Source organism: Aulonocara stuartgranti, assembly GCF_965226115.1.
Source record: "Aulonocara stuartgranti genome assembly, chromosome: 14".
NCBI classification, from domain to species: Eukaryota; Metazoa; Chordata; class Actinopteri; order Cichliformes; family Cichlidae; genus Aulonocara; species Aulonocara stuartgranti.
The window spans coordinates 14,767,573-14,882,647 of record NC_138950.1 but is presented as its reverse complement, the minus strand read 5'-3'; the positions used below and the strand labels follow the sequence as shown (position 1 = coordinate 14,882,647).

At 39.9% G+C, this 115,075-nt stretch overlaps 8 protein-coding genes across 8 annotated transcripts; 1 reads left to right on the top strand and 7 right to left on the bottom strand.

The window, feature by feature from the left end:
- Window positions 1-3,016: 3,016 nt before the first annotated feature.
- LOC309686993 (extracellular calcium-sensing receptor-like) lies at window positions 3,017-4,386 on the bottom strand (the record flags this gene model as incomplete). Its single annotated transcript, XM_082501663.1, has 5 exons — window positions 3,017-3,066; window positions 3,211-3,636; window positions 3,753-3,876; window positions 4,023-4,095; window positions 4,274-4,386. The coding sequence occupies 5 exons, from the start codon at window positions 4,384-4,386 to the stop codon at window positions 3,017-3,019; spliced, it is 786 nt and encodes a 261-aa protein (XP_082357789.1).
- A 5,589-nt stretch (window positions 4,387-9,975) lies between these two features.
- On the top strand, window positions 9,976-11,643 carry LOC309686992 (extracellular calcium-sensing receptor-like; the record flags this gene model as incomplete). The annotated part of the gene is made up of 4 exons (XM_082501662.1): window positions 9,976-10,086; window positions 10,224-10,445; window positions 10,544-10,667; window positions 10,889-11,643. 4 exons carry the CDS (start codon window positions 9,976-9,978, stop codon window positions 11,641-11,643), a joined length of 1,212 nt encoding a protein of 403 aa, XP_082357788.1.
- Window positions 11,644-22,575: 10,932 nt separating this feature from the next.
- LOC309688127 (extracellular calcium-sensing receptor-like) lies at window positions 22,576-27,155 on the bottom strand (the record flags this gene model as incomplete). The annotated part of the gene is made up of 9 exons (XM_082503602.1): window positions 22,576-22,923; window positions 23,122-23,202; window positions 23,287-23,759; window positions 23,883-24,006; window positions 24,167-24,263; window positions 25,151-25,281; window positions 25,419-26,029; window positions 26,158-26,362; window positions 26,688-27,155. The coding sequence occupies 9 exons, from the start codon at window positions 27,153-27,155 to the stop codon at window positions 22,576-22,578; spliced, it is 2,538 nt and encodes an 845-aa protein (XP_082359728.1).
- Window positions 27,156-30,909: 3,754 nt separating this feature from the next.
- On the bottom strand, window positions 30,910-35,771 carry LOC309688126 (extracellular calcium-sensing receptor-like; the record flags this gene model as incomplete). The annotated part of the gene is made up of 9 exons (XM_082503601.1): window positions 30,910-31,455; window positions 31,766-31,846; window positions 31,926-32,398; window positions 32,550-32,673; window positions 33,437-33,533; window positions 33,678-33,808; window positions 33,985-34,539; window positions 34,687-34,887; window positions 35,310-35,771. The coding sequence occupies 9 exons, from the start codon at window positions 35,769-35,771 to the stop codon at window positions 31,099-31,101; spliced, it is 2,481 nt and encodes an 826-aa protein (XP_082359727.1). The 3' UTR covers window positions 30,910-31,098.
- A 7,791-nt stretch (window positions 35,772-43,562) lies between these two features.
- On the bottom strand, window positions 43,563-48,251 carry LOC309688142 (extracellular calcium-sensing receptor-like). The gene is made up of 8 exons (XM_082503616.1): window positions 47,958-48,251; window positions 47,271-47,876; window positions 47,037-47,167; window positions 46,778-46,874; window positions 46,532-46,655; window positions 45,872-46,344; window positions 45,712-45,792; window positions 43,563-43,932 (listed from the first exon to the last, which is right to left on the bottom strand). Exons 1-8 carry the CDS (start codon window positions 48,180-48,182, stop codon window positions 43,576-43,578), a joined length of 2,094 nt encoding a protein of 697 aa, XP_082359742.1. The 5' UTR covers window positions 48,183-48,251; the 3' UTR covers window positions 43,563-43,575.
- An 8,743-nt stretch (window positions 48,252-56,994) lies between these two features.
- On the bottom strand, window positions 56,995-62,720 carry LOC309688149 (extracellular calcium-sensing receptor-like). The gene is made up of 7 exons (XM_082503623.1): window positions 62,439-62,720; window positions 62,057-62,346; window positions 61,576-61,871; window positions 61,097-61,302; window positions 60,741-60,962; window positions 58,868-58,991; window positions 56,995-58,020 (listed from the first exon to the last, which is right to left on the bottom strand). Exons 1-7 carry the CDS (start codon window positions 62,697-62,699, stop codon window positions 57,116-57,118), a joined length of 2,304 nt encoding a protein of 767 aa, XP_082359749.1. The 5' UTR covers window positions 62,700-62,720; the 3' UTR covers window positions 56,995-57,115.
- A 10,896-nt stretch (window positions 62,721-73,616) lies between these two features.
- LOC309686990 (uncharacterized protein) lies at window positions 73,617-88,251 on the bottom strand (the record flags this gene model as incomplete). The annotated part of the gene is made up of 17 exons (XM_082501658.1): window positions 73,617-74,521; window positions 74,646-74,769; window positions 74,859-75,080; window positions 75,223-75,428; window positions 75,642-75,937; window positions 76,115-76,404; window positions 76,496-76,790; window positions 77,165-77,408; window positions 79,739-80,414; window positions 80,534-80,707; window positions 85,085-85,983; window positions 86,109-86,232; window positions 86,331-86,552; window positions 86,692-86,897; window positions 87,064-87,359; window positions 87,567-87,856; window positions 87,991-88,251. The coding sequence occupies 17 exons, from the start codon at window positions 88,249-88,251 to the stop codon at window positions 73,617-73,619; spliced, it is 5,730 nt and encodes a 1,909-aa protein (XP_082357784.1).
- An 11,311-nt stretch (window positions 88,252-99,562) lies between these two features.
- LOC309688137 (extracellular calcium-sensing receptor-like) lies at window positions 99,563-102,797 on the bottom strand (the record flags this gene model as incomplete). Its single annotated transcript, XM_082503611.1, has 7 exons — window positions 99,563-100,467; window positions 100,578-100,701; window positions 100,793-101,014; window positions 101,164-101,372; window positions 101,691-101,986; window positions 102,145-102,434; window positions 102,537-102,797. The coding sequence occupies 7 exons, from the start codon at window positions 102,795-102,797 to the stop codon at window positions 99,563-99,565; spliced, it is 2,307 nt and encodes a 768-aa protein (XP_082359737.1).
- Between the last annotated feature and the right edge of the window lie 12,278 nt (window positions 102,798-115,075).

Sequence of the window (115,075 nt, the reverse complement as noted above, 5' to 3'; positions counted from 1 at the left end):
TCTGCTCACACATGTGCAGTAAATGTTAATATATTGATTATGTCATATTTTTCAGAAAGCCAAAGACACAGAGCAAGTCCCAAAAAGTCTGGATTATTTTTTGCTTATTTTATTGTTGTGTGGGCGAGACATAGAGCAGAGTTCCATAAGTCAGCTTGACACTGGCTACAAGTGCTGTGTGATTTAAATGAGACCCAAATGTTGCATCGCATAGCTGACTAACTTATACGACAAGTTGTATCTGTAGCTGAATTGATCTATACTGTCAGTGAAAACTAAACTCCTGATATGAGGCACATTTGCTGCAATTATTTTTCTTTTGTGTGGCATGTGTTAAGTAGTCAGCATTAGCTTTTATTTGTTGGATGGATGGCTTGCTTCCTGTATTACTTGCTCTTAATAGTAACCATTAATGCTGTTCATTAATGCATTAAAAAGACAAACATAACAAAAATGAAGGGGGGGAAATCACAATTGACTGACATAGACAAAAATAAAAGTTAGAGCATTAAAAAAATTTACTTTAGAAAATAGGTTGCTATTTAATCAAGTTTAAAGAAATGCTTGGCTCATGTTAGAAGTGAATTTTTATCTTTAATACAGGTGTACATCATTATTTATATATTTCACAAATACCTCAAAATTTTAAACACACATTTTTACACATTCTACTATAGAAATAGGTGTTGTAGAATAAAGCTACGGAAGATAAGGCCACACCCACCCAATACCAAATGGAAATTTGGTTCACTGTGTAAAGAGCAGGGGGTTCTGCTCTTATTACTGAAAGATGACCTGAGGGATGGACCCCGGCACGTTTTGCTGTGATACTGGATTGTTGGTGGGCTCTTTTAAAACTATCTGTGCTCCCAAATGTCTCTCTCCAGAACCCAGAAAGATCACCAACCTCCTACAACCTCAAAGTTTTCAACTTCAGTTATAGAGTCAGCACCAGCTATTGCAGAGTCGGAACAGACTCCATTTCCCCAGTGTCAGTCTGAGCTTTCCCAGTTGGAGAGGAGGACACCTGCCTCTGTTATCAATTTCCAGAAAAGTTTTATTGCCAGTCTCTTGGTAAGATCACCACTTTGCTTTGCCTCCTGGTGATCCTCCGAAACACCGCTGTCAGTCTCCAGTTAGTTATTCAGTGTTGAGTGTTTCTTGACTAATTCAAATACATTATTATATAATAATATTTTAGCTTTGTATTGACTAAGCTGTAGGTAAATTATATTATAATAACTGGAGTACAGTGTACAAGTAGATAAAGTGCATAAATATGTATTATAACAAGAGGCTTATTTTATATTTTGAAGACATATAGCTGTTCCGCAGTGAATGTCTAGAAAAGAATATTAGTGGTATAGACTTAATAACTGGGTTAATTTATTTAAAAATTTGTCTATGCTGACCGAAAAGAAAAGACACATCATGAGGAAAATCCATCCATCCATTCATCCATTCACGTCCACTTATCCTTTTCAGGGTCGCTGGGGGTGCTGGAACCTATCCCAGCTGTCATAAGGAAAACGTCCAAGGTTATTTAATGTATAACATTTCTTATAATTCTTTATTTGTATATAGGAAAAAACACATTGTGAAAATCTTGAGAGGTGTTGTCAACAGACATCATATTTAGTCTTTTATTTTAGAGAAGTAAATGGTTTCTGTGTTTAAACTTCAATAAATTTTAAAATAGAGCAAAAATGTTTGTGCAGTATCAACATCAATTGGGAGTTCATAATACAATAACTAAATTAGACAATTAACCTGTTTCCAAATGTTTAAAAAAAAAAAAAATAAACAAAAAAAAAACGCTTCTCTATGGTGGCTTAACCCTCCTGTTCAGATTGTCTAACATTTAAACAATGCTCCCTAAAGGACAGAGTAAATGCTGAAATCAAGGTTACATTGGAAAGTAAAAGCTTTTAACAATAAGGTAATGATCATATGGCATTTTATTTTTTCCACATTAAAATATTATAACTGTACTCTCACAAACACTGAGAATATAAATGTTCATCTTTGATATTTCCCAGTCATGCCTTTCTTAATATTCCTTTCAGGGTGCAGTAAAATGATGTAACATTTGGGCACAAAAATACAAAGTAACAACCCAAAACTGGATGCTAAGATAGCAAATATTTCCACTGCCACAGAAAATTTCCCAGGAGAACTGACATAAGCTGGAATGAAAGAAATCCACACAGCCCAGAAAATCAGCATGCTGAAGGAGATGAACTTTGCTTCGTTGAATGTGTCCGGTAGCTTTCGTCCAAGAAATGCCAGGAGAAGACAGGCAAAGGCGAGCAGGCCAATGTAACCAAGGAGCAGGTAAAACCCAGGAGGCCATGGCTCTTTACACTCCACAACAATCTAAAGATGTCCAGAAATTTGTTAGAATGGATTTTGAGAGATGGTACATTTTAGGTGATTATAATTATTTACTCTTTTGTGTCTACTTTACCCATTAAAGTGCCACTGTATATGATTTTATTATGTTGATGGTTAATGACAATATGAAAATAAATACAAAACCAATTCCCAAAGAGTTGATTATAAAAAAATGTAAATAAGGGTAGATGAAAGAATTTAATTTATGAATCTTATAGATTAAAACATACTAACACTTTATTCACAGTAGAACATATAGAATTATTTAGAAAATATATTGAATCTTTAAACTGATCACATGTACCATTTTAGCTTATTTTAAATTTAATGACATAAATACATTTCACAAAATTTGGGACAGGCCTACTTATAGTGGCTATGACATCGTCAGTGTATTCAGATGTATATCTGAAATTGCAAGAAATGTTGTTCCTCCCATCCCAATGTTTTTCAGATACAAAATTAGCAAAATGTTTTTTTGGTTGTTTTTTCTTTGATTAAAAATATATATTTGAAAAATATTTCCCATGTCCGTTTACAATATTTTGGGCAGGCTGTGTAAGAAAATACAGAAACAGTTTTCTTACTCACTTTTCCAGTTATAACTTGGTAGTTTGAATTCCTAAATGGAAAGGGAGGTGCACCCAACACCCAGCCAGTAGAGAGACAAATCTAAAGGTTGGGGTAAAACAACAGAAGAACACAATCTAACACTATACAATGTAAACAAACTGATGTGAAAGTTGCAGACATTTTTTCTCCCTTTCACCTGAGGAGCTGTAGTGCACAAGATCAAAATCCTCTGCTGGAATGTACCAAACAGCATACGACCCCTGGAAACAGGTACATTAGTCTGGAAAGCCAGGAGGACCACAATAGTCTTAACAAGGAGGCAGGACAAACACAGGACAAAGCTGATCCCAAATGCTGCCTGGCGGAGCCTACATGTCCACCAAGACGGCTGACCAATGAACACCAGACAACACAGGAAACAGAGCTTGAGTGACAGGAGAAGCAAGAAACTTATTTCTGAATTGTTGGCCTTGACGATGGGTGTAAAGCGGAAACTGTGAAACACAATGGTGATGATGGTGGTCAGTATGAAACCCAGCAAGGTAATTGCTACCAGGATGATTCCCATCGTGTCACTGAAAGACAGGAATTCTTCTTCGCCTGCAACACATTTCACTTTTTCTTTGTCTGACCAGAAGTACTCAGGACATTTAATACATTCAGTGGAACCTTTGAAAACACAGAGCACAGAAATATGCATGTAAACAGTCAGAAACTATTCATTACATATCTGTAATTTTAAATAACTTTAATAGCATTTTGGAAAAAAAAATTATATGGGCTACCGGTCTGGTTGCTGATCTCTCCATCTGCACAGGGCAAACAATCAAAGCAGCATTTGGGCTCTCCTTGGCGTGTGGCCTGCCTGCTGCCAGGGGGACATGGAGCACTACACTGAGATACAGGAACCTGAACAAGAAACAGAAAAAAGATATAATAATGTGAATCAATAGGTTGTTTGACATGGTTACCAAAGACTTTTCACCATGTAAAGTAACATAAATAATAGGTTTGGGATAACTATGACCTGCCTGTGACTGTCTTGTTGTCCATACTATAGTGTTCTTCAGTATCTGCAGCTGTTGTCCTTGCTGAGCTGAACCATCATAATTTCCTACCTTGACAAAACTAGTAGAAAAAAGAAGAGATAATTTCAATGCAATGCAGTCAGTCAAAACAATAAATGTAAAAACATTACATTAAAAAACAATATTGGTATCCTTAAATGTATACAACAAGTGTAGTTCTTGACTTATGGTCATCTTCACAAAAAGTTAAAAAGTTAGCTTGAAGTATGGCATTTCACCTAATTTCATTCTTGCTGTCCTTCTGCCAGTTAATGATGTCATAGAGAGGGACTGGCTCTCCATTGGAGTCAAAATATACTTTCTCATCAAACTGGTTGGTGAAATTCACCATTTTCAGATATTGAAGAAACTACATAAAAAAGATTTTTAAAAAAATGTTAATAAAAACTGATACAAATTCATCATGAAATAAAAAAAAAAACCCAAACATGTGAAGCTTGATTAACATATTTAACATTATTTGACATACAAATGAACCTATTCAGCTACCTGACCGTTTGTAAATGAGTTGTGCATCTCACACAATCCCCCGGTAGGTCCTGTTGAGTTACAGTTTAAGAAAGTGTGCAGAGCATGGGCAACGGCATACACAGCTTTATACACATTATAGGATATTCGGGCCTGAGATACATCACTATAACTGCTATCTGTGTAACTCAGATCCTCTAAACCTGTGCATACAGTTTTTTTCAGAGCGCCTTCATTACTTTTATCAACAGACATATTAAATGAACTTTGCCCAACAGTAAGCCCGACCATGAAACCAAAATTGTTTTGAGAGCCTAGTTTGTAGTTTTTCAAAGCATTAGTTTCATATTCTTCACTTTTGTCTCTTTCAAACTCTAGCTTACAACCAAAATATTCTTCCCAGAACACATTGACCAACTCCATTCCTGGTTTTGGAGATGGTCGGACATTCAGAAGAAACTCTTTCAAGCCTGGGATGCTGACTCCAGGGAAGGAGAAACCCAGTGTTCCCTCTAGAAGATTATGGAAGTCAGGAGTGGTCAGCTGATTAGCGGCCATCCAGGCTTCGCTGACTACCCATTGTATCCCTGTCATATTTCTCTGAGTAAGCTGGATGAAACAGAAAGAAATTATGATTAATGTGAAAACAATTAATTTGAAATACCTATCTTTTCATAATATAGCTTAAAACACTACAAAATGTGTCACAATATAGGGAAAGCCACAGAAAACTGAGATACTTACTTCTGAAAACAAATCTATCAAATTTACTTCTTTGGCAAATACCACCACAACCCGAGCTGTTGACCTCTGGAGTTTGTCTGCCATTTTTTGTATCTCAGCGACTGTGGGTGATGTCGGGATCGTGAGATGAAATGCCACACACCCACCTTGTTGTCCAAACTGAATAGAGAATGCTTGGATACCATAAAGACTGTAATCATCCTGAAATGTATCCCCAAAAAGAACTTGTAAGTCATGTCTGTGTATATTAACGATTCTTTTTGTGCCCTGTATATGACTGATTAGCTGGAGATTTATCAAAGTCTTTATCTCACCGTAGCTCCTATTGTGCCCACCCAGAACCAGCCAAAGAAAGTAACAAGCTTTACGAGACCTCTAACTTGAAAGAGATCACTTGGCACAGTTCTCAAGAATGATGGGTACAAATGCTTGTCAGTAAGACAGCTACAAGTGGCAAAATAACTCACCTATAAGGAGACAGGTTATTTTATGATATTGAATTAAAACAAACTCTAAACATAAATTATTATTAAACGTGATTACGCAATTTATTACCAGAGGTATGTTGAAAGGGCCAAGCGTGTGAGCTACAGCTCTTGTAGGGGTAGATGATGCAAGACCAATCACAGCAGGCACCGGAGAATAATTCAGACAGGGGGAATACTCCCTTGTCTTCATTTCTACTGTTAATTTTTCTTTCATGTAATTTTCTGCGTCTTTAAGAGTCCTAGGCTTTGACATGTTAACTTCAGCATGTCTTTTTTCTACAGAGAAAAGGATCCCAGGCTTCCTTTTTATCCCTGCCATGTTTAATCCCTTCATTTGAATTCTGCTGTTTTCAGTTTCTGCTGTTTGTTTCACAGTTTTGGAGTAACTGATTAAGGAAAAAAGTGCTTGGAGACTGGTGTGGACATGGTCACAGCTGTCCATAATTCTGTAGCCTAGTTTAACACCTGGTAATAGGCTTGAATTACGATTAATTTCATCCACAGTGAAAACCATGGTCATCATCCAGCGAAACGCTATATGGTCAAAGCTGACAAAATATAAAGAATTAAAATGAATAAATTATCTAAAGTGATACAGAAATCACAGGAATATTATCAAAAACCCAAATCTTTTTTCTCTTTCTTTTTTGTTTCTAAACATTGAAACTTTGAAAGAAAAAAATAAGATAGAAATATTAACACTCACCCACTGCAAGATGTAACTTGAGGTTCACTGTTGTAACTGTACTCTGGCTTAGATGCAACATAATGCAGAGGGAAAAATCCTCCAATCACAACGTCACCATCTGAGTGCAAGGCTACGGGCTTGCTGCTGGCCAGTTTTGTACACTCAGGTAAACTGAAATCCTCACTTTTCACTTCCCCTTTCCGTAAACCACTCAGTGGTTCTCTCACAGCCTCTTCTTTCCTCATAACATCTCCCTCCATCCTTTTTGGTTTTCTTTCAACTACAGTTTGAGGAACATCAGAGAACATGATACAAACAGGATTTAAAAAGAGATAAAAAAGCAGCCAAAGACAATTACTAAAAAGGATTGAATGCATCTTCTGTTGTATAAAAACTTTGTGTGCTGAAAACAGTTTCCTGGCTTTGGTTTTCTAACATACTCCGTAAAAGACTAATGAGGAGAGTTAAAAACTCAATGCATTTGTCAGTACATTTTTTCATATGAGTCATCATGAGATTAACCAATCAGAGTGACACAGACACATGGGAGAGAGGATAGCTCAACATGTACTCAGCAAAAGTTAATGTCTTCATCTCATTATATTTTTTAGAAAACCCAAGTGAAGTCACACTCCACAAGTGCCATAATGTTTTGTTAATGTTTGCTCAGCTATGGTTCTATGGCCAGATGCACAGCAGAAATCATGCAGTGAGCTAAACACTAGGTACAGAAAGTGTTATGGTAGCTAAATGCGGTCCAAATGTTACAGGACACCTGACACCTCATACTATAATGTGGTAATATTATAACTGTAGCAACAGGTGTTTGTTTTTTTTTGTTTTTTTATTTATTTATTTATTTTTTCTTTTTGTTCCATTTGGATCTTTAGCCATCAGAATTGTTGTCTTAAGGCCAAGAAAGATGTCAAGCGGATTTATTTTACCAAGTGGATCATCATGGCCTTTCTATATTGGTCCATTTGATTGACCTTTATTATAATTATGTATTTATTTTATTTTATTTTCGGTTGCTACAAACGGGACAGACATGACTGGGGGACAGGACAGGGAGAAAGAATGAAATAAAGAGAGGGAGAGAAAGAAAACCAAAGGGGAGAAGAGACGGTGAGAAGGGGGGGGAAGAAAGAAAGAAAAACAAACAAAACACCTGGATCACCTGTATGGAGAGAGAGAAAAAACAGAAGAGAAAACAAACAAAAAAAAAGCAACATAATAAATACAGCACCATCACAATAAACTAGCTAGCAGAAAATAACAGTAGATACTAAATATTAAACGCTATTGTGCAGCACGCAAGATAGACAGCGCACAATGTGCTTTGAGGCAGCAGCCACGAAAGGTGTAGTCCGTGTCTGTGAACACCCGTGTGTACACCTGTGTGCACACCTGTGTGGATCAGCATGCTTGTATTCCAAAGGTTTCTGCATGTAACGATCTGCTAGGGAGTGTGGGGAGCCATAGCCCTGTCCCCCAGGGCATGAAGCAGGTATGGAGGAGATCCAGGCTCCAGACATCCAGAGGCCTCAGAGTACGAGGACCCGAGGAGGACCATCAAAGGGGGAGGAACCGTGCCACCCTCCTGGGAAGAGCTGAGTAGAACCCCAAAGGAGAGGTCACCCAGCAGCTACGGAGCAGAGGCCAAAGGGGGTTGCAGTGGCGTGCCTGCGGGCTCTGCCGGCAGCCAGCTGTGCCAGAGAGGACCGAGCTTCAGGCCCAGAGGCCTGAGGGCACCCCACCCCCTGGAAGGGGCCCAGCCAGGCCACAGGCACCAGGCCCTGCCAATCGGCCACCAGGAGTGAGCCGGTACATACGTGAGCACCCAGCCCCAGTCGACAAGACCCACCAACACACCAACGTCTGAGGGCATCAGCCACCGGCAGGGAGTGTGGTGAGGGGAGATAGGCATCCGTACTTTGGAAGGGATGAGATGTACCCAGAGAGGTTGAGTCTAAGACCCAACCTGACATATAGACACAGACGAACAGGCGCACGCGGACACAAACGTGCATTCCCACCACCATATACACAACCAAATACTCAGCACTCACCCAACGTGTAGACAGACACAAATAACATCTTTTAACATCTGCAGGAAGCTCCTGAGGATGTTTTACCAGTCGGTGGTTGCTGGAGTACTTTTCTATGCTGTGGTGTGCTGGGGGAGCAGCACAGCAAAGAGGGACTCATCCAGGCTGGAGAAACTGATCAGGAAGGCTAGCTCTGTGGTCGGCATGAAGCTGGACACTCTGGTGACAGTGGCAGAGAAAAGGACATTAAAGAAACTGATGGACATTATGAACAATGCTGGGCATCCTCTGCACACGGCCATAAACAATCAGAAGAGTCTGTTCAGTGACAGGTTGCTTCTCCCCAAGACAAGAACTAACAGACTTAAAAACTCCTTTGTCCCACACGCCATCAAACTGTTTAACTCCTCTCTGGAGGGGAGAGGGAGGGGAAACAGGAGGACAAAGGAGGGGGGAACAACTAAGCTGTAGTGCCTCTTCACCTCACTGTACAATACCTTGTGCAATACTTTTTGTAAATAGTCAACAGTGCAATAGACTCAATACTTGAAATGTGCAATTCACTTGTATTTTTATTTTTTATTCCTATTTATTCTATTTATCCCCTTTGTATATTTTATTTATATTTGTCTCTGTATTTATATATGTGTGTGTGTGTGTGTGTGTGTGTGTGTGTGTGTGTGTATATATATATATATATATATATATATATATATATATATATATAACAATTCTGTAACTGTAACTTCGGTCGTTGCTGTGCTTTTTGGAAGTCGAATTTCCCAGAGGAACCCACCCGAGGGATTAATAAAGTTCTATCTTATCTCTTATCTTATCTTAAATAGACACTGCACAGACAGTCACACTCCCCAAACATACTCTATATCCCAGGTCCAGGTACCCCCGCCCTCAGAGGGGCACCTAGACCCAGGAGATGTAACCCTTCTCTCTGGGGTGGAGGCAAGCGGACCACCTCCTTATCTGCAGTAGCAGGGAGGCCCCGCATCCCAGACCCCAGTCTGACGGCTAGCACCTCCTCCCAGCCCCCCAGCCCTGACAGCTAACAGAACCGGGGTGAGTGAAGACCTCAAACCTCCCTACGCCCGCTCATATGTAGTGTTGCTGTGTGCTGTTCTAAAGTGCATTTAAAACTCAGGAGAGCATGGTACTAGCTTCCTCTCAGAGAGCAGCACGGCTCTTCCCGAAAGCCCTTAGTTTCTAAATCCATTTAAAATTGAGGGTAGGGTAGATAGATCGAATTTCACCATTGGGACTGTTCTGATTTACTGTCAGTGATAAATGCTAACTTGATTGGTTAAATGCATCAAATAAGAGAGGTCTGAAATTTGTTTTGACTTTTAATAGTATAAACATCTGTTCATGTTTTAGGTGCTGTTGGAGACATGAATATGTGTAATGGAACTGAAGATATAAAGAATCTCCAAAGCCAATACACTGACACATCTCAGCTCAGAATTACTAACATGGTGTACAAGGCTGTGTATGCAATAGCACATGCCATCCATAATGCAGTGTGCCATGGAAAAAATGTCACAGCTCAGTGTAGAAAACTAACCAAGTTAGAGTCTAAACAGGTCAGTTGAAATGAACAAGTCCGTTTAATGTTTTTTGTTATCTCTAATGTACATTGAATGAACTCAAATGTGAATTAATTTTTGCTGTTGTTCTTTCTTTCTTTCCCCTCCCTTTTTGTGTTTTTACAATTTCACAGGTTTTGACTCAGATGAAGAAAGTAAATTTTTCCCGAAACAGATATGATGTGTCATTTAACGCTAATGGGGATCCTGTGGCTATTTATGAGTTGGTTAACTGGCGGAAAAGTGAGACTGGCATAACTGAGATAGTAACTGTAGGGTTGTATGATGCATCACTGCCAGCAGGCCAGGAGTTCCAGATTAACAGAAGCATAAACTGGATGGAGGGTAGCACAAAAGTAACGAGTAAAAGGACAAGAGTTTGGCAAATAAGACTTTGGTTAACATAATGATAGCAAAAATTTGCAGTTATTATGTAGCCTCTATGTCTTGACAGGTGCCAGTGTCAGTGTGCAGTGGCAGTTGTTCTCCAGGAACTCGTAAAGTGCTGCAGAAAGGAAAACCCATCTGCTGCTATGACTGTATACCGTGTCCTGAGGGAGAGATAAATAATATTACAGGTAAAATAAAATTTTTGCCCATGCATGTAAAATGTGATAGGGTGGATATCTACAATAATATGAATGATTAAAATATTACAATTCTTATAATTCTTGTTTTTAATTTATGTATTTATTTCAATCAGATTCGGCTGATTGTTTACCATGTCACAAGGAATTCTTGCCTAATAGAAAGAGAGACACTTGTATCCCTAAGCCTGTAGAATTTCTTTCATTTCAAGACCTCCTAGGAATTATCCTGGCTACACTCTCAGTTCTGGGTGCTTGTCTGGCCATTATGACTGGGGCTGTATTCTTTCATCACAGGACATCTCCAATTGTCCGAGCCAACAACTCTGAGCTGAGCTTCCTGCTGCTCATCTCACTGACTCTGTGTTTCTTATGTTCATTAACTTTCATTGGAGCACCATCAGAGTGGTCCTGCATGCTGCATCACACTGCATTTGGGATCACCTTTGTACTCTGTATCTCCTGTGTACTTGGGAAAACTATAGTGGTTTTAATGGCTTTTAAAGCGACACTTCCAGGTAGCAATGTCATGAAATGGTTTGGTCCTCCACAACAAAGAATGACCGTTGTGTCTTTCACCTTTATTCAAGTTTTAATATGTACTGTATGGTTGGTACTTAGCCCTCCATTCCCAATTAAAAATCTAACCACATACAAGGAGAAGATCATCCTGGAATGTGCATTAGGCTCCCCTGTTGGCTTCTGGGCTGTTCTCGGCTACATAGGCCTACTTGCTGCCTTTTGTTTTGTTTTAGCTGTCTTAGCCCGCAAATTACCTGACAATTTTAATGAAGCCAAGCTTATCACCTTCAGCATGTTGATATTCTGTGCAGTGTGGATCACCTTTATCCCAGCATATGTCAGTTCTCCTGTGAAATTCACTGTAGTTGTGGAGATTTTTGCCATTCTGGCCTCCAGCTTTGGACAGAATCATGCCAAGCAGCTGTCGGGGAACACAGGAAGCTGAGTTAAACATCTGCAGCCCAGGATCCTCCAGCAGCCACCAGGCCCAGGATCCTCCAGCAGCCACTAGGCCCAGGATCCTACTGCTCCACCAGGCCCAAGATCCTCCAGCAGCCACTGGGCCCAGGATCCTCCAGCAGCCACCAGGCCCAGGCTCTTCCAGCAGCCACCAGGCCCAGGCTCTTCCAGCAGCCACTAGGCCCAGGATCCTACTGCTCCACCAGGCCCAGGCTCTTCCAGCAGCCACCAGGCCCAGGATCCTCCTGCTCCACCAGGCCCAGGCTCTTCCAGCAGCCACTAGGCCCAGGATCCTACTGCTCCACCAGGCCCAGGATCCTCCAGCAGCCACTGGGCCCAGGATCCTCTAGCAAGGCACCACCAAGTAAATCAACAGTGACAAGACGGTGAACGGAGCGAGCAAGACAACAAGCAATGGGGCCTAAGAGAACACCGAACGCCGATGAAATTGAGGACATCAAAAAGTCATTGGACTTTCTAACCGAGGAAACATCGGCTATCAAGCTACAACAGAAATATATCCTAGACTTAGTCGAGGAAATAAGGTCGCTACGTAACCAGAATGCAGAGAAGGAGAAACGGATCGTCTATCTGGAGAGCAGGGTCGCGGACCTGGAGCAATATACCAGAATGAACGACGTGATCATCACAGGGCTGTACATAAAACCCCGGTCATATGCTCGGGCTGTGACTGCTGGCAGTAAAGAGGAGCAAGGAGATCTGGATGGGAGCTCTGCGGAGCAACAAGTAGCTGGTTTCTTGCAGTCGAAAGGGATCGACCTGGACTGTAATAACATCGAGGCATGCCACCCCTTGCCCAGGAGAAATGCTAGTGATAAACCAGCTATCATCATAAGATTTGTAAACAGGAAACACAAGAATGCACTGCTGAAGCAGGGGAGGAAACTAAAAGGATCGAACGTCTACATGAATGACCATCTAACCAAATCCAATGCTGACATAGCGAAGAAAGCACGATACCTAAAGAAACTGGGTAAAATTCAGAACACCTGGACTGCAAACTGTAAAATATTTATAAAGCTCAACGGTACACCGGAGGAAGCCAAGGTGCTGGTCATCAAATGCATCCAGGATCTGGAAAAATATTAACAGGTCACTTGACTACAAAGGCAAGGAGCGGGACAAACAATCTACAGTCATCAAAGCAGGTAATAGAAGACAACAACGGAAGCTAAAGCGTAACGTATTCAAGGATGAAACAATCAATTAATTCATTATCTGGGAATTATACATTGCTACCACAAAGGATTGCTAATCAGGAGATAAATTCACCAGTAAACACGGAATACAAAACACACTTCACAGAGCAGGACATTGATCCAGAACTGAACTTTTTTAACATCAAAAATACCTGCTACTATCATACTGAAGAACAATTCAACAAAACTGTCAAGGTCGACGGCAAAATATCTATAATCCACTTTAATAGTAGAAGTTTATATGCAAATTTTCACAAAATAAGGGAATATTTAAGCAAATTTACACATCCATTCAGTGTGATTGCAGTATCTGAAACATGGATTAATAAACAGAAAGGAGAGGACTTTGTAATAGATGGATATGAATTAAATCTTACAAATAGAAAGAATAAGAATGGCGGTGGTGTGGCCTTGTTTGTGGATAAAAATTTAAAATACAAGATGGTAGAAAAAATGACGGTGGCGGTAGATAATATATTAGAGTGTGTAACAATAGAAATTAGTATGGGAAAAGAGAAAAATGTCATTGTAAGCTGTATATATAGAACACCAGGTTCTAATATTGAAATTTTTACGGAGTGGGTAGATAAAACATTCATTAGGACAAATCAAAAAGTCATGTTCATTTGTGGGGATTTTAACATAGATCTACTAAATCCAAACAAGCAGAGAGCGACAGAGGAATTTATTAATACAATGTATAGCTTGGGACTTTTTCCAGTGATCACTAAGCCCAGCAGGATTACAGCACAGTCGGCAACCCTAATAGACAATATATTTACTAATGAAATAGAAAATAGAACCATAAGTGGTCTCCTAATTAATGACATCAGTGATCATCTACCTGTTTTTATAGTGTATAACAGCAATTACAGGAAGGTTAAACAGCAAAACACAATAAAATACAAACGAGTGAGAACAGAAGAGTCAATAAACGCATTCAAAAGTGATTTACTCAAGCAAGAATGGGAGATGCTGTATAAGGAAAAAAATATTGATAAAGCTTATGAGATTTTTTTAGGAAAATTTAAACTGTTATATAATAGTCATTGCCCAGTAAAGAAATATAGTAAAAAACAAAAATATGCAGAGTGCCCATGGATTACAAAAGGATTGCAAAATGCATGTAAGAAGAAAAATACCTTATACAGAGAATTTATAATGAACAGAAGCACAGAAGCTGAAAATAAATACAAGAAATATAAAAATAAATTAACGAGTATTTTAAGGTCATGTAAAAAGGAATACTATGAAAAATTACTGATTATGAATAAAAATAATATTAAAGGGATCTGGAAAACATTAAATACCATCATCAAAAAGGGCTCGGGGCAGGCAGACTATCCTTCGTATTTCGCAAATAATGATAGAAATATTACTAATATGAGAGATGTGGTAAATGAGTTCAATAAATTCTTTGTAAGTGTTGGGCCAGACTTGGCTGAAACAATTCCTGATATAACAGATTCTGTAGAGAAAGAAACTAGACTCATTGACCGCAATCCTCATTCAATGTTCTTAACGGTGGTGGAAGAAATGGAAATCATTGATATTGTTGGGAAATCACAAACAAAAAACTCTACAGACTCTGACGACATTGATATGGAAATCGTTAAGAGAGTGATAGAGGGCATTTCCAAACCCTTAACACACATTTGCAATTTGTCCTTACAAACTGGTGCATTCCCAAAACAAATGAAAACAGCTAAAGTAACACCACTGTTTAAAAATGGTGACAGACACCAATTCACAAATTATAGGCCTGTCTCTCTACTTTCTCAATTTTCAAAAATACTGGAAAAAGTCTTTAGTAATAGACTTGACAAATTTATAGATAAACACAAAATAATAACGGATAGTCAGTATGGTTTCAGATCAAATAGATCAACATCATTGGCATTAATGGAACTGATCGAAAATATCACCAACAATATAGATAAAAGACAATGTACAGTTAGTGTATTCATTGACCTAAAAAAAGCTTTTGACACAATTAATCATGACATATTAGTTGATAAACTGGAGTACTACGGCATTAGAGGAGTGGTGTTAGAATGGGTAAAGAGTTATTTGAGAGACAGGCAGCAATTTGTGAAAATTGGGGAATATCAATCAGAGTGTATGGACATTGTTTGTGGAGTTCCGCAGGGGTCAGTATTGGGACCAAAGCTGTTTATCCTCTATATCAATGATATATGCAGAACATCAGATATACTACAGTTTATTCTATTTGCAGATGATACAAATATTTTTTGTGCTGGAGAGAACTTACAGCAGCTTTTGGAAATTGTCACACAAGAAATGATTAAACTGAAAACATGGTTTGATAGAAATAAGCTATCATTAAATTTGGAAAAAACTACATTTATGTTATTCGGAAATTGTAAAAAAGATGCAGGAGCAAAATTATTAGTAAACAATGTTGAAATAGAGCAAGTTTCGGATACAAAATTTCTGGGTGTGATAATAGATAACAAAATCTGCTGGAAACCTCACATAAAGCATATACAAGCCAAACTGTCAAGAAGCATCTCCGTACTAAGTAAAGTTAAATATTTTTTGCCTTCCAAATCACTCCGGGTACTTTATTGTTCACTTATATTGCCATATTTGGAATACTGTGTGGAAATTTGGGGAAACACATATAAAACTGCACTTCAACCAATATGTAAAATTCAAAAAAAAGCAATCAGGATGATTAATAAAGCAGGATTTAGAGACCATACTAACATCATGTTTTTGAAATTAAAAATACTGAAGTTTATGGATCTTATAAAATATAAAACTGCAAAAATTATGTACAAGGCCAGATACAATATGTTACCAGGAAATATACAGAGGATGTTCTATGACAGAGAAGGAGACTATGAATTGAGGGGGAAATTGAATCTAAGGATTCTTAAAGCACGGTCAAAGGTTAAAACCTTTTGTGTCACTATTTATGGGGTAAAACTGTGGAATAGTTTTACTATAGATCTACAGCAATGCTCAGGAATTAGTAAGTTCATGAAAATACTTCGAAAACTGATTTTGGAAGAATATGATACCGATAAAGATGATCACCCATTGTATGTATAAAAATATCAAATTATATCCAAATTATATCAGTCACGGTAGCCAAGATTATATAGGTTCTCCTCGTGTATCGTGTGAAGTATGTGATGATGGGAATTAGGTGAATTAGGTGGGATCAATAAGATGTTGAGCAGGGGTAGGAATTAATAAGTATGTTCATACTTCTTCCTACTCCTTTTCAGACCAAACATTGTTACATTATGTCAGACGATTTTGTTTTATTTCATTATATATTTTTTGTTTATCTGAACACATACGTGTGTGTGTGTGTATATCTACATATATATTCGTATCTGTAAATGAAAATATATGTAGTGTGTATATATTGTTTTTTGTTTTATATGTCTGAAACAAATAAAGATACAATACAATACAATACAATACAATACTAATGCTGTGTATATTTGCTCCAAACAGAACACCAAGAAATATGTCATGACTAATGAAAGAAATCTCCGTCCCGGATCATCCGTGGATCGGGTTTCCTCCGAGGCGTGGGCACCTATAAGCAGAGTTTTGTCTTTACCCTATAAGATTCAAAATCATTCAAAGTAACACTCAGGTATGCCATTCAGCAGGTTAGGTTCAGCGCCGGGAGTAGCTTGGGAGAACAAGGAAACACAGACTGCTTCAGGTTGCTTTCCCAAAATCAACTCAAAGGTTTATTCATCAGACAACAGTTTATATAGAGGAAAAAAAAGGTTCGTGTGTCAGCAGATTCTCAGTTCAAACCGGTACAGATCAAATAAGGAAGCGTCTTCCTGCCCTCTGAGCAAAGAAGTATCCTTTGTATAGTTTATCAGTTCAGCTACAATTTATGATCATCCCAGCGAAATACACTCCTAGACATAGGATACAGAGTTCTTTCATTAGTGATTTCTGAAACAAACCACCTGGCCTTTAACAAACCCTTTTCTAAGAGATAAAGAAGGGAGGATGGGAGTAAGGAAGTGGTCTCGTCTCTGTGGTATTTTCGACCTTGGGGTACCAGCCTGTGAGTCTTACACATCAATTCTTGGGTCACAGAGAAAGAGAAAAACAACTAGTAAATGGGCCTTATTGAGTAACAGTTTTCCTGTATAATATCACTATAAAACAATATCCTGTAAATGCTACCATGGTATCAAAATATCACAACAACTAAGGATAGGATTTAGAGGTTTCACACTTAAAATGGCAACAGTAGTTTCAAAATATACACCTTCAACACAATCAGCAAATCACTTGATTTTCAGTTTTAAGTGAAATCAAATATTTACGTTAAGATTTTCAAAATGTCAATTTTTGAAACATTTACTATTTTTCAATGCAATTGATTAAGGTCAATTTTTTTTCAAGGCACAAAAATAAAAGTCACATTTCATGATAACAGTATCTTGTTCTGAGTCCTTTTTTTTTAAGTTGTTTGATATTGTTTGAACCATCCCTCTGCAGATGATCAGTTAGCTGTTTTGCAACTACTCTTTTAAGAATTTTTTCGATAAAACGGAGGTTAGCCCATAATTAGCTAAGACAGCTGGATCAAGTGAACATCATATCAAGCAAGCCCTGAGTAAATGTGATTATACCATCTGTACATTTGTCAAATCTGGGAAGGCACCTAAAGAATGCTCCAGGCAATAAAGGAGAGAAGAAGGACAACTGCTACCTAAGTGAAAACCCCTAAGTGCCAGGAGATTTGCCATGATTTATACATCGGGGAAATCAGACATCCTCTGGTTAAGCGGATGGCACAAAATAGAAGAGCTACTTTTAATGATGAGAATTTTCACATCCTGGATAGGGAAGAACGCTGTTGGAGCGAGGAGTCAAGGAGGCCATTTATGCAAAAAGGGAAAGAACATCTCTGAATTGAGGAGGAGGCCCAAGGTTACATTTTTCACCATCTTACAATGCTGCGATTGCAACCATTCCCCAACTCATTAGTGGGGAGTGGTCATTACCATTTGCATATTAACTGATGTCACAGTCCTTAGCTTCGGTAACATCTGCCTCTCTCTCAGGTGGAGGAAGATCTCAGCCTGGGTGTTTATTGTCTTATGTAGTCTGGAAGATGAGTGGATGGTGGGGTGGGTGCAGTTTTCTCTGTGGTGGGGTTGGGTGGACTGTCCCGGGCTCTGTGGGGCCGGGCGGCGCTGCTGCACTGGGCCCCGGTCTGGATGGGCCTGGGCCCCCTTTCCCTGGCGGGTCGCGGAGTGTGGGGGTGCCTACTGGGGTCAGCGGGGGAGCTGGCCCCAGGGAGGGGTCACTTGCCCCTCCCTTCCTTCCCTCCCCATCTCCAGCTGCCTCCCTCTTCCCGCTCCACCACAACCACCCACACATGCAGGGCCTTGGAGTAGGGGTATGTCACCAGGGTACCCCCCCCCCCCCCCCCCCCTCTGTCCCCTTCTGGCTGCCTCTGCCTCAATTTTATCCCACAACTTAGACATTCACATTACTCACACTCTCATTACACATACATATAGGATCTTGGGGGTGGGCACGATACACGGAGTCCAAAGTACCATCAGGGTGTACACCCCACCCCTGGCATCGTTGCCCACCTCTCAATTTTAAATACACATAGACATTGAGGGCTAGCAGGAGGGACCATGCGCTTACCTGCTGCTCTCTGGCAGGTAGCTCCAAGCCCTCCTGGGTTTTAAATGCACCTTAAAACACACATGCATCAACACTACAATGAGCGGGTGGAGGGAGGTTTGGAGTCTTCTCTCACCCCCATTCTCTGCGACCTGCTGGAGCAGGGGGGCTAGGGGGAGGAGTTGGCCGTCCGACTGCGGTCTGGAGTGTGGAGCCTTCCTGCTGCTGCGGAGTCGGGGCGGTCTGCCTTCCCCCACCGCAGGGAAAAGGGAAACACCACCTGGGTCTGGGTGCAGTTCCCCCCTCCAGGGGCGGGGGCACCTAGACCCGGTTTGTAGAGTACGCTTGGGGAGTGTGATCGTGTGTACAACGTCTCTTTATGTCTGTCTCCACGTTGGTTGAGTGTGGAGTAAGTGCATATGAGAGCATGAGGGTGGGAATGGATGTTTGTATCTGTGTGTGCCTGTATGTCTGTGTCTATATGTCAGGTTGGGTGTCAGGCGCCACCTCTCTGGGGACATCTCAGGCCCTCCAAGGTTTGGAGGCCTATCTCCCCCTACCACCACTTCCCCTGCCAGTGGCGGACCCCCTCAGACATCGGTGCGTTGGTGGTTCTTTGTGTCCGGGGATGGGCGTCCAGGTACACACCGGCTCACTCCTTGGCGGCTGCTTATCGGGGCCTGGAGCCTGGGGCTCGCTCGGGCCACTTGGGAGACTCGGTCAAACAGGCGCAGCTGGCTGCCAGCGGAGCTCACGGGCGCGTCACTGCAACTCCCCCTGGCTTCTGCTCCGCGGCTGCTGAGTGAGCCCTCATCTGGGACTCTCCTCAGCTCTTTCCGGGACAGTGGCGCAGCTGCCCCTCTGTTGGTCTTCCTTGGTCTCTTGTGTTCTGGGGGCCTCTGGATGTCTGGAGTTTTGATCTCCTCCACACCTGCTTCATGCCCTGGAGGACGGGGCTGTGGCCCCCCCACACCCTCTAGCAGATTATTACATGAAGGAACCTTTTAAAAAACAAAAAACAAGCGCGTCCATGCTCACAGGTGTACACACGGGTGATCACACCCACAAACTACACCCTTTTTGGCTCCTACCTCAAAGCACACTGTGTTCTGTTGATCTTATGTGCTGCACAATAATGTTTAACATTTAGTATTTACTGTCATATTCCCATATATCATTGTGATGTTGTTTATTCTATTACTCTTGTTCTCTTCTGCTTGCTTTCTTTTTTCTTTCTCAGCAGGTGACCCAGGTGATTGATATATGCATTTTTTTTTCTCTGCCCGTTCTGTTGGTTTTTGTCTTTTGCCCTTCTCCCCCGTCCCTCTTCTCAGCTGTTTTTCTTTCCCTCTTTCTTTCTCCCCTTCTTTCCCCCAGTCAAGTCTGTCCCGTATTCAGTAAGTGAAAATAAAATAAACAATAAAAGGTGAATCAAATGGACCATTACGGCAAGGCTGGGATGGTCAGTTTGGTAAAGTAAATCCGTTGGGCATCTTTCTTTGCCTTTAGACAACAATTCTGAGGGCAAAAGAGCCAAAAGGGACAGGCCAAAAAAAAAACAAAAAAACAAAAAAAAACAACAACATCTGCCTCTCTGACATCAAGTTAAGGGAGTCCAGCTCTATCCCCACAACAGTACTGGCCTTTTGGATCAGTTTATTGAGTCTGTTGGCATCTGCGATTCCTCAACCTGCTGCCCCAGCATGCAACAGCATGGCACTGGCCACAACAAACTCATAAAACATCCTGAGCATTGCCAACACATGTTAAAATTGAGGGTAGGGCACCAGTGCCAGAGGTGGGTTGGAGTACACCGACCATCCTCTGGATGCTGTAAAATGTGCCCACCCCCAAGGCCCTATATGTATGTGTTATGTGAGAGTGTGAGTAATGTGGATGTCTCGGTTGCAGAATAAAATTGAGGCACAGGCGGCCAGAAGGGGACAGAGGAGGAGTGCCTCCCCTGCACCCTGGTGACATACCTGCACCCCAAACCCTGCGTGTGTGGGTGGGTGTGGTAGAGCGGGAATAGGGAGGCAGCTGAGGATGGGGAGGGAAGAAAGGGACGGGCAAGTGGCCCTAAAATTGTCAGGGCTCTGTGTGCGGGCAGGCGGAGAGGAGGATCCAAGCGTAGGACTCGAACACAGAATTGTGAATCAGAACCTTAGCTTTATTGCTGACATGAAAACCAAACGTGAAGTGACCACTGAAACCGGAGACCAGGAACACACAGGCATAATCTGAGGGTACAACACGACACTGAGCACAGGAAAACACAGGGCTAATATACACAGGGTGGCAATCAGGGAATGGGCAACAGGAGGGAGACACAGCTGGGAGAGATCAGGGTAACGAGACGGGGGGGGGGGAACCAAGCTGCACACACTAACATAAGACAAAGACTTTCACAATAAAACAGGAAACATGAATTACTAAACAAGCACGCAGACTTGACACTGTGAGACAGACAGAAAATATTCTAGAGTCAAATGTGAGGCCAAATAGCTAAAGTTTGATCGAACCTCCTGATCAGGCTTTCCAGTCTGCCTTACCTCTTGGTCAATCTCTAAAATGCATTTGCTGTCATTAAAATAACTAGACAGTTATTTTAATGTTAAGGGTTTCTTCATCAGTTCTAATATATTTTGGATTTGAATGAACTGTGACAGTTGTATACAACTGATATTATAGTAAGTGTATTAAAGTGTACAACAAAATAAATATGTATAATCAGCTAAAAGGTATCCATATTTGGAGGTAATATAGAAATTCAACACTAAATATTCCTTTTAATTTCTCTGGTTACGTTTTTGAGAAAAGCCTTTCTTTAATTGCTAAATAACCTGCAACCTCGATTTGATGTCAACAACTGTAAAAACTAGACAAAACTCAAAATTTGGGGTAAATATTGACTCATTTATTCAATAAGCTGTATTTGAAAATCCCTCTGTGCTGAATGTTCTAACAGCAGGTAGAGCTGTGTACTGTGAACCAAATTAAACAGCTCATTGCTTACATTTTAAAAATGCTTTTTACAAAGCATCTTTTTTATCCAGTAATAGTTGAAGTAATATATATAGTATATATATATTGAAAAATAAATTGATTGTTACAGCCAATCAGTGCAATGAATAAATGGTCATAAACTGTGGCATTAAAAAAACAATCTTAAGAATTTTAACTTTAACAACATAGTTCCAGGTGTTTAGACATCCTTTTAGACAATTAAACCCAAAATCATTATTTGCAACTCAGAAGAACAACCTAAGAACCAGTCAGGTTGCCTAAAAATCATGTTTTTGACATATATAACAAAGAAACAGTTTTTCCCACACACAGATTTTAAGATTTAGGTATAAATGGCTAGAACTGGAACTTTTTATATCCACTTTTCACAGCTGGCTTGCCTGTATTGTTGCAGTGCTCTAAATCACTCAACTGCTTCCCATGTTACACATTTGGGCTGCAGTTAGAGCTTGTTCCACTCATGAGATCTGAAAGGAGCTGCAGGCTCCCTCTTACCAGAATCTGCAGATATCTCACACACACAAACACACACCGACACAGACACACACAGACACACACATACCAACACCAAGAACAGTCCAACATGCTAACCATGTTAGTGTTTAACACAGTGTTTGCCTCACTAGGCAGGGCTTTTGTTTTATCTAAGACGTGTGTGGACAGTACAGAGACTGTTGGTGGTTTAATCACTTTGGGGCTGACTGAATCCATGTGTAAGCAGGATCGTGTTGCACACAGTTGGGCTGTAGATGAGGTAGAAAATAATAGCTTTTAACAAATAATTTTAGTTAAAACAAGTAACAGAACTAACAAGAGAAGAAAAACATCCAGAATCACTGAAACATGTTTCAGATGATATTTTATTTACTTTCACATTCAAACATTATAAGTGATTACTACAGTATTAAACTTAAACACAACTGGGTTTTCCAACACAATAAACACAAAGTTTTTCTTTTTTTCACATTAAAATATAAGAATTTATTTTTTTTTACTCTGAAATAGAAATAAAAAATTCATCTTGAATATTTTCCAGTCATGCCTTTCTTGATATTTCTCTCAGGTCGTAGTAAAATAATGTAACATTTGGGGATGAAAATACATAGTAACAATCCAAAACTGGATGATAATATAGCAAATATTTCCACTGCCACAGAGAACTTTCCAGGAGAACTGACATAAGCTGGAATGAAAGAAATCCACACAGCCCAGAAAATTAGCATGCTGAAGGTGATGAGCTTTGCTTCGTTGCTTAGTTTTCGTCCAAGAAATGCCAGGAGAAGACAGGCAAAGGCGAGCAGGCCAATGTAACCAAGGAGCAGGTAGAATCCAGGAGGCCATGGCTCTTTACACTCCACCACAATCTAATATAATCTAACAATTAGTATGTATACAGAGAAATGGTTCATTTTATATGATTTATTTGTTTCTGCTCTGATGTCTACACTAATCACTGAAGTCCCCTTCTATAGGATTTGAAGACATCTTACTGTATAACTTAGTGATATTAACGTCCAAGAATAGAAATTGCAACAATTAGTGTTTTAGTACTTCCTACTCACTCTTCCAGTTGAAGCTTGGTAGTTTGGATTCCTGAATGGGAACGGAGGTGCGGCTAGCACCCAGCCAGCACAGAGACAAATCTGGAGCAGCATAAAATAATAGTTACAGAAAGTGGCTACAAAAACTGACATTATAATTTGCTGACAGTTTGATATCTTTCCCACCTGAGGAGCTGTGGTACAGATGATCAGAATCCTCTGCTGAGCTGTACCAAACAGCATCCGACCCCTGGAACCAGGTACATTAGTCCGGAAAGCCAGGAGAACCACAATGGTCTTAAAAAGGACGCAGGACAAACACAGGGCAAAGCTGATCCCAAATGCTGCCTGGCGGAGCCTACATGTCCACCAAGACGGCTGACCAATGAACACCAGAGAACACAGGAAACAGAGCTTGAGTGACAGGAGAAGCAAGAAACTTATTTCTGAATTGTTGGCCTTGACGATGGGTGTAAAGCGGAAACTGTGAAACACAATGGTGATGATGGATGTCAAGATGAATCCCAGCAGGGTGAGTGCAACCAGGATAATACCCATGGCATCATAGAAAGAGAGGAACTCTTCTTCCCCTGGAACACATTTCACCTTGTCTTTGTCTGACAAGTAGTATTCAGGACATTTTATGCAATCAGTGGAACCTTTGGGAGCAGAGAACACAAGACAACAAGACATATGTGGATTAAAATTCAGGAACTAATCAATATTTTTTCAATACTTTTTAACAGTGCAACATTTTCATTCTTTAATATGATATGGGCTACCAGTCTGGTTGCTGATCTCTCCATCTGCACAGGGCAAACAATCAAAGCAGCATTTGGGCTCTCCTCGGCGTGTGGCCTGCCTGCTGCCAGGGGGACATGGAGCACTACACTGAGATACAGGAACCTGAACAAGGAACAGAAAAAAGATATAATAATGTGAATCAATAGGTTGTAATATTTTCTTACTGAGTATTTGACATAGTTGATCAAATAATTTGCAACAGCTTAAAAATGTTTAATTTTAAGGTGGCATAAGAAATACATTTACAATAATTATAACCTACCTGCCTCTCTCCTTTTGTCCATACAATAGTGTTCTTCATTATCTGCAACTGTTGGCCATGGGGAGCTGAACCATCATAGCTTCCAACTTCTATAAATCTAGCTTAAAATATTTCAGAATAAAACCAAACCAAAGTTTTGGGTTATTAAGTAAATACCCATAACTTCTTGTTCATGGTTGTTGTAACAGACAGATCTTTCAAAGGGACATAAAAGACTTTGTCCACAGAAACCTATTCTAACAAAGTGTCACAGATTTAAAATTGTCCATGAATTCACAGTGCATTAGTTACACCCTTTTGAACACCCTCTACAGTGACAATAACAAATACATTTTAAAGATTAGAGTAAAAATCAATCATATATCTATATATGTATCTATATATGATTTTGATATGATATGATTGATTTTTATTGAAAAATGGCAAAATAGCTTGTGATAATGAAACACCCTGTGAAGTTGAGGCACACAACGATGTGTCCCGCTGGTAAAGTTTCCAGGCTGCCTTTCCTCATAGTAGCCATCCCTCAAGACTTTCTCCATTTGAAGAAATGCATTATCAGGGATTGTAACATCTAGTCCTTTTATTGAATTAAAAGATACAATGAGTGAAAGTGAAATGACAGTCTTTCCATGTTTGTAACATTATATTCGTTGCTGAAGCCTAAAGTGACCTCCCCAAAACTGTTTTTTGGTTTAGTTTCCTTCTTAACATTGAGCTGTTGGTTCTGTCACAAGTTAACCAACATAAACTATCATTGAACTATTAGCAGCAACCAATCTAGTTATGGACATTAAATTCTGTACCCGGAATGATTACACTACCTGCGCTATAAAAACTGTAATTTAAAACACCTATTTATTCACTCCAGCTTAATGGACAGTTAAATCTACGACAATTTTTAGAGTAGGTGTTCATAGTTCAAATTAGGATTAATACATACAGTATTTCACATGTAATGTTCACTTAAAAGTTATACTAAACCTCATTTTGTCTTTGCTGTCCTTCTGCCAGTTAATGATGTCATAGAGAGGGACTGGCTCTCCATTGGAGTCGAAATATACTTTCTCATTGAACTGGTTGGTGAAATTGACCATCTTCAGATGTTGAAGAAACTACATCAGAAGAGAATTATAAAAAATAAAATATTAAACGAAACAAACAAAAAATATATTTTTTAAAAATTACAAAATCGAAAGAAAAAAAAATCACATGAATTATGATTTGGATATTTTGTGATTGTTTCAATTACCTGACCATTCGAAAATGATCTGTGTTTCTCACACAACCCCTTATTATGTCCCACAGAGTCACAGTTTAAGAAAGTGTGCAGAGCATGGGCAACAGCGTACACAGCTTTATACACATTATAGGATATTCTGACCGGAGATACATCGCTATAACTGCTGTCAGTCTGTCTCAGATCCTCTGAACCTGTGCATACAGGTTTTGCCAAAGAACCTGCATAATTTCTATCAGCTGACATATTAAACAATCTTTTTGGTCCAACGGTAAGCCCAACCATATAGCTAGAATTGTTTTGAGAGCTTAGTTTGTAATTCAAAGTATCCATATAATTCAATCTTTCCAGAGTATTCACTTCATATTCTTTGGCTCTGTCTCTTTCAAACTCCAGCTTACACCCAAACTGCTCTTCCCAGAACATATTGATGAATTCCATTCCTGGTTTGGGAGAGGGTCGGACATTCAAAAGAAACTCTTTCAAGCCAGGAATGCTGACTCCAGGGAAGGAGAAGCCCAGTGTTCCCTCCAGGAGAAAGTGGAAGTCAGGTGAGGCCAGCCGGCTCGAGGTCACCCAGGCTTCACTTGCTATCCACTGTATCCCTGTTACATTCCTTTGAGCTAGCTGGAAAGGCAAACATAAACAACTGTGAAGACTATTCACGTATATACTTAAAAATACCCAAAATAGGATTTGTTACATTATTAATTAAGATGTTATTATTTACAAAATACATCAATCAAGATACTAACTTCTGAGAACAGATGCAATACATCTACTTCTGCAGTAATGACCACGACAACCCGAGCAGTTGAGCTCTCCAGCTTATCTGCCATTTCTAGTATTTCAACCGTTGTGGGTGATGCTGGGATAGAGAGATGAAATGCCACACATCCACCTTGCCTTCTAAACTGATTAGAGAATGCTTGGATGCCATAAAGGCTGTAGTCATCCTGAAATGTATATACAGAAAGCATTTATAAACCATGTTGCTGTCTAAAAGTGTCCCATTGTAGCATTTAAAAATGTTTTGGACTCACCGTAGCTCCTATTGTGCCCACCCAGAACCAGCCGAAGTAAGTGACAAGATTTACGAGACCTCTAACTTGAAAGAGATCACTTGGCACAGTTCTCAAGAATGATGGGTACAAATGCTTATCACTAAGACAGGTACAAGTGGCAAAATAACTCACCTAGAAGGAGAGCAAGTTCTTTCTATATTATTGAGACACAAACCAAACACATAACATTATTAAACAAAGTTGTACAGATAATTACCAGTGGTATATTGAAAGGTCCAAGTGTTTGAGCTACAGCTCTTGTAGGGGACGAGGATGCAAGACCAATCACAGCAGGCACAGGAGAATAATACAGACATGTGGAAGATTGTCTTGCCTTTATCTCTTCTGTTGCATTTACTTTTATGTCATTTTCAGTGTTTCCAAGATTGTGCTGAATTGCTGTCTTAACTTCAGCACTTCTCTCTTTCAGTATGGTTAGTATTTTTGACTTGGCTGTTATTGCCACAGTCTTTGATTGCTTAGTTTCAATACCACTGTTTTCAATTTCTGCTGTTTTTTCTCCCTCACTGCTAACAGCTTTTGAGTGAGTGAGCAAAGAATACAGAGCCTGCAGGCTGTTATGGATGTAGTTGCAGCTGTCCATAATCCTGTAGCCTAGTTTAACACCCGGTAACAGACTTGAATTATGGTTAATTTCCTCCACTGCAAACACCATTGTCATCATCCATCGAAAGGGTCTTTCATGAAAGCTGCAGACATTTTTTTTTTAAAAAGTATTTAAATTTCTAGGCGCAGCCAAGTGGCGGAGGGCTTTCGCTTTGGTGGCCTCAGAATCTCATCTCTGATTTTTGCAGATGATGTGGTTCTGTTGGCTTCATCGGGTGAAGGCCTCCAGCTCGCACTGGAACGGTTCGCAGCCGAGTGTGAAGCAGCAGGAATGAGGATCAGCACCTCCAAATCTGAGGCCATGGTTCTCAGCCGGAAAAGGGTGGAGTGCCCACTCCGGGTCGGGGATGAGTTCCTGCCACAAGTGGAGGAGTTCAAGTATCTCGGGGTCTTGTTCGCGAGTGATGGGAGAAGGGAGCCGGAGATCGACAGACGGATTGGGGCTGCAGCTGCAGTAATGCGGACGCTGCACCGGTCCGTCGTGGTGAAGAGGGAGCTGAGTGTAAAAGCGAAGCTCTCAATTTACCGGTCGATCTACGTCCCTACCCTCACCTATGGCCACGAGCTGTGGGTAGTGACCGAAAGAACGAGATCGCGGATACAAGCGGCAGAAATGAGCTTCCTCCGAAGGGTGGCTGGCCTCTCCCTTAGAGATAGGATGAGAAGTTCGGCCATCTGGGAGGGGCTCAGAGTAGAGCCGCTGCTGCTCCACATCGAAAGGAGCCAGCTGAGGTGGTTCGGTATCTGACAAGGATGCCCCCTGGGCGCCTCCTGGGTGAGGTGTTCCAGGCATGTCCCACCGGGAGGAGGCCCCGGGGCAGACCCAGGACACGCTGGAGAGATTATATCTCTCGGCTGGCCTGGGAACGCCTTGGTATTCCCCCGGATAAGCTGGAGGAGGTGGCTGGGGAGAGGGAGGTCTGGGCCTCTTTGCTTAGGCTGCTGCCCCCGCGACCCGGCCCCGGACAAAGCGGATGAAGATGGATGGAAGTATTTAAATTTTTAGTATAAAGAAATTAAATTAATTAAAAAAATTATGATAAAAAATTATGTAATATAAATATAATTTACATTTGTTCATCAGTCACAGTGCCACAATTCCATGTAAACATAGCATAGCAGCATAGCAACTGATATAGTTTTTTATAAAATACTGATATTTCATTCATTCATATCTAAGGGAGAAAAAAACCAAAATGAAGATCCAGCATAGATTAATAATACCCTTACACTCACCCGCTGCAAGGTGGAATTTGGGGTTCACTGTTATAGCTTTGCTGTGGTTTTGGCACAACATAATGCAGAGGGAAAAATCCTCCAATCACAATATCACCGTCAGAGTGCAGGGCTAAGGGCTCACTGCCTGCCAGTTTTACACAATCGGGTAAACTAGATTTAGAACTTCTCACATCCCCAATCTTTAAACTATGCTGTGTCTCTCTCATAACCTCTTCTTTTCTAATCGAGTGTCCCTCCACTCTTAGTGGTTTTCCTTCATCTACAGTGTGAGAAACGTCAGAGAACACAATGTAAACAGGATTACAAAACAGATAAAGCATTAAAAGACATTTACCAGCAAGGGCTGAATACATAATTGACCGTAACCCCATAAAAAACTGTATGCTGAAAACAATGGCCCTCCAACAGCGTCTGTGACAAGCCAATGAAGTGAGTTAAAAGCTCAGATGTTTGAGTCACTGCATTGTTCCAGATGAGTCATTATGACATTACCCAATCAGAGATAGGTTGACATGATTCTCATGAACCTTAAGTTACAAAACTCAAACACTGTCTTCCTAGAGGTGACAAGAATAAAAGACAAAGTCACAAATATTTTATTTTAAAGCTATGGGAAGTTAATAACAAAATATTTATTCTATTCATGGCTTCTGAGTATATATTTACTTCATTTAACTGTAACAAAAATAGTAAATTAATATGTAACTGCATATTCACACAGTAATGAACAATTCTGCTCACACATGTGCAGTAAATGTTAATATATTGATTATGTCATATTTTTCAGAAAGCCAAAGACACAGAGCAAGTCCCAAAAAGTCTGGATTATTTTTTGCTTATTTTATTGTTGTGTGGGCGAGACATAGAGCAGAGTTCCATAAGTCAGCTTGACACTGGCTACAAGTGCTGTGTGATTTAAATGAGACCCAAATGTTGCATCGCATAGCTGACTAACTTATACGACAAGTTGTATCTGTAGCTGAATTGATCTATACTGTCAGTGAAAACTAAACTCCTGATATGAGGCACATTTGCTGCAATTATTTTTCTTTTGTGTGGCATGTGTTAAGTAGTCAGCATTAGCTTTTATTTGTTGGATGGATGGCTTGCTTCCTGTATTACTTGCTCTTAATAGTAACCATTAATGCTGTTCATTAATGCATTAAAAAGACAAACATAACAAAAATGAAGGGGGGGAAATCACAATTGACTGACAAAGACAAAAATAAAAGTTAGAGCATTAAAAAAATTTACTTTAGAAAATAGGTTGCTATTTAATCAAGTTTAAAGAAATGCTTGGCTCATGTTAGAAGTGAATTTTTATCTTTAATACAGGTGTACATCATTATTTATATATTTCACAAATACCTCAAAATTTTAAACACACATTTTTACACATTCTACTATAGAAATAGGTGTTGTAGAATAAAGCTACGGAAGATAAGGCCACACCCACCCAATACCAAATGGAAATTTGGTTCACTGTGTAAAGAGCAGGGGGTTCTGCTCTTATTACTGAAAGATGACCTGAGGGATGGACCCCGGCATGTTTATTACACGTTTTGCTGTGATACTGGATTGTTGGTGGGCTCTTTTAAAACTATCTGTGCTCCCAAATGTCTCTCTCCAGAACCCAGAAAGATCACCAACCTCCTACAACCTCAAAGTTTTCAACTTCAGTTATAGAGTCAGCACCAGCTATTGCAGAGTCTGAACAGACTCCATTTCCCCAGTGTCAGTCTGAGCTTTCCCAGTTGGAGAGGAGGACACCTACCTCTGTTATCAATTTCCAGAAAAGTTTTATTGCCAGTCTCCTGGTAAGATCACCACTTTGCTTTGCCTCCTGGTGATCCTCCGAAACACCGCTGTCAGTCTCCAGTTAGTTATTCAGTGTTGAGTGTTTCTTGACTAATTCAAATACATTATTATATAATAATATTTTAGCTTTGTATTGACTAAGCTGTAGGTAAATTATGTTATAATAACTGGAGTACAGTGTACAAGTAGATAAAGTGCATAAATATGTATTATAACAAGAAGCTTATTTTATATTTTGAAGACATATAGCTGTTCCGCAGTGAATGTCTAGAAAAGAATATTAGTGGTATAGACTTAATAACTGGGTTAATTTATTTAAAAATTCGTCTGTGCTGACCGAAAAGAAAAGACACATCATGAGGAAAATCCATCCATCCATTCATCCATTCACGTCCACTTATCCTTTTCAGGGTCGCTGGGGGTGCTGGAACCTATCCCAGCTGTCATAAGGAAAACGTCCAAGGTTATTTAATGTATAACATTTCTTATAATTCTTTATTTGTATATAGGAAAAAACACATTGTGAAAATCTTGAGAGGTGTTGTCAACAGACATCATATCTAGTCTTTTATTTTAGAGAAGTAAATGGTTTCTGTGTTTGAAAGACTTCAGTAAATTTTAAAATAGTTAAAGAAAAATGTTTGTGCAGTATCAATACCAGTTGTGAGTTCATATAACAATAACTAAATTAGAAAATTGGCCTGGTTTCAAATGTTTGTTTTTTTTTTAAAAAGGTTTCTCTATGGTGGCTTAACCCCCCTTTTCATTATGTCTAACATTTAAACAATGCTCCCTGAAGGACAGAGTAAATGCTGAAATCAAGGTTGGAAAGTAAAAGCTTTTAACAATAGTGTAATGCTAATATGACATTTAATTTTTTTTCACATTAAAATATGATAACTGTATAAATTGTTTACTCTCACAAACACTGAGAATATAAATGTTCATCTTTGATATTTCCCAGTCATGCCTTTCTTAATATTCCTTTCAGGGTGCAGTAAAATAATGTAACATTTGGGGACAAATATACATAGTAACAATCCAAAACTGGATGCTAAGATAGCAAATATTTCCACTGCCACAGAAAATTTCCCAGGAGAGCTGACATAAGCTGGAATAAAAGAAATCCACACAGCCCAGAAAATCAGCATGCTGAAGGAGATGAACTTTGCTTCGTTGAATGTGTCCGGTAGCTTTCGTCCAAAGAATGCCAGGAGAAGACAGACAAAGGCCAGTAGGCCAATGTAACCGAGGAGCAGATAGAACCCAGGAGGCCATGGCTCTTTACACTCCACCACAATCTAAAGATGTTAAACAAGTATAAAAACAGGGATATTTTTATGAATATTTTTTATTTGTCTCTTACCACATATATAAATATAGATACAGATATGGATAATTCCGTCTTTTTGGATGGTTCATGGCAATATCAACTAAATCAAGAAAATAAATTACAAGACTAAGGATTTCAAACAAGAATGAATACACTGAGATTTTAAATCATTATGTTTGGTTCCTCTATGTTACTGTGTGTTACTGGCTTTTGTGATGGTTGATGGCAATATGAAAACATAAATTACAGAATTCAGATTTTCAGTTCTTCATACTCACTTTTCCAGTTAAAGCTTGGTAGTTTGGGTTCCTGAATGGAAAGGGAGGTGCTCCCAACACCCAGCCAGAACAGAGACAAATCTGAGGGGAGGATAGGATGATAGAAGAATACCAGAAACACACAAACTGATCTTTAAATGACAGTGACTGTTCGTCCTACCTGAGGAGCTGTCGCACAGATGATCAGAATCCTCTGCTGGGATGTACCAAACAGCTTCCGACCCCTGGAACCAGGTACATTAGTCCGGAAAGCCAGGAGGACCACAATGGTCTTAACAAGGAGGCAGGACAAACACAGGACAAAGCTGATCCCAAATGCTGCCTGGCGGAGCCTACATGTCCACCAAGACGGCTGACCAATGAACACCAGAGAACACAGGAAACAGAGCTTGAGTGACAGGAGAAGCAAGAAACTTATTTCTGAGTTATTGGCCTTGACAATGGGTGTAAAGCGGAAACTGTGAAAGACAATGGTGATGATGGTAGTCAGTAAGAATCCCAACAGGGTGAGTGCAACCAGGATGATTCCCATGGTGTCACTGAAAGACAGGAATTCTTCTTCCCCTGCAACACATTTCACTTTTTCTTTGTCTGACCAGAAGTACTCAGGACATTTTGTGCACTCACTGGAACCTTTGGGAACAAATAAAACAGATATATGATCACGTTTTCATAATTTTTCCACTCTGCAACATTTCTGTTACTGTAATGACCTTCTTGATTGCACTACATAATGCTAAAGGAGGATATTGTTTGTTTGTGTGTTTGAACTTATATAGGCTACCAGTCTGGTTGCTGATCTCTCCATCTGCACAGGGCAAACAATCAAAGCAGCATTTGGGCTCTCCTTGGCGCGTGGCCTGCCTGCTGCCAGGGGGACATGGAGCACTACACTGAGATACAGGAACCTGAACAAGGAACACAGAAAGGTTTAATAACGGGCATTGATATGCAGTTTCTAACAAACTGACATGGTGTATCAAAGACTTTTCCCCATTTAAAGTAGAAAAAAAAAAACAAATGAAGAAATGAGTATTGTTTTTGTTTTTTTTGTTTTGTTTTGTCTGTTTTGTCCTTAAGAGTTGACATAATGAAATATCTTGATGTATGCTCAATCATCCAGGTATGTAAATTCCAAAAAGTTGACATGGATGTAACGTTTTCAGTGGGAGAAAAGTTTTGTCACTCAGTCTCAGCTGACTGCAGGGTTCCTTACCTTGTAAACAGTACCTTTGCACAATGACTGAAACTAGCCCACTGAATGAACAACGGGCTGTGAGGTCAGTTTCTTGATCATCAATATGTGGTTGTTCACAATTGATCAACAACCACTGATCAAATAATTGTCTATCATTGATCAATGGCCATGAATACTATTCGCAGAGTTGGGGAATGGCTGCAATCACAGCATTGTAAAATGGTGAAAGATGTAAGGAAACCTGCAGTCAGGTGGGACTGAAGAAGTCAGTTGGATGAGTGATGAAACATTTCTCCCACTAAAAACACTATGTCCAGATTAACAGAACCAACTTTTTGGCATGATTGGAAATCCTAGATTGGATTGGAAACTTCATTATTTCACATAGTGGAATTATGAGATTGTTGTCCAGAGTAAAAGAAAAATAATTTAAAGGCACAAAAATAAATATTTTGAGGTTAACTCTGACGTACCTGAGATTGCTTTTTTGTCCAAACAATAGTGTTTTTCACTATCTTCAACTGCTGTCCTTGTGGAACTGAACCATCATAGCTTCCAACTTTGATAAAGCTATGATAAAAAACGGTAAATTATTTCAAAATGCATTCTAACCAAATAATACATGCAATAGAACTGCATCATGAAATAGAAATATTGCATATTTTTGGTGATTACGTTCACTGTTCAATTATATGCGGAAGTATTACATTCCACCTGATTTTATCCTTGCTGCTCTCCTGCCAGTTAACAATGTCATAAAGCGGGACTGGCTCTCCATTCGAGTCAAAGTATATTTTCTCATCAAACTGGTTAGTGAAATTCACCATTTTCAGATCTTGAAGAAACTACAAGAAAAGATCATTAGAAAATATTTTAAAAACCTACAAAAACACATGAGATCACATTAACACTGCTTCCCTGAGTGAATGTGTTAAATGCAGAGAGGAATTTCCCTACGGGGATCAATAAAGTATAAAGTATACATTATCCTCATGGTATATTTTGTTATAATTTCACTTACCTGACCATTTGCAAATGAGTTGTGCATCTCACATAATCCCTCATTTAGTCCTGTTGAGTCACACTTCAAAAATTTGTGAAGAGCATGAGCAATGGTGTACACAGCTTTATACACATTATAGGAAATTCTAACCTGAGATACATCACTATAACTGCTGTCAGTGTATCGCAAATCCTCTGAACCTGTGCACACGGGTTTTTCCTCCACTCTCCCATTAAATAAACAATCATCTCCGTTCCTGTTGTAGTGAAAACTATACATATCAGTGAAGTTATCAACAATATTTGCTTCATAGTCTTTGGGTCTTTGGCTTTCAAATTCTAGCTTGCAACCAAAATGTTCTTCCCAGAACATATTGAAAAATTCCATTCCTGGTTTGGGAGAGGGTCGGACAGTCAAAAGAAACTCTTGAAAGCCTGGGATGTTGACTCCGGGGAAAGAGAACCCCAGTGTTCCCACTAGGAGAGGGTGGAATTCAGGTGAGGCTAGCCGGCTAGAGGTAACCCAAGCTTCACTTGCTATCCACTGTATCCCAGTCACATTCCTCCTAGCAAGCTGGATAATATTATGTAATCATGAAAACAGACACAATTTATGTTGCAGTTTCTGTCTTATAATCGTTTTATAAAATCAAAAATGTGAAAAAAATGTGAGTATAAAGTTTTATTTTAAATCACATAATAAATCAACAAACATACTTACTTCTAAAAGCAGATCTAGCAGTTCCACTTCTGTAGCAAACACCACCACAACCCGAGCAGTTGAACTCTGCAGCTTGTCTGCTATTTCTTTTATCTCAGCCACTGTGGGTGATGTTGGGATAGTGCGGTGATATGCCACACACCCACCTTCTTTTCTAAATTGAATAGAGAATGCTTGTATGCCATAAAGGCTGTAGTCATCCTGAAAAAATAAATAAATAAATAAATACACACACACACACACACACACACACACACACACACACACACACACATATATATATATATATATATATATATATATATATATATATATATATATATATATATATGAAAGATTTATAAGTCATGTCATAGCACTTAAAAAAGATTTTGATCTCACCGTTGTGCCTAGTGTGCCCACCCAGAACCAACCAAAGTAAGTGACAAGATTTACAAGACCTCTAACTTGAAAGACATCACTTGGCACAGTTCTCAAGAATGATGGATACAAGCGCTTGTCAGTAAGACAGGTACAAGTGGCAAAATAACTCACCTAGATGGAAAGTGAGTTCATTTTTATCATTGAGAGAAAACACAAATCAAGTATATAACATTAAAAAACAAAGCTGTGTGGTGTATTACCAGTGGTATGTTAAAAGGTCCAAGTGTTTGAGCTATAGCTCTTGTGGGGGAAGAGGATGCAAGACCAATCACAGCAGGCACAGGAGAATAATACAGACATGTGGATGACTGGTTTGCTTTTGTCTCTTCTGTTGCATTTACTTTTATGTCATTTACAGTTTTTTTAAGACTATTCAGCATTGTGGTATTAGCTTTAATACAGCCCTTTTTTTGTGTTAGCATTCTTTCCTTTTGTGTTGTTTCACCAGTCTTTAATGCTTCCATTTCAATACCACTGTCAGTTTCTGCTGTGTTTTCTACCACACTGCTGATAGCTTTAGAGTGACCGAGTAAGGACAGAAGAGCCTGCAGGCTGTTATGGATGTGGTTACAGCTGTCCATAATCCAGTAGCCTAGTTTAACACCTGGTAACAGACTTGAATTACAGTTAATTTCCTCCACTGCAAATATCATAGCCATCATCCAACGAAAGCCCCGTTGATAAAAGCTTTAAAAAAATGAATGAATTAATTAAAAGTGGAAAAAGTATTTATTTTATCATACAGAAATCAACCTCATAGGAACATGGAAATAGTATCAAAATCAGCAGATATTAACAGTACCTTTGCACTCACCGGCTGCAAGGTGTAGTTTGGGGTTTGCTGTTGTAGCTGTACTGTGGATTAGATGCAACATGCAGTGGAAAAAAACCCCCAATGACAACATCGCCATCAGAGTGCAAGGCTAAGAGCTCGCTGCCTCCCAGCTTTACACACTGAGGTAAATTAGAACTAACGTTTCTCACTTCTCTGATCCTTAAACCAGGCTGTGTCACAGCATCTCCCTCCACACTCAGTAGTTTTCTTTCACCTACAGTCTGAGGAACATCAGCGCAAACAATACAAAGACAAGTAAAGATACAAAAAAGCAGCCAAACACAATTATCAAAAAGGGTGCAATGCATAATCCACTGTAACCCCATAAAAACTATGTGTGCTGAGAAAAATACTCCTCCAACAGAGTCTGTGACAGGCTCATGAGGTGCATTAAAAACTGCCATGTTTTTTGACATTACATCATTTCGTGTGAGTCATCACAAGATGACCCAATCACAGCAAACTGCATGCAACACAGTTCACCTGAACCTTGAGTTATTAAACTGAAACACTGTCATCCTAGGGGTAACAAAAATAAAATATGTCATACATATTAAAACAAAAACACAGGAAATTAATAAGAATGATTCCGTTTGTTCTATCCATTTCTCTGAGTTTTACAATCATCATGGTAAGATGAAGCAATTTAGAGCAATTAAAGAATAGTTTATTGGTAGTGGTAAAATGATTAAAAGAAGAAATATACATGTTTGTTGTTAAGTATTTATGCTTAAGTAGTCGGGGAGTCGGATAAGCTAGAAGCAACACAGTTTTTTGACCGTGTGTTGCCATTTTAATCTTTTCTGGAACAAAAGTACCTGGTCTTGTATGGGCAGAAATCTGTGCCATCAGAAACTGAATTTGAATAAGTTAAATTTGAATTTGAATTGCTCAGACTGAATCTGAATTGTAACTTGAATAAATGCTTTTGAAAACTGAATTTGAATTAGTCTAATTTGAAATTCAATTTATGGTTTGAAAGTGATCATTACTAAATTGAAATTGAATTTTATATTTTGAAAATGAATTAATTTGCTTTGAAACTGCATTTTATCCTTTAAAAATTCAGCTCTCGAATAATTTCAGTTTCACTTCTCACCATTCAGTTTCAGTTCTACAATTCAATTTCAGTTCCAAAATTCAGTTTTTTTGGAACTTACATCCGGTTCCGGTTCAAGCGCAGATTAATAGAACTACGTTTTACTAGCGGGAATCTACAGCGTCTTGAGCTGAATTAAGACTTCAGAAGTCATTAGTCATGTCGAATGACCAGCAGATAAACTCTCAGGTTGGTAATAAATGTATTACATGTATAAGAACAAGCGTCATGTTAACAAATGATAGCCGTACAGTAACTTTTATGCTTATTCTAATTTTTGCCTCATAACTTTTGCACTGTCCACTTCCTGCTGTGACAAAACAAATTTCCCACGTGTGGGACTAATAAAGGTTATCTTATCTTATCTTATTGTAGCTGTTAGCTAAAAACGCTAATTTAGCGTAGTTTGCCCTGGATTCAGCTTTGACAAACAAATATGATCGACTGTTTCTAGCAGAATTCCAAAGTTGTCATCTTCTACCCTCTCAGAGTACCCCCTCTGTATGCTTGCAGATAAACTGGGTGTTTTGCATGTTTCCCTACTGTAGGGAAACATGCAAAACGGTGTCCAAACCTTTGTGTTTTAGCTTTATTTATGTCTTACACAGCATCCCAACTCTTTAGCTAACTTAATAACTTTAGCTAAAGTGTAATTCATTAGTGCAGCATTACTGGATCACCTCTGTTTGAAGTGATATAATATGATATACAACTATAACTGAAACAGTAAACTTTGTAAATAAGCAAACAACACTTCTCATTCTCTAAACGTTTGGCCACAGCTATAGATTACACTGTCAGCGCTTGTTCACTCTTGACAATAATTACATTTCTAAATTCTCTTTGTGCATTTACAGGTAAACAATATCTAATATTTTATCTAAATGACTGCTTTGTCTTTGAAAAGGGTGAAGAGCCTGAGGCCGGTGACAGTCCAGTTCTACTCTAAGAACATCCTTACAGTGGCTCACAGGACAAGGCCACATTACTGTCCTGCCAGAAGAGAACAGAAACTTCAGAGTCTTCATGCAGCTCAACCACACCTGTCATATTCCATATGACAGGGGTCTCAAACTCCAGTCCTCAAGGGCCAGTGTCATGCAACTTTTCCATGCCCTCGAGGACTGGAGTTTGAGACCCCTGCCGTATGGTGTTCATGCTGTTTTCTACCACACAGTTACAGCATGTCTGACTGCCTGTTCAGCATATGCAAAAATATATGATGAGTTTAAGCATGTGATGACTAAGGCCTTCCATTATGGTGTTTGTCATCACATGTCACAGACATCTGGATGATCATTTGGAATAAACAAGAAACTAAAAACTTGTTACTTCATCTTTTATCTTTATTATTATTATTATTATTATTATTATTGTTGTTGTTCTTATTTTACATTTTTCATTGTTAGGCATTAGGTTTATTTGTTGTAGTCCTTTCCAACTTCTTTCCCTCTTCCATGTTACTGTGGCAGCTTGTCAGCATCTATTTGGGTTTGGAAGTGGAACAGAAAGTAAGGAAATCCAAAGTGCCATTAAAACCAGAAGAGGTTCTTATATTTAAGAAGAAGGGATTAATTCAAAAGAAATGGCTTCAATGCCATATTTTATTTAGGAACCCTAGAGAGCACTTTGCAAAATAACACATTCTTATAATTTCACCCTCAGATGAGCCAAGCTACAACTGTCAGGGAAGGTGATGTAGGTACAGAGCATATGACAGTGGTTAAGTTAATGTCTCTTGTCTAGATGAAGGCACAAGAGGGATCAATGGCAAGGCGTAGAGATTCAGTATCTTCAGTCTTCAGTGGACACTCCATTTCTGGCACAAAACACCTGTAAAAGATGGTCGATTTAGGAGGTGACCCGACAACTTCAGCCTGTCAAACATAGTAATGGAGCAGTATGCTTTTAAAAAAAAAAAATCTAATTAAGCATGCACTCAGTACTCTAAGAATTATTATGGTAGTTAAACAGTGATAGTTGTATATCATATTATATCACTTCAAACAGAGGTGATCCAGTAATGCTGCACTAATGAATTATACTAACTATTCACTTTAGCTAATGTTATTAAGTTAGCTAAAGAGTTGGGATGCTGTGTAAGACATAAATAAAGCTAAAACACAAAGGTTTGGACACCGTTTTGCATGTTTCCCTACTTTAGGGGTCTCTGCAAGCATACAGAGGGGGTACTCTGAGAGGGTAGAAGATGACAACTTTGGAATTCTACTAGAAACAGTCGATCATATTTGTTTGTCAAAGCTGAATCCAGGGCAAACTACGCTAAATTAGCGTTTTTAGCTAACAGCTACAATAAGCATAAAAGTTACTGTACGGCTATCATTTGTTAACATGACGCTTGTTCTTATACATGTAATACATTTATTACCAACCTGAGTGAAAGAAATCTCCGTCCCGGGTTTCTCCATGGATCGGGTTTCCTCCAAGGCGTGAGCACCGATAAGCAGAGTTCTGTATAAAATTAATTATTCAAAGTAAGCTCAGGTATGCCGTTCAGCAGGTTAGTTACAGCGCCGGGAGTAGCTTGGGAGAACAAAATGACACAGAAACTGCTTCAGGTTGCTCTTCCAAAATCAACTCAAAGGTTTATTCAGTATACAACAGTTTATATAGAGGAAAAAAAAGGTTCGTGTGTCAGCAGATTCTCAGTTCAAACCGGTACAGACCAAATAAGGAAACGTCTTCCTGCCTTCTGAGCAAAGAAGTATCCTTTGTGTAGTTTATCAGTTCAGCTACAATTTATGATCATTCCAGCAAAATACACTCCTAGACATAGAATACAGAGTTCTTTCATTAGTGAATTCTGAAACAAACCACCTGGCCTTTAACAAGCTCTTTTCTAGGAGATAAAGAAGGGAGGATGGGAGTAAGGAAGTGGTCTCGTCTCTGTGGTATTTTCGACCTTGGGGTACCAGCCTGTGAGTCTTACACATCAATTCTTGGGTCACAGAGAAAGAGAAAAACAACTAGTAAATGGGCCTTATTGAGTAACAGTTTTCCTGTATAATATCACTATAAAACAATATCCATTTGTTAACATGACGCTTGTTCTTATACATGTAATACATTTATTACCAACCTGAGAGTTTATCCGCTGGTCATTCGACATGACGAATGACTTCTGAAGTCTTAATTCTGCTCAAGACGCTATAGATTCCCGTCAGTAACACTTTCGGTCCGCTAGTAAAACGTAGTTCTATTAATCTGCGCTTGAACCGGAACCGGATATAAGTTCCAAAAAACTGAATTTTGGAACTGAAATTGAATTGTAGAACTGAAACTGAATGGTGAGAAGTGAAACTGAAATTATTCGAGAGCTGAATTTTTAAAGGATAAAATGCCGTTTCAAAGCAAATGAATTCATTTTTCAAAATATAAAATTCAATTTCAATTTAGTAATGATCATTTTCAAACCATAAATTGAATTTCAAATTAGACTAATTCAAATTCAGTTTTCAAAAGCATTTATTCAAGTTACAATTCAGATTCAGTCTGAGCAATTCAAATTCAAATTTAACTTATTCAAATTCAGTTTCTGATGGCACAGATTTCTGCCCATAGTCTTGCTCGCGTTTCAAATACCTGTTTCTGGACTGACTCCTAAAGGTGGTACAGAAGAGTGAAACAGAGCCAGAGTGCCGCAATTACAATGATCATAGTGTATGAACGTGTATGTATGTATAAAATACCTTCCATAACGGGTGGGCCATCTGATCCAAACTTTGCATAAACGTGGTTACACATAAAGCATTTGTTAACATCTATAAGTTAAAAAAATATATAAATCTCAATTCATCTGATTTTCATATATATAATGTTCATTTCATCATCATCATCCGCAAATGTGACCTTATGTTCTCTGTTTGTTTTATTCACATCTCAACTACAATGCACATTGTTCATTTGTAACTTAATTTGCATCTGTGAAGTCACCCACTTTGTTAGAGTCAACCTTAAATATGGAATGAAGACTTTGAAAAAGCACTGCAGCACTGGCAAAAACTGCCTGTAGGCTGAGGTTTTGCTAGTCAATATAATGGTAGCAGTCATGGTAGCAGTCATAGTAAAGTTAAATAAAAATTTAGAAACTACATATTCACACAACAATAAACAATGCTGCCCACACATGTACGTTTATTCTATTTTCTTGGCAGCAGTGGAGTGAATCTGCGGAATCTTCGGCCAGTAACACAGGTTCCTTGGGTGGCTGTCACCAGCCTGATGGACCCTGCTTGGATTGCCCTGGTTAACACAAATAAAACTTTCATACTGAAGGATTTTTTCACTTATCATAATCTGGATTTCCTCTGTGTGACAGAAACCTGACTAGGTGACGTTGAGTTTAGCTATTTCTCAGAACTGTTACCGCCAGACCATTCATATTTTAACTCACAGAGGACTACGGGCCAAGGTGGAGGAGTGGTCGCAGTTTATAAAAATACTTTTCTCTCTCGTCAGCTCTCACCTTTCACTTTCTCCAGTTTTCAACTGAATATGTTTTAGCTTGAAGTCATCCTGAATCCTCCCCTAGTTATGCTGCAATAGACGTAGGCTGCCGGGGGATTCCCATGATGCATTGAGTTTTTCCTTTCCAGTCACCTATCTCACTCACTATGTATTAATAGAGCTCTCTGCATTGAATCATATCTGTTATTAACCTCTGTCTCTCTTCCACAGCATGTCTTTTATCCTGTATTCCTTCTCTCACCCCAACCGGTCGCAGCAGATGGCCGCCCCTCCCTGAGCCTGGTTCTGCCGGAGGTTTCTTCCTGTTAAAAGGGAGTTTTTCGTTCCCACTGTCGCTAAAGTGCTTGCTCATAGGGGGTCATATGATTGTTGGGTTTTTCTCTGTATCTATGAAGCGCCTTGAGGCGACTTTTGTTGTGATTTGGTGCTACATAAATAAAATAAAATTGAATTGAATTGAATCGTGTCACTTCTTTAACCTATCCTTTTTGTTTACGGTTCAAAGGAGGACTCAAGCGCAGGACTCCGGGCTCGGATGCACACAAGAAAGGTTTATTTACAATTCACCAGGTGTATATACAAGAAGGTGCGGGAGGAGTGCTATGTACAGCTGAGTGGGGGAAAAGGGGTTCCAGGGAAGTCCAGGGGAACAGCACACGTTCTTCAGATAATCCATACACACGATCACATGCTCTCACTCCAACACTCGCCACTTGGGAATCACATGGGGAGAAATCCAGGGAACTCTGCAGACAGGGAGACGTGATTAAATACGATGCACCAAAAACACACTTAGCTGAACTTGCTGTAGCTTGGCTTTCACTAGCGCGTGGTCGACAACGATCCAGCGACGAACAGCAGTCACTTCAAGGCTTAAATACTGATCATCTCGATGAGACCCAGGTGTCTCATTTCCCGAAGGCGTGGGCCGAGGGCGTGGGCCGAGGGCGTGAACCCACAGTGAGTTCCGCCCCGGCGAGAGAGAAGGGGGGAGAGAGAGTGTTAGAGAGAGAGAAACAGATAGAAAGTGCTGATCAGCGTGCAGCTGACACTTTTTAAAACACATCTTCATCTTGCATTCCAAATAAACTGACATGAGTGCACCTGTGATTGGGAGAAAAATCTCACTCTCAGCACAAGTTCTTAAATCCTTTCAGTGCTTCCTCTGTGCAGAAATACAGTAGCTGCCATTGTATTAAGCGTAAAAAAACTCCAGCATGCTTTATTTCACATTAAATATTGGCAAGATTAGGAGTAAATTGCATATGCCAAACGTTAGTAAATATTGCCCTCCCTATATTTTAGGTCTCAAGAAAGAAACTCCCAGAAATGTGTTTGTGAGATGGTCAGTTGCAAAAATCTCAGAGTTCCTACCGCTTTTCAATGTGCTCTCTTTTTCAGTAGCCAGAGTAGTTTCTTTTCTTTTTTTTCTTTTACACCAAAACTCAGTTTGTATTGGTGCAAAACATCAGTGAATCTGTCTCTTAGTTTCCAACTTTACAATCCCTGAGGCCCTCAGAACCAGATCTGGTCTGGTCCATTGCTGACTTTATGGCTATTTCATTGCGGTGATGTTTTCTATACAGTGCGGTGTTCATATATATAATTGATATAGTTTTAGTCTTCCTGTCTCTGTTTTTAATTATTTCTCTTTTCATCATTTCCTGTTTGATTGTGATATTTGGTTTCACGTATCTTGGTTGTTGCTGTCTTTGTCTTCTCTCCTCTTTTTATGATAGTACTCAGCTCTAATTGTATATTTATATTTGCGTTATCCTTGACCCATCACTGATATTCAATAACAGCAGTGCACTGTCATTTTATTTTATGATAACCTATTTCATGTTATTTTTCATAATTTCTAGACATGTCCTTTTTTATACTTGTACTCATACTGTAAATATTTCTTTTAAAAAAGGCCTAAAAGGAAAATACTATTCAGAAACACAAAAAAGACATCTCTCATATGGTATTTTATTTAGCTTCAAATTCAAATGTGAGTACTTTATTAATTACTCTGAAAAACACTGAAAATACAAAATGCTCATCTTGGATATTTCCCAGTCATGCCTTTCTTAATATTCCTTTCAGGGTGCAGTAAAATAATGTAACATTTGGGGACAAATATACATAGTAACAATCCAAAACTGGATGCTAATATAGCAAATATTTCCACTGCCACAGAAAATTTCCCAGGAGAGCTGACATAAGCTGGAATAAAAGAAATCCACACAGCCCAGAAAATCAGCATGCTGAAGGAGATGAACTTTGCTTCGTTGAATGTGTCCGGTAGCTTTCGTCCAAAGAATGCCAGGAGAAGACAGACAAAGGCCAGTAGGCCAATGTAACCGAGGACCAGATAGAATCCAGGAGGCCATGGCTCTTTACACTCCACAACAATCTAATGATGTTAAAAAGTATGAATACAGAGAGATTTTGTATGAATATTTTTCATTCCTCTCTTTATACATATATCCCTACATATAGATATACACAGTGGCTTGCAAAAATATTCAGCCCCCTTGAACTTTTCCACACTTTGTCACATTACAGGTACAAACATGAATGAATTTTATTGTAATTCTACATGAAATACCAGTACAAAGTGGTGTACACGTGAGAAGTGGAAGGAAAATCATACATGATTCCAAACATTTTTTTACAAATAAATAACTGCAAAGTCGGGTGTGCATGATTATTCAGCCCCCTTTGGTCTGAGTGCAGTCAGTTGCCCATAGACATTGCCTGATGAGTGCTAATGACTAAATAGAGTGCACCTGTGTGTAATCTAATGTCAGTACAAATACAGCTGCTCTTTGACGGCCTCAGAGGTTGTCTAAGAGAATATTGGGAGCAACAACACCATAAAGTCCAAAGAACACACAAGACAGGTCAGGGATAGAGTTACTGAGAAATTTAAAGCAGGCTTAGGCTACAAATAGATTTCCCAAGCCTTGAACATCCCACGGAGCACTGGTCAAGCGATCACTCAGAAATGGAAGGAGTATGGCACAACTGTAAACCTACCAAGACAAGGCCGTCCACCTAAACTCACAGGCAGAACAAGGAGAGCGCTGATCCGAAATGCAGCCAAGAGGCCCATGGTGATTCTGGACGAGCTGCAGAGATCTACAGCTCAGGTGGGGGAATCTGTCCACAGGACAGCTATTAGTCGTGCACTGCACAAAGTTGGCCTTTATGGAAGAATGGCAAGAAGAAAGCCATCGTTAACAGAAAACCATAAGAAGTCCCATTTGCAGTTTGCCAAAAGCCATGTGGGGGACACAGCAAACATGTGGAAGAAGGTGCTCTGGTCAGATGAAACCAAAATGGAACTTTTTGGCCAAAATGCAAAACACTATATGTGGCGGAAAACCAACACTGCACATCACTCTGAACACACCATCCCCACTGTCAAATATGGTGGTGGCAGCATCATGCTCTGGCGATGCTTCTCTTCAGCAGGGACAGGGAAGCTGGTCAGAGTTGATGGGAAGATGGATGGAGCCAAATACAGGGCAATCTTGGAAGAAAACCTCTTGGAGTCTGCAAAAGACTTGAGACTGGGGTGAAGGTTCACCTTCCAGCGGGACAACGACCCTAAACATAAATCCAGGGCAACAATGGAATGGTTTAAAACAAAACATATCCATGTGTTAGAATGGCCCAGTCAAAGTCCAGATCTAAATCCAATCGAGAATCTGTGGCAAGATCTGAAAACTGCTGTTCACAAACGCGGTCCATCTAATCTGACTGAGCTGGAGCTGTTTTGCAAAGAAGAATGGGCAAGGATTTCAGTCTCTAGATATGCAAAGCTGGTAGAGACATACCCTAAAAGACTGGCAGCTGTAATTGCAGCAAAAGGTGGTTCTACAAAGTATTGACTCAGGGGGCTGAATAATTACGCACACCCCACTTTGCAGTTATTTATTTGTAAATAATGTTTGGAATCATGTATGATTTTCGTTCCACTTCTCACGTGTACACCACTTTGTATTGGTCTTTCACGTGGAATTCCAATAAAATTGATTCATGTTTGTGGCTGTAATGTGACAAAATGTGGAAAAGTTCAAGGAGGCCGAATACATTTGCAAGACATTTTCATCTTTTCTGATGGTTTATGGCAACTAAATCAAGAAAAGAAATTACAGAAGTCATATTTTCAGTATTTAATACTCACTTTTCCAGTTAAAGCTTGGTAGTTTGGGTTCCTGAATGGAAAGGGAGGTGCTCCCAACACCCAGCCAGAACAGAGACAAATCTGAGGGGAGGATAGGATAATAGAAGAATACCAGAAACACACAAACTGATCTTTAAATGACAGTGACTGTTCGTCCTACCTGAGGAGCTGTCGCACAGATGATCAGAATCCTCTGCTGGGATGTACCAAACAGCTTCCGACCCCTGGAACCAGGTACATTAGTCCGGAAAGCCAGGAGGACCACAATGGTCTTAACAAGGAGGCAGGACAAACACAGGACAAAGCTGATCCCAAATGCTGCCTGGCGGAGCCTACATGTCCACCAAGATGGCTGACCAATGAACACCAGAGAACACAGGAAACAGAGCTTGAGTGACAGGAGAAGCAAGAAACTTATTTCTGAATTGTTGGCCTTGACGATGGGTGTAAAGCGGAAACTGTGAAACACAATGGTGATGATGGTGGTCAGTAAGAATCCCAACAGGGTGAGTGCAACCAGGATGATTCCCATGGTGTCATAGAAAGAGAGGAATTCTTCTTCCCCTGCAACACATTTCACTTTTTCTTTGTCTGACCAGAAGTACTCAGGACATTTTGTGCACTCAGTGGAACCTTTGGGAACACAAAACGTAACTATATGTGTGTAAACATTATGGAAGTTTTCCTTGCATATCAACATATCTTGATGGTTCTCCAAGTGTCCATCTTTAAATTCAATGACCTTCTTCATTGCACTACATAATAATTTATTTATTTATCTTCTTTAAAAAAATAATAATAAATAACATATATGGGCTACCAGTCTGGTTGCTGATCTCTCCATCTGCACAGGGCAAACAATCAAAGCAGCATTTGGGCTCTCCTTGGCGTGTGGCCTGCCTGCTGCCAGGGGGACATGGAGCACTACACTGAGATACAGGAACCTGAACAAGGAACAGAGAAAAGTAAAATAGCCATCAATATGTTGTTTCTGCTATTTAAGATAGTGTATCAAGTTAATTTGAACAGTTTCATAACAAATACGTGGAGGATAACTATGACCTACCTGTAACTGTCCTTTTGTCCATACAATGGTGTTCTTTTTTATTTGCAACTGCTCTCTTTGTGGTGCTGAACCATCATATGTTCCAACTTTGATAAATCTAGCACAAAGTAGCATAAAATATTTCAAAAGGCCAAAGAATTTATGTATTGTAGCATTTTATCAAAAATTGCAGTTATCCTAAAATAAATGTAACTATAGTTTATTGTTCATGATTACTTCAACATGCAGTTCATTTGCACTTTAAAGTATTATATCCCACCTGATTTTATCCCTGCTGTCCTTCTGCCAGTTAATAATGTCATAAAGCGGGACTGGCTCTCCATTGGAGTCAAAGTATACTTTATCATCAAACTGGTTGGTGAAATTGACCATCTTCAGATATTGAAGAAACTACAAAAAAAAGAGAATTAGAAAAACAAAAGAATGGCAAAAAAACCCCTACACATGAATCCCATGAATGTTGATTTAAATATTTTATAATATTTTCAATTACCTGACCATTTGAAAATGAGCTGTGTTTCTCACACAATCCCCCGCTAGGTCCTGCTGAATCGCAGTTCAAAAAAGTGTGCAGAGCATGGGCAACGGCATACACAGCTTTATACACATTGTAGGATATTCGAACCTGAGATACATCACTATAACTGCTGTCAGTGTTTCTCAAATCCTCTGACCCTGTGCATACAGGCTTTTCAAAAGCATATTCACCATCTTTATAAGCTGACATGTTAAATAAACTTTTTTGTCCCACATTAAATCCGACCATATAAAGAGAATTGTTTTGGAAACCTGAGTTGTAACGAAAACTATCATTAACATTGAAATCATCTGCTTCATAGTCTTTGGCTCTTTGGCTTTCAAACTCCAGCTTACAACCAAAATGTTCTTCCCAGAACATATTGAAAAATTCCATTCCTGGTTTGGGAGAGGGTCGGACATTCAAAAGAAACTCTTTCAAGCCTGGGATGCTGACTCCAGGGAAAGTGAAGCCCAGTGTTCCCTGTAGAATGTCGAGAAACTGGGGTGAGGCCAGTCGGCTCGAGGTCACCCAGGCTTCACTGGCTATCCATTGTATCCCTGTCACATTCCTTTGAGCTAGCTGGGAAATCATAGATAAAATAATGCAGCAATTTTCATGAAAACAATTATGAGCATAATGACACTATATATCACTACTTACTTCTGAGAACAGATTTAGGAGCTTCCCTTCTGTAGCAAACACCACCACAACCCGAGCAGTTGAACTCTCCAGCGTATCTGTCATTTCTTGTATTTCAGCCATTGTGGGCGATGTCGGGATGGTGAGATGAAATGCCACACATCCACCTTGCCTTCCAAACTGATTAGAGAATGCCTGGATGCCATAAAGGCTGTAGTCATCCTGAAATGTATATACAGAAAGCATTTATAAACCATGTTGCTGTCTAAAGCTGTCTTATTGTAGCATTTAAAAAAGTTTTTATCTCACCATAGTTCCTATTGTGCCCACCCAGAACCAGCCTAAAAATGTGACAAGCTTTACGAGACCTCTAACTTGAAAGAGATCACTTGGCACAGTTCTTAAGAATGATGGGTACAAATGCTTATCAGTAAGACAGGTACAGGTGGAAAAATAACTCACCTAGAGAGAAAGTGATTTCTTTCTGTATTATTGAGCTAAAACACAAATCAAATACACAACACTATTAAATAAAGTTGTATAGTATATTACCAGTGGTATGTTGAAAGGGCCAAGTGTGTGAGCGACAGCTCTTGTAGACGAAGAGGGTGCAAGACCAATCACAGCAGGAACCGGAGAATAATACAGACATGTGGAAGACTCTTTCGTCTTTATTTCTTCTCTTGTATTTTCATTTAGGTAATATCCAGTGTTTTTAACACTATTTGAAATTTCATTTCTATTTTTCAATGAGGTCATTATTTCTTTTGTAGTTAGTCTTACAGTCTTTAACCCTTCCCCGTTGATACCATTGTATTCAGTATCTTCTGATCTTTCAACTTTACTGTCGACAGTTTTAGAGTGTCTGAGTAACGAAAAAAGAGCCTGAAGGCCGGTGGGGATATGGTCACAGCAGTCTATGATATGGTAGCCTAGTTTAACACCTGGTAACAGACTTGAATTATGGTTAATTTCCTCCACTGCAAACACCATAGTCATCATCCAGCGAAAGGCTCTTTGATAAAAGCTGTAGATAAGAAAAACTCCATAACATATTTATTCATTTAATAAAATAATATCATTTAAACAGTCTTATAGAAACATGGCAATATGGTCAAAGCTTATGCTTTTTTGACTTTGTGTTACAAGGAAGAAGAAAAAAAAAGCACTATACTACACTCACCTGCTGCATGATGTAATTTGAGGTTTACTGTTGTAGCTGTGCTGTGGCTCAGTGACAACATAATGCAGAGGGAAAAACCCTCCAATCACAACATCCCCATCAGAGTGCAAGGCTGGGAGCTCACTGCCTCCCAGTTTTACACACTGAGATAAACTAGAATCAACACTTCTCGTTCCCCTGATCTTTAAACCATGCATTGGCTCTGTCATCGCAGCTTCTTCTTTTTCCACAACACCTCCCTCCACACTTAGTGACTTAGAAGTGTTAACATCAACGAAGACAATACAAATCGTATTAAAGAAGACATTAAAAAACACCCAAAGAAAATAACCAACAAGAGTTGAATGCATTATTCACGGTAAACTCATAAAAACGTTGTGCTTAAACCAGTGGTCCTCTAGCATAGTGTATGACACCACAGTGAAGTGTTTTAATATATCTGGTGCTTGTGTCATTTTATTGTTTCTTATGAGTCATCATTAGATCACCCAATCACAGCAAAGTGCAACAGGAGAGAGGATAACACTGCTTGAACAAATCGTTAATTTCTTAAGTTGAACCACTGCTTTAAATTCAAGTTTGTTAAGCTGTTTTCCTAGAGTCACACACTTTTCATTACAAAACACAGAAAAGAATAATATTTTTTCATTTCCTCTGATATATTATTATTCTCCTGTGTCTGGTGCTAAAAACCACACAAAACAATGTTGTTGTTCTATAAGCATTAATATTTAAATGTAGTGCTCTGCTGTATAGATAATCATTTCATATTTTCCCTATAGTACGTATTTGTCCTACAGTATAGCCTCACTAGTTCATGCACTGGGTATGTTTAATTTCTATTCGCAGCACAGGCCTCTGCTCACAAAATGTTAAATCCTTCATTATTATATATTTGTCAGAAAACTCATGTGTCATGTCATAGTAAAATATCAATTATTAATGCCTAAATGCTACCCATGCATAGAGTTTTATTTTTTTCTTTCTAGCATTTAAAGCTTTGGTACAGCACTGACCAGTACTGTGTAGGCTCGACAGGAACCAACAGTCTTAAAGTAAGCCTGGCACAGACTGCTGCATGTTTTGCATAGGAGAAATTTGGCTCAAAGGTTTGACAACACCTTGCATTCAGGGGCGATTCTAGGATCAGAGCTTTGGGGGTGCTGAGCACCCAGAGAGCTGCCCAGCCGGTCAAGATACACTTTACTCGTCACAATGAGACTTCTTCCTTGTCTCTGTCAGTCCCTGCATCCTCCCTGTCCTCGTCGTCTGTTGTCTTCGTCTCCGTTATCAGTCATCATAATTTTACCATCTCTGTGCAAGTCTGCAAATTTCTTTATTAAATCATAAGATTCTTAAATTCATCAAGTCTCTCTGTGCCTGGGTCCTCGTCTCAAAACATGACATCACTGTTTTGTGCATTTTAACGCAATTTAATCCCCACATTTGTGAAAGAAATGCAAAACACTTTTTTGAAAAGTCTGTAACAAAACCATCAAATCTGATAAAGGTTATTTAAATGCTGCAAAAGAAGAATGGATTGGAATAAGAAAAGAAAATACATATAGTTCCTTAATTACTGGGGGAAAATTATGAATGATGCTCATAGTGAGTCAAAAGTAAACTGAGTGGATTTTTGGACAGAGATTCAATTTTAATGTGTATGTATAATATAATACAGATGCACAAAAAAACACTTCCAAAACAGAATAAATTATTACAAATAAATTATTACAAAATATTTAAAAAATATATATAAAAATGGAGGCAACTTTGCCTGTGGTAGAATGTATACCATGCATGAAAAAAATCTTTACTGCAGATACTAGTTTTACTAATTTAATAATACTAATTTTGCATTGTAAGATTTATGATTTTCATTTTTTCATAGTGGTACTTAGGAGAGCTTGACATTTTTTATCAGGTGGTACACACTGTAAAAAGTTTGAGAAACACTGATAAGTGTATGTGTGCTTTTGGAAAACATTTAAAGCTGCTGTACAGAATCTTTGAAACAAGCTTAAAACATTTTTAGAATATAAACAGAGCACTCTGCTTCTCTTTACAGCTCCTCACTCCACCAGGGCACCGTTTGGCACTTTCTGATAGTGTGCAAATGTGATCTACGTACTGTGTCAGTCATACAGACAACTGGACAGTCCAAAAGTTGGCCTACCTAAAACTGGCTGAGGTTTTAGTAGAGTTGTGGCTGAACCACATAAAAATATATCATTAATTTTAATCTCCCCAATCAATTATAATGTTATGTTGGAATGTTATGTTAAAAAGGGTCAAAAATGTTTCAACCCAGTTTGTTTAGCAGATTCTGTATAGCAGCTTTAATATAGGGAGGACACAACCTCCAGATTGTGTGAGTAAAATCATTTTTTTTCTCTTTGTCAGTTTAACAGTTTCTGTTTTGCCTGTCACTATTCCCTGTCTGTTTTCTTACCTGGTTTTTCCTGATCTTGCCCTTTCTCCTCACGTTCCCCTCTTTCCTCTCTCCCTCTTTGGACTGACAATCATACACAAATAGATTCAATTAGATGAAAAATTACATTAATATGAAAAAAAATACTATTAAGATCACTAACAAAAAGTCCTCTCTCAGTCTACTTTCAACCAAAAGGCAAATAACCAAACCACACGAACATCTAATAAAAGATATAAACATTGAAACACTGATTTTACACTTTTACCTGAATGTGGCTCCTTTTTTTGAAAAAACTTCCTTATATCCATTATGAACCTGGCTGTCTCTCTGTACACAAACACACACACACACACACACACACACAACAGGAGTTATAAGGTTAATGGGCTGAAGCACCCCCAAAAATGGGCTAAAGTCGCCCCTGCTTGCATCTAAATCACATAAGGTTGGCCTGTGGGTGAGTTGAGGAGGTGTTGGCTCGCCCTGAGTTAAAACATTCAGTGATGGCCAAATATGGAAATATGGAAAACTGATGTAGACCATTTCACTGTCTACATAATTTATACATGCCATGCAATAGCTTTGAGTTGTTGTATAGATGTATAATATCTTAAATGACGGTATTTGTTAATGTTTCTTTGAGTAGTGAAATTGTCAGATTCCATTCACAAGTGTCAGTGTTTGGGCAACAAATTGAGAGAATTGAGTCAAATATAAGATGACCTAAGGGTAACGGTTATTGAGAGAACCCAAAAGCAGCAAACAGATTCCAGAGAATGAATCAGATAGATTGAATGCTTTATTACTAACAATAAGAATTGGGCTTGGTGTCCAGGGGGGTTTGGGGAAAGGGAAAACTCTGTTGTTAAGCAGAGACTAACTAACAGTTAGTAATTATTTCCTGAACATTCGTGAAAAGAAAAAAAACCACATTGGTCCCAGCCATGATTGCAGCATTGTTAGTAAGAAAGAGCTGAGGCCTGTGCTACAGAATTTTGTCTTATTCAGGTAACTTCAGGGTGAACCTTGGTGGAAGGTGGTTTACTTATTACCAGGGTACATGACCATGGTAACTCATGCTGCAAATGTGATCCAGATTAGAGATCAACTCTACTTACTGACAAACCAGTTCTCTGAAAAATAGAATCACAAACCTTGAAGGTCCCTCAGACCGCTCTCTAATGACAGTCTGAGAGATTTTCCAGTAGTGTTTAATGTCTTTGCATTTAGAAGCAGCTTTATCACTTGCTTTTTCTTCTATTGGCTGGGAACTGTCATGGATCGCTGTGTGGCAAGCAGGATGAGGACCCAAAATGCAAACTCACGGACTCAGGGGATAAACTCAAAATCACAGCTGTAATGCTGGAAGGCAGATCACAAGAAATACAAAACTTAAACCGGGAACAATAACTAACACTTGCAGAGAGACACAGGGAAATCCACGCAGCTATGAGGGAGAACGCGACGCCGAACAGAGGGAGACGCAGACAGAAATACACAGAGGGTTAACGAGGAAAGTGGGAACACACGGGGAACACAGCTGACACAGATAACCATAACGAGACAGGGCGGGGTGAACATAACACTGACGGGAGACGGGCAGAGTCAAACAGGAAGTACACAGAGGTTCAGACAGGAGGAGAGAGCACGGGGAGAACAGACATAACAGGCTGGGGAAAACATGGAATAAAACAAGAAAGGAGGGACAAGGGCTCATGAATACATAGAGGGGCACACAGGGGGTGAGAGTCACAAAGGGAAAGCACACAGGGAACAACATAACAGGGCAACTCAGGAAACAGAACCTAAACAGAGAACTGAATACAAAAATGCAAGAGAACTAAGAATACTGGGCCAACACGGCCCAGGACCATGACAGGAACAATTTACAACAATTTTATTGTTATCTTAATCCATATATATAAAGTCTTAATTCTTAATATATGAGCCTAAAACAGAGCATCCCTTTGAAGTTGCTGATTTTAAATTCAATTTGCATGTAAACACATTTTGAAATCAGTTTTTGTATTTATTTTTTAATTAATCTCAGAATGTTAAAGGCAGTGGCTGTAATAATAAAACTGTCATTTCAATGGTTGATCTGATATCCTCGTGTTGGTGTTGTTCCCAGATCATCATACTAAATGTTGTTCCAGGATCAACATTGCAAGTGACCAATCAGAATGTTGTGACGTCATACTTTTGCGACTTCGGGAAAAACCGGCGTAAAACAAAAAACTGTACTAAAGCTGCGTGAAACCGCCTCTGTCCGCCGATCAACGGGCCCTGACCCTAACCCTAACCCTAACCGTAACCCTTTAATAAACAGTAAGCAGAATTGATATTGTCCTTGCAACATTGGAATTTCATAAATGCACGAATGGCTTGGCGCGCAAAAGAATAACGTCACAACAATGTGATTGGTCACTTGCAATGTTGAACCTGGAACAACATTTTCATGATGGTCTGGGAACAACACCAACACGAGGATATCAGATCATCCCTTTTCAATATTCATTTTTTAAATAGAAACTTTTTTCCAGTCTTACGGGTCGAAGAACATTCATTTAGTGCTGTTAATACTAAATTAGAAAACAGTGAATTCGCACTTTGGACTTATTTGGAACAGCTGTGTTACTTTCTTTCTGTATTTTGTGCATCCTTTTCATATTTTTCTAATATTAGAATTTTTTCAGTATTGCTACATTACTACACCCTTTCATGTGAAGTGGTCATGAAGATCATTAACCCTCTCAGGCTCAAATTAAACTTTTTGTTGCTAATGCACAACCAAGTCCTGCAGTGGTACTTCTGAAAAAAACTCATAAAATATGTATGTGGGGTAATCAGGTTGTTAATTTTTAACTGTTGCAAATCGGCAACGCCTGCCTCAAGAGGGTTAAAACAAACTTTACCTGAAACATTAGCAAAGACAAGTGAAAACTGCAAAATTCAATGGGCAGCAACAGCCCATATTCAATTAGAATTTCATTATAAGGTGATGTAAACCAGTCACTTATCGGGCTGTAAATTTTGTTTCACTCTTACATTTACCTTTTGGTGTCAGCAGAAACATTGAAAGAAGAGGATAGATAGGGAGAGAAGTAGAGAGAGAGGATGAAGACAGCAAAAGGAGAGAAAGCAAGAAGAAACAGGTAAGAGTGGCCATGTAGTAAAAGTAAACCAAGCCGAGGTAACTTCTGTTTTACCCACATTCTCTGATGATATCACATTCCAAATAGAAAATATTCATTGATGTGAATGGTAGCATTTAACAGGAATCTTATATCTAAACATGGCTGTATAGGATGTCTGCCACTACATTCGAGTAACAGATCAGACAGATGTCTACTCTTTGATTTTTTTTTTTTCCTGTGTTGATTCTGCACAATACTTACATTCTGGTCAACATTATTGTACCTTTGACTCTGGTTTGATATATATATATATATATATATATATATATATATATATATATATATATACATATATATATACAGTTACAAGTACCTGGGGATCCCGCAGGCAAATGGGAACCATGAAGAGGCCGCTAGAAAGGCTGCAACCACCAAGTACCTGCAGAGGGTCAGGCAAGTCCTGAGGAGTCAGCTGAACGGTAAGAACAATATCCGGGCCATCAACACCTACGCCCTGCCCGTGATCAGGTACCCTGCTGGGGTAACAGGCTGGCCAAAGGAGGAGATAAAAGCCACTGACATAAAGACAAGAAAGCTCCTTACCATGCATGGAGGGTTTCACCCCAAGTCCAGCACCCTGAGGCTGTACGCTAAGTGGAAGGAAGGGGGCCGGGGACTGGTGAGTGTCAGCACCACAGTCCAGGATGAGACAACGAACATCCAAGAATACATTGGGAAGATGGCCCCAACTGACTGAGTGCTCAGTGAATACCTCAGGCAGCAGAAACCCAAGAAAGAGGAGGGAGACGAGGAACCATCATGGAAGGACAGGGCCCTGCACGGTATGTACCACTGGCAGATAGAGGAGGTGGCTGATATCCAGAAATCCTACCAGTGGCTGGACAAAGCTGGACTGAAAGACAGCACAGAGGCACTAATCATGGCAGCACAAGAACAAGCTCTGAGTACAAGATCCATAGAGGCTGGGGTCTATCACACCAGGCAAGACCCCAGGTTCAGGCTGTGTAAAGATGCCCCAGAGACAATCCAGCACATAACAGCAGGGTGCAAGATGCTAGCAGGCAAGGCATACATGGAACGCCATAACCAAGTGGCCGGCATAGTGTACAGGAACATCTGTGCCGAGTATAACCTGGAAGTCCCAAGGTCAAAACGGGAGATGCCCCCAAGGGTGGTGGAGAATGACCGAGCTAAGATCCTGTGGGACTTCCAGATACAGACGGACAAAATGGTGGTGGCTAACCAACCGGACATAGTGGTGGTAGACAAGCAGAAGAAGACGGCCGTAGTGATCGATGTAGCGGTTCCGAATGACAGCAATATCAGGAAGAAGGAACACGAGAAGCTGGAGAAATACCAAGGGCTCAGAGAAGAGCTCGAGAGGATGTGGAGGGTGAAGGTAACAGTGGTCGCTGTGGTAATCGGAGCACTAGGTGCGGTGACTCCCAAGCTAGGCGAGTGGCTCCAGCAGATCCCGGGAACAACATCGGAGTTCTCTGTCCAGAAGAGCGCAGTCCTGGGAACAGCTAAGATACTGCGCAGGACCCTCAAGCTCCCAGGCCTCTGGTAGAGGACCCGAGCTTGAAGGATAAACCGCCCGCAGGGGCGTGCTGGGTGTTTATATATATATATATATATATATATATATATATATATAGAGAGAGAGAGAGAGAGCGAGAGAGAGGGAGAAAAGAAATAGATAAATATAATACAAAACTTTAATATTAGATAAAAATATTTAGGAAAAACAAAATGCAGTTTTTCAATAATGATTTTATTTATTAATGGAAAAAAGTTATGTCTTAATATCATCTGGGGCTGCTTTATGCTTCAGGACCAGGACAATTTCCTGTAATTGTTACTGTAGTTGATGGAACTGTGAATTCTGCTCTCTACCAGAAAATCGGTAGAATGTCTGGCCACGAGTTTATGACCTAAAGCCCAAAAGCTCACTTAGGCTATACCAAAGAACAATGATCATGAACACAACACCAAGTCTACCCCCGAGTGACTCAAAAGACCAAACAAAAGCAAAACATATCTAAAAAATTTGAGTGGCCTAGTCAAAGTCTTGATATAAATTTGAATAAGATGCTTGACATGACATTAAACAGGTTTATGATTTTCATTAAATTTAATTAATCATTTACAAACTAAATTTTGCATTTATTTGGATTATCTTTATCTTATAGCAAAATGTATTTAATGATCTGAAACATTTAAGTGTGACAAATGTGAAAAAACTATGAATTGGGAAAGGGAGAATATTTTTTCACCACCCTGTATATGTATAGGCATAGATTCAAAAACTGAGAAATAAATGAGTAAGTAATAAGGTAAAGTTATAAATAATTCATTGTGTCTAATATTTGATCTTCCTGTTATAATATTAAAAATTACAAACCTAAGTTGGATTTTTGTTCATTAAATATTTCTTGGTGTTCTTCTCGGGGTTAAACAAAATTATAAAACATTTTGGAGCAAATATACACATTATTAGTCCAAAGCTGGAGGACAGAATGGCAAAAATCTCAACAGCCACAGTGAATTTCCCAGGAGAGCTGACATATGCTGGGATAAAGGTGATCCACACTGTACAGAATATCAGCATGCTGATGGTGATAAATTTAGCTTCATTGAAATTGTCAGGTAATTTGCGGGCTAAAAAAGCTAAAACAAAGCAAAAGGCAGCAAGTAGGCCTATGTAACTGAGCACAGCCCAGAAGCCAACAGCAGAGCCTAATGCACATTCCAGTATGATTTTCTCCTTGTATGCAGTTAGATTTTTAATTGGGAATGGAGGGCTAAGTACCAACCATACAGTACATATTAAAACTTGAATAAAGGTGAAAGACACAACAGTCATTCTTTGTTGTGGAGGACCAAACCATTTCATCACATTGCTACCTGGAAGTGTTGCTTTAAAAGCCATTAAAACCACTATAGTTTTCCCAAGTACACAGGAGATACAGAGTACAAAGGTGATGCCAAACGCAGTGTGACGCAGCATGCAGGACCACTCAGATGGTGCTCCAATGAAAGTTAATGAACATAAGAAACACAGAGTCAGTGAGATGAGCAGCAGGAAGCTCAGCTCAGAGTTGTTGGCTCGGACAATTGGAGATGTCCCGTGATGAAAAAATATAGCTACAGTGGTAATGGCCAGACAAGCACCCAGAACAGAGAGTGTAGCCAAGATGATTCCAAGGATGTCTTCAAATGAAAGAAACTCTACAGGCTTAGGGATACAAGTGTCTCTCTTTGCATTAGGCCAGAATTCCTTGTGGCAGGGTAAACAATCAGCAGAATCTGAATGTAAAGAAAAAGAAGAGAGACATAAAGAAGGCTTCAACAATTAATTTGTTAATTTTTTTGTTATGCATCCATCCATCCATCCATCTTCTTCTGCTATATCCGGGCCCGGGTCGCGGGGGCAGCAGTCTAAGCAGAGAAACCCAGACCTCCCTCTCCCAGCCATCTCCTCTAGCTTATCCGGGGGAACAAAAAGGCATTCCCAGGCAAGACGAGGGATATAATCTCTCCAGCGTGTCCTGGGTTTGCCCCGGGGACATGCCTGGAACACCTCACCCAGGAGGCGCCCAGGGGGCATCCTTGTCAGATACCGAACCACCTCAGCTGGCTCCTTTCGATGTGGAGCAGCAGCTGCTCTACTCTGAGGCCATCCCGGATGGCTGAACTTCTCACCCTATCTCTAAGGGAGAGGCCAGCCACCCTTCGGAGGAAGCTCATTTCTGCCGCTTTTGTCCGCGATCTCGTTCTTCCGGTCACTACCCACAGCTCGTGGCCATAGGTGAGGGTAGGGACGTAGATCGACCGGTAAATTGAGAGCTTCGCTTTTAAGCTCAGCACGCTTTACGCTTCACCACGACGGACCGGTGCAGTGTCCGCATGACTGCGGCCGCAACACCAATCCGTCTGTCGATCTCCGGCTCCCTTCCCCCGAACACTCGCAAACAAGACTCCGAGATACTTGAACTCCTCCACTTGGGGCAGGAACTCATCCCCGAGTGGGCACTCCACCCTTTTCCGGCTGACAACCATGGCCTCAGATTTGGAGGTGCTGATCTTCATTCCCGCTGCTACTGTTATGCACACTAAAATAATTTTGAATATATGTAAAATCATTTTATTTTACCTGTTGTATTACTAGTCTCTCCTTCAGGACACAGTATACAGTCATAGCAGCAGATGGGTTTTCCTTTCTGCAGCACTTTACGAGTTCCTGGAGGACAACTGGCACTGCACACTGACACTGGCACCTGTGAGAGATAAAGCCAAAACACTAGACATATATATATATTAGGGGTGCAACGATACACAAAATTCACGGTTCGGTTCGGTTCGATACTTTGGTGTCACGGTTCGATATTTTTTCGATACAAAAAAATGTTCATGCATTTTTAATTTGTCATTTATTAAAATTATAAATATATATTTTAACTCAAAAGTACAGTTTTTAAATTTAACCCTAACCCTTGTGCGTGTTTTTTATTTTGACAGCGAATGCGCACCTGCGGACCACTTATGTGCAGCCCTGGTTATTTAGCTCGTCATATTGCAGCCACAGAAATTATTTTGTCCATGAAACCATAAAGCTGCACTTTCTTTTTGCCTTATAGTCTGATTTGTCATAACTTCTCCGTTTTGTGGTAAGCTTTTCTTTGGCTGTCACTTCTTCACCCTGACCTGTCTTATTTGGCTCAGCAGAACTGAAATGCTTTTACACGCGCACTCACATAAGCTCAGCGATTCTCTGCGCGATCAACCTCTCACATGTTTAAGCTTGCTGCGGGAGATTTCACTTGTCATGTTTGCATAGTAAGCTAACGATTAATAAGACGATGTCAGAGGAATTGGTGCACAAATTATCATCACTCACAGATCAGTGCTGTCGCTCTCTATACACAGTTCGCACGATTGCAAAGTGAAAGCAAAAAAACAAGCGCAAATTCAAACGCGACTTCAATATGTCACATATTGACAGTGGCTCACCGATGCCAATGACATAATTACCCAGCTACATTTCTGAAAGAATGCAAAAGCATTGACATATATTTTTCCTACAATAGCCCGACGGGCAGGGAAGAGATAGATTTTGGTAGCCCGACTGAAAAAAATCGCTAGCTCCGGGACGTCGGGCTAGCGATATTGCAAGCCCTGTATCTGATTGAGGAATCACTCATCTTTGGAAAAGAGAGTTTATTACAGAGAAATGGCTCTTTCCAAAATAAAAGCTATACTATCCGCTTCTTCTGGGCTATATTCTCAGCAGCATAAGGAGAATCAAGTGCTAACAGCTGTCTAAATGACTCGGCTAACGTTAGTAGCATGCTTGCTTTTTTTTGTCTGCTTCCACTTGTCTTTGCACTAGGATGATGTCGGCGTAAATGTGCAGTCATATTCGTCGTGTTCCCACTAGTGCTTTCAGGTTAATCTCGTTGAAATGACCTTAACGCCACAACACGGCAAATCTCCGTTAACGAGCTACCGCCGATCGCTCCGTGCATGGGGCTAGACGGCCAACACGTTAACGAGCTAACTGCGCTAGCACACTAGTTCACACCAATGTAATTGAGCATTGCATGGCACATCCAACATACTCTTTTACCTTAGTCCATGACTCGCTTACCTTCAGGGTCATACGTCACATGAAAACCAAAATAATTCCAAACGCCAGATCTGAATGAGGGTGGGGGAGGTGCCCTGCGCTCTTCCTTCTGACTATGCTGTCTGTGTTGAGCGCTCAGTGGATCTGCGCTCGACAGTGCAGCCTAGGCGGAGTAGTCGAACGCAGATTCACTGAGCGCTCAACACAGACAGCATCGTCAGAAGGAAAGTTGATAAAATAAATTACAAATGTTGTATTGTTCGATACATATGCGTACCGAACCGAAAGCACTGTATCGAACGGTTCAATATCGATACGAATATCGTTGCACCCCTAATATATATATATAAATCCTTAATCCTCCAAAGTGCAGTGTGGTTCTTGTCTTTTGATTCATTACTTGGGTGCCATCCTCCATCCAGGTTATGCTCTGGTTAATCTGGAACTCTTGGCCCTCTGGCAGTGATGCATCATAAAGTCCTACTGTTACCAACTCTGTTTTTCCAGTTTCACTCTTCTGCCAGTTAACCAACTCGTAAATCGCCACAGGATCCCCATTAGCATTAAATGACACATCATAACCATTTTGGGAAAAATTTACTTTCTTCAGCTCTGCTAAGATCTGTATGTTAGAAAGGAATGGAAGGCAGAGAAAAGATATGCCAAAATATTAGGCCTTACACTAATATTTGATTTCATGAAGAATACATTAGGGGTAACAAAAGAAACTATATTAGCATAAACATTTGAGCTGACCTGTTTGGACTCTAACTTGTTTAGTTTGTCACACTTAGCTATGCCATTGGTTCTCTGACACACTGTATTATGGATGGCATGTGCTATTGCATACACAGCCTTGTACACCATGTTAGTAATTCTGAGCTGAGATGTGTCAGTATACGGGATTTGAAGATTCTGTATGTCTTCAGTTCCATCACATATCTTCTTGTCTACAACAGGACCTAAACAATAGACGACACAGGGACTGTTTCATCACTGCAAGATTTTAAATTTCATTAATGCATTTTCATTTGTCATGTATTTACCAAATCATATTAATATAAAATTCCTTAATAGACAACAAATCACATTTTTAAAATGGGACAAAATCACTACATTAACTGAGTGCCTAAACCTCACACCAGAGATCAGAACATAAAGAATTAATAAAAAAAATATTTAACCTTATATTTGAGCAAAACAAAAGTTGCTAAAGATCAAAAGGATTTTCTCACTTTTTTTCATTTTGCAGTTGAACGATTCCTCCCAGAACTCAGTAAGCATAGGGGATGTAGCTACTTGAGAGGAAGACAAATTAAGCAGGAAATCTCTGAAACCGGGGATTACAGACTTCTGAATCCCAAATCCAATGGCCCCAGCACAGAAATTAAACCTTCTAAATTCTGAATCAGTTATCCATGACTCACTGCCTATCCACTGGCGAGGTGGGGAAGGCTCACGTGAAAGCTCCTCCAACAGAATTTTCATGTCACCAGAAGCAACAAATGCCACAATAACCACTGCTGTAGACCTTAAGAAAGAATGCAATACATTAAGAAATTTCTTGTAACTTTTGTTAATCCAGTATTAATTTAACTTTCTTAATCTAATAGACAGCAGTAAATAAAACACAAAACAATAAGCAGAACTAATTCAATGGATGGATGGATTTCTTTAAGCAAATCTCAATCTAAGCAAAACCTGTCATATAGAGACCTGCGGATAACACTTGCTACTTCTTGGATCCTGCTATGTGGGTGAGTCCGATAGAAAGATACAGAATATTCCACACAGATTCCCTCTTTTTGTGCTGCTTCTAGAAAAGATGCCATGCCACTATTTCCATAATCTGAATCCGAACGAACAGCACCTATCCAAGTCCAGCCAAAGTGCTTTACCAGCTTGGCTAGCGCTTCAGCTTGGAAACGATCACTGGGGATTGTTCTGAAAAAATTCGGGTACTGCTGCTTGTCAGACAAACATGCGCAAGTGGCATAATGGCTCACCTAAAGCAAAAAAAGGAAACAAAACTCTTTTAAGGATGGCACAATAAAAACTCATTTGCATGCTTATTAGAAATACAAAGATTGCCATTTACTTGAGGAATATTAAAAGACCCAAGGATGCGTGACATGCTGATGGATGGTGTAGACCCAGACTCACCAACAATAGTCATCACCATACCAGATAGTGAGCAGTTGCCACCTGTGTAAAACACAGTGTCCAAGCTATTTAACAACTGAAATGCCACATGCACTGACACAGGCACTGATGAACATGAGTCATAGATCTGATACCCAAGCCTTATCCCGGGCAGAAGCTCTGTGCTGTTGTTAATCTCTTCAATGGCAAAAACCATTGCTCGTGAGAAGCGCAGCTCACGGGTATTAATGCTGCAAAAAGAACATCAACTCAATATTCGATTTTAAACTACATAGATTTCAGATATTTTAAGCTTCAATAGAAAAAAAGACAGTAAGGAAAATGTTTAGTTGGGCCACAAACAACTAATAACTGCAAATCATCTGAGGATAAAATATAAGGCTTAAATTCACCATACAAGAATAGTAACTGATATCAAAGCAAAATGACATATTATTAATATATAATAACAGTGATAATAATATAGGCATTTATCTCATGTTAAAAATTCATAAGAAAGTTTACAAAGTGTAATTTCACTCTTGAAGAAAATAAAGTATCAGTATCACTAATATTAAAAAATTATTGATTCTTTACAAATTATTAGACAACATACAGGTCAGGTCATACTATTCCAGCACAACCAAACATGTTTTGTAAACCAATCCTTTTACTTACTGACCTCCCACTGCATCTCACTGGCTCAGGCATGGTAGTGTAGTCATGGTTTACTGTTTGCATGTAGTAGTGGATTGAGAAAACACCACCAATAACATAGTCCCCATCCATTGAGAATGCAGGGATACGAGTGCTACCCTGCAGCTTACATTTCACAGAAGAAGCCACAGATCTATCCTGAGCCTCTGTAGGCATTTGATCCAGACCATCTAGAGATAGATCTAGGGCAAGAGCTGATTTCAGCTCAACCAAATACAGATATAATTTCAGACAAATAAACACAGCTGACAGCTCCATCCCTGCCTGATGTCAGGCATCTGTTATGGGTGTGTTTTCACTGATTTATATAGTTGTTCAAAGGCAGTGCTACGTCTTTATTATGACATGCTCTTACGCAGCAGTCTTTGAGAAAGTCATTATGTTCTATAATCTGTATTTTACAATATCTTGAAATGTGTTCAAAAATTATTTACAAGCAATACATTTTATTATTAGCCTATGAGAAAAAATAATCGGTAATAATGCTCAATAATTTGAGCAATGCCTATGAGGTTAAAAAAAATAGTAATAGCATAGTATTTTGCATAATACAGTATACTGGAAATGAAAGGCTGTTTTCAAATTTTTATATTTGAGCTCTGTGAGTTCCTAAAGGGATAACCTTGTCAGACCATCACTTACTCACCACCAAACCTGTCATGTTGAATGACATTACAGGCAGCAAAACATTCCCCATAGCACATGTGCTCATGGTGAACCGACCTCATCTGTGAAAACCACAGGGCACCAATGGTGGACATACCAATTCTGGTACTATATGGGAAATGCCCAACAGACTCCACGATGGTGGGCAGTGACCACACAGGCCACTAAAGAACGTTGGGCCTTCAAGTAGTGATGTGCGATACCACTGATTTCCTTTCCGATTCGATACCAAGTAAAATTCAGGGTGGTATCGACGATACTGAGTTGATACCGATACTTTGTACAAAAACTTACAAAACACCTTGCCTGCCTGCAGCACTAAAGGACTCCGTGAGAGACGTCTGTCTCGCCCTAGCAGCAGCTGTCCCTTTCCACTGCTCCTCTTCAGTTCGCCTCAACATACACTCGTCATATTCTGTGATATGATTTACTCTAAGGTGTTTGACAAGGTTAGTGGTGTTGCCACAACACCTAACTTTCTTGTCACATGTATCGCAAACCATGTCTCAGCTGTTTGTGGATGTAAAATACATCTGCACATGACTCCATTTACGCTCAGCCATTGTTGTGAGTGCACACGCCAAGGGGCTGCCATATATTTATACAGCCGTATTTTGCACGTGACTATGAAAGGCAGAAGAGGAAGTAGTTCCTTCCAATGTAGACAATCCAAATAATATAGTTTCTTTCCACTCTGTTCCTGTTAATGATAAACTACAAATTTACCCTAAATTACTAAAATATCGATATTTTAATGTGAGAATCAATTCTACAACATAAATGACTGGTATCGGAGAAATCGATATTTCAGTATCGATCCGCACATCCCTACCCTCAAGCCACCCTCATAAAGTCCAATTGTTTTGGTCAGAGACATTCACACCAATGACCCGGAGGTCATTTGGTAGGGCTCTGGCAGTGGTCCTCCTTCCACAAAGGAGCAAATATCCAGAGCCAAATGGAAATACAGAAATGTCTTCAATGTTTCTTTTTTTCTCACGGCAAATTAGATTGCAGAGTTCACCAAAAACTCGTTGCAATTTTGTGGGAAATCACAAATTTTGTCTCGAGTGCACCAACCCTGAATGCTGGTCTTGGTAAGAAGACCTTGTTGCTTTTGCTGCTCTGCATGATTAATCTCATAATGGTGATTTGAACTGTGGTCCTTAAACACAGCAATCTCCAATCTCTAATATGAGCATCTATCAGTGCTAGCACTCACATGTCTCATAAAGGTGTCAGTGAAGCTGATATAGGACCCAAACGCTGGACTTTCTGAATGAAGACAGTGCGTTTATTTATAGCAAAAATGACAACAAGGTGCAGAATATTTTCGGTGCATGCTCCAAGTGAGTGTGAGTGTGTCCTCCGATTGCCGTGTATTGTCCCCTTCCCATGACAGTGGTCCGTGTTCCGCTCTTCTGTTTAATGTTCATGGTGCACCCACTCCGTTCCTCTGTTTCTGTAATCCAACAGGAAACCAGAGACAGATTAGCAGGATTAACCCATGACAACAAACACTTTCAATAATTAGCTTCTGAGCTAAACTAAAGATTCTCTCACAACAAAGCTCCTGAGATGAGACTAATCAGCTGCAGTTATGTGTTTGCGCTCCAGGTGCGGCGAGACCCCATGGCAGGTACACTATTATTCGGTCCCAGACTCACAGAGAAACCAGAACATCCAACACACACACACACACACACACACACAAACCGGGAAAATGGGGAACACGAGAACACAAAGCATAAACACTGCGGTCACACTGTGAGGACCACCAGCCCAAGACAGACCAGCAAATATACAGAAGTCCATGAAGCACATGAGCCCTGGGTCCCCAGAGCCAAGCCCATGAAAAAAGATCTGTTTCAATGCATTTACAATGAACCTGCATTCCCTTGTGTGCGATATTAAGTACCTGCTCCTTAAAAAAATATCATAAAATTTTTCTAATTCATTTAAATTATATGGGAAATGTGTTTGGAAGGTTTTGAATCCTGGGTCGATTTGACTGCAAACATAAAAGATACCGGAAGGTGTGCTCCAACTACAGGGGGATCACACTACAGAGCCTTCTTGGGAAAGTCTATGCCAGGGTGCTGGAAAGGAGAGTTTGTCTGCTAGTCGAACCTCAGATACAGGAAGAACAATGCGGTTCCCGTCCTGATTGCGGAACACTGGACCAGCTCTTTATCCTCTCAAGGATACTTGAGGGCAAATGGGAGTTTGCCCAACCAGTCTACATGTGTTTTGTGGTCTTGGAGAAGGCATTCGACCGTGTCCCTCGGGGTGTCCTGTGGCAGGTGCTACGGGAGTTCTGAGGTGGTTCGGGTATCTGACAAGGATGGGTGAAGCGTTCCAGGCATGTCCCACCGGGAGGAGGCCCCGGAGCAGACCCAGGACACGCTGGTGAGATTATATCTCTCGGCTGGCCTGGGAACGCCTTTTTGTTCCCCCGGATAAGCTAGAGGAGGTGGCTGGGGAGAGGGAGGTCTGGGCTTTTCTGCTTAGGCTGCTGCCCCCGCGACCCGGGCCCAGATAAAGCGGAAGAAGATGGATGGATGGATGGTTGGATGGGTCTATTTGACCACAAACATAAAAGACATGTGTTTATAAATCAATCAATCAATCAATCAATCTTTATTTATAAAGCACTTTTCATACAAAAAAAAAATGTAGCACAAAGTGCTTTACATGGTTAAAAGCTGTCCACCCCACCCCACCCTCCAACTCACTCCCCACACTTTCATTAACATAAACAATGTGAATACACACATATCCCCCCCACACACACACACACACTTAAAGAGTAAAATTGGGCTGAGTACGCATGAGCCAAGTGAGGAAACACTATAACAGGGAGCCGTCTGCACCGGGAGCCGGTCACAGACCGCAGCCTCCAGGCTGGGCACACAGCAGGAGGGAGGCAAAGAAGCCCCCCAGCCAGGCTGAGAGGACCCCGAGAGCCCCAGCAGCCACGGTCGATCACAGCCCCGGTGCAGAGAGCGCCCTCCGAGGAAACACTGGAGATATGACACAATAGGATATATACAGGGTAAAACGATAAAACAAATAAGAACGGGATACAATATGAATATAAATATAAATAGAGTAAGAAGATTAAAAAATGAATAAGAATAAAATCAATAAATATTAGGTGAAGCCTAAATTAATAATAGAATAACAGGATAGAATAAATAAGCATAAAATGCATAAAGGTTAAGTCAAACCTAAATTAAAAAGGTGGGTCTTGAGCCTGTTCTTAAAAACATGTACGTTCTCTGCAGCCCTGAGCTCCTCCGGCAGGCTGTTCCACAGATGAGGACCATACCACTGAAAAGCTGCCTCTCCGTGAGTATGTGTCCTGACTTTAGGGACAATCAAAAGGCCAGTACCAGAGGACCTCAGGGTTAATATGGTAAAAGCAGATCTGAGAGATAAGAAGGCCCAAGACCATTAAGACATTTAAAAACCAATAAAAGAACTTTAAAATCGATCCTGAAACACACGGGCTGCCAATGCAGCGATTCTAAAACCAGTGTAATGTGGCCCGCCCTCTGGTCTTCGTCAGTACATGATCTGCCGAGTTTTGTAAAAGTTGTAAAGTTGAAATATTCTTTTTAGGAGTGTTTATTGTGATATAATAGGTTAAGAAGAGAGTGGAGTAGTTTTTTGTTGTTGTTGTTGTTGTTGTTGCTAACGGCTTCAAAAAATTGAATCTACTGCAGCGAATTTATTGGGACATTTAAAATACAGTGGGGCAAAAAAGTATTTAGTCAGCCACCGATTGTGCAAGTTCCCCCACTTAAAATGATGACAGAGGTCAGTAATTTGCACCAGAGGTACACTGTGAGAGACAGAATGTGAAAAAAAAATCCATGAATTCACATGGTAGGATTTGTAGAGAATTTATTCGTAAATTAGGGTGGAAAATAAGTATTTGGTCACCTCAAACAAGGAAAGTCTCTGGCTCTCACAGACCTGTAACGTCTTCTGTAAGAAGCTTTTCTGTCCCCCACTCGTTACCTGTATGAATGGCACCTGTTTGAACTCATCATCTGTATAAAAGACACCTGTCCACAGCCTCAAACAGTCAGACTCCAAACTCCGCCATGGCCAAGACCAAAGAGCTTTCGAAGGACACCAGGAAAAGTATTGTAGACCTGCACCAGACTGGGAAGAGTGAATCTACAATAGGCAAGCAGCTTGGTGTGAAAAAATCAACTGTGGGAGCAATCATCAGAAAATGGAAGACATACAAGACCACTGATAATCTCCCTCGATCTGGGGCTCCACGCAAGATCTCATCCCGTGGGGTCAAAATGATCATGAGAACGGTGAGCAAAGATCCCAGAACCACACGGGGGGACCTGGTGAATGACCTGCAGAGAGCTGGGACCAAAGTAACAAAGGTCACCATCAGTAACACACTACAACGGCAGGGAATCAAATCCCGCAGTGCCAGACGTGTTCTGCTGCTGAAGCCAGTGCATGTCCAGGCCCGTCTGAAGTTTGCCAGAGAGCACATGGATGATACAGCAGAGGATTGGGAGAATGTCATGTGGTCAGATGAAACCAAAGTAGAACTTTTTGGTATAAACTCAACTCGTCGTGTTTGGAGGAAGAAGAATACTGAGTTGCATCCCAAGAACACCGTACCTACTGTGAAGCATGGGGGTGGAAACATCATGCTATGGGGCTGTTTTTCTGCCAAGGGGACAGGACAACTGATCCGCGTTAAGGACAGAATGAATGGGGCCATATATCGTGAGATTTTGAGCCAAAACCTCCTTCCATCAGTGAGAACTTTGAAGATGAAACGAGGCTGGGTCTTCCAACATGACAATGATCCAAAACACAGCGCCCGGGCAACAAAGGAGTGGCTCCGTAAGAAGCATTTGAAAGTCCTGGAGTGGCCTAACCAGTCTCCAGACCTCAACCCCATAGAAAATCTGTGGCGGGAGTTGAAAGTCCGTGTTGCTCGGCGACAGCCCCAAAACATCACTGCTCTCGAGAAGATCTGCATGGAGGAATGGGCCAAAATACCAGCTACTGTGTGTGCAAACCTGGTAAAGACCTATAGTAAACGTTTGACCTCTGTTATTGCCAACAAAGGTTATGTTACAAAGTATTGAGTTGTATTTTTGTTATTGACCAAATACTTATTTTCCACCCTACTTTACGAATAAATTCTTTACAAATCCTACCATGTGGATTCATGGATTTTTTTTTCACATTCTGTATCTCACAGTTGAAGTGTACCTCTGGTGCAAATTACTGACCTCTGTCATCATTTTAGGTGGGGGAACTTGCACAATCGGTGGCTGGCTAAATACTTTTTTGCCCCACTGTATCTGCATCAACTGCAAGCTTTAAAAGCAGTCAACTGACCTTTTTATTTAGATTTTTTTTCTTCTAATGAAGAATTTACTGTATGGAGGTTCACCAACTTGTCTACAGTTGTTTGATTTTGAAATGGGAGTGGGTGCAATTCAGAACTCATTGAAAAACCAGAAACACCAGCCATAATGTGGCTCTGTATTCTAGTGATGGGAATTATGACAAAGCATTCAGAAAGTTTATTCGTGCAGTGAATCCTATATGTGCAATTCCAAGCAGGAAAACACTCTCCCAAAACATCATCCCAGGCCTTTTATGACAAAAAATGTGCGTCTTCTTTTTGTTTTGCATATTTTAATTTATATTTTGTTGTGTTGTGGTTTGCAGTGTTTTGTGTTGTTTCACTTTAAATTTATTTAAAGGAAAAATCTGAAAATTTAAATATTTAAGAAGGGCTGCTCTGAGATCCTTCCCTTGATAGCATGTGAAAAACCGGTTGGATGTTTCTCTGTGCCCTCTGTTCTGTGTTTAGTCTTCTCTGCCCATATGTTCCCCCTGTGTTGTTACCTTCTGTGTCCCTCTGTGTGACTGTCTATATAGTGATGTGAGTTATTGTGCTTTGCTCCCACTCCTTGTGTTCTGTGTTTTCCTGTTCCCTTCGTGTATTTCTTCATGTTCTCTCCCTCTCTCTCCAGGCCTTTTCTCTGTACTTCCTGTGTTACTTTTAAGGTCCACATCTTGGTGTCAGGGTTTCCACTTTCGTGTCCTCCCCGTCCTGTCAAGTGTAATTGTCCTCAGCTGTGTTGCCTGTGTGCTTCCACTTCCCTCATTACCTTCTGTGTATTTATGTCAGAGTCTCCCTCTGTTCCGTGTCGCGTCATCCCTCATGGCTTTGTTTCCCTGTGTTTCCTTGCGGCTCAGTTTATCATTTCCCAGTTTAGTTTAGTTCTCTGTTTTCCCTGTACTCAGGCAATATAGCAGTGCTTTTGAGTTTAGGTCCAATCCCTGCCTGCACACAGCCGGATCATGACATTTATGCCAACTTATTCCTATGGGAATCATAAATGAAAACTTTTAGTTCATCTGAGCAGACACGTATCACATGCGGAGTTCCCCAAGGTTCCATCTTGGGACCCCTTCTGTTTAACATTTACATGCTCCCACTGGCACAGATTATAAAGAACAACAAAATAAACTATCACATTTATGCAGATGACACACAAATATATATCACAATGTCACCAGGAGACCGAGGCCCCGTACAGGCTCTTGGTAAATCCATTGAGGAAATTAATGACTGGTTGTGCCACAATTTTCTCCAGCTAAACAAAAACAAAACTGAAGTAATAGTCTTTGGTGCCAAAGAAAAACGATTACAGGTCACCAGAGAACTTCAATCTATACACCTAAAAACTAGGGGTGCAACAATACTCGTATCGATATTGAACCGTTCGATACAGTACTTTCGGTTCGGTACGCATATGTATCGAACAATACAACATTTTTTATTTATTTTATCAACTTTTCTTCTGACAATGCTGTCTGTGTTGAGCGCTCAGTGGATCAGCGTTCGACTACTCCGCCTAGGCTGCACTGTCGAGCACAGATCCACTGAGCGCAGCGCAAGCTAGCAAGACAGAAGCTAAGCTCGTTGCAACATGGCGACTGCCTCAACGCTACCCGAAAATGAACCTCCCCCACCCTCATTCAGATCTGGCCTTTGGAACTATCTTGGTTTTCATGTGAAGCATCACCCTGATTGTAAGCGCGTCATGGACAAAAGTAAAACAGTATGTCGGATGTGCCACGCAATGCTCAATTGGTGGGAACTAGTGCGTTTGCGCAATTAGCTTTTTAACGTGTTGACGCCGTCCAGCCCCACGCACGGAGCGATCCGCGGTAACTCATTTACGAAGATTTGCTGCGTTATTTTAACGAGATTAACGCTGACAGCACTAGTGGGAACACAATGAATATGACTGCACATTTACGCCGACATCATCCTAGTGCAAAGACAAGTGGAAGCAGACAAAAACAACAAGCACGCTTGCTACAAACTTTACCCGAGTAGTTAGACAGCCGTTAGCACATGATTCTCCTTATGGGGACCTGATGTGTTTAATATGCTGCTGTGAATATACCCCAGAAGAAGCGTATAGTATAGCTTTTATTTTGGAAAGAGCCATTTCTCTGTAATAAACTCTCTTTTGAGTGATTTCTCGATGAGGTTTTTTTTTCATTATTTTGTTGTTTCAGCAACATTAAATTTAAAAAATGTACTTCTGAGTTAAAATATATATTTATAATTGTAATAAATGACAAATTAAAAAGGCATGAACATTTTTTTGTTTCGAAAAATATTGAACCGTGACACCAAAGTATCAAACCGAACCGTGAATTTTGTGTTTTGTTGCACCCCTACTAAAAACCACAAACCAGGCGAAAAATTTGGGTGTAGTGATGGATGCAGACCTAAACTAAGAAAAACACATTAAGACAATAACAAAATGAGATTACTATCACCTCAAGAATATTTCAAGGATAAAAGATCTGATGTCTCAACAAGACCTGGAAAAACTAGTCCATGCATCTTTAGTAGGCTTGATTACTGTAACAGCATCTTTACAGGTCTACCTAAAAAAAATCAGTCAGACAACTACAGTTCATTCAGAACTCTGCTGCTCAAGTCCTCACTAAGACCAAAAAAGTGGACCACATCAGTCCAGCTCTGAGGTCTTTACACTGGCTGCCTGTCCGTCAGAGGATACACTTTAAAGTTCTGATGCTGGTCTATAAAGCTCTGAATGGTTTAGGACCAAAATACATCAGTGACCTCCTGACCCAGTATGAACCTTCATACTGAACCCTCATATGAACCCTCAGGTCATCTGGATCTGTTTTTTTATGAGTTCCCAGAGTCAGAACCAGACACGGAGAAGCTGCATTCAGCTTTTATGCTCCATATATCTGGAACAAACTCCCAGAAAGCCTCAGATCAGCTGAAACACTCAGTTTATGCTCATTGGTTTCAGTTTCACTTCCTTCACATCTCGCTATATGTGATTATTTCCTGCTGTGCGCTCCTGTTTCTCATTCCCTTCTCCCTGGTGTATTTAAGCCCTGTGTTTTCCTCTGTCCATTGTTGCATTGTACCATCTCAGTACTGTGTGTTTCCTCTGTGCTCCTGGTTCCTATATTTTATTCATCAGCTCCAAGTTTCTAGCTTCTTTGTTTCTAGTTTTCTGGTTTCCTGAGTTCCTAGTTTCCTAGCTTCTAGCTGTTATGTTTTGTTTCTTGTAACTAGTATTCAAGTTTTCACAGCACAATAAAAGCTGCCTCTTTTAGTTTATTTCCCTCTGTTTCTCTTGTCCTGCATTTGGATCCTACATCCTGCATATCAGTATGTTTCACATGAGCACTCTGTTTTTATACCTTTCTTAGCACAACTAATGCCACACATTATCCAAAATTCATTAAAAATTTTTTTTACAATGTCCTTCTTCAGTAATAATTACATTTAGAAATGTTTGTTATTTTGTGTTATTTGTAATACCTTTTATTCGTTTATTCTAGTGTGTTTGCGATTTGTAATGATATGATGTAAATGATGTATAAAGCTAAGAACAACTGTACAAATAAACCTTAAATACTTGTTTTGAAAAATTAAAATTGGAAAAAAAGGAAGTGAAAAACATTTTTTCTTTCATTATTTCACCCAAATATAGATTCAGTGCTAATATTTCTGATATTCCTGCGGTTCATCAATCACTGAAAATATATTTTTCTGACTTCCGAGAATTCGAAACTGTGAATGTTGTGTGAATTCAGTTGATAGCATTATAATTCAATATTTACACACCTTTTCTATTGCCATACCCGCTAACCAAGCAAATTGGAATGCTGGAATTATGGAGGATAGGTAAAAAAATTTATTCTGTTTTTCAAAACGCTTCTGAACAGTTTTCTGGTGGGATGGTTTCATTGTTCTGCAATGAGAAATCACTGCCGTGTGCTTACCTATGTAACATTCACGTGTCTGGCACATTTCAGGGTAACATTCAGACGAATGCATGAATCCTAATATCATTTGGAATTTGTACTAGACATATGCACACACAGGATATTAAATTTACATTTGGAACTTTTTAATTACCATTGGTTGTATTGAACAACTCAAAAACAGGACTCAGAATAAGATATTGTTATAATGAAATGTGAATTTTATTTTTGTGCCTTGAAAAAAATAAATCTCACACAAATACATTGAAAGATACTAAATCATTCGAAAATTATTACTAAAAAAGCACATATTAAGTGTTTGATTTGAGCTGAAACTGAAATTCAAGAGCTTGTGTTGAAGAAGTATGTTTTGAAATTCTTATCGCCATATTAAGTATGAAACCTCTAAATCCTATGATACATTTTTATTCATGACATATTTTTTGGTGTTCTTCTCGGGCTTAAACAGTATGATGAAACACTTTGGAGCAAATATACACATTATTAGTCCAAAGCTGGAGGCCAAAATGGCAAAAATCTCCACAACTACAGTGAATTTCCCAGGAGAGCTGACATATGCTGGGATAAAGGTGATCCACACTGCACAGAATATCAACATGCTGAAGGTGATAAACTTGGCTTCATTAAAATTATCAGGTAATTTGCGGGCTAAGACAGCTAAAACAAAACAAAAAGCAGCAAGTAGGCCTATGTAACTGAGCACAGCCCAGAAACCTACAGCAGAGCCTAAATCACATTCCAGTATGATTTTCTCCTTGTATGCGGTTAGATTTTTAATTGGGAATGGAGGGCTAAGTACCAACCAAATAGTACATATTAAAACTTGAATGAAGGTGAAAGACACAACAGTTATTCTTTGCTGTGGAGGACCAAACCATTTCATCACATTGCTACCTGGAAGTGTAGCTTTAAAAGCCATTAAAACCACTATAGTTTTCCCAAGTACACAGGAGATACAGAGTACAAAGGTGATCCCAAATGCAGTGTGACGCAGCATGCAGGACCACTCTGATGGTGCTCCAATGAAAGTTAATGAACATAAGAAACACAGAGTCAGTGAGATGAGCAGCAGGAAGCTCAGCTCAGAGTTGTTGGCTCGGACAATTGGAGTTTTCCTGTTATGAAAGAATACAGCCCCAGTCATAATGGCCAGACAAGCACCCAGAACTGAAAATGCAGCGAGGATGATTCCAAGGATGTCTTGAAAGGAAAGAAATTCTACAGGCTTAGGGATACAAGTGTCTCTCTTTGCATTAGGCCAGAATTCCTTGTGGCAGGGTATACAATCAGTTGAATCTGAATTAAAAAACGTAAATAAATAAAGAGAGATGGAAAGATGACTTCTACCAATAATTCCTTCGATGTCTCTCCTATGCACAGTAAAATAATTTTGAATATATGTTAAATCATTTTATTTTACCTGTTGTATTACTAGTCTCTCCTTCAGGACACAGTATACAGTCATAGCAGCAGATGGGTTTTCCTTTCTGCAGCACTTTACGAGTTCCTGGAGGACAACTGGCACTGCACACTGACACTGGCACCTGTGAGAGATAAAGCCAAAACACTAGACGGAAATATAAATGTGCAATCCTCCAAAGTGCAGTGTGGTTCTTGTCTTTTGATTCATTACTTGGGTGCCATCCTCCATCCAGGTTATGTTCCGGTTAATCTGGAAATCATGGCCCTCTGGCAGTGATGCATCATAAAGTCCTACTGTTACCAACTCTGTTTTTCCAGTTTCACTCTTCTGCCAGTTAACCAACTCGTAAATCGCCACAGGATCCCCATTAGCATTAAATGACACACCATAACCATTTCGGGAAAAATTTACTTTCTTCAGTTCTGCTAAAATCTTTAAGATAGAAAGCAAGAGAAAAGAAAGAAGAAAAAAATGGAAATATTTTAGAACTACTAGTATTTGATTTCATGAAGAATACCTTAGTGGTAAAAAACAAACAAAAAGAAACTGGCATTATTATTTAATTTGAGCTGACCTGTTTGGACTCTAACTTGGTTAGTTTGTCACACTTAGCTATGCCATTGGTTCTCTGACACACTGTATTATGGATGGCATGTGCTATTGCATACACAGCCTTGTACACCATGTTAGTAATTCTGAGCTGAGATGTGTCAGTATACGGGATTTGAAGATTCTGTATGTCTTCAGTTCCATCACATATCTTCTTGTCAACAACAGGACCTAAACAATAGAGGACACAGGGAATGTTTCATCACTGCAAGATTTAAAATTTCATTAACACATTTTCATTTCCATTTTTAAAATGGGACAAAATCACTACATTAACTGAGTGCCTAAACCTCACCCCAGAGATCAGAACATAAAGTTTCAATATTATTTAACCTTATACTTGAGCAAAACAACAGTTTCTAAAGATCAGAAGGATTTTCTCACTTTTTTTCATTTTGCAGTTGAACGATTCCTCCCAGAACTCAGTAAGCATAGGGGATGTAGCTACTTGAGAGGGAGACAAATTAAGCAGGAAATCTCTGAAACCGGGGATTACAGACTTCTGAATCCCAAATCCAATGGCCCCAGCACAGAAACTGTACCTCATTAATTCTGTGTTCGTTACCCATGCCTCGCTGCCTATCCACTGGCGAGGTAGAAAAGGCTCATGTGAAAGCTCCTCCAACAGGACCCTCATGTCCCCAGGAGCTGCAAATGCCACAATAACCACTGCTGTAGACCTTAAGAAAGAATGCAATACATTTAGAAATGTCTTCTTTTTTACAAGAATTAATCTAATTGTTTCAGTTTGCTATATGACAGTAGTAAATAAATACATAAAACAATAAGCAGAATTAATGGATGGATGGATTTCTTTAAGCAAATCTCAATCTAAGCAAAATCTGTCATATAGAGACCTGCGGATAACACTTGCTACTTCTTGGATCCTGCTATGTGGGTGAGTCCGATAGAAAGATACAGAATATTCCACACAGATTCCCTCTTTTTGTGCTGCTTCTAGAAAAGATGCCATGCCACTATTTCCATAATCTGAATCCGAACGAACAGCACCTATCCAAGTCCAGCCAAAGTGCTTTACCAGCTTGGCTAGCGCTTCAGCTTGGAAATGATCACTGGGGATTGTTCTGAAAAAATTCGGGTACTGCTGCTTGTCAGACAAACATGCGCAAGTGGCATAATGGCTCACCTAAAGCAAAAGAGGAAACAAAACTATTTTTAGGACAGCACAATCAAAACTTATTTGCATGCTTATTAGAAATACAAAGATTGCCATTTACTTGAGGAATATTAAAAGACCCAAGGATGCGTGACATGCTGATGGATGGTGTAGACCCAGACTCACCAACAATAGTCATCACCATACCAGATTGTAAGCAGTTACCACCTGTGTAAAACACAGTGTCCAAGCTATTTAGCAACTGAAATGCCACATGCACTGCCACGGGCACTGATGAACATGAGTCAAAGATCTGATACCCGAGCCTTATCCCGGGCAGAAGCTCTGTGCTGTTGTTAATCTCTTCAATGGCAAAAACCATTGCTCGTGAGAAGCGCAGCTCACGGGTATCAATGCTGTAAAAAGAACATCAACTCCCTGTTAGAATCTACACAACATAGATTTAGGATAGTTTAGCTTTAACATAAAAAAGACAGTAGGGAACTATTAACTGCAATTCATTTGAGGATAAAATATAAGGGTTAAATTCATCACACGAGAGCAGTAACTGAATTCAAAGCAAGGCAACAAGGCATTCATAAAAGAGTTAACACAGTATAATTTTTGTTTTGAAGAAAATAAAGTGTCAGTATCTGTATTTTTAAAACTGTGGATTTAGCATACATTGCAAAATGAATTTTTTTTTTTTTTTTACCTAGCACTACACAAAAGGACCACAACACTATTGAACATCATACAGGTTTGTCATTCAGTTCTTCCACTTACTGACCTCCCACTGCATCTTACTGGCTCAGGCATGGTAGTGTAGTTATGGTTTACTGTTTGCATGAAGTAGTGAATAGAGAAAACACCACCAATAACATAGTCCCCATCCATTGAGAATGCAGGGATACGAGTGCTACCCTGCAGCTTACATTTCACAGAAGAAGCCACAGATCTATCCTGAGCCTCTGTAGGCATTTGATCCAGACCATCTAGAGATAGATCTAGGGCAAGAGCTGATTTCAGCTCAACTAAATACAGATATAATTTCAGACAAATAAATACAGCTGACAGCTCCATCCCGCCTGATGTCAGGCATCTGTTATGGGTGTGTTTTCACTCATTTATATAGTTATTCAAAGGCTATGCTACGTGTTCATCATGACATGGTGTTACAGTGGTCTTTGAGAAAGTCATAATATTCTATAATCTATATTTTACAACATCTAAGGTGTTGAAAATATCATGTAAACTTAAGGTATTGTAGAAACAAATATGAAATTACTATGTGAGAACAAGTAATGTCAATGTAATTACCAAAAGTAATAATAATAATAGACAACCAATGGATTTGATTATTGTGCTTACATTACTAGCTATTACTATTACTGTTAGATTATAATTATGTGATAGTATTTTTATATTAAGTATTTAGTTTTTTTTATCTTAAAGTATAACCTTAACTATTTTAAATAAACCTCAAATATATTAAATGAATCTCAAATATAGAAAAGAGACTGTGAATGTATTGAATGAAACTTGAATGAAAGTCTGAATACATTATTTATTAACCTTTATTTAACGAGGAAAATCCCATTGAGATTAAAAACCTCTTTTTCAAGGGAGACCTGGCCAAGATAGGCAGCAGCAGGTGTCTCACAGTTACAGAAATTAATATATTAATAAAAATATGAATATATTGAACAAACTTGAATATATCAGTTTCAGTTCAGTTTCAGTTTTATTTGCAAGTCATATGTTAGTTAGACGAGCAGAAGACTCAGATGTCACTCAGCAGTATAATACAGTAAGAAATATTACATATGTACAGTGGGGCAAAAAAGTATTTAGTCAGCCACCGATTGTGCAAGTTCCCCCACTAAAATGATGACAGAGGTCAGTAATTTGCACCAGAGGTACACTTCAACTGTGAGAGACAGAATGTGAAAAAAAAATCCATGAATTCACATGGTAGGATTTGTAAAGAATTTATTCGTAAATTAGGGTGGAAAATAAGTATTTGGTCACCTCAAACAAGGAAAATCTCTGGCTATCACAGACCTGTAACGTCTTCTGTAAGAATGTCATGTGGTCAGATGAAACCAAAGTAGAACTTTTTGGTATAAACTCAACTCGTCGTGTTTGGAGGAAGAAGAATACTGAGTTGCATCCCAAGAACACCATACCTACTGTGAAGCATGGGGGTGGAAACATCATGCTATGGGGCTGTTTTTCTGCCAAGGGGACAGGACGACTGATCCGTGTTAAGGACAGAATGAATGGGGCCATGTATCGTGAGATTTTGAGCCAAAACCTCCTTCCATCAGTGAGAACTTTGAAGATGAAACGAGGCTGGGTCTTCCAACATGACAATGATCCAAAACACACCGCCCGGGCAACAAAGGAGTGGCTCCGTAAGAAGCATTTGAAAGTCCTGGAGTGGCCTAGCCAGTCTCCAGACCTCAACCCCATAGAAAATCTGTGGCGGGAGTTGAAAGTCCGTGTTGCTCAGCGACAGCCCCAAAACATCACTGCTCTCGAGAAGATCTGCATGGAGGAATGGGCCAAAATACCAGCTACTGTGTGTGCAAACCTGGTAAAGACCTATAGTAAACGTTTGACCTCTGTTATTGCCAACAAAGGTTACGTTACAAAGTATTGAGTTGTATTTTTGTTATTGACCAAATACTTATTTTCCACCTTGATTTACGAATAAATTCTTTACAAATCCTACCATGTGGATTCATGGATTTTTTTTTTCACATTCTGTCTCTCACAGTTGCAGTGTACCTCTGGTGCAAATTACTGACCTCTGTCATCATTTTAGGTGGGGGAACTTGCACAATCGGTGGCTGGCTAAATACTTTTTTGCCCCACTGTATATACATATGGTAGTTAGTATACTGTTGCACAGAGTAAGAGTTTTTATTTTTATTTAAAAACTATTAAAAATGGAGTGACCAATGCAAAGTGCAGTATGAACTTGTGAAATTGTAGCACAGCTTCTGTGTGCATCCTGTGAAGTGTGATGTGTGTGTGTTTAAGTGTTGTAATTGAGGTTTCGAATGGCTTGATGGTAAAAGCTGTTGTTGGGTCTTGTAGTCCGAGCAGACAGACTCCTGTAACGTCTGCCAGACGGTAACAAGGAGAACAGCTGATGTGCTGGGTGGCTGTGGTCCTTGATGATGCTGTGTGCTTTACCGAGGCACTGTTGAAGATAAATGTCCTGAATGGCAGGAAAGCCTCATGCCAGTTATGTGCTCTGCAGCTTTCACCACCCTCTGTAGTAATTTATGGCTGCTGGCAGAGCAGCTTCCATACCAAACTGTAATGCAGCTCGTTAGCAAGCTCTCGATCGCACACCTGTAGAAATTTGAGGTGATGTTGGCATTCAGGCCAAACTGCCTCCTCAGAAAGTAGAATCGCTGGCAAGCTTTCCTGATTGCAGTGTCTGTGTGAAGGGTCCAGGAGAGATCCTCGGTGATGTTGACTCCAAGAAATTTGAAGTTGCTTATCCTTTCGACCATGACACCGTTGATGTGGATGGGCTCGTGTTCCCCGACTGATCGTTTCTGGTAGTCCACTATCATTTCTCTTGTTTTGCTGACTTCGAGAGACAGGTCATTGTCTGTGATGAGGCCTATGATGGTTGTGTCATCCGCACACTTAATAATGGTGTTGGACTTATGTTTAGCAACACAGTCATGCGTGAACAAGGAATATAGGAGGGGGCTAAGCACACATCCATATGGCATTCCTGTGTTTAGGATGAGTGATGAGGTGGTGTGCTTACCAACTCTCACAACCTGGGGCCTGTTTGTGTGGAAGTTCAGAATCCATCTGCAGACTGGTGTTCCCAGCCCAAGGTCGATGAGCTTCAAGGCAAGTTTTGATGGGATGATGGCGTTAAATGCTGAACTGTAGTCGATGAAGAGCATTCTTGCATATGTATTCCCTTTTTCCAGGTGAGTGAGGGCAGTGTGCATTGTCAGGGAGATGGAATCCTCAGTGGCTCTGTTTGTTCGATAGGCAGATCCCTGAAGAGGGTCCAGATGTCAGGGAGGGAGGAGCAGATGTGACCTATGACTAGCCACTCAAGGCACTTCGTGATGACGGATGTCAGTGCAATAGGACCGTGGTCATTCAGACAGGGGACCACTGACTGCCTCAGGGAGAGGTTGAAGATATTGGTGAACAGCTTGTTGGTGCACACTCTGAGAACCTGGTCTGGGATGTCGTCTGCTCCCAGAGCTTTGTGAGGATTGACCTTTTTGAAAGACCATCTCACATCTTCTGTTTTGAGTGTTAGAGTTACAGCCTCACTGTCTTCCTGAGGGTAGAGGATGTGTTCTTTGTTGCCTCATCAGCAAGAGACGGGGTGGGCTAAACACTGCCTGCTTTCCTTCTTGTAGTCAGTGATGCAGCGCAGTCCATTCCATAGTCACCTGGTGTCAAAGCTGTGGTAACTGGACTCCACTTTGTCCCTGTAGTCCTTTCTGGCCTTTTTTTATGGACTTTTGAAGGTCATACCCGGCTGCTTTATATGCATCAGCATCCCCTGAGTTAAAGACAGAGGTCGGCACATTGAGCTTAACACGGATGTCTTTATTTACCCAGGGTTTCTAATTTGGATATTTGCAGACTTTGGTTTTGGTGATGATATCGTCCATGCATTTTTCAATATATCCAGTGACAGAGTCTGTGAGTTCACTGATGTTGCCATCAGCTGCCATCAACTTTCTTTATGTTGGCTCTGTTGAAGTCTCCCAGCACAATAAAAACAGCTTCAGAATTTTTGTTCTCAAGTCCAATAATGACGTCATACAGTTCATCCATAGCTGTAGCTTTATCAGCATTTGGAGGGATGTAAACAACTGAAAGGAGAACTGAACTGAACTCCCTCGGAAGGTAAAAAGCTCTAACTTTGATGGCCAGCAGCTTGAGGGTCTGGTTCGGCTTCTCTGTCTGGTTCGGCTCAAAACTGTGGTGCGTTTACCCCCCTTTGTTTTATAGAATGTACCTTGAATATATTGAATGAAACTGAAATATATGAAATTAACCACAAATATACTGAATGAAAGTCTTCATATATAGAATGAAAATGTTACAGAGGCTCTTGTATCAGCTTGTGTTTCAGATGTGTAATATTATAATGTGTAATATTATAGAATGTGACATTGCTACAAGAAGTAGGACTACGAATAAATGAGCAGGGGTGCAGCATTCCTAAATTAGCAAATTAGCAAATCTAAATATAGTTTTAGTTGAACATGAGAAAATATTTTTTGTGATGTTATGTTCTAAGTTGAAGGCATTGTATACGTTTTTGTTGATCAAATTCAAATTCAAATTCAAATTCAAATTTTATTTGTCACGTACACAGTCATACACAGTACGATATGCAGTGAAATGCTTGGACAACTGCTCATGACCTAAAGAAAACAAAAAAGGAAAAGGCTATGAATAAGACAGGAAATAAATATGAAAAATTAAAAAGGGAAATAAATATGAAAATTTAAAAAGGGTAAATTTTACTAGGAAGGAATAAAATATAAATTAAGGTTAAAAATGAAATAACTGTACAACACAAATTAGAATGAAGGGTAAATTTAACTGGGAGAATAAGATAAAATATATAAATTGAAGTTGAAAATAAAATAACTGTACAACAAAATACACAATACACAATATAGAACTATATAAGAATGTATGAAGAAATATAAATAAATATATACACAATAACAGCAGCTGTACAAATATTAACTGGAAATGAAGAATATAGTGTCCAGTGTTGTGCAATCCACATTATGTCTTCTGCAGTGCAAATATGCTTAAAGTGATTTAAGTGATGAAGTGAAAACAATGTCCAGAATGTCCAGTGTGTGTGTAAGAACTGTATGTGTGGGTCAGTATTGTGTGGTGGTGTGATTGAGAGACCGTATCGCCTGCGGGAAGAAGCTCCTCCTCAGTCTCTCTGTGTTGGTCTTCAGGGAGTGGAATCGCTTTCCTGACCTCAACAGAGAGAACAGTCTGTTGTTGGAATGGCTGAGGTCCTTCACGATCTTCCTGGCCTTGGTCCAGCACCGCCTGCTGTAGATTGAGTGCAGGTCAGGGAGCTCGGAGCGGATGGTGCGCTCAGCTGATCGCACAACCCTCTGTAGAGCTCGTCTGTCCTGCATGGTGCTTTTCCCAAACCAGGTTAAGATGTTTCCCGTCAGGATGCTCTCTATGGTGCACGAGTAAAAGTTCCTGAGCACCTTGGAGGGCAGTTGGAAGTCTCTCAAGCGTCTGAGGTGGTAGAGACGCTGACGGGCCTTTTTCACCACGGTGTTGATGTGACAGGACCATGACAGGTCCTGCGTGATGTGAACTCCGAGGTATTTGAAGCTGTCCACTCTCTCCACTGGGCACTCGTTGATGACGGGGGTCTGGTAGTTCCTCTCCTGCTTAGTGCTGAAGTCCACTATCAACTCCTTTGTCTTACTGACGTTTAGAAGGAGGTTGTCCTCCAGTTCTCCAGATTCCTAATCTCCTTCAGGTAGGCCGTCTCGTTGTTATCAGAGATCAGGCCCACCACGACGGTGTCGTCAGCAAACTTGATGATGGTGGTGGAGCTGGTAGTGGCCACACAGTCATATGTGTACAAAGAGTACAGCAGGGGGCTCAGAACACACCCCTGGGGGGCTCCAGTGCTGAGAGTGGTGGAGGCTGAGACATGTCCGCCCATCCTTACTGCCTGTGGTCTGCCAGTTAGGAAGTTGGAGATCCACTGACACATAGATAAGCTGAGTCCCAGATGCTCCAGCTTGGTGGTGAGTGTGGAGGGAATTATGGTGTTAAATGCAGAGCTGTAGTCTATGAAGAGCATTTTAACATAATTCCCCCTTCTAGTGTCCAAGTGAGTGAGTGATGTGTGGAGGAGATGAGAGATGACATCGTCTGTGGAACGATTTGGACGGTAAGCGAACTGTAGTGGGTCCAGTGTGTCTGGTAGTGAAGAAATGATGAAGTCTCTGACCAGGCGTTCAAAACACTTCATCACTACTGAGGTGAGGGCTACAGGGCGATAGTCATTGAGAGAAGCAGGGTGGGGTTTCTTCGGGACAGGAACAATGATGGACTCTTTGAAGCATGTGGGGATCACCGACTGAGATAAAGAGATGTTGAATATCTCAGTGAACACAGGAGCTAGCTGGTATGCGCAGTCTCTTAGGATATTAGAGATATTAGATATTAGATATTAGATATTAAATTTAGATGATGAGGCTGTAAACCTGAGGGGGTAGGGCTAAATAAGTATATACTTCTGCCTACTCCTTTTCAAACAACTCCATGGAAAGATTTTATAAAATGTTGGTGAATGTATATGTTTGAAATAAAAATTAACTGAACTGAATAGTTGTAGGCTTGTACTGTATAAACTAATACTTATGACCAGGTTCAGTATTGTACTAAAGATACTTTTACATCACCTAAGTCTGTATGTACTGAACGTGTAACTGACCTTTAGCAGTGCTAAAAGAGAAATATGTGTAATGAAATTCAAATTTCCGTTTTCTTCAGCAACACAGGGTTATCACAAGGGATTGACAATAAACTAGACTGGGTTAAAAACTACCACTACATGCTACAGGAGGGCCAGAGTCGTCTCTATTTTCTGAGGTGGCTAAGGTCTTTTAACATGTGTTGGCAATGCTCAGGATGCTTTATGAGTTTGTTGTGGCCAGTGCCATGCTGTTGCATGCTGGGGCAGCAGGTTGAGGAATCGCAGATGCCAACAGACTCAGTAAACTGATCCAAAAGGCCAGTACTGTTGTGGGGATAGAGCTGGACTCCCTTAACTTGATGTCAGAGAGGCAGATGTTACCGAAGCTAAGGACTGTGACATCAGTTTCTTGATCATTAATATGCAAATGGTAATGACCACTCCCCACTAATGAGTTGGGGAATGGTTGCAATTGCAGCATTGTAAGATGGTGAAAAATGTAAACTTGGGCCTTCTCCTCAATTCAGAGATGCTCTTTCCCTTTTTGCATAAATGGCCTCCTTGACTCCTCGCTCCAACAGCGTTCTTCCCTATCCAGGATGTGAAAATTCTCATCATTAAAAGTAGCTCTTCAGTGTTGTGCCATCCGCTTAACCAGAGGATGTCTGATTTCCCCGATGTATAAATCATGGCAAATCTCCTGGCACTTAGGGGTTTTCACTTAGGTAGCAGTTGTCCTTCATCTCTCCTGTTTTGCCTGGAGCATTCTTTAGGTGCCTTCCCAGATTTGACAAATGTACAGATGGTATAATCACATTTACTCAGGGCTTGCTTGATATGATGTTCACTTGATCCAGCTGTCTTAGCTAATTATGGGCTAACCTCCGTTTTATCGAAAAAATTCTTAAAAGAGTAGTTGCAAAACAGCTAACTGATCATCTGCAGAGGGATGGTTCAAACAATATCAAACAACTTAAAAAAAAGGACTCAGAACAAGATACTGTTATCATGAAATGTGACTTTTATTTTTGTGCCTTGAAAAAAAATTGACCTTAATCAATTGCATTGAAAAATAGTAAATGTTTCAAAAATTGACATTTTGAAAATCTTAACGTAAATATTTGATTTCACTTAAAACTGAAAATCAAGTGATTTGCTGATTGTGTTGAAGGTGTATATTTTGAAACTACTGTTGCCATTTTAAGTGCAAAACCTCTAAATCCTATCCTTAGTCATGACATATTTCTTGGTGTTCTTCTCAGGCTTAAAAATTATGATGAAACACTTTGGAGCAAATATACACAGCATTAGTCCAAAGCTGGAGGCCAGAATGGCAAAAATCTCCACAACTACAGTGAATTTCCCAGGAGAACTGACATATGCTGGGATAAAGGTGATCCACACTGCACAGAATATCAACATGCTGAAGGTGATAAGCTTGGCTTCATTAAAATTGTCAGGTAATTTGCGGGCTAAGACAGCTAAAACAAAACAAAAGGCAGCAAGTAGGCCTATGTAACCGAGAACAGCCCAGAAGCCTACAGCAGAGCCTAATGCACATTCCAGGATTATTTTCTCCTTGTATGTGGTTAGATTTTTAATTGGGAATGGAGGGCTAAGTACCAACCATACAGTACATATTAAAACTTGAATAAAGGTGAAAGACACAACAGTCATTCTTTGTTGTGGAGGACCAAACCATTTCATCACATTGCTACCTGGAAGTGTAGCTTTAAAAGCCATTAAAACCACTATAGTTTTCCCAAGTACACAGGAGATACAGAGTACAAAGGTGATCCCAAATGCAGTGTGACGCAGCATGCAGGACCACTCTGATGGTGCTCCAATGAAAGTTAATGAACATAAGAAACACAGAGTCAGTGAAATGAGCAGCAGGAAGCTCAGCTCAGAGTTGTTGGCTCGGACAATTGGAGATGTCCTGTGATGAAAGAATACAGCCCCAGTCATAATGGCCAGACAGGCACCCAGAACTGAGAGTGTAGCCAGGATAATTCCTAGGAGGTCTTGAAATGAAAGAAATTCTACAGGCTTAGGGATACAAGTGTCTCTCTTTCTATTAGGCCAGAATTCCTTGTGACATGGTAAACAATCAGCCGAATCTGATTGAAATAAATACATAAATTAAAAACAAGAATTATAAGAATTGTAATATTTTAATCATTCATATTATTGTAGATATCCACCCTATCACATTTTACATGCATGGGCAAAAATTGTATTTTACCTGTAATATTATTTATCTCTCCCTCAGGACACGGTATACAGTCATAGCAGCAGATGGGTTTTCCTTTCTGCAGCACTTTACGAGTTCCTGGAGGACAACTGGCACTGCACACTGACACCGGCACCTGTCAAGACATAGAGGCTACATAATAACTGCAAATTTTTGCTATCATTATGTTAACCAAAGTCTTATTTGCCAAACTCTTGTCCTTTTACTCGTTACTTTTGTGCTACCCTCCATCCAGTTTATGCTTCTGTTAATCTGGAACTCCTGGCCTGCTGGCTGTGATGCATCATACAACCCTACAGTTACTATCTCAGTTATGCCAGTCTCACTTTTCCGCCAGTTAACCAACTCATAAATAGCCACAGGATCCCCATTAGCGTTAAATGACACATCATATCTGTTTTGGGAAAAATTTACTTTCTTCATCTGAGTCAAAACCTGTGAAATTGTAAAAGCACAAAAAGGGAGGGGAAAGAAAGAAAGAACAACAGCAAAAAATTAATTCATATTTGATTTCATTCAATGTACATTAGAGATAACAAAAAACATTAACACGGACTTGTTCATTTCAACTGACCTGTTTAGACTCTAACTTGGTTAGTTTTCTACACTGAGCTGTGACATTTTTTCCATGGCACACTGCATTATGGATGGCATGTGCTATTGCATACACAGCCTTGTACACCATGTTAGTAATTCTGAGCTGAGATGTGTCAGTGTATTGGCTTTGGAGATTCTTTATATCTTCAGTTCCATTACACATATTCATGTCTCCAACAGCACCTAAAACATGAACAGATGTTTATACTATTAAAAGTCAAAACAAATTTCAGACCTCTCTTATTTGATGCATTTAACCAATCAAGTTAGCATTTATCACTGACAGTAAATCAGAACAGTTCCAATGGTGAAATTCTATGAGTAACCAAATTTGTTGAATTAAAGTTACTTTTTTTCATTTTGCAGTTGAATTCATCCTCCCAGAACTCAGTAAGCACTGCAGAGGCAGCAACTTGAGAGGGTGAGAGATTGAGTAGAAACTCTCTGAGACCTGGGATTACAGATTTCTGAATCCCAAATCCAATGGCCCCAGCACAGAAACTGAATTTTGTTAATTCTGGACTGGTTACCCATGACTCACTGCCTATCCACTGGCGAGGTGGAAAAGGCTCACGTGATAGTTCCTTCAACAGGATCCTCATGTCTCCTAAAGCTGCAAATGCCACAATAACCATAGCTGTGGACCTTGAGAGACAACATAATATATTAGAAAGATTTTCAACTATATTGATAAATGGTAAATTGATGGGTTCATATATAGCACTTTTCTACTATACCTGACTAGTCAAAAAACTTTATACAACATATTATTGTGGTATTTGACAGCATAAAATATTTATCTTTAGGATAATAAATTAATTGCCACACAAGTCATTTCTGTCATGTAGAAACCTGCGGATAACATCTGCTACTCTCTGGATCCTGTTCTGTGGGTGGGACCGATAGAAGGATACGGAGTATTCCACACAGATCCCCTCTTTCTGTGCTGCTTGTAGAAAAGATGCCATGCCATTATTTCCATAATCTGAATCTGACCGGACAGCACCTATCCAAATCCAGCCAAACTGTTTTACCAGCTTTGCTAGTGCACCAGCTTGAAACTGGTCACTGGGGATTGTCCTGAAAAAATTCGGGTACTGCTGCTTGTCAGACAAGCATGCACATGTGGCAAAGTAGCTCACCTAAAGTGATAAAACAAAACAAAAATCGAATAAATTGATTAATTAATATAGCAGGGTAACAATGTACTCCAGTGTTAAAGTCATGCACAGGCATATTTTAAAGTCAAACTTTATCCAGAAATTCATATATTTACTTGAGGAACGTTAAAAGAACTGATGACTCGTGACAAGCTGATGGATGGTGTAGACCCAGACTCACCAACAACAGCCATCACCATACCAGATTGGGAGCAGTTGTTGCCAATGTAAAACACAGGGTCCAAGCTATTTAAAAACTGAAATGCCACATGCACCGTCACAAGCACTGATGCACATGAATCATAGATCTGATACCCCAGTTTGATTCCAGGCAACAGCTCTGTGTTGTTGTTAATCTGTTCGATGGCAAAGACCATTGCACGTGAAAAGCGCAGCTCACGTGTATTAATGCTGGAGACAGATAATTATGTCACTGTTATAATTTGAATCAGGTTAAATTACAACAGAACAGAACAGAATATACAGTCTAGGAAGATTTGCAGTTTGCAGCTATTTAACATTTATTCATTGTAATTTTTTTAATCAAAGGTTACATTAGAAATTATTTTCAGCGCACAGTTATGGAAAATCAGTAGAAAATAGGCACTAATAGATCTTGAGCATAACGTTAGAGTATTTTTTTTCCTCACACAGAAACAACATACTTCTCTCTCTTACTGACCTCCCTTTGCATCTTACTGGCTCGGGCATGGTGGTGTAGTTACTGTCAACTGTGTGAATGTAGGAGTGAATGGAAAAAATACCACCAATAATGTAGTCTCCATCCATTGAGAATGCAGGTGGACGAGTGCTATTCTGCAGCTTGCATTTTACAGGTGAATCCGCAGTATCAACCTGATCATCTATAAGTGTAATCTTTTGATTGAAAGGATCTAAGGACACACCCAAGGCAAGAGCTGTGGTCAGGTGAAACAAACAAAAAGTCATAATCAAACTAACAAAATGAGCTGCTATCTCCATCCCTGCTTGATGTCAGGTGTCTGTATATGGGTGTAAGTGTGTTTACACTGGTTTTTATAAGTCTTAAGACAAAAGTCTTTTGTTCTACCCCTAAAGAGGACATGCCCATTACCGAGATGCCTTTGATTAAATCTTTATGTTCTATGATCTATGCATAAATAATTTCTACTGGTCATATCCAGTGTTGGGTAAGTTTCTTTAAATTAGTAACTTAGTTACATTACTAGTTACTTCTATCAAAAGTAACTCAGTTACTTCAAGTTACTCGTTACTTTCAGAGTAACTAGTTACTAGGGGAAGTAACTTTGGTTTTACTCAGAATTCTCTTGTTAATGTGTTGCTTCCGTAACTGGATACCCAGCAAGATTGCCAGTCTTCTAGTTTGCTTACTTGCCACAAGTGCACTGTGCCACCTACCAATAGAAAGGAAAAAATAATGTGCACATTTCCACGAGAGAAATCCCACGCCTGATTCTATCCTAGCCTGCTTTTTACATCCAACACAAAAACTGCAGTCGTGGTGCTTTCGATTGTACTCAGAACTCGGAAATTCTGCCTTCTGAATAGGAAGATGTAGGTAACACCAGACTGCAGATGAGCTGCATACAGAGCTGGACTGGGACAAAAAAAATCATCCCGGGCATTTTGACTAGACCATTATAGGGAAAATCATAAAGCCTTTGAATGAAAATAAACACTGTGATGTACAGTGATGTGACAGTGATGTACACTGTTCTGATGGTATATATGTATCAATCTATCAATTGTTTGTTGTAAGACTCGGATAATTATTTTTTTAAAAGTGAGACATTTTAAATGAGAATAAGAAAGTATTTCCTTGTGCCCCCCTTTCCCTTTTAATTCCGTACATGGACCCCTGGCAACACTTTGCTAGACCCACCCCTGCACAGTTACCAGCTGTCAGTTACTTAGAAAAGGATCCTGGTGTTATTTGGACTAACTTCCGGCTTGAGTGAACGCTGGCGCGTCTGGCTGCCGCTACTCACCGGTTCATTTTTCGATTATTTGGATTTATTTGGATTAATTGGATTATTTGGATTCAGATTTGAATGAACAGGGACATTCACACTCAGGACCAGATCGATCTCTGCCTGGGATTGAATTGCAACGCTTGTCCTCAACTTCTGTTATTTCAGCTGAATGTGTTCTCACGTCTTCTTCTCAGTGAGTGGCACTAGCTTAACTGTTTGAGCTATTTTAGCCTACCTGTTCGTTGCTCCGGCCGGCTCGGCTCCTTTTCCTCCACACAATCGAAGATGCGGACCAAGATGTTCCTGAGCTGGTCGGCACTATTTTGGATTCTCCTGACGCTCGTCTACCATCCTACGGCTGGACTGCTCTGCTATACAGCCGCTGAGCTCCTGCGCCTTCGCGGGCAGCTATCGCTCCCGTCGCCGGCAGAGCTTCACTACCACCCGGGCATCACTTTCCAGCCTCGCCAGAGATACATCCATCGCGGGTCCCGCAGGATTTTCCATAACTCCAATGGAACTAAATCGTTCTGGTCTGCTACTCGCCGCCCTCGCAGGAACCCTGATCGGGCTGTCAACCATCGATCTCTAACCCACCTGCCCAGGGCGCCCACCGCGATTAGCAAAAAAGAAGATACTCAAGATACTCCACTCAACTTCGGTCTTCTAAACATTCGTTCATTGACAAGTAAGGGACCTCTCATCCAAGACCTCCTATCTGACCGTAAGTTTGACTTTTTCTGCTTAACTGAAACCTGGCAACAACCTGATGACTTTTCTCAGCTAAACGAATCTGCTCCTCTGGGGTTTGTTTACTTTTCTAAACCCCGCTGCTCAGGTCGTGGGGGTGGTCTCGCGATCCTTTTTCGCCAGCACTTGAAAGTCCTGCCGGTTAATGTTGATACCTTTAGTTCTCTAGAGGTCCTTGCATGTGAGCTGACTGGACCCATTCCCACTATCATAGCTACTGTATACCGCCCCCCCAAACCTAACCCTGTCTTTCTCAGTGACTTTGCTAATTTACTAACCCATCTTTCATCTCTCTCCCCAAATGTGATCTTGGTGGGAGATTTCAACATTCACATGGACAATAATGACCTTCTGCTCACCAGAGACTTTTCCTCCTGTCTCGAAGGCTCTGAATTTAAACAATTTATCGACTTCCCCACTCACTCTAAAGGACACACCCTGGACTTGGTCTGCTGTTCTGGTCTTACTCCCTCGAATCTTTCTGCTACTGAAATCCCCATAACTGACCACTTCCTCCTTTCATTTAACCTCACTCTCTGCTGCTCTTCTACCAAGCCAACCCGTCTCATCTCGTTCCGCAACATCAAGAACATTGATATGGACATTCTCACTACCAGTTTGGACAATGTTCAGATTCCGGACTTCTATTCTACTCCTGATGATTTGTTGTTATATTATAATAATTGTCTACGCACTGTCCTTGATTCTCTGGCTCCTGTAAAAACCCACTCTGTTTCCTTCACTCGCTCTGCTCCCTGGTTTACCTCTGACCTTCGAGCTCTGAAGGCCAAAGCTCGGCAGCTAGAGCGTCAATATAAGAAATCTGCTTTAACTGTTGATTCAGAAATCTATAAATACCATGTACTTCAGTATAAAGACTCCATTAACAAGGCCAAACAAAGCTTCTACTCTGGTATTATCAGTTCTTATGAGGGTAATGCTAGGACTCTGTTTTCAGTTTTCAACAAACTAATTCAACCCCCCAATGCTTTACCACCGCACTTCTATTCCTCTGAAACATGCAACTCCTTGATGCTGTTCTGGACTACGACAATCGATAACATCCACCAGCAACTCAGATCAAATGTTGTGTCTACGCCCTCTCCAGAACCTTTTCTCCTTTTTGAGCCGTTTTCCACTTTTCATCTTCCTGATTTATCTGATATTTCCGAGTTAATATGTAAATCAAAACCTGCCACATGTCATCTTGACCCCATGCCCACGGGGCTTGTGAAATCCTGCCTCTCTTCTTTACTCCCACTCATCTGTGCTATCATTCACTCTTCTCTCACCACCGGTATCGTTCCCTCCTTATTGAAGACTGCTCTAGTCACTCCTATACTGAAAAAACCTTCTTTAGATCCTAACAACTTTAACAACCTCCGTCCGATTTCCAATCTACCCTTCATTTCTAAGATACTCGAAAAAGTGGTTGCAGCTCAACTACATTTACACCTGGTTAATAATAACATCTATGAGAGATTTCAATCTGGTTTTCGCTCATGTCACAGTACCGAAACTGCTCTACTTAAAGTCACTAACGATCTCTTAATCGGAGCTGACTCTGGTCTTCTCACCATTCTCGTCCTTTTAGATCTGAGCTCAGCCTTTGACACCATTTCTCACTCTGTCCTTCTAAGCAGACTTTCCTCTCTCGGCATCTCTGACACACCCCTCGCCTGGTTTCAATCATATCTCCTCGACCGTTCCCAGTTTATTCAACTAAGATCATTCCGCTCTCGTCTATTCCCTGTCACCTCTGGTGTACCCCAAGGCTCAGTTTTAGGCCCTCTTCTCTTTATAATATACATCCTCCCTCTAGGTACCATCTTCCGCAAATTTGATCTTCAGTTTCACTGTTTTGCTGATGACACCCAGTTATATCTCTCTTGCAAACCTGATTCCTCCCTCCCACCTTCTTCCCTTACAGAATGTCTATCCGAGTTAAAATCCTGGTTTACCTCTAATTTTCTAAAGCTCAATGAGGATAAAACTGAGATCCTCCTTATTGGCACCAAATCCAACCTTTTGAAGGCAAACCATTTCTCACTCACCATTGATAACTCCACGTTCTCCCTTCTCCTCAGGTTAAGAGCCTTGGTGTCATCCTAGACAGTACACTTTCTTATAAATCACACATCAATAACCTCACCCGTTCTGCCTACTTCCATCTACGTAACATTAACAGATTGCTTCCTTCTCTTTCCACCCAGTCTACGTCCATTCTTGTACATAGTCTTGTTACCTCCCGTATTGACTACTGCAATTCTCTTCTGCATGGTCTCCCCCAAAAATCCCTCCATAAGCTTCAACTGGTTCAGAACTCTGCTGCTCGCATTATCACCAGAACCCCCTCCTACCAGCACATCACCCCTGTTCTTCAGGAACTTCACTGGCTCCCTGTGAAATTCCGGATAATTTTCAAACTTCTTCTGCTCACCTTCAAGGCCCTTCATAACCTCGCTCCTTCTTACCTTTCTGACCTGTTAACCACCACTTGTTCTGCCCGTTCACTTCGTTCTTCTTCTTCTGTCCAGCTTACTGTACCTCCCTTCCGCCTCACCACCATGGGAAGCAGAGCTTTCAGCTGCTCTGCTCCCAGGCTGTGGAATTCTCTGCCCCCTGAAATAAGAAATATTGGTTCTCTCCCCCAGTTTAAATCCCAACTCAAAACTCATCTGTTCAAATCTGCATATTCACTGTGAATACACTGTTTGTTCATTTTATCTTGTGCTTTATTTTATTGTTCTTATTCTGCCATTGTTTTACTAATTGTTTTATCCTATTGTAAAGTGTCCTTGGGTGACTTGAAAGGCGCTCATAAATAAAATTTATTATTATTATTATTATTATTATTTGTCTCTCAGAAACAGTTCATACCTTCTCTTCAACTCATTCATGTCACCTAAAAGGTAAACCTCTTTCTCCATCACAGCTCTGATGATTCAGTAAGGACATCTCCTGGTTTCATCTTCATGTTTCCCACTCACCACATATTCAAACCGATATCATGACCAGCAGGTTTACAGCTGTGGCTCCAGCAAACATCAGCTGATACTAGAAATTAATATTAAATAAATTCTAACAACAGCTGATCAAGCTTAAACGTGCTGCTGTTATTTACCGCAACATCCGCTGGTTTCCTCTTTCTGGCGCAAAGTGGGCGATAAATAAACAAGAGAGAAAAGCCGATCAGCTGATCATTGATCAGTTTCATGATTAAAGTAGAAACAGGAGAGGGAGGGGAGAGAATGAGAGAAGAAGAGGCAGCTGTGCAGCAAAGACACAGAATAACTCCAGCTTTGTGTCTTTTTTATTGTAGCTGAAGTCCGGGACAAACTGTGTTCCTTTTCACCTCAATACGAAACGCGTAATATTTTCTCTGAATACGAGACGATTCCGTTTTTTACGGAACGGTTGGCAACTCTAATAATTAACCCTATGAACAAAATAAAGTTCATTTCTTTGTTTGTAATATGCAAAAAAAAACATGTTTTAAATTCTCGATGATACAATATACATTTAATATTAATTTAATGTGATCCTGGCTATAGTCTCAGTTCTGGTTATAGTAAAGTGAACAAAACCATGTCCCCCATCAAACCCCCAAATATGTTAGTATGTCTGTGAAGGTTCTCTGTCCAGGTCATTGTAGTCTAGGAGCTTGGAAAGAAAAGCGTCTGGACTTCTTTAAGTTGCTTTAAGACATTTCACTTCTCATCCAAGAAGCTTCTTCAGGTCTAAGGGGACGTGCCCTATGGGAGTGTCCCCAAAGATGGACATGAACCCCATGTTGATCCTCTACATAATCACATGAGCCAAGGTGTGAAAATGGGTGTGGATCACAATCAGCCAAGGTTTCGGGTGAACCCACTGTGAAACCTAGCCCCACCCTACCATGTGATTTCCTGATGTCCAAAGGACGTTAAGGCGTCTGGGAGGGAATCTCGAAAATGGATTAAAGATGGCAAACAGTGCATGCCGTAAACCACTGCCTCTGTTCAAAGATAGTCGTTTACAGTAGACATAGATGGCTTCTTTCACTCCTCTTTCAAACCATCTGTCTTCTCTGTCCAAAATGTGAAGATTGGCATCCTCGAAAGAGTGACCTTTGTCTTTAAGATGCAGATGACATCCCAGTCTTGTCCTGTTGACGTGGCTCTTCTATGTTGTGCCATGCATTTAATGTAGAGGGCTGAGCATTCCTTGCTACACTGTACAACATATGCTCCGTTGCTAAGTTTGTGTTTAGGACTTCTGTCTTCTCAAGCTTCTTGTGCTGCTTCTTCCTGATGTTGCTACACAGCAAATTCAAAAGTGTTAAATGTTTTGGTGTTAATAGTCTTCTTGCAAAAGTAGAGTTAATTTTACTCTAAGCAGAGTCACATTCTTTTAATGTAACTCTGAGGTGTAAAATGATAGTAGTTAAAATAGAGTGTTAAAAATGAGTGCTTCTATGTCAAATCTGGAGGTGTTACAATGGAAACATTAACTCTTGACCTCTTAACTCTGAACTCCTACAGGGGCTATGACACCAACAGAGTAAATTCACAGACTCCGGCCCCAGCACGGCTCCAATCGAAGCTGAAGTGAAGCCGTTTCAGAACATTTTGCTCTACATATTTGAGTTGTTTGCCATGCTTGGTAAGTCATTTTTTCAAAGATTGTTTCAATTATTATTATGAGCTTTTACTTCTGTGGCTGTTTGGAGTTGAGACAAAGCTGTGTGAAAGGCATTAGCCATGTTGCTCGCTGATAGCATAATATTCTGTTTTAGCTAGCTGAAAGGTATTGTTTGCGGGCAAATACCACAGCCTTGAAAAAAAGCTTGCATGTGAATTTTCAGTCAAACTTTTGGTCAAATACACCTAAAACAATGTGTAGAATGTGAAATGTTGGTATAATGGTGCTACTTGAAGCCTGAAAATGATCTCCCATAAAAAAAAAAAAACACGAGCAAACAGCAGTAGCAGGCGTCCTGACTGGGTTCTACATTAGCATAGATCCCTCCAGAGTTTTGTGCACACGGTTTAGGTAAAAATTAAAAAGGTTGAGGTTTTACATTTAGTTCAGTATTACCTGTTGCCTGTGTCTTTGTCTTTTGGGAAAATACTTTACACAAGTAATGGCTCAAAAAGGATTCCTTTTTTTTTTTTACTGTGCTGCAATTGTTTACTGGATTATTTGTGCCATTAATTAGTGTCAACTAATTTTTATTCAATCTCCGCACAGGATATGCTTGTGAAGATGGAATATGGGGGAGAGCAGAAGTGCGTTGAAGTTCCACAAAGGGATGAATGAAGGACATGGATATTGTATTGAAGAAATAAGTGATGAGAATGCTGTTATTTGCATTTACCATGTCAGACCTTTTGATAAACAAAATTCTAATGAAAGTGAGAACATGTACACTGTTACATCTTTCAGAAAATGTTTTGAAATTGTGGTGCACAGTTCAGAATAAATGTTTTTCAAAAACCATTGCATCTTTTTAGTAAATGTTCATTTCCAAAAGAAATTTCTAGAAGTTCAGAACAGTAAAATTCCCGCTTTTTAGAATGAATTAGAAGATAACTCTTACGTAGTTAAACTAAAATACTCTTTGAGAGTTAATATATAAACTCTTAACACCAAGTGTTAAATTATCAACTCCAGACAGATTTGGTGTTTAACACTAAATCAGAGTTAACGTACCAACTCTCCAAAAAGAGTTAAATTAACACTCTCTGGTGTGGACCCATATAGACACTTTAATAGTGTTGAAATCAAATCCAACAGTGTTAATTTGGACATGCTGGATTTGCTGTGTATCATTCAGAACTGGTACATCTATCACTACGACCGTTTTCTTCTGTTTGTATACCACCTCTACGTCCAGTTGCTTAGTCACCACCATTTTGTTCATCTGTATCTGGAAGTCCCACAGGACTTCTTACAGGACCCTTAGCATTGTCATTTTCCACCACCCTAGGGGGTGTCTTGCTTGGTAGTTTCCAAGTCCATACCTGGACAAGCAAGCTGTCCATACCTGGACAGCTTGCTGTACTTCTTAGGCACCTTCTTTGTCGCACCTTTCTGCAGCTCCAATAGCTGGCTAACCTCTCTCCATGCTACCTTGATCTTAGACTCTAATCTCCTTCTCCATTGAGGGTACTGCTCCTTGTAGCTGTTCAACTTATAACTCATTGATCACTGCTGCCGTGACGTAATGGTAATGGTGACGGTAGGTATTGTCCGTAGTGCTGCATTCAAATGAGACACGCCCATAAGATCTTGTGGGATTTCAAGATACAGACATTAACCCTTTAAGACCTACCATAGAACCAAGTCCGCCAGAGCTTACTTTATATTTTTACATGCTGTGGAGCCATTTTTGGGAGCATTTCAAGTTGCTATACAACCATTATAGCCCAAATTTTAATAATATGTATGCATTAAGTCCATAGTAACTACATAAATTGCAAAAAAGTGCAATAAACTACAAAAAATTTGAAAATCGTCTTTGTTTTTTTCTACATATGTTTCTACTTACAGAAATTTAAGAGGTTTATCCCTCAAAACTTTAAATACAAAAAAGTTGCAAAAAACAGTTTACAACAACAGGAAATTTATTTTGAGTGTCTTTATAGTTTTATTTTTGAGATACACCAATTTTTATATACTGCAGAAAAAACAATCCTATAATGTAAATTTGCAGAGAAAACAGCATCGGCATAAAAATAAACTATTTCCAGCAGTGCAATTTGAGTTCTAAGCATCCCAGAAACTATTCAGAAAAGCATAAAATCAAACATGACTTTTAAAAACACCAGTAAAGGCTTATAAGGCCTACAAGTAAAAAACGACATTTTCCACAAAAATGACGTCACCTCCGGTTTCAGGGAGGTAATGGCGGACATGCGATAGTTCACACTGATGTCTATTTCAATGTAGGAAGTGTTCCGAACAGCTGATTGGATCAGCAAAGTGTGTTTCTGGAATATTATGTTTTTGTTCCTGCAAGAGCTTTTTATGCAATTTTTGCAAAGCTTTATGTGGAAGGAAACCATGAACTAGGACAAGCTGATGGCATAAGATGTAAGTACAACTCATTTGGTTTCATATGCAAAAAAAATTATTGCACTAGCTTATGTGGTTCCGGTTCTACCAGGATTTAAAAATAGTTCCGCAAAACAGAGCGTGCCGCTTCAACCGGCTTTAAAGGGTTAATGCATGAAGGAGCATTTCCACAGGTCCTTCCACCCTGCAGCTGTCAGACTGTACAATCAAAACTGCTCCCAACAAACATGTTTACATCAGCGCTGTACTTTGCACTAATCAATCGAACAACTACAACTGTTAGAACTTGCAAATTACTTTTCTCAGTTTATATATACTAACTTATTGGAAGTGAAATGTCTACTTTTTAACGCACAGGGACAATACACAATCTGTACTTTTCTAATTATTCTTAACTATTTAAACATCTTTCAGTATCCTACTCTGTTTGCACACTACAACCTGGGTTTACCACTTATCTGTACTTTAATTTTAATAACTGTACAGTACTGTTTTGGTAACTATTGTCCATGATGTAAATATGTTTACTTTGTGTGTTTTCGTTCTATGTTCTGTGTCCTATTCTGTTTCTAGATGTGGTTTTTTGTGATGTTACAACCAAACTTCCCCCGTTGGACAAGGACTATTCTATTCTATTCTATACTAAATTATTAGTATAATAATTTATACTAATAAATAATTTCTTAATTATAAAATAATTAAGAAATCTAAAACAAGTATTATTTGACATAAAACAATTTCCCTGTTTTTGTTAAAAATGTCCCTTTTTTTGTTCACATTTCAATTAAATTCCTGTCATATTTCATTGAATGCAAACAAAGAAACAAACCAAAAACAATGAAACAAACAAACAAAAGCAAACAAACAGTGATGGGTCAGTATTTGCTATATAATGGTACTACAAAATGTTTCTGTTGTTTGACACACAGCACAGATAAACAGTAACAAAGATTTCATGTTTATATGAAATACTTTGAAATAAACCAACCCTTTTCTGTATCTATACAGCAGAGGACTGAACTGTACTTCGACCTTACCACAGTGACAAATTCAAACGCAGTCTAACTTTCGATCACTTTTCCTCATTTATGTTTAAATGACATATGTACACCTACCACTGTGGTTAAGTAGCCTTAGAAACAAATAACTTCAACATATACATGCATTTTGGGTTTGTGCATGACCAATGTACTCCAGCACTTAAACAAACATAGCTATACCTCTGCCTCTGGAACTCACTATATTTTAAACCCTGGTTAATACCCTAACTATATGCTGTGCTTGAGTGAACACTGATTTAGAGATTGGTTTAATGCCATGGCAGTCTTTTGTTTTGTAAATGTTGCTATGCAATTTTCTGGTAGGTGAATTTGTGGTAGGTACTGCTTTGCTTTGGGAAGCTACAGCCGTGCGCTTGCTTGTGCAACATTTAGATGTGTGGTAAATTTCAAAGTAGCATCCACATGCAAACACAGGGTTTCCCAGTGGCAACCAATGAATTCATTTTAATTAAATTCCAAGCATAAACATATAACATGGCAAACTTTACTCATTTCAAATTACATTTATGCTGGTAATTTTTCCCTTAGCTTTTGATACAAATGGAAATATTGTAAGCAATGGTATCTAACCACTGAGAAAAAACTCTGGACAAAATCATGTTTACATGGGATCATGAATTTATTTAGATTCTTAACTTTGGAATAATTATTTTTACATTAAGAAATACAGGTATAAATAATGTATAATTGAATAACATTATATGTATATTAAGAAATTATTCACAGAAAGAATTATAATTATTTAATTTAAATAACAACTAAAACTAAAGAATTTTATTATGTACTATTATGTAAACTGTGAAATGTCTGCTTGCAATAGTAACCATTTTTGAAACAAGGATATACTATGATTGGTTTTTGTTCATCAAATTTTTCTTGGTGTTCTTCTCAGGCTTAAACAAAATGATAAAACACTTGGGAGCAAATATACACATTATTAGTCCAAAGCTAGAGGCCAGAATGGCAAAAATCTCCACAACTACAGTGAATTTCCCAGGAGAGCTGACATATGCTGGGATAAAGGTGATCCACACTGCACAGAATATCAGCATGCTGAAAGTGATGAATTTGGCTTCATTGAAATTATCAGGTAATTTGCGGGCTAAGACAGCTAAAACAAAACAAAAGGAGGCAAGTAGGCCTATGTAGCCGAGAACAGCCCAGAAGCCAACAGGGGAGCCTAAATCGCATTCCAGTATGATTTTCTCCTTGTATGTGGTTAGATTTTTAATTGGGAATGGAGGGCTAAGTACCAACCAAATAGTACATATTAAAACTTGAATAAAGGTGAAAGACACAACAGTCATTCTTTGTTGTGGAGGACCAAACCATTTCATCACATTGCTACCTGGAAGTGTAGCTTTAAAAGCCATTAAAACCACTATAGTTTTCCCAAGTACGCAGGAGATACAGAGTACAAAGGTGATGCCAAACGCAGTGTGACGCAGCATGCAGGACCAATCAGATGGTGCTCCAATGAAAGTTAATGAACATAAGAAACACAGAGTCAGTGAGATGAGCAGCAGGAAGCTCAGCTCAGAGTTGTTGGCCCTGACAATTGGAGATGTCCTGTGATAAAAGAATACAGCCCCAGTTATGATGGCCAGACAAGCACCAAGAACTGAAAATGTAGCCAGGATAATCCCTAGGATGTCTTGAAATGAAAGAAATTCTACAGGCTTAGGGATACAAGTGTCTCTCTTTGCATTAGGCCAGAACTCTTTGTGACATGGTAAACAATCAGAAGAATCTAAATGGAAAGAATAAAGAAAATCAGAGAGGGCTTCTTGCAAAATATTCAGTGTTACAGACATTTGCCATAAAGGCATTTTAGGAAATATGGAAATAATTCTTTTCTACCTGTAGTATTACTAATCTCGCCCTCAGGACATGGTATACAATCATAGCAGCAGATGGGTTTTCCTTTCTGCAGCATTTTACGAGTTCCTGGAGGACAACTGGCACTGCACACTGACACCGGCACCTGTAAAAGACATAAAAACAGCAGAATAGATGTAATTATTACAGAGCTGTAATAATTCCATTCTTTAAAGTTTCATTCAGATTGTCATTACTTTTGTGGTACCCTCCATCCAGGTTATGTTTCTATTGATCCGGAACTCTTGGCCCACTGGCAGTGATGCATCATACAGCCCTACAGATACCATTTTAACATCTCCACTTTTACTTTTTTGCCAGTTAACCAGCTCATAAATTGCTACAGGATCCCCATTATCATTAAATGACATGTCATTCCCGTTTTGAGAAAAATGCACTGTTTTCAGCTGATTTAAAACCTGAAAGGATCAGTTAAGACAGGATGAGAGGGGAGAGGGAAAAAAGAAAACAATACTCTGTAATAATTTTTACTTTTACTATTAATAATTAATTTACATTAGCATTTTACTATGGGTAATGAAGTCACCGGAACTGATTTTTGACTGACCTGTTTGGACTCTAACCTGGTCAGTTTGTCACACTGAGATGTGACGTTTTTTCTCTGACACACTGCATTATGAATGGCATGTGCTATTGCATACACGGCCTTGTACACCATGTTAGTAATTCTAAGCTGAGACGTGTCAGTATATGGGCTTTGGAGATTCAGTATGTCTTCTTTTCCATCACACACGTTATTCTTTGTAGCAGCAGCACCTACAGATACAGAAAGACAGGGCAGATGATTTCACCATTGAATGAAAAATATTAGATGCCTTCTCTCTGATGCATTTAACCAATTATCTTAACATTCACAATCAGATTTGACAAAGGGTTAAAAAAAACATTGGAACTAAAATACTTGAACTTGACCTAAAAGTCTTTATATCAAGTGAGATTATTTTCACTGATGCATCCTTTTTCAAATTCATATTTCATTATTTTGTGGAAATGGATTTGCTCATGAAGCAGCAGCAGACTTTATAACACCATGAGTTTGTCAGAGTAATTTTAAAACTAAGAACACTTTATTACTTTTTTTCAGTGTGCAGTTGAATGCATCCTCCCAGAACTCTGTAAGCAATGCAGATGCTGCTACTTGAGAGGGAGACAGATTTAGCAGGAAATCTCTGAGACCTGGGATTAAAGACTTCTGAATCCCAAATCCAATGGCCCCAGCACAGAAACTGTACCTCATTAATTCTGGGCTGGTTACCCATGCCTCACTGCCTATCCACTGGCGCGGTGGGGAAGGATTATGTGAAAGCTCCTCCAACAGGATTGCCATATCCCCTATAGCTGCAAATGCCACAATAACCATAGCTGTAGACCTTGAGAGACAACATAACACATTAGAAGCTTTTTTGTTTTTAACTGTGTAAAATGCAAAGTATCAATCTCAATAACTTACTGTGGAATATGTCACCACAAAACATTTATTTATAAGAATGTAAACTAATCTCCACACAGTTAATATTAATGTGGAAACCTGCGAATAACATCTGCTACTCTCTGGATCCTGCTATGTGGGTGAGTCCGATAGAAAGATACAGAGTATTCCACACAGATCCCCTCTTTCTGTGCTGCTTGTAGAAAAGATGCCATGCCATTATTTCCATAATCCGAATCTGATCGAACAGCACCTATCCAAGTCCAGCCAAAGTGTTTTACCATCTTGGCTAGTGCACCAGCTTGGAACTTATCACTGGGAATTGTTCTGAAAAAATTCGGGTACTGCTGCTTGTCAGACAAGCATGCACATGTGGCAAAGTGGCTAACCTAAAGCAAAAGAGGAAACAAAACTCTTTCAATGACAGCACAATCAAAAATAATTCACATCCATATTTCCAATCTAAAGTTTCCAGAAATTCAAATATTTACCTGAGGAACCTTAAAGGAACTGATGACTCGTGACAAGCTGATGGATGGTGTAGACCCAGACTCACCAACAACAGCCATCACCATACCAGATTGGGAGCAATTATTGCCAATGTAAAACACAGGGTCCAAGCTATTCAAAAACTGAAATGCCACATGCACCGCCACAAGCACAGATGCACATGAATCATAGATCTGATACCCGAGTTTGATTCCAGGTAGCAGGTCTGTGCTGTTGTTAATCTGTTCAATGGCAAAGATCATTGCACGTGAGAATCGCAGCTCTCGAGATTCCATGCTGGAGACACACAATTATGTTACTGTTAGAATTTAGCCTACAAAAACTTAGATCAGGTTAAATTTCAAGAAATCACCCTAACAAACAGGCTTTTTTGGACTATGGTCAGATGATCACTGTAATATATCTTTTGATTAAAGGCATGACAGGGTAACCCTGAGCCATTTATTATGAGAAACTAATGTAAAATACAAAGAGGAAGTCAAATTATTTTTTATATAAAAATATTAAGTAACACATTTATAAAGCAATTGCTTAACACACTATATAATTTCAGTTTTTAAAACAATAAGCAGAATGTCTATGGATTACTCAGTATTTTTACATATACTAAAATAAAAGCAAAGAATTTTCAGCCCAGTACAAAAGCAATGCAGCATCCTTTTAGCACCAATTTCTCTCTCTTACTGACCTCCCACTGCATCTTACTGGCTCAGGCATGGTGGTGTAGTTATTGTTAACTGTGTGCACATAGTTGTGAATAGAAAAAATACCACCAATAGTGAAGTCTCCATCCATTGAGAATACAGGTAGACGAGTGCTACCCTGCGGCTTACAATTCACAGATGAAACCACAGTACCAGCTAGAGCCCCTGTAAGTGGAGTCCTCTGATACAAATCATTTAGAGAAACACCCAAGGCAGCAGCTGAGTTCAGGTGAAACAAACATACAGCCAATACCAGACCAATGAAAGCCACCGCTTTCTCCATCCCTGCTTGATGTCAGGTGTTTCTATATAGCAAGCTTGTGTTCTCACTCATTTTTATAGCTTATCACACCCACTAGTTTTGGTATAACTTTTCAAAAGATCACGCCCTTACCTAGTAGCCTTTAATTAAGTCTATATGTTCTATGAACTATGGATATAGCAATATGATCATATCTCTGTTTTCCTCTTGTGAACCATTACCCAATTTGAATATCTTTTCTAATTTAAATTTAGATACACATCTAATTGATTGATTTTAACAATAAGATATTCTATGATTTATTGTTTCACTACAAATATTTAAAAAAATATTCAGGAAATATATCATTCTAAAACTTGGCTCTAAGTTCAATTTAAAGTTCACTGCTATGTAATTTATATTCACAATTGTCATTGGCTGGGTCTCTCACATGCAGTGCCAGCATTTTGAATTTATTTCTCTATTATTGAGTTTCTTATGTTAGGTTTGTGATTATTAGTTCATGTTTTATTCGTATTTAGGGTTAAGCTGAGCTTTAGGTTAGCCATCATTTATCATCTGTCTCCTTGGTTTTTGTGTTTGGTTTCTTGTCTAGTCTAGTCTGTCAAACTTGTGTTGTCATGTCTATATCTCCATGTTTCCTCGTTTATTTTGAAGGAGTCTTGTCTTCTTTGTCATTGTGTTTAGTTTCACTTAACCTGTGACTGTCACGGCGAGTGAGATGAGCCGTGTGGAAGTAATTTCCTCTTGTACTTACCCACTGTAGTGTATATTTCAGTGTTTTTTCTGTAACGCTACCGATCTCCGACTTGTATCCCCATGTAATGTCTGTGTTGTGTGTGTAAGGTCGGGGGTCCCATTTCACTGCAGGGCAACCTGCATGTAGCGAATAAAGCTTTGATTGATTGATTGATTGATTGATTGATTGATTAATTGATAAAGGAGGATCCAAATGCAGGCACTTGTAAAGGTGTGAAGGTGGTTTATTAACCCTTTACAGCTGATCGGAGTGGGCACGCTCTGTTTTGCGTAACTATTTTTAAATCCCAGTAGCACTGCAACCACGTAAGCTAGCGCAAAAAATTTTTTTGCATATGAAACCGGAGGAGTTGTACTTACATCTTATGCCATCAGCTTGTCCTAGGTCACGGTTTCCTTCCACATAAAGCTTTGCAAAAACTGCATAAAAAGCGCTTGCAGGAACAAAAACATAATATTCCAGAAACACGCTTTACCGATCCAATCAGCTGGTCATAACACTTCCTACGTTGGAATAGACGTCAGCGCGAACTTTTGCATTTCCGCCATTACCTCCCCGAAACCGGAAGTGACGTCATTTTCGCGGAAATGTAGTCTTTTTTACTATCAGGGCCTCAGGGCCTATACCCGTCTTTTTAAAAGTTATCTTTGACTTTATGACTTTCTGTGTCGTTTCTGGGATGCTTAGGACTCATATTGCACTGCTGGAAATAGTTTATTTTGATGCATATGCTGCTTTTTTGCAAATTTGCAGTATAATATTTATTTTCGTTTTTCCTGCAGTGTATAAAAATTGGTGTATTTCAAAAATAAAACTATGAAGACACTCAAAATAAATTTCCTGTGGTGGGAAACTATTTTGTGCAACTTTTTTGTATTTACAGTTTTGAGGGATACGCCTCTTAAATTTCTCTAACTACAAATATATGTTAAAAAAGCAAAAACGATTTTCAATTTTTTTGTAGTTTATTGCACTTTTTTGCAATTTATGTAATTACTATGCACTTAATGAATACATATTATTAAAATCTGGGCTATAATGGTTGTATTGATGTATAGCAACTTGAAATGCTCCCAAAAATGGCTCCACAGCATGTAAAAATATAATATAAGCTCTGGCGGACTTGGTTCTATGGTAGGTCTTAAAGGGTTAAACACAAAATAAAAATGGACAAATGGCAAACGGAGGAAGGACTAAACTATACTGGGAACAAACTAACTACTGGACACGAACCTGAACAAGAATGAGAGCAAGCTGAGGCAGACGATGGTTGACAGCAGGGAAAACACACGAGTGAGACATGGTGGATACACAGACGGACAAGCAACTACAATGACAGAAGACTTAAATACACTCAGAGAAACACAGGAAGATTACACACAGGTGGGGGACACAGTTGGGAGTAATTAACGAGACGAGACAAAAAAAAATCTAATAAGTAAATTTTAAGAGCGGACATTTATTGATATATAGTTGCATTTTCGAAACATGGGTTAAAAAATGGACACAGAGCATGTCTATGAGAATGGACAGATCATGTATAGCAGTATAGATGGGTTTGATTTGATTATACTGATGATAGTAAAGTCAAATCTAAAGCCAAAAAACCCTATATCTGATGCAGCTCCAGAGACGTGTCAAAATTTTCTAAATATTCTTCTATTGTGTTCTCGAGATTTTAAAAAAAATATTTTGTTTTCCTTGATTTGGTTTTAAGTGTATATTTTGAGATTTTCATGCCATAATCTAATTGGCTACACATTTCCAAACACAGGGTCAGAAGAAAAGAAAAGAAAAAAAAAGTCTTCGCTCCAAAAAATGGTAATAAACACATTAAAAAGATTATTTAATTTTTTTTTACTGTTTTTTTATGTTTAAAACTATATGATGATGACATAGAACAAGAATTTATGAACATGGGATGGGATATGAGAATTCCAATTGACAGCTGCTATAAATAGATTAGTGTATGATATGACTGACTGGACCATAATGCTGGAAATTTAAAGGCTTTAAAGACCCAGGCCATGGCCCTGGGTCTTTGACCCAGAGTTTTGGGTTTTGCACTAGTTTGTTTATTGGTTACTTTTGTTCCTTGCTGATTTTTCCCCATTATTGTAAATCTTCTGTGTTTAGGGTTTTGTTTTCGCTACCATTGTAATCTGATTTTCTTTTAGTGTTTCTTGTCCATATTTTGAATTCCTTGGGTTTAAGTCTAGCCTTCCTATCCTCTTGTATCTTGTCAAGTCTTTGTTAATGCATCTCTATTATTATTATTTTTTTTTGTTTTTTGTTTTTTTTTTTGGGGGGGGGGGGGGTTATGTGGTCTTTTACATTTTGTGTCTTGTATTTAGTATTACTTCCTTTATTGTGCCTTCATTACTTTTGTCCGTCTTTTTGCCATGGCGTGTCTAGCCTTCCTGTCATGTTCAAATCTGACCAGTTTACAACTTAAAACACTCATAAATATTGTGTTTTACATCTCATTGCCTCAAGGCCTTATTATATTCTCCACACATGCACTTGAACATATAAAAGTGATGATCACCTCTTCCATTGAATTGAGTGTTTTAATACTACTACTACTCTACACTCAGAAAAATTATGGTTCTTAAATGGTTCTTCAGATGTCTTCATGGTTCTTTAAAGAACCATCATACAGTGGGGCAAAAAAGTATTTAGTCAGCCACCAATTGTGCAAGTTCCCCCACCTAAAATGATGACAGAGGTCAGTAATTTGCACCAGAGGTACACTTCAACTGTGAGAGACAGAATGTGAAAAAAAATCCATGAATCCACATGGTAGGATTTGTAAAGAATTTATTCGTAACTCAGGGTGGAAAATAACTATTTGGTCAATAACAAAAATACAACTCAATACTTTGTAACATAACCTTTGTTGGCAATAACAGAGGTCAAACGTTTACTATAGGTCTTTACCAGGTTTGCACACACAGTAGCTGGTATTTTGGCCCATTCCTCCATGCAGATCTTCTCGAGAGCAGTGATGTTTTGGGGCTGTCGCCGAGCAACACGGACTTTCAACTCCCGCCACAGATTTTCTATGGGGTTGAGGTCTGGAGACTGGCTAGGCCACTCCAGGACTTTCAAATGCTTCTTACGGAGCCACTCCTTTGTTGCCCGGGCGGTGTGTTTTGGATCATTGTCATGTTGGAAGACCCAGCCTCGTTTCATCTTCAAAGTTCTCACTGATGGAAGGAGGTTTTGGCTCAAAATCTCACGATACATGGCCCCATTCATTCTGTCCTTAACACGGATCAGTCGTCCTGTCCCCTTGGCAGAAAAACAGCCCCATAGCATGATGTTTCCACCCCCATGCTTCACAGCAGGTATGGTGTTCTTGGGATGCAACTCAGTATTCTTCTTCCTCCAAACACGACGAGTTGAGTTTATACCAAAAAGTTCTACTTTGGTTTCATCTGACCACATGACATTCTCCCAATCCTCTGCTGTATCATCCATGTGCTCTCTGGCAAACTTCAGACGGGCCTGGACATGCACTGGCTTCAGCAGCGGAACACGTCTGGCACTGTGGGATTTGATTCCCTGCCGTTGTAGTGTGTTACTGATGGTGACCTTTGTTACTTTGGTCCCAGCTCTCTGCAGGTCATTCACCAGGTCCCCCCGTGTGGTTCTGGGATCTTTGCTCACCGTTCTCATGATCATTTTGACCCCACGGGATCAGATCTTGCGTGGAGCCCCAGATCAAGGGAGATTATCAGTGGTCTTGTATGTCTTCCATTTTCTGATGGTTGCTCCCACAGTTGATTTTTTCACACCAAGCTGCTTGCCTATTGTAGATTCACTCTTCCCAGTCTGGGGCAGGTCTACAATACTTTTCCTGGTGTCCTTCAAAAGCTCTTTGGTCTTGGCCATGGCGGAGTTTGGAGTCTGACTGTTTGAGGCTGTGGACAGGTGTCTTTTATACAGATGATGAGTTCAAACAGGTGCCATTCATACAGGTAACGAGTGGGGGACAGAAAAGCTTCTTACAGAAGATGTTACAGGTCTGTGAGAGCCAGAGATTTTCCTTGTTTGAGGTGACCAAATACTTATTTTCCACCCTAATTTACGAATAAATTCTTTACAAATCCTACCATGTGAATGAACAAAAGTATTTTACCAGAACAATATAATCTGCAGTACAATCATTGCTTTAACAATGTAACCGATAGTTTTAAGATTGCCTTAAGAGGCTTATGCATACTGTTATCATATTAACATTGTATTCCAGATGAAGTTATAACTATTTCATACATATTGCATATCTGTGCTTATTTTGAGTTGATGTTCGGTTCATTAAGGGTCTTAAGCTTCACTGGCGTGACTGTCCAGGTGATACATGCTGAGGGAAACTAGAACATAGAAGGAATTGCAATACATGCTTACAAAACACTTATATCAGGTCATTTTTATTATCGTTTATAAGTTCATATTCTTGTATTATGCCTTTAGTAGAGGTTCTTGATTAAAACATTTATTTAGTAGATGACATATACATAGTTTCAGTTCGGTTATTACATATATGAGAGTGGCTTCTGTCTCTCTGTCTGGTGAGAGGTCAGGAGCTAGTCGGCGAGGTGAAATAGGGTGCAATTGTGGTTAGCACACAGACACACACACACACGTAGACACACACACACGTACACACACACACACTCAGTTAGAGAGAATCATTTATAGGTGAAAGTTTAATAATGTTTTGCTCGGGGTTGCAAAAAGAGCAGTTTGTATATCTAAAGAGGTAAGACACTACCTGTTGAATTATTTCCAAAGTGTGTCAAATTGGGCTGTGAAAATTAAAAGTCTACTCACTGAAATTACTGGTAAATGTCTGTTTGGATTTTGGTGAAAATCTTGTGACAGTACTGAGGATTTAATACGGTTGGACCATTCATTTAAAGCAGTTGAACTGCTGAATGATTTTAGTATATTAGGGAATTTGGTTATTGTTTGGGGTAGAGCCCCTATTAGTTATAAGGTTGGACCTACTACAGTCTAACACTTTTTGGGTGTTTTACTGTTGTTCCAAAGTATTATAAATTACTCAATAACGCCTGTTGGACTGGTAGGAAGCGCATTTCTCGGAGGTAACGCTCCCTACTTGCCTTAGACGTAGGGCATTTTCCTGTGAGGAGAACAGGGGTAGTATGGTTGGCAACCGGGGAGAACTTGGCAAGGTTATTATCATTAAGGAAAACTAACGAAATAACGAAAACTACAAGTGAAAAAACATTTTTGTTAACGGAAATAAAAATAAAAACAAAAAAAGGAAAACTAACTAAAACTGTAATGAGTGTTCACAAAACTAACTAAAATAATTGAATTTATAGCAAAAATGTGTCTAGTTTTCGTAGATGTGTGTGTGTCATACAATAGTCAAGGGTGAAAATGAAGTTTAGTTTCCAGATTTATTTCTTGCTGTCTAATTATGCCAACAGGTGGCAAGTACGTTAGTCGAGTCGTCTGTGTCGCTGTTCCGTCCACGCGCAGAATCATGTCAGGAAAAGTCGAGAGAAAGCGCCAGAGTCCAATTTGGGATTGCTTTGAATATGACTGTGTTTTGGATAAAGCAAGTGTCTTGTAGTGGAAAGAGATAAATTATGAGGGACATTTCTAAAAGGAAAAAAATCCCACGAACCTTAAAGTGCACTTGAAAAGCTGACACAAGAAGGCTAACCTAGCTTACCTTGAGAAGGTAAGGGAGCACACTCAACCCTCGTCCCCAGAAAACAAGCTAACCCCAGGCAAGGCGGTGTGATGCATCCCGAGACAACAGGACGGGGATATCTACATAACTGTGTGAGTCAATTGCCTTCAAAAAGTTTATCAATTCACTTGAACCAAAATTACGAACACCCGGTTCTGCAAGAGTTAATAGTCTCATTGGGGCCAAGATATACATTTTATAGTTGCCTCGTATCAATGGTTGTTCATCTGCCTTTATTTATTTATTTATTTAAAGAACCCATAGGTGGGAATGTGAGTTGTCTGTCTCTGCGTGTTAGCCCTGCAACAGATAGACGACCTGTCCAGGGTGCAGGGTATGGTAGCTGGAATAGCAACATACCCAAGGATAAGCAGAAGAGAATGACTGATATGATGAAACTGGGATTTTGTTACACTTAATTATTGCAAACACAACTAAAACTATAACTGAAACTAATCAAAACTAAACTGAAACTAAGGATTTTCAAAAAAATAAAAATTAAACTAAACTAGCAAACAATTGGTAAAAACTAATTAAAACTGATATAAAATTGAAAATCTGAAGTCAAAACTAAATAAAAATAAAAACTAATGAAAATTGCAAAACTATTAAAACCCTGCTATGTATAAGATAATACAGATGCATAAAATAAACACTCCCAAAACAGAATAAATTATTACAAAATATTAATAAAAACTATAAAAATGGAGGCAACTTTGCTTGTGGTAGAATGTATACAATGTATGAAAAAATCTTTATTGCAGATACTAATTTCACTAATTTAATAATACTAATTTTGTATTGTAACATTTATGACTTTCATGCTTTCATAGTGGTACTTAGGAGAGCTTGACATTTTTATCAGGTGGTACACACTGTAAAAAGTTTGAGGAACACTGATAAGTGTATGTGTGCTTTTGGAAAACATTTGAAGCTGCTGTACAGAATCTTTGAAACAAGCTTAAAACATTTTTAGAATATAAACAGAGCACTCTGCTTTTCTTTACAGCTCCACACTCCACCAGGGCACCGTTTGGCACTTTCTGATAGTGTGCAAATGTGATCTACGTACTGCGGCAGTCATACAGACAACTGGACAGTCCAAAAGTTGGCCTAACTATTACTGGCTGAGGTTTTAGTAGAATTGTGGTTGAACCACATAAAAATATATCATTAATTTTAATCTCTCCAATCAATTAAAATGTTATGTTGGAATGTTGTTAAAGAGGGTCAAAAATGTTTCAACCCAGTTTGTTTTGTTTTGCAGCTTTAATATAGGGAGGACACAACTTCCAGATTGTGTGAGTAAAATCACGTTTTTTTTTTCTCTTTGTCAGTTTAACAGTTTCTGTTTTGCCTGTCACTGTTCCCTGTCTGTTTTCTTACCTGGTTCTTCCTGACCTTGTACTTTCTCCTCACGTTCCCCTCTTTCCTCTCTCCCTCTTTGGACTGACAATCTGATATGGTTTACAAAAGCGAAGAACAGTGCGTTTATTCACAGTGAACACAATCACCAAGTGGCTATATACAACGTGCAGGGGAAACGGGTCCGGGTCGCCAGGGTCCGTGGGAAACAGGGTTAGGGGGAAGGGTGCTCCACACTAGCGAAGACTAGAGCAGACTGGCCATCTTTTTTTTGTTTTTTGTTTTTTTTTGTTTGTTTTCTGTGTCCCGTTTGGATCTTTAGCCATCAGAATTGTTGTCTTAAGGCCAAGAAAGATGCCAAGCGGATTTATTTTACCAAGTGGATCATCATGGCCTTGCCATATTGGTCCATTTGATTGACCTTTATTGTAATCTATATCACTAAAGCACTTCTGGATTGATGCAAACTGCATTTCGTTGCCCTGTACCTGTGCATGTGCAATGACAATAAAGTTGAATTCTATTCTATTCTAATTCTATTCTAATTATGAATTTATTTTATTTTCAGTTGCTACAAATGGGACAGACATGACTGGGGGATAGGACAGGGAGAAAGAATGAAAGAAAGCGAGGGTGAGAAAGAAAACCAAAGGGGAGAAGAGACGGTGAGAAGGGGGGAAGAAAGAGAAAAAAGAAAAAAAAGAAAAGAAAAACAAACAAAACACCTGGATCACCTGTATAGATAAAAAAAACAGAAGAGAAAGCAAACAACAAAGAACAACATAATAAAATAAACAGCACCATCACAATAAACTAGCTAGCAGTAGATAACAGTAGATACTAAATAATAAACGATATTGTGCAGCACGCAAGATAGACAGCGCACAATGTGCTTTGAGGCAACAGCCAAGAAAGCTGTAGTCCGCGTCTGTGAACACCCGTGTGTACACCTGTGTGCATCAGCATGCTTGTATTCCAAAGGTTTCTCCATGTAACGATCTGCTAGGGAGTGTGGGGAGCCATAGCCCCGTCCACCAGGGTATGAAGCAGGTATGGAGGAGATCCAGGCCCCAGGTATCCAGAGGCCCCAGAGTACAAGGACCCGAGGAGGACCACCAAAGGGCGGGGAACCGTGCCACCCTCCTGAGAAGAGCTGAGTAGAGCCCCAAAGGAGAGGTCACCCCGCAGCTACGGAGCAGAGGCCAGAGGGGGTTGCAGTGGCGTGCCCGCGAGCTCTGCTGGCGGCCAGCTGTGCCAGAGAGGACCGAGCTTCAGGCCCAGAGGCCTGAGGGCATCCCACTCCCCATAAGGAGCCCAGCCGGGCCACAGGCTCCCGGCCCCGCCAATCAGCCACCAGGAGTGAGCCGGTACATACGTGAGCGCCCAGCCCCAGGCAACAAGGACCACCAACACAACGTCTGAGGGCATCAGCCACCGGCAGGGAGTGTGGTGAGGGGAGATAGGTCTCCGTACTTTAGAGGGCCTGAGATGTACCCAGAGAGGTTGAGTCTAAGACCCAACCTGATATATAGACACAGACGAACAGGCACACGCGGACACAGACGTGCATTCCCACCCCATATGCACAACCAAATACTCGGCACTCACCCAACATGTAGACAGACACAAATAGACACTGCACAGACAGTCGCGCTCCCCAAACATACTCTATATCCCAGGTTCAGGTACCCCCGCCCTCAGAGGGGCAAGCCGCACCTAGACCCAGGAGATGTAACCCTTCTCTCTGGGGTGGAGGCAAGCAGACCACCTCCCTATCTGCAGTAGCGGGGAGGCCCCGCATCCCAGACCCCAGTCTGACGGCCAGCACCTCCTCCCAGCCCCCCAGCCCTGACGGCTAACAGAACCGGGGTGAGTGAAGACCTCAAACCTCCCTACGCCCGCTCATATGTAGTGTTGCTGTGTGCTGTTCTAAAGTGCATTTAAAACTCAGGAGAGCATGGTACTAGCTTCCTCTCAGAGAGCAGCACGGCTCTTCCCGAAAGCCCTTAGTTTCTAAATGCATTTAAAATTGAGGGTAGGGCACCAGCACCAGAGGTGGGTTGGAGTACACCGACCATCCTCTGGATGCTGTAAAATGTGCCCACCCCCAAGGCCCTATATGTATGTGTTATGTGAGAGTGTGAGTAATGTGGATGTCTAGGTTGCAGAATAAAATTGAGGCACAGGCGGCCAGAAGGGGACAGAGGGGGAGTGCCTCCCCTGCACCCTGGTGACATACCTGCACCCCAAGCCCTGCGTGTGTGGGTGGGTGTGGTAGAGCGGGAATAGGGAGGCAGCTGAGGATGGGGAGGGAAGAAAGGGAGGGGCAAGCGGTCCCTCCCAGAGACCCCAGACCGGGGGGCAGACCCCCAAGCCTCCACGCCCGTCCTGGCCCCTCCCAGGGGCAGCCAGGCTACCAGGCCAGTAACCAACTTCTGCCAACACAGACCCTCCCCCATCTCCGCTGTACGCAGCCACAAGGAAAACACCATCCAAGAGCCCCAGAGCTCCTAACCAGGTCATGGCCACATCCCCCAGGTTAGTCCCTCTAGGGAAACGTCCCTAGGGACTCCCCAGACGTCCTAAGGCCGTCCCTACACCCATATCAACCACAATAGCGAAGGCAGGACCAAACCATGACCCCCCACCCCCACTAGGTGATGAAGCCGATCAAAGGAGCCCAAACGGATTGATCAAATGTGATGGCAGATGTTGTATCAAGACTAATGTGATCTATTAGATGGTTTCTATATTGGTTAGAATTAAGATTATTTTTATTTTTCCAGTTAATGAGGACCATTTTCTTGGCAATGCATAGGGCCGTAAAAACAACGTGGGCTGTGTTTATTTCTGCAGTGACCTCATCCAAGTTGCCCAGCAAGCATACTAAAGGGGAGGCTGGAATGTTACATTTCAGACACTTTGATAAGTCTTCACATATCTCACGCCAAAATTTCTGAACTGGTGGACAGAACCAAAGAGCGTGGATGTAATTGTCCAGTGTATTCGCTGTGCAGTGTGAGCAGTTGTTGGAAGGCGTATAGCCCATCTTGAACATTCTATGACCAGTATAGTGCACTCTGTGTAATATTTTGTATTGTATTAACTGCAAACTGGGATTTCTGATCCATTGAAAGGTTTTTAAGCATATCTGAGACCAAAGGATTGGGTCTAAATTGATTGATAAATCTGCTTCCCATTTTGCAATAGGAAGGGATATTGATTCATCTATTTTAGAAAGTGTTCTGTATATTTTAGACAATAATTTGGGGGGTTTTAGACTAAAAAATTGTACCACACTTGGTGGTGTTTGTAATTCAGCTTCACTGGGATTAGATTTCTTTTTTACTGTGGATTTAATTTGTTGATATTCCAAAAATCGTTTCTTGTTGATCTCATATTGTGTAACTAGTCTGTCAAACGAAATAAAGTTTGTTCCTTCCCACATATGTTCCAAGTATTTAATTCCTTTGCAACTCCAATCTGGAAAGTTTATCATATTATTGTTTTGTAATATGTCCGGATTGTTCCAGATAGGTGTACGTTTGCATGGGATTAATGAAGACTGTCATTTTTAGAAACTCCCACCATGCTGTCAGAGAAGAGCTAATATTGATGCTTTTAAAGCATTCATGTCGTTTGATGTTTGAGCTGATAAATGGTAGGTCTGAAATTTCTAGGTTATTACATAGTGCCTG

What these genes read in the sequence shown, in the direction of transcription:
- LOC309688142 (XM_082503616.1), bottom strand. Translation starts at nt 48,182, where the DNA reads ATGCTTTCTGTATATACATTTCAGGATGACTACAGCCTTTATGGCATC. An exon ending in GCTCATTTTCAAATGGTCAG is followed by an intron (nt 47,168 to 47,270) that starts GTAATTGAAAAT and finishes TTTTTTTTGTAG; the next exon opens with TTTCTTCAATATCTGAAGAT. An exon ending in GACAGCAGGGATAAAATCAG is followed by an intron (nt 46,875 to 47,036) that starts GTGGGATATAAT and finishes ACTTTGTGCTAG; the next exon opens with ATTTATCAAAGTTGGAACAT.
- LOC309688149 (XM_082503623.1), bottom strand. Translation starts at nt 62,699, where the DNA reads ATGGTTTTTGCCATTGAAGAGATTAACAACAGCACAGAGCTTCTGCCC. An exon ending in GTAGCAAGTGTTATCCGCAG is followed by an intron (nt 61,872 to 62,056) that starts GTCTCTATATGA and finishes TTCTTTCTTAAG; the next exon opens with GTCTACAGCAGTGGTTATTG. An exon ending in ACAAGTTAGAGTCCAAACAG is followed by an intron (nt 60,963 to 61,096) that starts GTCAGCTCAAAT and finishes TCTAACATACAG; the next exon opens with ATCTTAGCAGAGCTGAAGAA.